At 38.4% G+C, this 144,179-nt stretch overlaps 1 protein-coding gene across 1 annotated transcript; it reads left to right on the plus strand.

Moving 5' to 3' along the window:
• The first annotated feature begins 46,743 nt into the window (after positions 1–46,743).
• Positions 46,744–100,401, plus strand: TAFA2 (TAFA chemokine like family member 2). Its single transcript, XM_050903125.1, has 5 exons — positions 46,744–46,852; positions 77,453–77,605; positions 78,555–78,679; positions 97,671–97,806; positions 100,358–100,401. Exons 1-5 carry the CDS (start codon positions 46,747–46,749, stop codon positions 100,399–100,401), a joined length of 564 nt encoding a protein of 187 aa, XP_050759082.1. The 5' UTR covers positions 46,744–46,746.
• The last annotated feature ends 43,778 nt before the right edge of the window (positions 100,402–144,179 follow it).

Here is a 144,179-nt window from a genome sequence, read left to right on the forward strand (position 1 = left end):
AATTAAAGGCCAATCCATTTTTTTTTTTTTTTTTAAGATCCTGGCAGCTCTAGGTCCTCCTTGATCCTCGCTGGTAAAGTACATGCCAACCTATGTACTTGTGGCCATGTAGCTGCACAGTCCCCTTCACTGTTTGTAGGAAATAAGTAAGACTCAGTGTGAGATCTTGTGGAAGAGGAAGGTGGGTTTATTTTAAACAACACTGTTTTAATTCACATTCATTCTGTCTCAGATTTCAGTCATTCCTACTCTCACTCCCACATACTCAACAGCACTGAGATAGGTCTGTCAAAGTGGTTTGGCCAGGATGACTTGGTGTGACACAAAGAACATGGGATGCTGGCTGCTGAATCCTCACCACAGCATTTGGGTTTTCTTGACTGGTGATGACAAACAGGGTTGTGAGCAGGCCTTTCATATCCTTCAGGATTCAGCTGTTACTATGGCATGATTCTTTTGCCTCAGAATTTTGCTTACTTCAGTCGTCATAAATTTTAAGCAAGTTTGCTGGACATGGTTTATGTTTCCTGATTTTAGGTATCACAGAGTTGTAACATCTTCCTGTTGGGCTTGGAAGAAGAGGAACAGCTCATCTGATGTGCTGTAACCTTGCTGTCCTCCTCCTTTTCTCAAAATGTAGGGTCTTGAATGTGGTCTTAACAGAGCACAGGCCCCAGTCTTGATGGAAACATCACGTCCCTGAGTGTTTCATTGCTGTTATCTGTGTCCTTGGTTGTCAGTACAGGCCATTCTTCTTTTAACCCTATTCTGCTGTTTCCTCTGGTGCTTTCTCATGTATATTTGCATTCCACTTAATATTTGCATTCAATATAATATTTCAGTTCAGGGCACATCAATGTTATTGGGCAAGAAGGCAAAATAGAGGAAAGGATAGGAAAATGCAGAGTTTTGAGAGGTCTAACTTTAAATTTTATATGTGCCTGTGATATGTAGAAAGGAATTCTTACACTATGAACAAGAATAGTAAGCTTTACTGAGTACAGGTCTGGGGCAAAAAACTCATTAGTGCTCTGCACGGAGAATTGGTTATATATTTGGGACTTGACAGATTTCCAGTGGACATCAGTGACATTTTTTCAGTAGAATGGGAACGGAATAGCAATAATGTTTCACATTACAAACCAGAAAGGAGACCTTCTCCCTAAACTTGAAAAATGCTGGATTTTTTACAGTTGTTTCTCTAGTTGATTCATTTTACCAATTAAATCGCATCTTGTAGATGCAGCTACACTATATTTACATCACCATCTCTTTTTATCGTGTAAGCTACTACATTGATGATTGGTTCTTTGAAATTAATTGTTTATTACCTCATTTGGGCATTTTTTCTTCATCTTTCTTATTTGCCAAGTCAACAAATTGCCTCATTTTTATGAAAGCCAGCTTTTAACATAGGCTGGTTTGTTGGTATCATTAAATAAAAGACATTAAATGATTACTGCAGTTGTAAGGAGTTATACAGTGTAGTTTCAACCTTTAGTGAGTAAAACTTACTACATTTGCAAAATTTTGCTACTGAAATCTGTTACTAGCTTCATCAGCTGGCACAGCAATATACTAGAAAAAAAAGAAACTAATTCTCTTGGGGTAGTGCAGTGATAAAGTACGTGGCATTGTCTTTCGGAGAAAACAAAGCTCAAAGGGAAATATGCTGTGGCTTGTGTTGCCCTTGGTTCTCTTTTCCTTTCTGGGTTCTTCCAGGTTCAGTGTTGAATGCTCAAGTGGTTGTTTATTTAAAAATGCCTTGAGGATCTTTTTGGCTGTACAGTTTGTATAGATCTAAATGGATTTTCCCCCGCAGATTTCCTCTTCCATAGGAGCTTTCCGCCTCCAACTCCCTCCCACCGAGAAACCTCTTTTTAGAGGCAATGCAGGAGGTGGCAGGGCCAAGTGGGGCGAGGGAAAATGGTTGCTGCAGCAACAAAAGAAACTCGGCCAGGCAGCTGGGGCTCCTGTAAATTGGTTTTCAGAGGCAGCTGGGTTGGGTGAGTTCCCCAGGGCACTGGTTTGCACAGGTGAGGGGCAGCTCCTTGGGCTCAGTGCTGCTGTTGCCCACGTGCAGTTGCCTCCTTATGGGGCTGTGTCCAGGCTGACGCTGCCACCCACGGTCTGGGCTGCCCTGGGACGGGCTGGGAGGGAGCAGTGGAGTAAGGGCAGGGGCAGGGCTGTGGTCCTATGGCTCGATTAAAGCAGGAGGGATCCGCTGCCTACCTGCTGCTTGCTGAGCAGACAAGCTGCTCTGTGTGCGCATGTGAAGGGTGTAATACTAGGTCTGAACCAACATGTCCCATTTCTCCATAGGGCTGGTTAAGAAGATTTGTCACTAGGAAAACTCCAACCACAGCTGGCTGGAGAGCCTGCATAGAGCATGAGCAGGGCCAGCCCTTGCCTGCTTGCAAAATAGGTGTTTCCCTTACTGAGCTTACTGAAGGCGGACTTACCTATTTTGCAGGCAGAGAAAAGACCTTAATCTCCTCCTGGAGTTGTTGTCAGAGCATTTCCTGATTACACAGAGGTACCTTAGAATAACTGTTAATCATGTTCAGCTCTCAGGACGGGCTCTGTGCTGCTCTTGTCAGATTAAGGGCTAACGAGATGATTGCTTTCTCCCTGAGCTACTCATTGGACTCTGCTTATTGAGACTGCCGTTGCCACTTCATTTGGTAGCCTTAAGCAAGCCTTTGAGTTGCTGTCTGTACCCATCTTTGGTTTGCCTGGTCCAGCAGGCACAGGGATGGCAATTGGAGCTGGTTCTGCGGGTGCTGCTGCTGCAGCAGGGCCAGTGCCAGTCTGACAGGCACAGCGGCTGCTCCTGCTGCTCTGCCCCTGCTGAAAATGAGTGATTTTGTTGGGCAGACAGGTATTGCAAGAGGTTCAGTTCCTCCTCTTGGTGGTGGTCTCAGTTATCCATTTTAGCAAGGTGTTTAGATCCATATTAATTCAATGAGGAGAAATGCCCAGTCCTGTCCCTGGGAAGGAAGCACCCCTGCAGCAGCCTAGGCTGGGGGGGACTGGCTGGGGAGCAGCTCTCCTGGGGCCCTGGTGGGCAGCTGAACATGGGGCAGCCGTGTGCCCTGGCAGCAAGGATGGCTAGCAGCCTCCTGGGCTGCACAAACATGGTCACAAGCAGTAGATTGAGGGAAGGGATCATCCTGCCTTATTCAGCACTCATTAGACCTTGTCTCACTGTGTCCAGTTTTGGGCCCCCCAAAGAAAGACACAAACCGGAGCGCATTCAGCAGAGGGCCCCCACGATGGTCAAGGCTTGAGCATATGCCCTGCAAGGAGAGCCTGAGGGACCAGGGCTTGTTCACCGCCTGGTGAAAAGGTGGCTTTGGGGGGACTTAACAACGGTGTACCGGTACCTATGTGGAGGTTAATGAGAAGATGGAGCCAGGCTCTTTGAGAGACTGAGAGATCATGGGCTTAAGCTGAAAGTACAGACTGGACATAAGGAAAACCTTTTTTTCACCGTGAGGCTGCCCAGGGCAGTTGTGCTCTCTGTCCTTGGGGGTTTTCAAGACCCGACTGGATAAAGCCCTGAGCAACCTGATCTGAGCTCAGAGGTAACCCTGCTTTGAGCAGGGGGCTGCACTGGAGACATCCTGCCTCTGAATGTCCCTTCCAGCCTTGCCTGACTAAAATAACCTTTCCTTTGCTGGTGGGAAAGGAAGTGGATGAAAGAGGATGAAGAGAGAAACTGTGCTTGTATATCCCATTTTTTTGCCTAGGCCACCAGTTACGGCTTTGACACAGTATTGCCATTGCCCGTGGCTTGTACTATTCTGCTAGTCTGCCAGACCGATGCATTCCTAAGGGATTAACCCTGTGGCTGGTTTTGTGAAAATCTATTTCTCAGAGGATTATTGACAATCCAGAGGAAACCAGGCACTAATGGACTAATATAAAACATGACATGATTTTTTTACTTGTATCCTGCATCAGTGTTGCAACCTTCAGGTCAAGCAACGTTTCCAGGAGAGGCTGGCTGTTCTCATGCCTGGGACTGACTGTCTCTGTGGCTTTGCCACAAAGAGGGTGGTGGTTTTTCCGCGCAAGAATTTGCTTCCAAGTCAGACTATGCTTTTGTTCTGTTATTTTATTACCTGACTGTGCTGTATTCTATTCATTATATGAAACATTTTTGTTCTCCAATATGTTCTTCTGCATGCCTGTGGCTCAAAAATATACCTTTTACCTGATCAAATACTTCTTAGCAGTTCCTTTAATGCTTATGGGTCATGGAACATTAGGCACCAAATAAGGCTGTCTCTAATAGTGCAGAATGAATGGTTCTCCTGCTGCAAGGCCTCACTTATCACTGTCATAAAAGAAGCAAAACAATATAGCGCGGTGGGCACTGGTTTTTGCTGCTCAAGGAAATCAGCAAGGCACTTGGAGAGATCCTTGCCAGCTGTGTCACAGGTGTTATGGACTATGTGAAGAACTGCAGCTCTTTTTGCAGGGAAATGTGAGTACAAGGCTTTGGCACCTATATCCTTGTGAAACCTCAGCTGCTATTGCTAAAGGCCAGGATGAAAAAACAAGAGGCTAGGAAAGGAGGTGGCTTTATTTTTTATTATATAAAATCTCTCTGCTCAGAAGGCTTTTGGTTTTGATAAAAGAAGAACTCATCACTTGTAGATTGCTGCCCTGAAATTCAGAAAACAAAATAATAGGTTGGATTTATTTGGGGGGCTTTTAATTTAGTAACGTTTTTCAACAATCCTAGGAAGCAGGTAATGCCATCACATGGATTTGCACTAGAGGATACAGAGTTTATTTGCTCATGTTCCAAATGTCTAGCCTGTAGATAACTTTCTCTAATTTTAACACTCTACATACAGAGCAGAAGAAAAAAACAAAATTATAATCGTAAGCTTGCATCTCAGTGTTCACTGAACCTAGTGTAGACACTGATGCAATTTTTCAGTGATCAGTTGATTAACTGATAAACAACCAGATTAACTCATAAACAACCAGCAATATCTAGCTATGAACTGTAATAGTGTTTCCTTCAGATTGCTTTCATACTGTTTTTGAAATCAACTTCATTTGAAAAAGGTTTTGTCAATGCACGTCATGTTAAATGCAAGTGGCACTGCACACTTAACATTTTTTCTTAAATTTAAATTAATTTTATTTATAGGAAAGGTTGCATAATTTTGTACATATCTATGTAGATGAATTTTTAATCTCTCCCATCAATTAAAGACAGTTATGTCTTTATATTCTGTTCCTTTATTTTGAGAAAACCTGTGAGTTATTATATAAACCAGCAATGAGATACCCTTATCTCAGCAAAAATTCTATTTTTATCAAAATTAAATTTCAGCAATAAAAGGGTTTCTTGGAGTTGCCACTTCCTTAGAAAGATTTTCTGCTGTTATTTATTGTGCTTTCATAGACACGTGTTCACACACACACACACACACACACACACTTCATATATTCTGTCCAGACTCTATTAGCAAGATTTTACAATCTAAAGAGCTGGTCCTGGATGGTGCTAACTTCCTGAATTGTCTGTATTTGGAGTTGATCCCTTTGTAGGATCTGATTTTCAGGAGAACATATGTTATAGTTCTAAGCTTTAATTTATGGCTCAATTCTCCAAAGCACTAGTGTTACCTGTTAAGCTTTCACCAAACATGGGATGTGAAGTGTAATAAAGAATGAATCTTTTACTGTTTCTCAGTATTTTGTGAAGTATAGAGCTCACTGCCTTTAGTGTTAGAGGTAAGGTTTGAAAATGTTGAAGTCTTTGAACATCGCCTTATCTTGGAGAAATTATGCAATTAGAAGCCTAATGTAAGATTCACAACGTGTTCTAATACATAGCAAGAAATACCAAGAGTTGCTTAAGTACTATACACATAAAAATAAGAATTAATTATCTGAAAGACAATGATATTGCATATGAAACTCAGTTATGACTGTACTCTGGCCTATGAATTGTGCATGTGATAAAAAAAGTATTTGCATTTTAATCAGAAAAATAAATACTTCACTTGACTTAATATAAAGTTTTTAGAACAAGCAAACTGAAAAAATCACATAAGAAGACTTACATATCAAAATATCATCAATAATGTACAAGATAGAGTAGATCAGAGTAATTTTTGATGAAACCATTTTTAGTTGGAAAACATTGATGGGACTGAACTTAACCTGCTTGTGGGAGATAGCTTTTTGATTAGTTTCCTGGTTTAAAATTGTTTTGAAAAAGTTTAAAAATTGTGGAAGCAACCCACTTTGCCATTTTCCAAATGAAGATTTTAGTCTTTCTTAATTGCAACAATTGCTTTAAAACATGTATTTGTTTTATAGCAATATCAACAATGGAATGAGAATTTTAAAAATGAAATATTTTTGAGTTGTCAAAGTATGTCTTTTGTTGACATTTTCAAGTTGCAAAAGATTTGAGATTTTGGCCTTTGTTTTCCTGTCTATGGGAAAAGAATGCTGTTGAAATCATGAATATTTTTGTGTGGTAGGAAATTAGTTTCCCACTGAGATCTGTTATAGTACATGAAAAGAGAGAGCATGCAGCTACCCTAAGGTACATAAATATGAGTGGAGCTTAAGGCCTATGTGGTCAAGAGAGGAGATGGCCTTCCCAAACTACTTGACCCTTCCCATTTTAATGTGCCTAGATATCTCTTGAGCAAACATAAGGAGAATAGGCAACTGATGATGGGAAACAACCAAGGGAAAAACAAAGGTTTTGAGGGTCAAGGGCTCCAAAATGGATTGAGGGGACTCAGGAAAAAGGCATGGAGGGAGCAGAGCATGTCTGAGAAAGCCCATCGCTTTCAGAAGGCATCTGGTGGTGATTTGCTCAGAGAGGTGAGCCGATGAAGGATCCTTGCCATTATTTTCTTCCTCCTGGTGGTGTTGATGGCCAGCATGCCAGAGCCAGGAGGAGGACAAGGTGGTGCAATGAGTTTGTGGGGCCTCAGAGAGAACACAAGTGGAAGAGGGGAGGAGACCTACGCATCCAGAGTATCAGCAAGACGATCTGGAGGAGCTTGAAAGGGAACAGGGACCTGGAGCTCTTGGAGTACATGTGTGCTGGGGTCTTCCTTTTGCCAGTGAAGGCACGTGAATCAGGGATCTATGAACCACTCCACAAACAGCATGTCTGTGCCCACTGCTTTTGGAGGATTTGCCAGATGATGTTGTGGCATGCCATGGGAAGAGGTCTGAGCAGAGGCTGGCCCTCCTCGGGAATTGCAAGTACTCTGCCAGTAGAGGGGAAAACAAAGTAGGAACTTATGATAAATTGGTGTATTTTGGGAGATAGGAAGGGACAAACAGAAATATAGAAAGTTAGGAATCTCCCAGTGGGGTAAGCTAGAGGATATGCCAGGAGACAAACATATTGCGGTATAGAGAAAGTAAAGAGCATAAAGAAGGTGGGGACACTGTAGCAGGGAAGAGAGATGAGAAATGAGAAATACAGGTATTACAGCTAGGGTAGAACTCTCTAGACCTACTCAGTTAGGTACAGAATATTAGAAAATAAGAACCAAAAGAAGTCTACTAATCCAAACCCCTGCTTCAGTGCAAGGTTACTACCTAACCATGCATACTTAAGTAATTTACGCTACTTTATTTCTGGTATGATTTCACAAGAAGCATTCAGCATCATTTCAACAAGTACTGTATTGCCTCAGGGGTCTTTCTCCTTGGAGAGGCACAGAATAACTACCTTCAAACATTTTTTTTTGCTTGTCTTGCAGCAGCCTCCAAAATTATCTCTCCAAGTGAAAGTGAGATTAAAACAAACAGGTATCTAATTCCATCACTAAAAATCTCGAGAAATAATACTTGTTCAATATAATACCTAGAGAATTTAAGCTGTGTAAGTGATCTGAGTGAATAACTGAGAGAGCAAAGAGGATTATAATACCACAACAGAAGTGTAAGCGCATAAACTGTTTAGAATGAATTCTGCTTAGGCGGAATATTACTGTTTGTTGCAAGAGAAGAACTTTTTCTTCTTTCTGCTTTTTATTTTATTTTGAGTATTTCTGCTTTTTAGATTTGATCTTCATCAAATGAATTAATATAAGCTTTATAAAGAAATAGGAAATAGTATCAAGTTGCATTGTTATATATGCCAGAAAGATGAATCAATGGTTATTACAATTTCCAGATTAATTTGCATTCTTCCGCTGACTTGGTCTTTGGAGGAGCAGCAGATTAGCCCTTGATTACTAGGGGGTGAACAATTCACAGTGAATAATTTATTTGGCAAATAACTTATGACTTAGAATAATTTATTTCCCTAAATGAATTCATTGTATGTTGTACAGGGCTTTTAGGTGAACAATTTTCATTCTATAGATTATTCATAATTGGTTATACAATTTCCATAATTACATAAATTTGTATACTGAAAGCAAGATCAAGTTCTCTCAGTCTCTTTACCCTGCTACTGGGTGCCCTGCTATGGTAGAGGTTTAGCAAAACTGGAAATCTGCAAGAATCAATAGGAATTCTGCAATTTGGGGCCAAATGACTCAATTTTCATTGACTTCTTGCTATTCCAAGTACATATTTTGCTAGCAAACATTACTTTCTACTTGTATCTGGTCATCCTGGACAAATGGTTATTGCAGCTATGGAGCTATCTGTGTGATATATTTGCTGTTTATCTGCAGGTAGCTTAAGTACAATGTTTACTACCAGTATTGAACAGCTTTTCCAGTAGTTTTGGCAGCTGCTTGTAGTGGCTGAAGCAGCAATACAGTGATGGAGAGCAAGGACAGCATGTGGAAGAGGAGCACACAGAACAACTGTATCTGAAAGGCTGTGTCTTAGATCAGTTTTATTCAAGTCAAAATACATGGCTGAAGGCAAGCATGGACTTGGTGCCATGCATGGTGGGTGACAATAATGGTGTAGATCTGGAATGATTAGCAGTGGCTTCCAAATTTGAGAATAACAAAGACGACGTCTTTGAGATTTATGGAGCTCAGCATGAAGCCATATACCACTATGAGAGCTCTTAAACTATTTAGTAGTATGTGGTAACACTGTCCAGAATTGCTACCATTTATATTACTCTGTAGGTAGCAGTTAAAGTATAGGTAGAGAGACTGTTTAAGCTCCTGCTATGGATATATATACGCTGATAGAGAACCCAGTACTCAGGCACTGGCTCAGGCATTTGTAGATTTGAGAGTGTGGGATTCCAGAATTACAGGAGCTGCTGATAAAATCCATATTTCTCTTTGCTTCTGCCCCAGACATCTGAGTTTGTTAACAGAAAGAAATAATTTTCCATTGAGCTACAAGGTCCAGCTGATCACAGTAGAAGACTGAGTGGTCTGGTATTTTTTTTTCTTCTTTTTTTTTTTTCTTCTTTTTTTTTTTTTTTTTTTTTTTTAAGGAACTCGGTTCTTTGCTTGGCAGACATTAAAGTGGTCCGATTATTGCTGCTATCCTCGGAGACTCAGTTGACCTTTCACTATCCTAACTGAGAGGCTCTCTTGTTACACAATTGGATGGAGGAAGAGAGTTGTTTGACTGTTACCTGCATCCTGAGCAACTGTGCATTTGGGAGACTGTAAGGGAAATGGTGCTATCTCTTGACAAAGATGATAGGGTTTGCTGAACAATAGTTCCTGGAGTTATGGCTGTTTGATGTGTGCTGCAAAATATCTGGCAGAGCAGAGAAAACCTTACTGCAATTTGAGAAATAATATTTGGAGACTTTCCAAGATTTACAAGTGGCCAGTGAGGTATTGATGCAAAATTACAATCTCTAGGGTTATCTCATCAGAGATATTTTGTATTCCTATTTTGAGAAAATAAGATGATTTAAAAAAATTAAGTAAAATTTCTTTCATTTATAGTTCAGATTATTGAAAATTTCAAGGATTAGTTCATCAGTGCTTCCTGGACTACATCATAAATTTGTAACACATGTACATAGATGCAGATGTCTTACATAATCACTAGATGCCATTCCTTGATGTCACCCAAATATGATTGCAATGTGCTACAGAGCTGAATCTTGGTTTTCTTTCCTTTTAATGCTCTTATTCCCAATATTAATACAGTCAAGACTAGATCATAAATAAAATGGACTCTGCAGGCTTACAACAAAATTAACAGTGAAAATCATTACTACTTTTAAAATTACATCTTGAAATCAACTGAAGAAAATATTTGATGATTTGATAGATATAAGCCTGTGTCAAGTATTTGTGTGTGTGCTTGGGGCAGAATTAACCCACTAAATTCTTAAGGAATCCTTTAAGTAAAATCTTTTTTCATAAAGGGAAATTTAAAGTGTTTCTTCCCCTACTGTTATACACAATGTGATGATTTAAAGCCCAAAGGATTTTCTTCCTAAATCATCTATTCAAATCTGTATGATGGAAATATATTTAAATATAAAATTTTAATCTTGCTTTTCATTTGAAATTTTAAACACTTTTCCAGGAAAGCAAGTGTCTCATTAGTCCCTTTAGCCATTCGACTATACTGATCTGCAAGTAAACAAGAATCCTCACGTTACCTTTCTTTTTTAAAAGGATTAATTATATCTACATAGTTTTTTAACCCAACATACATCTAGTCTGATTGAGTCTTACCAGTTTTTAAATGTTATACAATAATTCACTCCTCATCAAGTGCATTGGGATTTGTCAATGTCCATTCTGCGGCTGGACTCGATGATCTTAAAGGTCTTTTCCAACATAAATGATTCTATGTTTCTATGATTCTATGAAATTGTTCAGTTGTCACTGAAATATTTAAGTAAGAGCATGATGATAGAATGGGAAATGGCACAGCTGACAATTAATGGCTGTATTCATACTCGAATACTCAATGTATTTGAGTACCCTTTACAGGACTCGAAAAAGAGCCAAAGATGATCATGACATGTTGCACAGCTTGGGATAGGAGCTCATCTTCCCACTTAAAACTTTGTTTATTTTTAGAATGTTTTGTATAAGTCCCCTTACTTTACTCATGAATATTTCATGAAAAAAATCAAGGGAAAAAAATCATGTACCTTTAAATGATTTTTAAATGAAAATACTTTCATATGGGATTGTATTTTCCTTCTTGGGGATTTTTTTATGGCACTTTTTACAGATTTTATGGAAGTTTTATTAGATTATTATTCTTTAAAATCAAATTTAAACCAAAAGTAAAAATCAAAATACTTTTATTGCCTTAGGAACCTATGCAAATGTATGGAATTAGAATAAGAAAAAAAAAAGTGACAACAGAGCTACAACTTAAACAACAAATGTCTACTAAAGAGTTTGAAACTAGCAGTTGGACACTCAGAGACAGAATAGAACTTGCAGGGCTGAAGACTTTCAGCTCACAGCAAGGAGTTGCCGTACGCTCTGGGCTTGACTGCCCCTGGAGAAACTGAGGGTCCAAAATGCACTTAGGTTGGATGGCTGCTGATGCTGGGGAGTGTTGCTTGGAGGGGTCTGCACAGGTTAGTGATTACATTTTGGAAGGTTCCCTGCATTCAGCAGTGCAGGACCTGAAAGCAGTGCTGGCACAAAGCAGAAGACCGAACTGTAGTCATACAGTTTCCTTCAATTCACGACAACAGTTTTTGAATTTTCATCGTTGCATTACCTCCTTTTACTTCCTCGTCCCTGAGACTCTGTCCCCCCCATCCTCACCTCTCCATGCTTCGTAGTCTAGCCTTGTTTCTTTGGGAATTTGAGGAGTTCACCTCTTTTCATTCCTTTTCTGTTTTTCTCTTTCTTCTCCTAAAACTGGCCAGATACTGGGAGTTTAGGTGCCATGTCTCTGGAGTTCTGGCTTACTTCGCTGCAGTTTCTGTGGAAAGCAAGAGAAACAGAAAGGAAGCAAGTCCGCTCTCTGTTCTGTTCCATGTTACTAGAAATATTTTCCCCCTCTCATTTTTTTTTGAGTGTACACCCTTGGTTTCCACTGTCTACGCCCTTTTGAATCTTGTTCATGTGAGTTACTGCTTTTTTTTTTTTTCTGAACTAAAGTACCCTGAGGTGTATGGTTCGTTTTTATATTGAGAAAACTGAGCAGTTAAGGTCACTGGTGGTTTGAGGGGAACAGGTGAATAATTGCACTTGAACATCTTCCAGTGTTTTATATTTTGGACAATCCCTGTGGTCTGAAAGCAAAGAAGGCACCTCTCTAGGAAAGCAAAGGGAAGCTCGGACACTGATGTTGTTAACCAGAACAGTTCTTCCAGCTTCCCTTCGTAGTTGGAAAGACTACGTGTTCTGGACTGAGTGACAAGGTTAGTTTGCCCTGTAGTGATTCAAGCACTACAGAATAATTTCTATCGCTAAAAGTCCTGAATTTACTGTGAAGGAACTGTCTTGCAGCAACTGCTGAAGTTAGATATTTGCCTTGTTAGGAAGAGTGCAAGAGAGCAAGCTGACTAAGCTCAATTTGTTTATTGATTAGGACTGTAAAGGCTGTGACCAAGCAGAGACATAAAGTTGTACTACCAATTCATCTTTCCTTTGTGATGCTTCAGTGACTGAAACAGAGAAATCCCTGTATCCAGTTTTACAAATCATATTTATATGTTGTTTATAAAACGTAGCACTACGGTTTCCAGCCTTCTTCAGCTGCTTATCTGAAAAGCAAAAGCACAAAGAACTGTTACATTCACAGATCACCCATGTTTGGTATCTGTTTGGCAATCTTGAAAGGGTAGATATGAAAGCACAAGATGTACAAATCATCTGGCTAGTACAAAATGGAAAAACTAAACAAGTTTTAAAAACTCTGGAAGAATAATGGTCATAGAAAGTTCAGCTAAATCTCTTGATACAAATCCCTTAGTGTTGTGGGGTTCATGTTCATAACGTGCCAGCAGAGTCTTATAAATATTTGGATTGTACTGAATTAAAATAAGGTTAACATAAAACAGCCTGAAGGTGTAGGACTAGTGAACATTTAAGTCATAGGAGCTAACATTGACCTGTGCTCCTGATCTTTTTAGCAGATTACTAATGGTACATTTTCTTGCATTTCAGAAACAATTTATTTGTTACTAAGGTTTACTCTACCTCATTTTGAACAAGAAGAAAGAGAAAGCGTGTCACTGCTTTGAGAAACTGAAATCTTAATACAGGTAGTACACGGTCTTTTGTGTGGGTGTTGAAGAAGGAGTGATATTCTCATTATGGAGAGTTAGAGTGGAAACTGAGTAGTAGCACCTTGATAAGGCAACATTACAAGTATGTAACACAAGAAGTAGGCATGACATTGTGGGATAGGGAAGAGAGAGACCTATCAATGATATGTTTTCCAAGATTAGCAAATAGCTAAGTAACCACTGAACCAATAGTTCATGACATATTTCCTCTATAGCACGATTGCCATTTTCAGCAGATAACAGGAATGTTAGAACTTGGACAGACTACTATCTCCTAATGTAGCAGCATCCACCATGCATGAAGAGCCAGGGTTATAATGATATGAGTCCAGAGGGGAATAATTGCTGGCTGTGACTCTTTCCTTGAGCTGCTGTGCTGTATGCATATGCCATCCTTTTACATTTCCAGCATCCTCTTGGATTCTCATGTCATGAAGGTACCTTGCTTTCTTAGTGATACCTTTTGACTATTTGGATTCCTGTTGGTATTGGAATCCTTGCCATCCTCTGCTGACTTGGCATTTTCTCCAGTAAACTGTAGCTCACAGTGATATCCTGGGAGAAAAATCCCGATATGCTTCCTGTTACATAGAGGCCAGTGCCATGAGCATCGCTGTTTTTAGAATTTAGCTAAAGCTAAAGCTTGTAATCTGTTCTGCATTCTTTGGTCTTGATCTGATACTTCTAAATGTCCTGGGATTTGACCAATCCATGCCTTTGTCCTTGGTAAAGTTTAAAAAGTCTTCTCAACTATCATCTATCATCTCACTAGTAAATGACTTATAAATAATGATATTGTATGGACTGTGGTCATTTCAATATGTAGAAACTGAAAGCACTGAGAACTTGCATCCACTGCCATGTAAGCAAACCCTGTGTTTTGGTTTTTATTACCTCACTGCTTGTCCCACTTCATAAAAAGTTCATTCTTGTGAAGTACTTATATACTTAAAGTTAAGCTCCTTGCCAAATGAAGACCAGAGAGCTTTCAAAGAGGCTTCTGGAGCACTTCCAGAGCAAATACTATTATGAATATCGCTTTATCCTTGGATTCATAATGTAGCTTCTACTTTCCTTGAATATTATGAGAAAGCTTTACTTACCAAATTTTCATGAAAAAAAAAAAAAAGTGGTGTAATACTATTGAAAGGAATTGCTAGGGTACAAAAAGACCCATAAGTAATTTTCATCATATTCCACCAGCTCAGCTATTGGCCAGTGTGATTCAGCCATTTACTTCCAAGTAGTTCTGTTACTTGGCCATCATAAGAAAGAAACAGAAAATGTCTAACTGACATAAGATTTCTATCTGGGAATTGGTAGAGATTAACTGAAAATTATTATTCTTATTAGCACATAATGAAATCAGACAGGATTATTTGAACCTGTATTTTTAATTGTTTAAATGTCCTAATGCTACAATGCACAAAACTGTACCAGAACATCATTCTGGGGCAGCGAAGCAAGCAAGAAGAAAACAGAAGTGAAAATGATCATAAAAAATATTTAATCAACTTAAGTAATTTTATGGAAAATTCATTTGGTCAAAAAATCAGAAAATAAAATTCAAATTCACAAATGAATTTGCCTTCACCAAAATCACAGAAAATATTTGGAAATTATTTCTCAGTTGCATTCTGAAGAGAGGTTTCTAGAAAGATTGTTCATCAAAGCTAGTGAAATATTAAGCTGCAATGAGATAAGAGGGAAGGTCTTCTCTTAGACTAATAAATGGTTAAATGGTAGGGGAAAAAAAAAGAAATTATATTTTTTTTCAGTAGGGAAGGATCATTGGTGGAGTCCAGAAGAATCTGTGCTAAGCCTGTCTGTTCAAGATGTTCATAAATGATCTGGAAAAAGAGGTGAATAGCGAGGTGACAAAGTGTGCTGATACTAATCTATTCAGTGAAGTGAAAATAGAAATTAACTGAAGAGAGTTGCAAAAGATTTCACAATACAGAGGGACTGTGTGATAAAGTGCCAGATGAAATTAAGTGTTGATAGTGATGCACATTGGGAGAAAAAGCTAACTTTACATACCTAATGATGGGCTCTGAACGAGTTATTTCCACTTAAGAAAGAAATCTTGGAATTATAGTAGATCATTCTATGAAAAAGTCAGCTCAGTGCTTAGAAGTACCCAATGATTCAACAGTGCACAAAGGTGGCACATAAAATGAAAAAAATTGCTAGGAAAGGAACAGAGAACAAAGCAGGCAACATCATTATGGCATTGTACAAATCTCTGGTCTGTCTTCATCCTTAACAATTTGTACACTTCTAGGGTTCTAGTCCTGAAAACCATATAGAAGAATTAGAAAAGATAAAGAAGATGTGACTCATGAAAGGTGTGTTAATGACTTCTTTAAATACATGAAGAGCGACTTTCTATGCCAATGTACTTCAACCTGAAAAAGAGACATTTGACCACCCCTGTGCTGAAGTTTTCTATAGGTAGGGAGAGTTTATCACAGAATTACCATTACATACTTTATTTTATACTGTTCCTTAGGTATCATTATTCACCATTGCCAGAGACAGGATATTGAGTTATATGAATGTTTGATCTGACATATATGCCTCTTCTCCTTTTGTTATGTCTTGTTCCTATGAAGAGAAACAGGATGAAACATTTTCTTGTGATTCCGTGTTCACTTGTCAACTAAAAGTGGACCAGAATTTCTGGACTGGAAAAATGTCTTTCTGTCTGTCTGTCTGTCTATATATCTGCACAATAGTTACCTTGACCTTGACAGTATAATCTGTATAATCAGTATCATCTGTTGTATTCTTGAAAGGGAGACTTTTCTCCTCCAAGTATGACTTGATAATAGCACATACTAGGGACTGAAAGCCAATGAAGCGCATGTATAATTTTATAGTTTACTCAACCTCTGGAAGTCAGTTTGAAATGTGGTGTTCATAGTATAAACCTACACTTCCATTTTATTTGCCTACCACTTCACAATTGTATATGATTATTTGCCGTTTGACCAGTTGGCTCTTGTAATTGAGATTTGCATTTGAGATGTCCATTCAATTAGAAGATTCAACATAAATTAATATTACACAACTTGAATTAGGAAGAGGACAAAGGAGATACTCAGACAGCCTTAATTTTTTGCAAGTACACAGCAGTCTATAAAAAGCTTATTTTAGTGTCAGTAAAGTGTTTAGTTACATGAAATGAGTAACACTATGTTTAATTTGTATACATTCTTAGCGAAAAGTAAAAACAGCTGTCATTGAATATTTATGACCTAAGAAAATTAAGAATTTGGCTGATGAGAGGAATTTCTGAAAAGTTGTTTGCAGTGCAGTTTTTCTGATTAATGCCATATATATATATACACACACACTCTTTTGGAAATAAACTATTTTGTAATAAGTTCTTCTTGTTTTAGAATAAGAAGATCCTCACATGGAATTAATCTGATATAGTCAATATCTTGTAAATAAACACCTTTTCCCTCTTATCTTGAGTAATCAGCAATACAGTGATTCCCTGTGTATGTCTTCCAGGTTCAGTTCCATCAAGCCTCAACCTCAAATGGAGAAATGAAAATGGCTAGTTTTAAATGAGCATATTGGTATAAAAGGCATCTCTGAAGTAAAATGGAGAGAAAATAATCAGAGAGACATGTATTACTGGAGTAGAAAGTAAATAGAAATGACACACTAAATCATGATGTGGATGGGTGGGAGCATTAAGTCATGTAAGGTATCTTTGTTAAATCACAGATTTGCTAGAGGCTGACATGGCATGCCTAAGTAAGGAAAGGTTTATTATCCTGCATTACTGAACACCTAGTCTAAATGCTGACAGTGAATTCCATAGTCTGAAGAAATACTGGATGAAAAGGGTCCTTCCCATTGCCTGTTGTCAAGTTTCTACTTGACAATGTGACATGGATGCCTGTAGTTCTTGTACTGAAAGAGATAGTAAATGAGCATTCCCTAGATGAATAATCAGAGACTAGAGAATTTGTAAAAGCAGAAAACACAATAATGTTTAGAGATGTCAGTTGCCTCCAAATATGTGGTACAAAAAAAATCTAAAAAGTTCCACTATACCTTTTAAAATTAAGATGATAAAGTGTAAAGAAGCTAATCGAAGGGAGCAGCAACAAGGACAAAAATGCTTGCAGGTAACCTTGATACATTTAAATAAACTATAAACTTAAGTACCAATTGGAGAATACTTTCAAAATAGTGAAAACGTGTTAAATAGCAACCACAGAGAAACTGTTAACACTCACAGACACACAAGTCATGTCCAAATAAGGAAAGCGGAAATAAATGTAAACTTGGCAGTTTAAATGTAAAATTGCGATGAAACAAGCCAAAAACATTTTGAGGGACAACTTGCTAATGGAAACTACAAATAACCCCCCACCCCCATCGGAACTGGGAAGTCTGCCAGAGAATGTTGGCAATAGCTAGGTAGGTAGATAATCAAAGTTATTGAGTGTAATAAGGCCACTGTGCAGAAAATCTGAATTAATTGTATGCATTTATGTTCACTGCAGAGAAGGTCAGGAAAATACCTACTCCAGAGTCGTCGTTTATGGATGATAAATCTGAGGAACTGTCTCAAATTAAAGTGTCAATAAAAGACGTTTTGGAGCAAGTCAATAAAATGAATAGTAACAAATCACCATGATCTAATGGCTTTCATCCAAATGTTCTAAGGAACTTAAATATAAAGTTGCTGAGCTACTAATAGTAATCTGCAACCTACAATTTTGAATGAGTACAAGGTAGAAAATGTGATGCCAGTATTTAAAATGGGGTCTTAGGATGATCCTGTGAATTACATACCAAGAAATCTGACATTTGCATTAAGCAATTTGATAGACATTATTATAAAGAGTAGAATTAGTGGACACACAGATAAATATATGCAATAAGCACCAAAATGGCTTGGAAAATAGAGGGATGCCATGAGTCAAAAATCTAGAGTTCTTTGAATGTGTCAGTAAACATGAGATAAAGATGATCCAGATGATATGATGTAATTAGAACTGTGAAAGAGCTTATGGCAAATTCCTTCAACAAAGACCGATATTTCCACCTTATTAAAAGATTGCTAGTTAGGAATCAATGGTTTGTTCTTATAATGGAGTGTAGTTACAAATAAAGTCCTGCAGAAGTCTGTGCTGAGCCTGTGCTGTTCAGCATATTCATAAATTTGAATTTCACAAACTCATAAATTATCCAGAAAATGAGATGAGTATTGTAGCAACAAAGTTTGCAGACAAAACAAAATAAGGCCTAGTATTTAAAACAGTCTGTGATGAGATTCTGATGGTACAATACTGAGTTACTGGATAATAAAATGGCAAATGAAATTCAATGTCAATAAATACCAAGCGATGCATGCAGAGGAAATGGTCTTAACTACACATACAGAATAATGACCTCTAAAATTACCATTACTATTATCATTTAGCAATATTAGAATCACAGCAGATATTTCATACAGAATGTCACCTCAATACTAAACACCAAAAAGGAGTAGATGTTGAAAATTTAGAGAACAAACACCAGAACTTCGTTAAACTACTACAGTTACATGTTGCACAAGCTCGTTTGAATACTACATGCAAGATTCATTCATTCTGTCACAGAAAGGTGTAGCAGCAGAACTAGAAAGGGTACAGGGAATTTAACCAAATAAGAACCAGGTGTGCTATTAGAAAAGACAACGTAAATTAGGACTTTTTCCTTCGGAAAACAGACAGCTGTGAAGAAATGTGAAAATATGTACAAAATCTTAAACGACCGCTCTTTCTTGTTACACTACAACTAAGGAGCACCAACTTAATTTAGCAGTTTAAGACAAAGAAATGGAAGTGCTTTTTCCTACAACTGATAAGTAAATTCTAAAACTCACCACTGTAGGATATTTTGAAAAGCAAACACAGAGATGGTTTCTGAAAGTGATGAAACTGAATTATGGGAAATAGGGGATTTATAGTTATTATTTTTAATGGTCTTGGTACATCATCAGACCCAGTGAGTCCCTACACTGCTGGCTGCTGTATGAGGGAAACATTCTGTGTGAACTCTGTCCTCTGTTGGTGATTTTTCAATACAGGACAGTGGCCAGGCTGAGCAGTTCTAAAGTTGACTTGTCTCAAAGTTCACATGTGAACATGGAGGACTTCATTCTCAACAGCTTTGTGCACCCTTCCCCATGCAGTCATCAGCACTTATGCAAAGAACATCTAATATAGTGCCACTCTTCTTTGGAAGTATACTTTTTTTTGCTGGAATAGAGTTAATTTTCTTCAAAGTAGCTTGTAAGTTGCTCTGTTTTGGATTTGTGATGAAAACAGTGTTGATGATAACACAAGGATGTTTTAGTTATTGCTGAGCAGTGCTTACACAGCGTCAAGGCTTTTGGACTTCTCAGGCTGCCCTGCCAGTGAGTAGGCTGGAGGTGCACAAGAAGCTGGGAGGGGACGCAGCCGGGACAGCTGGCCCCAGCTGACCAAAGGGATATCCCATACCATACGACATTGTGCTCAGCCAAAAAAGCTGGGGGAAAGAAGGAACAAGGGGGGATGTTTGGCGTGATGGCGTTTGTCTTCCCAAGTAACCGTTACATGTGATGGAGCCCTGCTTCCCTGGAGATGGCTGAACACCTGCCTGCCGATGGGAAGTAGTGAATGAATTCCTTCTTTTGCTTTGCTTGCGCGTGTGACTTTTGCTTTACCTCTTAAACTGTCTTTATCTCAACCCATGAGTTTTCTCACTTTTACCCTTCTGATTCTCTTTCTCATCCTGCTGGGGGGGAGTGAGTAAGCAGCTGTGTGGGGCTGAGGTGCTGGCTGGGGTTAAGCCACCACAGGCAGTTTTACAGTACTGACACACATGTAATGACGTTTCCAAACAGCAGTCTTGAGTCCAGTATCTTGTTTTCTGTGATGTTTCAGGTATTTAGACATATTGTTCATTGCATAGGAATCCCTTCGATAATGAATCCTTTTAGCATTGTGCAAATTATTTTTTAATGGCTCATTGTACTGAAGAGCAAACAAATTCATTTTAACCAAAAATATCTGACAGCACAGTATAGGTTCAGATTCTGCATGCATTTTACAATTTTACTCCAGCTAACAGAGTGTATATAAGGCAATGCTTTCTCGCACATTGCAGAGATATCATGTATGTATTGTTTACTTATAGGGTAATATTAATACTTAATTGTGTGTGAAGCAGTGACAAAGCTGCATAATTATGCTGAAAGGACAATGTAATTATCCAGGCTGAGCCCTCTCCTCCCTTTGAGAAAAGGAAGGGAATAGAAAAACTGGCAAGTTTATAGTCTGACAGCTGTATTTTATCTGCAAGGAATTTCCTCTGTGCTTGGACTCTCTTTGAAGTTACCAAGGGACTTGGCCTTCAGTCTCCTTTGTGCAATGTAGAGATACTTAATCTCCTGCTAAATGAACTAACTGGAGTAACAGAAGCAGTCTGCCTGCAGTGGCATGGAGCTATATTTAGGCTGGCTGCTCCGTTACATACAATGTACAGGTCTCTCCCAAGCACTGGGATTGCTAGTTCCAGAGAGGCAAGTGAGACTATAGGCAGGGTAATTACCTTTTTTTGAGTGCTGCTTCAGCAGAGCAAGGTTTTCACTATGTTGCTTTTAAATTATAGGAATCGTCACCGAGATACGTATTTGGAAATACATAACATTTAAAAGGGAAACCTTGTAGATGTTCTAAATGTTTAGAACCAATTGTATTTAAATAAAAGTATTTCATTCTTTTATCCTTACATGTGTCCAAAGCTTTGGCATTCTGGAGCTCTCCTGGAAGGATATCTAAATTACACATTCCAAGCAAAGAAGGGATAAGAGGCTGGAAGGAGGGGAACATGCAGGAGGAATGCTTCACATCACCACCACTACGTAGGCTTTTGTCCATTAGAAGTCAAATATGCCAGCTGTATCCATGTGCAGGTAGTTAGATTAATGTGAACAGGAGTTTTATAAGGCAGATTATGCGAAAGAGATTTCCATGAATCTTATTTACAATTTGTTTTTCCTAATAATAATTTCAGAATCAAAATTTCCAATTCATACACACTGGTGAAAGAAGATGCTTAACTTCACACCTGAAACCTAAGTGAAATAAAAACTGCATCTGCATCTGCATCTGTCAGTGTCACAAATTGTGATAAAATATCTAGGAACCAGGACTGAGTTCCATGTGGGTGCTATTTTGCATTGCTTCTGTCTCTGAGTAAGAGGGAAGGTGAACTAATTGAATACTGTTCTTGAAAAAAACAGAATTGTTTATAGTAGCAAATGAACCCCTTCTAGATAATGAAACCTGCTGTATTTTTAAATCATAATATTATCTGGCCTAAAAACTGGGGAGAATATTGCAGTGCATTTTTCTTCTTGGATTAGATTCAGGTCTGTATTCCTGTAACAGTGTCTCAGTCTGTGGAACTTGCTGGCGGTGGCAACTCACTCCTTGTGGATTTTGTCAAGGTAGAATGAGTGATGTTTAATAGTTTAGTGAATAATATCAACCTTATTCTTACTGAGTAAAATACGTCTTTCTTTAGTATGCTGAATATCTTTGCAAAATAAAAAAAAAGGTCACATTTAAGAAAAACAATATATAAGTGACCGAGTCCTCTCCCTAGAAGTGTCTGGTTTGTGTCCCAAATGATATTTTCAGCTCCTGTAGACAGATCTCCTTGAGGTGTAAGCATTTGTATTGTGGTCATTATTGTGAGAAATAAAAAGAGAGCGTTACCTGCCAGACTGCCTCTATTCATAGTCATGAGAAATGGAGAAGAGTCCTGGCTGGTCTGCGTACTCTCTGTGTGTCCTTCAGAGGGCAGGAGAGGAGGCTGACTAGACCTAACTGCATTTCTGGAGAGAATGGGTTGTGTTCCCTAAGCTTTTTGGATGTAGTGTTTTTAGCCTTCCGGGAGAGAATGATCAAGACTAACTGAAATGTTCAGATTTGTTGGTCAGACATAGGACTGGTCCACACCCATTATAGCTCCATTGTAGTGTTATGGTGGTACTGAAAGAACAGTACTGAAAATGAGAATGCAGTTTGCCCTGTGAGACCAAAGTATTGTCATATGAATTCTCAAAACTCTGAACTGAGGTTTGAACTGAAATTTGATGTAACAGACTAATTTCCATGTTGTGTCACACCATGGACAGCTTTGATTTCCGTGTAACTAAAGAAGACATGAGTCTAGGCAGAAGAGATGTTTTTGTTTCCTGTTTAGGCTGCGAAGGTAAAGATTTCACATTTTGAACTGGAGATGGTGTATTTTGGCCCAGTATCAACCTGCATGCATTTCTTTGCACTTAATTATTTAGGTAGTGTCTTTGATTCTTTTTCCCTCTAATTTTAATGTTGGCATTTCACCTAGATTTCACTGAGGTTGATATTTTCCTCTTTGATACTAGTTCTTACTTTTGAATGTTTCATTCCTAAAGCAGAAACAGTGAATTCAATTATGTATTAAAATCAAGGATATTTGCTTTTTTCCTTTGACTGTCAAAATTATTTTTTTATTAAGCCTTTCATTGTTTATATTTTTTTGTAGGTTACAATTTTTTGAGCCAGCTACAAGTCCAAAGAACCATTCTAGGCACTGAGGAAAGAACCAGTACAGTCCTTTCACTGATCTGCTCTGCCTCTTTTGTAGTAATGGCCAAATTTTAGGCGTCTGCTTAACTTTGTGCCCAATGAATACCTTCAGTGAAACCGCTAGGAACTGGTTATTAAAATCCATCCCATAGGCTGGAAGTTCTGTGGCAGTTCACCTAAATGTAGAAGAAACCAACCTCTGGTATTGCTATGCCGAAAGGCTGACAGAACCGGCATGTCACAAACGCTGCCATCCTCTACTGCCCAACTGGGGCAGGTACCACTTGTGCCAAAGTTTAATAATACCGTTTAGATGACAACGGAGTTTGACTTTGTAAGTAATGAGCTTGTAGCGTTCTGTGGTTAACAGGCAGGTGAAAGCACATATCACTTCACTTGAAATCCATACCTGACAGTTTTGAAGATTGCAAGTCTTTTTCAGGCAAATTATTTTGATATCCTATTCCCTCTGGATGTTCGTATGTAAAGATGTGCTGTAGCTAAGATGGCATTGTTCTCTGGACATACAGGTTGTGGCCGTAATCTGGCATTCGTCAGATCTCCTGGCAGGCTTATGCACGGCTGTTTACATTTACAGGACCTAATGCATTCTGAACATTGAATTGGCTGTGTGGATGTTCTGTCTTTAGCATTATTTTCGTATACAGCTTTCTGTTTGACAGAATATTGCTATTGTAACTGCTAGGGAAACTAACTGGTAATAACTGATGCTATTACCAGGCAGTTAATTTGCAAAAGGCCAAGAATTAACAGTTTTGCTGTTTATGTGGCACACTAATTTTTCTGCAAAAGGAAATCCGCCTTGATGAATAATTTAAATCCCAGTCTCCCTGCAAGTCTATAATCACGTGCCCTACAGAGACTGGAGTACATTCTACTGTGAGCATTGTGCAAAAGATTAGTAGCTCCATGGTGGCAATGCTGCTATAACAGTGTGAATTGCACTTTTAATTTGTCTTCCCATCTGACAGAGCATCTCATTATACTTTACAAAATCTATTTTAAATTATACTTTTAAAATTCTCAGTTGAAGGATATTTACATCAAAAGGTGAAGATTAAATAAATTGTTTTAAGTCATATCAGCAAATCATTTTAATAAGAACGTCCTTTCTTCTTGCATTTGGAAAAGAATATGCATTTTATTCCCACCATGTTTAGTTCCAGTCAGTCAAAACCAGCAATGACTGGATACAATTTTTTTTACAATACAGTCTAGATGTGAAATGTGTGATAAGCCCTACCTTGTGTCATAAAATTACGCAGGCTCTCTAATAACTAACTTGTTAGCTATCTTGAGGCTGAAAAGCATTTTATACAAAATCTTATGTAAGATGAAAACTTGTTTTTTTCACAAGTAGCACTGAGCAGAAAACTATTACTTTTTGTTAATCAGATTAAATTGTGAAGGAGTATACACACAAGGTCCCTGGGCACACATTTTAAATAACAACATTACATTTCTTTCACTCCTTCTTTTTGCCCTATTTGCTCTTTCTTAACTACATTATTGAAATTTGGGAAGCATAATAGCTGAACTATTTAATGGCACATCATTATCTTCCCATAGCATAATGCATACTATTCATTCTCTCATATTATTCATTAATCCATTATATTTATTCTCTCTTAGTCTTTGTGTAACTATGTAAGGAATCAGACTTTCACTGTACAAATGACTAACATTTCGCAATATTCAAAGATCCCAATTAATATCAGTGACCTGTTAATTTGATGGTTCAGTTGTTGGTAGGATTTCATGTTACTTGGACACTATTTGTTATAGCTCTTGTTTATTTCTCTGGGCATCAGCTCTTAGCATTAGTACTGTGCTAAGCGCGGTGCAAAAGCCGTGGATTGACAAAATATTGCAAACTCACTGAAAATAAGAGTGATTTATTAACAACCAATGGACATTTATATAAGGCTTCTTGTGAATAGGGTTATTTTTATGTGAAACAATTGTATTTAATACTTTCTCTTATAAAATATATGGGCCAGGTCCTTCGAGGTAAGGGGAGGTTTAGGAGGCTGTTGCCAGGGCACTTTGCTTCTAGCAATTCTTTTCCAGCGGAGCGCACCTCACGGGCCATAGCTGCTGATGTAGCCTTGGCTCAGGGCTGCCCATGCCTTGGTAGGGTGGCAGGAGCTTGCTTTGCTGGGGAACAGAGCTCTGAGATCAGGTCAGGGCAGACAGGCTGCTCCAACTCGTGTCCCTAGCTGTATTCCTGTGGTGTATATGGTTTGGCAAGAGGTGGTTCTACTGCTTTTTAAATTTTTTTTTATTTGCACGCAAGTTATTCTAAAATATTACTTTACAGTTATTGATGATTGGCAAGGCACGGTGTTTGGGTTCAGATCCAGATTTGAACTTCAGAGAGTGCTAGGAGATATTTGGACCTACATTTCTGATTTATGTCACCTACTGTTCTTTTTCATAGTTCTTACTTGCCAAGCTACAAAAAATGAGTTTATGAAAGTTCTTTATTTTTTACACCGTTGTTTTAGGTCACTCTTCATTTTGTAGCACCCATAGATTTAGCTTGGCAGTTAAAGTAGAATTCATTTAAATATGAGTTTTTATTGTATACCTTTCTGACTTGTATTGCTGTAAATTACCCATGTTTAAAACTAATAAGAGAAGATATGTATAATGAAAGGGTAAATAATAAAGTCCAAAATGGACACCAGTGTTTATTAAGACCTCGTGTCTCCCAGGAACTGAAGGTATAGTCCCAGTTCCACAGATACTGGAACACGTGCTGAATTTTAGATACAAAAAGTTGTCCCAGTGCTGAGTTCTAGGCTAGAGTACTCAACACTTTGCATATTTGGACCCTAACTGTATACATGCTTATGAGCTGATCTTCTATGTGTATACTGAACAGCGATTAGACTTCATAAAGCATTTTGGAAAAGAAGTCTCACTACAGTTTTAAAAACAACTTCCACCATCTGCTTGGGAAAAACAGTGGGTCGGTTTCTTGTGAACTTGGCAATTAAATACGCTAAAATATAGTAGTAGCAGGATAAAATGTTTGCCATACCTATTAAGAACAAAAACTAAAATCCAGCTAAATAATATCAAAACCTCAGACAAAGAGCTGCCATCTGGTTGCCAGGTAAAAACAAAACTCTTGATACTCATAAAACACCGTCAGTGGAATAGATTTTTAGTGAGGAATTTTAAAGCATCAGGAGTTAAATTCTGATTAGAAAAGCAAATTCCTTATTTCAAGTCTTTAAAAAGCTGTAAAATATATAAGTCTGTATATTATGTGCTCTTTTATTTAGACTGTGTTTTTCTGGCTCTAAAGAGGACAGCAAAACCCACAGAAATTTCAGCAGTTCTCTGATCTTACACAGATTGAGATCTGCACAGAGACACAGTAGACTTAGTGCTCCAGCTCTTGGAATAATGAAATCACAGCTTTCAATGAGTGAAATGTCATTTCTGCTCCTTACAGTAATAAAGGAAAGCTAGCAAACATAGAATACCTTTTAAGGATACGTCAGGACTTCAGATACTCTGGAAAATGCTGTTGAGGAATAGACTCGCCTCTAAATCTCAGTGGGGTGTTCAATTTCCAGAGTCAGTGCCTTGGGGTATTCCATCAAGAATAATTTCAGTGGAGAACTCTGTGTATGGCAGAAGAAGAATACAGTGAACATAATGCTCTCAAACAAATACATCTCAGTAGCCGGCACAGGTGTGCAGTTCATTGCTGCTGCTCCTACCAGGAGGAGGTAGTTGTCATAACCGTGTGAAAGGAGATCGTAGTTGTTTAATATACTCTTGCTGGGTAAGTAAAGAACTCCATGAGTGGGCTTCATCTCATCTAGCCTTAGACTTCTAAAAGGCAGATCTGTCTGTCTACGCTAGTTTCTCTAACTCCTTTTATAATGAATGGAGGGAAACTTGCAATTGAAGGGATGATTCAGCACGCCTTAGATACCTGTGTTAAGCTGCTGTGAACCAGCTCCTGAATCTGTCTTTTCCCCTCCATCAACTATAACAAAAATGTAGACATTGAGATACTTAATCTTTAAAATGTTTTAGCTAGAACAGGTGAATCCCAGCTTATGTGGCTAAAACTATGTTGGCTGTCTACTAAGAGCAGACTAGGGAGTGGTTGAAGCTGCAGCTTCCTTTCCAGCACTGTGCTTGCAGACTGTTTCCAAATGCCCTTTCCAAACTTTTCTTTCCTGGATAACATTTAATTGCTATGATTAATAGAGCAAAGGTTACTTGTACATAGCTCAACTTGGTGACGTGTCCTTAAATGTTCTGAACCAGGTTGTCTGAAGGTGTTCTTGCCAATTCTAAGCTACTGATCCTTTTTGATGGTGTGACACTCACAGTCTTATGTCCCTTGGGGAAGGAGGTGGAGGAATCTGTTGTTAAACTCAGCTCTTCTTCTGGATGTTCAGCCCTTGAAATATGCTTCTACAGTCTCTGGAGTGCCAGATGTGTCCGCAGTTATAGGCCTGCCTTCCCTCTGACTTAACAAATTCTGATGCGACATTGAGATCAAATCCCTGACCTTGACTTGGCTGGGAGAGTGCCAGTCTTTGCAGTCAAAATATTGTTGCACATCATAGTCAGGTGTGTCAGCTACTGAACTGAAAAAGTCCCCTGATATCTCTTGTGTTTTAGAGATTATCTGCATTTTCTCATTGGATTCCGAAATGATTTTGTTGCCCACAATCAGCAACAGATCTCATTTCTTTACTTAGAGATGATTTCTTCAGTGTTTTTGGGATTACTCTGTGGTTAGCTCTTCAGTTTAGCAGAGCCAAATGTCTTATAAATACATCTGATTGCATATTTACAAACATGACATCAGCCTACTTTAGTGAAGACACACTGAAAATTTAGATATTTTAAAAGTGACTGCTTCCATGTTGTTTGATATACTGTGCATAGGAGATGACAGCCATGAAGCTCAACTAGATCTTTAATAATCTTTAATAAAAGAGCTGCTTTCAGGGGAATAAACTTGCAAGTAATGTCTGGGTGCTTGTTTCGAACTTTCAGTGTGTGTCTGCCATGTAGGTTCTGTGCAGCCTTCTGGACAGTAATTTTTCTCTCATTTCATGAAGTGTTGAAATTTCTGCAATTTTCATAAAAAGGTGACAGGCTTGTAGTCACTGGGTATGTTTTCAATTTACGTTAATACTACTCTGACACTCAATGGCACAATCAAAAGCAGTGATTCCATTTCCCAAACCCAAACTACTTTCCTCCAAAAGACTATCTACAAAATATCTAGATGGACTTTCAGAGAAATGGTAAACATATGCATCAACCATTATGGCACATTCAAAGATTTGTCGTAAATACCCTCTCCTTGCTCAATGGATGTACAGAACAAAATTTAAGAGTAAAATCAAGTCAAGGTCTTTGCAGAAAAACTGAAAAGTTCAGATTTATTTAAAGCATATTGACAGCGTTTATGTATTATCCTGGAGAAATAAACGATCATAGAATTGAATGTTCTCTTCTTCAAATTGTGAAAATCCAGTATTTTGTCCCAAAATTAAATTTTGCCTGCCAGATACAGGCTATGTATGCAGTTAAAACTTTAACATGACTGATACAAGAATTCTGCATGGCATGGTCATCAGAGGTTTACATTACAAGATGTCAACTGATATGAACAGAATATCTGGTTAATGAGGACTCTTTAAGTCCATGAAGAAAATTTTATTTCATGCCCTGTATACCCTGGTAGTTATTATGGTGGAAGCAGATCAATGTTCTACTCTTTCCTGGTTATGATGTTCATAAATTCTGAGCCACTCTGCATTGTACTGAAGTAGTGGGTACATATAAGAGGATACGTAGATATACATGGCTCAGTTTTCTTTTTAGTAAGTCTGAATACTTGGCTCACCTTACTTTGATCACTTCTGGAAAGCCTTTATTTAAAAAAAAAAAAAAGCATAGATCTTTCCTCTCGTGCTACTGAAAAAAATGCTAGAGGGATAAAAAATATGATTTCTCTCACTTTTTTAATATAGCGGCCATTATAAACTTAAATACTTTTTGTAATCACACTGAATATTTTTCAAGAATCAGAGTTTGAAGAGACATTGAGTAGATTTTAAATCAGCATTGCACAGCACACCAGCTACATCATAGGCTCATCAATAGAGAGATGAATTATTTCCTTGATTCTTGGATTACAATGGCATTTTGGTGTGGTGTCTTCTTTTGATGAAATGTAGCTAGGTGATTCTTTTTCTGATGAAAAAGTTGCTTTCTACTGATTCTTCTATTGATAGAAAAATAGTACTTCTGGGAATGTCAATTTGAATAGTTTCTAATAATTCTGATACTCTGATTTCTTGGCATGCATTATTGAACATGTAATTAAGGTATATTTTTCACACTATTTTTTTTTACTGTGTATCTGTAACACCTTTTCTTAGTACTTGAAGTATGCTGTGCACTGACTTTTAAATTGTATCTCCAAAATTTGCTTTAGCTGTAGCCAACTAATTCATAATTCTACAGGTACTCTAGAATTCTGCAAAAATAGGGGAAACTGCATATGGGATTTTACAGGGACTAGATTAACATATATATAGTATCGTCCACTGTTTGGGGTAGATTGGTCAAAAATTAGCAGCTGGAACTTTGTCTTTGGGTCTTGTTCTGAGAGATTGCAGTGGCTTCTTTCAGCACTATCTAGTGCTTTCATGGCATGGCTATGTCCCACCTTCTTCCTTCACACATGCTCAGATACAATGGCCATAGCTGTGGTTATCTGTAGACAGTAGACTGGTCCCCAGAAGTGCTGAGAAAAGGAAGTAGGACGGATAAAAGAAGGACAGCTAAAAAATCCTGCAAGACAGATTCATCATAAAGCTCCCTGGTTGCACCAGGAAGACTAAGACTAAGATTTTTCTCCAATTATGCAGGACCACTTTCCTCTTCTACTTGAAGGAATCTGAGTTCACTTTTGCATGATTATGTCATTATCTTAATGACTGCAGCATACAGTTTTCGCTTCTGTCTTGCACAAGGCAGAGTTGAACTGAGTCTTTTACCTGAGGTCAGTGTTGTAACCACCAGAGCAGAGGGTTTTCTGAGGTAAGTCTCCCACAGTAGGTCCTCATGGCACTAGTACACTACATATATATTAAATAGTCTTTGAGTCAGGGAATGACTTTTTAGTGTGATGGCTGCCTCACTCAGATCATTCAGCTTTCAGTGGAATACAGAGGTCTTTTCTGTCTGTTCTGATGAATATTTAATCATCTCCTCAAATTGGAACACCTTCAACCAGAGAACTTACAAAACTGCTATAATTCAAGAACAGATTGTGACGAGAAGCAGAACATGAAGTAACACCGTGTTTTATTTCTAAAACTCACCTCTTCCAATATGTAGAAACCATATTCTGCAGTATGTCAGGATATTCACATATGACTCCAAGCTAACTGAAACTAAGGCACAGCTTCTATGGCAATATTTTTTTATCACTTTGTCTGTGTAGATTTTGAATAATGTGGTTTTCATAAGTGGCCTTAAAGATTCATTTCACTTGCATTGAAAAATACTGGTTTTGGGGTTATAAGAGCTTAATGTTTTGTATTTAGATAATTTTCAGAATCAAGGATTTAGATGCAATAGGATTAAAATAAAATGTGGAAATACTGAAACAGTTTCAGGTTGTTGCCAGTCTATCTACTTGCCTCACCAGTTATATTGCCCCATTGAGACTGTTCCCTGGGCTTCCATTCTGCCCTCTGATTTGCACTTTTTCTCTCTATCTGCATTACACTGTTTCCGTGGGACTGAACAATCATTATGCCTTGTGGGAATATTCTATCTCCAGTTGCCACAGTCCAAAGGATAATGTGCTGGTGGAGGCAGTGACCACTCTGCACCCAGGGTGATGCAGATGTAGATACCATACAGGGGAAAGGGCAGAAAAGGTGAGGTTCTGTGGAAGCTCAAGATCTCAAGATATCATTTGAATTTTATCAAATTTTCAATTGATAAAACCTAAATGAAAGTGTTTTTCTGTTTTGCTGTTGCTGAAATACTTTTTTTGGGTTTTGATGCATTTTGTGTTTCCATTGAACAAAATATTTGACCAAAAGAAAACATCTTATTTCTCTTACAGACAGTATAAAATAGCAAAACAAAGGCCTAGTCTTAGTCCTCAAAAATGAGAAGAAACAGCTGCTTCTGTACAAAATTCCTTTAAGACTTAGGTCACCTGTGTTTAGATCTCTCTTTTTACCTTGAGAAATTTGATCATGCAGTGAAGGTGTGAATGGCTTGCTCCAAAGATTATCCCTTGATGCTTTTTCTGTTTTGTATCAAACATAATTATTCAGAGAAAGAGTGACTGCAGTCTGGTGGGTGGGATATTCACCTAGGAGGTGAAATATATATTTTTGATATTGCAATGAATAATAAAGTTTTCTAGGGGCAGCATTAGCTAAAGAATCTGAGAATACCATACATTACTGCATACTCATCAGGATATTTTTCTGGAAGATGAAGGTTCATATTCCTTCAGCTACCTTCAAGGACTTGAATGTGGATTTTCCATATTCTGGATGAATGACTTATGCAGTATTATTAAATTAAAAGTTCTGTTGCCCTGTCCTTCATTTTGGGTATTTAGTTTGATTTATCTTTTTCCTTCTCACAGCTGTCTATGTGACCTCGGTGCAAATTTCTGCATAATTTTTGATCAATGAAACTGTATTATCTCAGCAAGTAAGCTACAGAACTTTCCTCCTGCTATAAAGAAATAAATTCCATCCCTCTTTTAATGCATTTCACAAGCTGAAAAGAAGAGTTAGGATGTTTTTTAAGTTAGTTTGAACTAAAATTCTCTTCTGGATTTGAACTTCACTAAAGCACTGTGGTTCTCTGATCTTAAGTTTTAATGTGGGCTGATCTTTATTTTTATCCTGTACTTTTCAGATCATTAATGCATATATACCTATTGGCTTCACTCAAGCTAGAAGACAACAAGAATAAAACATAGCATTTTGATTTTTAAATAGTATTTGGCAATGATCATATTTAGAGGAACAGGCCAAAACAGAAAAAAAAAAGTTATACTGAGGCTCAGCGAAAAACTTTTTTTGGTATGGAGGCTCGTTCTCATACTGCCTGTAGATTAGTGTTTCTGAATCACAGCAATCATGAGAAATGTCCCATTTATCTTTTGCCTCACGTAAAAGATTTTCATTATAGCTGAACAAAGAATTGATATTTGATGAGCTTAATCTGGCTGACAGTACACTGCAAATATATAGTAGTTTATATTTATGGGAGCAATACATTTTGGGTGAGTTGCTTTCCCACTACATTCCATTGTTTGTTCATGTAAATGCTTTGCACGTCTTGCAGTTAATGAGACGATGAATAGTTCGAGATGACTGCTAAACTTTCAGGTCATGGCATACAACTTAGGTTCATCAGCTCTATTTTATCTTAGGTGAAGTACAATGAAAACATAGGACTGGAAAATGACACTGGTCTCATTTAGTGTGCAAAGAAGTGTCCTTTAGACACTTATTTTCTTTCAACTAGATTTTGGACCTCCTTGTTCTACTGAAGAAGCTTGGATTGCCACCGTCAAATACAATATATTAGACTGGATATACAAGAGCAACCCAGCTACCACTGAAAAAACCTAAAGATGGCTCTGCTTTTTTCCAGAAATATGTCCATGAGAATTCATCCTCATTCCTGCCATTCACAGGAGACTGAGTCTTAGCAGCATTTGGATTTGACAGTGAAAACAAAATATGCGTTGCTGTGATACCAGCAAAACAGGAAGGGGCACCTACTATTACCTATTAAAAAACAGAGGAAAACAAGAGAAGCAGTCTTATTTAATACACGTTTATTTCCATTTATCTTAGTGGCTTTTTGTTAAAGATATGTGTTTCTGTGGTAAGTAATTTTCATCATTTAGGCAGCATTTTTTAATTCACTTGTGGGCTAAGCCATCTTGACCTTGAAATTTCAATTTCATTTTTCTCTGTGAAATTTCAAGACTTACATAGGGAAATGAGGGGAAAATTCCCGTTTCCAGAATTTGTGACTTGTTTTATGCAAATACTTTATATTCCCAGTTGGGCATTTATATTAATTAGACATGAACGACAATGATGTAAGTGAATTTATCATAGTTAATGTAGCTATTCAGAATAAATTTCCATACAGCGTCTGTAGATAATTTGAAAAAAGAAGCATAAAATAAATACATAACCTCCACTGATTATTTCCAAACCAAAAACTTAGCAGTACTCACCAAATCTGATTGTCCAGAAATTTAGGTTCATCTTTCTCAAGTTCTGAAGGCTTTAATACATGAAAATGGATCCTTTTGTTTTGTTGCCTTTAGAAATCACATTTTCTCTGCAACTACAAAGGATAATTAAAATTGCAGTTCTTATCTAATTATTGGACTCTGGGAGCTTTCAGAGAAACACCAAATATCAAAGGACTCAAGAAAACACTGGGGGAGCTGTGCTTGCTTCACTGTGCAATAGGGTACTGAAATGGAGGCCCATTGTTAGCAATGACAACTGCAAATTATGCAAGGAGGAATATAAAACCAGCAAACATCCTTTCTTGCATCAGTGTTGTAAGAAGAGTTTTCACCTTTTACTGCAAGGATTATGGAAAATGCAAGGCAGATAGATAGCTGTTAAAATGAAATAGAATTAACTGATGCAGAAGGAAATACATGTTGGCTTAGACTGTGCTTTGTTTCTCTTCAAGTTATGAAAGCTACGGTGATTTTCCAAAATTAAAACAACATACAATGAACTGCTGATCTCAGTATCATACGTACAGTTTCCTGCAAGTCTGGCAAACACATAATCATTTCCTTTGATGGTGATGGCAGTGCAATATCTATAATTGTGACTGAAATGGTATGGAAATATTATTACATCAGTTTTTTCTTAGTAATGTATGTACAGTATTATACCTGTGCTCTAGTAAACTATAATGCTCCCTTATTAAAATTAAATCATGATTTGACAAAAACAACATTCTAAACCTTTCTATCTCACCATTTATCTTTAGAAGTCTGGGTAATTTTCTGCTGTCTTTAATTTATGGCTCTTCCTATGTTGTACTACCTAATTCTCATTCTTATCTAAAGACCCTTTTCAAGTCTTGCACATTTAGAGAATAATGCTCTCTTACTGTAGGAGGCACATGGAAAGCCTTTCTAAGACAACACTAAAAGAATCATAGTGGACTGTACTGCTCTTGTATGTTACCAAATTTAGATTGTTACCGACAGCAGAATAGGCATTACTTGGCTTAGTTCCTAGACAGTTCCAATTAATTATTATAAAATGAAGAACGAAAAGGAAAAAAATGCTCTCTTTAATCATAAATACTACAAACACTGGCTGTAACCCCTTCTTTTGAAACAAGATGCATGGAATCCTGAACATCCTTGTGTCTAATACTGGTGCTGTTAATGCAATTGTTATGAAAGTATAATGACATAACCCTCCTTAATAATGAAATGCAAATGAAAATAAATAATTTTTTTTTGTTCCACTGAGCATGCATAAGAATGCAAATGCAGAGTTTGTTAGAAACAGTTAATCCTGTTGTAAATATGGTAACATCTGAGGATTTTCTCAGCCAAATCTGTATTAGGGAACAAAAAACCTCTTGAGTCAGATTTAATTTACTCTAATAAACTCCTAATTTAAGGACACTTTACATTGCTAGGCTGGAATAAAAGAATTTTAATCTAATTATAAATATGACCTTTATTTTTTTGGAAAAGTCGACTGAAATGTGCTTGGGCTCGGTCCTTAACTCAAGTCCTGTCTGCCAGGGCAACACAAAGCCAGTGCCTTCCCTCTGGGCCAGGGGACATAGGGGGATGGGCAGGGCAGGTCCTTGCTGGCCGGGGCCTGTCCCACCTCCAGTCAGTAATTTCTTAGGCTTTCCCTTTTGGCCCGTTGTTTTCTGTTGTTCACCTAAAAGGGTCAATCTACGCATCCTAAAAGTATGGTTATTGGTAGCTTGGCTACCACACTCAGGGAAAAACTGTCAATAATCCAATGGTTGAGAATGGCAGGTATGGAGCCAGTAAAGTATCCAGTTTGACAGTTTTACAATGAGTTGTACCTCCCTTCGACAGTAGAATTGCGTGTAGATTAGGTAGCACTCAGCGTAAAAAGAGACAGCAAAGCGCATCTCTCTAATTTTCTGCATTGAAAGACAAGGGTTTTGCTGTTTCACAAAAAGGAACAATTAACTGAGTAATTTGAAGTAATTTATTCTGTACTCTATGCTCTAAATTAGAGGGATGTACTGCAGGTAGCTGTTCCCTGATTTTGGCACACAAGCTGTCCTTCCCTTTGCTGTGGTGTCACGGTAGGAATAATGGCCCTAAAATGCAGATCAGAACTTGTTTGAGGGCCTCATGAGTGACAGGTCCCTTTCAACATGCCGTTGAGGTTTGCTGAGGATCTGAAAATGCTTTTCAGATTAATCACAACCAAAAGGACATCTTATCCAAGTATAAAATAATGATGATAATTATCTCCTTCCTCATGAGATTATAGGGCTGCATCTACATTAGCAAATAGTTTATCCCTACAGAATTGATTTTGTAGACCCAAGTTGTTGTTGCTGAGGGCATGATGTCTACATTATATTCATTTAGTGGAGAAGGAGGTTGTTTTCAACTAACTCTTGTCCTCTGAACTGAACACCCCTGAACTGTTGCAGTGCATTAGGTGCACTCTCAGGCTCATCTTCTGCTTTATTTTCATCTAAAAGGGATTAATTTCTTGTCCTCCAGAATCATTCCATGATGTGATCCAGATCATAGTAAATGGAGACAACTCAAAAATTTATTTGAAAAGTGAAGTCCAGCTCCAAACTGAAATGCTAACATAAATGCACCTCATAAGAGTCTCTGATCCAGGGCATTAGAGGAACAGAACACTATTTATTGATTTGTTTTGTCATTCACCCTCCTGTTGTGCTCTACCTGCAAATCCCAAGCTACATATCATCCAGCAGGAAGCTGGGTATAGTCTTTTAGGAAGTGCAGGTTATGACTGGCTATTTAATGAGCTCCTGACCATATTAAAATGCCATTGCAAGGCTGGCATAGTACATGCCAAAGTGAGTGCATTGTTTCTGGAGGTACACTCACTTGGATGAAACTCAGGATTGTATGGTCAATATGGCTCTTATATAGCTGCTGATACCCTTCAAAAAAGGGTGTTTGAAAAGGGGCTGGGAAATTGATTTGATTTTTCAAGGAAGACTGGGTGCCATTTAGATACGTCAGCCATCATTAAGCCAATCCTGACCTGACTTGAATCCATTCCTAGCAAGCCATCACAGGAATACTCCGAATTTTTTTTCAATATAAGCTGGTTATTAGTAATTTCTTACTGTTTCAGAACACTGATGAGGAAATAGAGACTGAGAGGAGATTTCAAAAATGTGTGGCATATAGCATGATTCTCAAGACAGCATTAGTTATTACAGTTTATGTGACAGATTAGATAGCATGCCAGGGCCAAAAAACCACCAATATTTGATAAAACCCTGTGCATAGACAGAAAAGCCGCTGTACTTTTCTACGAGTAAGTTAAAAATTCAGATTTTCCTTGTGTGCCTACTTGGGCATACCTCTGCTGAGTACAAGGCTCTGTATCTGGATTAGCTGCTGGACGCCATGTTATACTTCCCAGCTGGTAGCTGAAGGTTGTTTGTGCAGTCTGGCTTCCTTTCTTTAGCACCTCTCAGAGTGAAAGAAGTCTTTTCCTATGCACTAGCTCAGGAATAGAGATTTACATTATGTGCCAGATCCATATTTTGGAAATGCCTGGTCTAACTTTGGTCTCACTCTTTTTTCCCCTGGAAGTGGTGCCTATGGTGGCTGTGACGAATGACCATGTGTTAGGACTTGACATTGCAAGAGTAGAGAAATGTATTCCAACTGTGTTTCAACTAGGTTTACTCCCAGTCGGCAACTCTCTTGTCTTCCTAGTGTGTTATGTCAGCTCTTAGGGCTGTTTTGGTCATTGCATAAGCAAGCTTCATATTTTTCTGTGATTTGAACAACCTGTAATCTTTTATTTACACTTGAACCCTTGCCTTCAAGGGTGGCCCAAAATGTGTAGGAGTCAGGTATAAAACATAGATTGGGCTCAGACCTACCTATTATTTGTCAGAAGTGCTACTATACCTATTGACAGATATAATTGTCATGAAAATAGCAGGGGGGACTTAGTCTGAGTCTTGCTTCCCTGTTCATCTGCAGAGGTCTGTCACAGTGTTATTTGCCAGAAGAATTCTTTGGAAAAACAAAATTTAACCTTCAGTAGGGAAGTCATGCAGTCAAATCTGAATGGTTCCTGTGAACATACTAAATTTCAGGTCTGGCAAGATCGTGTAATATAACCATAGCACTTCATCCATATTCTTATATACATGTAAGAATCCCAGAATTAGTCCTCCAGTATTGCTTGAAAGGCATTATGTTTAAGATGGTAGTCACTTTAAATGTATTTAATAATAACAGAAATTTTTAAATTCATGTATTCACACTCTTAAAATACTTCTAATGGTATTCTTTCTTCTGTTTTTATCTTAAAATGCTTAATTAATTTTTGAAAGTACATAGTTTTTGTTTTCTGCATTTGGACTTTTGCAGAAAACAAAACTCCTTCATATTTTGACAATTGTGATGCTTGCCAGTTTTATGTTTCCATGATGTCGATGTTAAAAACAGGATGACAATAGGAAGATTATCAATTTAAAGCAAGAGTGATAGAAAAGAGAGTGAGTTCTAAAAAAAGTGAGGGAGTCTTAATCAAGGAATAATCACCCATGCTCAACAATATGACTTTAATTCACTGAAGTTAGTCAACAAGCAATTTTAGTACTGAATGGGCCACCAATACAGTACTGTGACTGTTTGAGTCATCTTAAATTTTATGACACAGAGATGGCAATTATGCCTTGAAGGTGTTGAAAAATAAGGAGAAATATTCATCTTAATCAGATATTCATCAGCATGGCCAATTTTTGGATGGAACCCAGTGTGGGTTCAGGTCATTAGTGAGGAGTCTCACAGGTTTTTTCGCATAGGATATCACAGAAAGAAATGTGACTTTTGGTTTTTTGAGAAGAGTGAAATGACTTGGAAAAAACCACTACACTAATGCACTTGGAAAGAACTTGCTTATAGTTTTCTTCATGAAAAAACTAGCACTTGGCTTCATGTGCTAATGTACAAAAAAAGGAATCATGGTATTGATAATAGAGATAAGACTGGAAGAGACTTCCTGAATCACTGAGCTGAGTCTCCTGATCCTGCCTGCTGGCAAGATACCATCTAATCCATTTCTTATGGATATATTTCTTGCCCTCACTGTGTTTATTTCCTTTCCTTGATTTCTGTCTTTCCCTTCAGCCTTTGCTTTGCTCTACAAGCCAAGCTCTTTCAAACTCCTCCTGCGGTAGAGTCTTCATTCCTGTGACCACAATAGAAGACTGTCCACATATGTTTTGTGGGTTCAGTTTTTCTTTCATGAAGATGATTGGCCAGAATTGTATAGATTATTCTGAATGTTAGATTAAGAAAATTCATACTTGTCCTTCTGTGTCTTTATTAGAAATATATAATTTAGTAATTTACAGGATTTGCCTTTTTCACAGCCATCTCATGTCATGTTGATAGTGATGTGCTCTTGGTGATCAACTAAAATAAACTAAATCACACTTGTTGTTTCAAATGATGAATTCCCAACTTGTAGCAGAAATGCTATTAATCCCTGATATCCCTTTCAGTACTACTTGCTGTTATCGCACCTGGATCCACCTTTCAGTTCTTGTAGTAATCCACAGAGTCTTCGGCTTAATGTGTAAGTTCCGGAGTGACACTGTAGAAAATGCTTTATCTAAATCCAGACAAATTATATCGACTTCATTTCTTTGTCTGGAAAATCAGTTATCTTATCAAAAAAGCTGTCAAGTTAGTCTGGCACAATCTACCCTTGGTAACACTGCTACATTTTATCCTATGTTCTATTTACTCCTCTGTCTTTAATTTATCTTTTTCTTCAAAGCCTGTTCTAAGCTCTTGCAAACTGAAGAGGTCAGACTAATAGGCTTATGCTTGCCCAGATCATTTTTGTCCTTGCTTTTAATATGGGTACTTCAGTTGCCATTCTCCACTAATATTTGATGCTTTCTCTGCCTTGATAGATTTGGAGGCTTATCGCTGCCACTGCAATGGCCTTTACGAAATCACAGTACACCTAGTGATAAATGTCTCAGTGAGACATTTTGTTCAAAGCCCATTGAACTGTTATCCTTTTTTTTTCAGTTAAACTTTTGATTGGTTAGTGAGATATGAATAAAGAAAATTTAAATAACCATCTGCAAGAGGATCACATGTAAGATATAAGCAAATACTACTGCCGTGATGATTAAGTGAATAGATAGTACCCCCTACAACTTAAAGCTCCCTTAAGCACAGAAACTGGGAGAGAAAGAGTTTAAAGTGGCATAATAATATCAGAGAAAATGATGTGAATTGGAGCCTAAGTACCTTCTAATACTGAACACTTAACTGTGAGAGCTTATTTCACAAGGGTGTAGGACATCATTGGGCAGATTAAAGATATTAGAATATCTTGGATGTTTAAATATTCTGTAATGTTTTACGTTAGCACTTAAAAACACAATGAATGGCATGTGCAGGTCTAATGCTGGATTATTATTATTAGTTTTATGTTTTCATAAATGCATAAAAGTACAGAATCTAACTCCACAAAAATTCATGACATTTTCTTTCTGTGTACTTAGTAATGTGTCAGCACCAATGTTCATCAGGTGAACACTCTTTTGCTGGTCCTGATGAAATGACCAAGAAAGAAATTTAATATATACACAGTTAAATACATCTGTATTGTTTGAGTTGAAGCTGGCTAAGAGGACAGTGCATTTCTTCTTTACTCTTTCTTTCCTTTCTTTATTGCTTTCAGTTAGGTGTTGCATTTGAAAATTAATGAAGGTGAAAATTACAATCAATTGTGTCTACAAAGAACTGGTGTTAATCTGGAAGCAGGGGAGATTAACATTGATAGCAGTTTAGAGGGAAGGCCATTCATCAGTATCATCTGAGTTTTCAAGGCGATATCAGCACAACCATACATACTCTTTTGGAAGAAAAATGTTTTCCCCATAATCTCTCAGGGTTTCTAGCTGTGAGGTGGCATGCAGATATGTGGCTAAAGCATTTTATACCTCTGGCAATTTAAGCATCCATGCTTATCAGATTTTGGAAACAATAATATATATGTAAATTTCACATCCAAGTGCTATGAGATACTGTCGGCAAATGTAATTACCTGTATGTGCATCTGTCTCCAGTTTCCTGCTACTGGGAAACTAATTGGAGTATGTAAAGAAAAATGTTTTTTGGTTTATTGCATATTTTCATATATTCCATAACTTTTTATTTTTCAGATATCTGAGATACTTTCTTGTCTTGAAACTGTCTCTTCTTATAAAAGCTCACTTGCTAATTGTTTTTCAGGAACCCATGTTGTGTACATACATCTCTGTTTGGGAAAGTATGTGCTTATGTCATGGTTTAACCCCAGCCGGCAACTAAGCACCACGCAGCCGCTCGCTCACTCCCCTCACCCAGTGGGATGGGGGAGAGAATAGAAAAAAAGCCCAAACTCATGGGTTGAGATAAAGACAGTTTAATAGGACAGAAAGGAAGAAAATAATGACAATGATAATAATAATAATAAAATAACAATAATAATACTAAAAGAATTGGAATATACAAAACAAGTGATGCACAGTGCAATTGCTCACCACTTGCCAACCGATGCCCAGTTAGCTCCCGAGCAGCTATCCGCCACTCCTGGCCAGCTCCCTCCAGTTTATGTACTGGGCATGGCGTTCTATGGTATGGAATATTCCTTTGGCCAGTTCAGGTCAGCTGTCCTAGCTGTGTCCCCTCCCAGCTTCTTGTGCCCCTCCAGCCTTCTTGCTGGCTGGGCAAGAGAAGCTGAAAAATCCTTGACTTAGTATAAACACTACTTAGCAACAACTAAAAACATCAGTGTGTTATCATTATTTTCCTACTAAATCCAAAACATAACACTGGAAGCTACTAGGAAGAAAATTAACTCTATCCCAGCTGAAACCAGGACAACTTAAATTTAAGTATGTGCTTAAGTCGCACTGATTTAAATAAAAGACAAGTATGGGCATACATGTCAATCATATGCTTAAGTACTTTTGGGAAGAAGAATTCATTTGCGTCAGTGTCTTAAGTCTTAGCACAGTCGCCTTTCAAAAGCCCTCCTTATGACATTAAGCCTAAAATTCTTCAATCTGCTTCCACTGGTACACTTCAGCTGAAGGTAACAGTGACAACCTTACTGTATTGATCTGCCAACAATGCTTTAACTATTTCCGAATATTTCTCAATAGTGGGGCTAAGCTCTCTAGGGCTACTTATTCTGCTATTGAAAGATCCACATTGGTAAACAACAACTTTTTGGAAAAAAACCAACAAACCCCACCCCTTTTGCTTTGCATACAGAGATTTCCCGTGTGACTCCTACGTAAGACCTGCGTGCTTTGCTAGGCTAAATGCCTATTCTCTTTCTTTCCTTGCCCACCTAGATCAAAGAAAGTAGCTTATGAGAACAGGTCTGTGTTTTTCCCCCAGCTTCATTTCAGAATCAGAATGCACCTTGTGTCTGTTACAGGCTGTGATGTATGAAGCGGAAAGAAGATTGATTTTCACAAGCTACCTTGTACCTGAAGTAATGAGAGTGGCAAATTACTTGTTCACTGAGCAAACATGACAGGAATGTCATAGAGGGAATTTATATATATGCAAACACACGGGGGTCACATCGGTGTTACTTTTACAAAGTGACCTTATCCACAAGAGGGGCATTTTTAAATCTGCATTAGCTTACACAGGAAAGGCTAAATAAAACTGCAAATACCTGCATTGTGTGGGATGTAGAAACTAACACAACTAACAATCTAAGATTCAACACAGTATGGAACATAATTTAAATGGCTGCATCGTTTCCGTACAAGAGACTTGGGGTCAGAAGTGATTTCTACTACTCATTTCGGGTTTCTCTGACGTAGCAAATAAAATATTTGTTGTAAAAAGAAAAGTAAGAGAATGTGGGACTTATTTTCTATCAGGTTTTTCCCAAACATTTCATCAGGATTCAGTAGAGAAATAGGCTTACACTTCTCTTTATGAACAGTTGCATTCACAGGGTGTATATGTTTGCAGAAGACAAATGGATCTTACTGACACTGAAAGTTTCTACATATGTAAAGCAGGAACAAATGAATTTTTAATAGCTTCACTGAAGCTGATGTTTGTAAAGAAAAGAAAGAAAAGGAGCAACAGAGAAAAATGCTGTTACTCCTAGGGAACAGATAAGAATTTTATTTGTGTATAAGCTCTTAAGGGAAGAATGAAAGCTTTTATTTCCTTACATTTTTTTCTCCTCAACGATAAAGATTACATGAGGTTACACTTAACTTAAAATAGAAAAGCAAGGCAATTTAGCACTGGCCATACCATGTAAGGTAATTCCCATGTGATTCTCCTCTATTTCTGAACTGTTGGAAAGGTGGCTGATCTGAAGCCCAGAAGCAAAGAAGGAAGAAAGTAGAAACTTAAAAGCTTATGGATGCTACATTGCTGCAGTGAAATTGAAAACACACATCTGCGCATGACAGTTTCAGTACAGCCAAATAGTTGGGCCACATCGACTGTTGGGAGGGGGCTGACAGTGAAGTGCAGCAGTGATGAGGAGAGCCTGTGCAACCCATTAGTGTGTTCACAGTTTGCTTCTGATGAGCCACGGAGGCCAGGGAGAAGGATTTCTGCTGACACAGCAGTTTGTGAAGCTTCTCTGCAGCATCAGATGTGATTTCACCCTGAGAAAAAAACCCTGCAATTTTTAACCTATTTTTGTCACTAATCACCAAAAGAGTCTATTCTTGAGTCCATGATACCAGACTGGTGATGGTCTCATGGAGTGCGCTTCAAAGAAAAGGAATCTTATGGAGCAAAAATAACAAATCCTATGAATTTATTCATTGTATTATGGTGTTAGTAAAGAGCTGGTCACAGCAGAGTCATCTCACACTCAGCCACTGCCTGTTTGACTTATGTGGGTAACAACTTTTTGTTTTATTTTGAATGTGTCCCTGGAACCACAAAAGGAGCTATCTTTCTTTTTCCTTGCCTCTAAGTGTATTGAAAAATGAACTCAAACATGGCAGCCTTTCATGTCCTCTTTTGCATGAAAGTGCTGAGAATTCCTTGGGTTTCTTTCCAATATGTTGGGGTTAGAAACTGAAAGAAATTTTTGTTACACATAAAGTTTGTATTTTTGTGTAAAATTGATTTTCAAATGTAGGCATCTCCTATAGCATGACTATTCTCAGTTTTGAGCGCCTTTGGCTTATGTGGCATAATCGAAGGCTGTAAGGATCACAGCGAGGGAGAGGTTCTGCAGAAGATAAATGGAAGAGGAAAATGTCTCACAGAGAAAACCATTCAGGTTAATAGCTATAGTTTTTCTGTGGAGCTCTGCCTCACCTATAGTAAAAGCAGACCTCATTTCAGAGCTCATTTGTTCTATTTAACACAGCCTGTTATGTTAGTGTAATAACAGTACGGTAATGGACTGAATTTTATTTCCTGAATGCACTTACTTGACATGGATCAGGGTTGCAAGAGGCTAATAGTTGTGTTTCAGAGCTGAGGTCAAATGCTATCTAGTTCCAGCGTCTTCTCAGTGCTATATCATGGGCTGCTTTGCAAATCCACAAAAAATAACCAGTATCACAGTTTCTGAGACCACGTGATAATGCATGCACTCAGATACTGAGCATATCTCATGGCCTCTCCTTGTTACCTAGCTGTCTGCCTGCTTTGCTGATGAGATGCATCCATCCCAACCCTCTGAGTTTCTTGGACTACAAACCCATCATTTTTTATTTCTAGGGCGGTATTGCTACAGTGTGGCTTCTGTGTCCTACTACTGCTGGGAGCAGAGTGCTTCGTACCATGTTTGTGCTTATGCAGCCACTTGTCTGTCCTTGGACTGACCGTTATGAGTGGCCAACACACACAACCGCAGGTCTAGTGTTATACTGCATAATTAGTTTGAAACTTAACATCATCTTCCAACTTTTTCTATTTGAGCTGCTGTACGTTATGAATGCTTTAACTGCTGAGATAGATATTTTTTTTGTGCTGCTGCTGCTGGCCTCTGAACTATTAGTCCCAAGCTAGAACTGCTACTTGCACTGACTTTTCTGTTAATTGTGCTTATTATTGGACTGCTATAAGACAAAGTTATGATTTTTGTACTTCTAAAGGTGAAATCCACAAATAAGTAATGCAGAATAGTGTAATAGGCTTGTGGTACAGAAATGGTGTATTGTTTTTCTCATGATTGGAAAACCTGGCAATGGCATTGAGCCCAGATTTTCTACGTCAAAGCTGAAACTCTTCCTTTACTTTGCAGAACAGTCTCTTCTATATTCAGTGCTGGCTTGCTCCTCTTTGGTGTGCTGGGCTGTGGGCAGAGGTTTGTATCTTCACTCTGCCACCTACCCTGAGGGGCTGCTGTTCACAGGCAGATAGGTTGGTTTTCTCTCTTTCCCCCTGCCACTACTGTTTTTCCTTATGTATTTGCATTTTCTGCTGTGCATTTGCTGCCAGCCTCGCAGCACAGCGAGTGAATCTGGCATCAGCAGAGTACAGGAAGGCACTGTGTTAGATTCAACTTTGCTTAATGGTGCAAGTCCCACTGGGTTTTGAGCAGTGTTGGGTAGGTGAGGAAGAAAGATTCGATTTTAATGAGAGATGACTTGGCACCAGCATCACAACAGGTGCAGTATGAGAATCCAGGAGTGAAAGAGTTAATTCATATTCTGTTCACAGAGATAGCTGTGAAAGAGCATATGCTGAATGTGCATTCCAGTTTCATTTTTTTGTTCTTATTTACAGTGACAAATAATATATTTCCCTTTAGCTTTGAGTGCTTCATAAACCTGGAGCTGATGATGAATATGCAGTTTACACTCCAAAGGCACTGGAATCAGTGCAAGAAGGCAGAGCTTGGTGTGGTTCACAGCCCACTGTGACCTCCACTGTGATTATTAATCAGTCAGGCTTTCAGGGGCACATCCGCCATCCTAGATATAGCACTTGCTTGCTCCTCTCTCTTTTTCCCTGATAAATGTGATGTCTGAACCTCTGGGAAACACACTGTAGATGTGTGACTTCTGTCAAAGGAGTTCTGTTTGCTCTGAATTCAGGTCTAAAAGGGTTTGGTACACTCCTCAGTGCATTCTTAATTTGAGTCATAGTGTTTTGTTACATACAGCCTGGTGTGGAAACTTACTGGTGCTTGACAAGATCTCATCAATCTCCTGGAGAGCAAGATTGGCAGTTTTGGTGGAAGTGGTCTGGTTACAAGTCTGGAAATGATGAGTGGAGTTGTGGGGTGTGTGTGGGGTTGCCTTATGAGCATGTGGTATTCTGTGAGAAAGCAATTTGCTCAAAGGAAAGGAATTGCTTTGAAGGAATGGAGAGAGATTTGGGACTTTGAACAGGCTACTGGTTAATTCTGTATTAAAGCAGTCTGCCTTTCACAGAGTTGTGGTTGCACAAGATAGCGTTGTACATGAACAGAGCAAAAGAGATGCTCTTAAATTCCTGTGGGCTTCTCATGAACATAATAGGAGACAAATTTGCAACCATACTGAAGCAATGCAGTTTTTTCTGCTCAGAAAGGCACCCTAGATCCAGGCATTACAAAACAGCAATAATTTTGTTCAGGTGATCAAATTTGCAGCTTTTCTAGCATAAGTGATTTGAAATAGCCATCATCGTCCTATTGACCTATCAGCAGAAACATGACCATCGTGCAGAGGTGTTTCTTAGCCAGCTCCCTAGGGCTCTTCTACAGAGAATGAAAAGTGAGAGAAGGCTTCATTATTATACCTCTTGCCACTTTCTGCACAACTGTAATCCTTAAGCACTAGAGCCTACGTTCCTGAACTTGTCTTTTTGGCAGGTGGAGGGGTATTTTGTCTTTGGAGGAGGTTACTGAGAAATAAGTCATGTGTTACCTTGTGCTTGAACCACTACGATGGCTTGCTGTTACACTAAAACCATCACTGAGCAAGATGAGGGTAGCTGTGTGCAATTTCAGTTGGTGCAGTAAATCAAATCTTTTCATTATCCAAAGATAGACAGGAGAGAGACTAGTGAATCCGCCCTGCTTGAGTTCATGTTTCCAAACTGCTCACATCTTCCTAACAGGATTTCTCTATGGGAGGATTGGTACATGTGCTGGAGGTCTATTCAAATCTGTTATTGCCTTAAGACTTGTGGGCACAATCCAAAAAGAGTTGCAATCCCAAAAGCTAAAAACTCCACTGCACAGTCAGAGAGAACCACATTGACCATGACTGGCCCCAAACACACTAGTGGAACTGCTCTGTTCATCAAAACCTGCTGCATAGCTGCATGGATTCATCCTTCTTGCCAGCTTTGGAATCTGCTGTGGTTATGAACACTGCTTGTGCCTTGAGAGAAACATGATGAGTGGAGGTGTTGAATTCTTCTGGTACTGACCAGGGTGGAGGACCACTGGTGGACCATGGAGGGAGGTTATACTGATGCTCTGTATGATGTACCTCATTTAGAGCTAAGCAGAATTTAAGACTTAAGGGTTGTCAGCCAGACACTTATAAAAACTTCTTGAATTCTCCTTAAATTAAGACAAAAATTTTTTTTTAAAGAAGTCTTAAGATAAATACTTATTTTTGTGTATTTTTGTTTTCAGGATGAATAAGAGATACTTACAGAAAGCAACAAAAGGAAAACTGCTAATAATAATATTTGTTGTAACGCTGTGGGGGAAATTAGCATCTGGGGCAAATCATCATAAAGGTAAGAAATTCTGTTCTGTTGTATTATACTGTCATATCTGTTGCCTCTGTCAACAAATTCAGAAGTGTCCAGTCTATGTGACCTTTTTTCCTTATGCGTATTTGTGTCTCCTGGTATTGGTCCACTAATCAGTACCAAAGGAGGAGAGTTTTCAATGGATAGACTTTTATGAATTTCTTGAGAATTTAAGTATTTCAGTCCCATTTTCAGCATTCTCTGTTTTTAGGTCATTTTGTAATGATGATACAGTTGAAAAGATGGTAAAAAAAGATGGTAAAGTAAAAAAATCAAATAATGAATACTGCTTGTCTCATAAAAATAGATATGTCAGATAGCACATATGTGTGCCACAAATGAATTCCTGGAATGAACCTTAGAAAGAAACAATTTTTAGTAACATCTATGCTGCTAGTGTGTGCAGTTATCTGTCAAGGTTAACTTCATGGATAATGTGTGCTGAATGTGATTGTTTCATCACCAAAAAAAGACCGTTGCTTTGCAGAGTCGTCTGTCTTTTATGCTTCATTCCTAACACCACACCAGGAACTTTAGTAGCTTGTGACAATGTGAGATTTGTTTCTTCTCGGTCATTCCAGCCCTTAAAATGTATACACACCAGCAGAAGCTGTGATGGTTTATTGAAGCTTGTAAAAAGGTCTCTGTTGTGTGTGTGTGTTTCTGTAAACCCCTAATGCAAGGAACAAGCTCTCTGGATTCATGTACTAATATCTTCTTATAGGTTAATACAACTTGAAATGTGATCTGCAGTATAATATGATTTTGAATTCCACTTCTCATCTTCATATAGTGTCTGTTGGTGGTTTATCCGCTTATTCAAGATCAGAATAAACTCTAACAACTTGGGTAAAGTAAGGGTGGGACATGAACATTACCGAGAGCTAAGGAGTTAAATACTGGGGAAGGATTCCAACAACACGAGTCAGTTCATCTCTCTATGTTCATGTACATTTTATAATGTTCCCTCTGATGATAGGATTTTATGAGCAGGTATTTTATATATCTAGCTGCTAGATTTTTTTCTGCTGTATGAAGATACCTTTCTTCAAAATACCTCACTGATTAAGGACTTCAGGATGCAGAGGCACTTTCTGCAAAGTCTTTTGCGAGTTGCAAATTGGCTGCAGACAAAACAGATTCTGATGTGGTCCTGCAGGCCACCAAAGATGGGCATCATGCCAGACAGGAACTACGCTGACACTCTTTGCTCAGCCTTTGTTCCCCCTCCGAACCAGAATATGGATTTGTGCTGTGGCTTGCCAGTTTAGTCGTCTATTGGAAAAGAGCCAAGATATCCTAGCCTGGATTCAGAATTCTTTTGTCTTTGATTATCTTTCTTTAAAAATCAAAAAGCCCATCTCCGGATCATTTTGATTCCATCCACAAAAGCCGGTTAAGCTGTGTTTGCCTCAATCCAGTTCAAACTTTGCCAAAGTATGCTTGCTACTGTTTTTGAAAAAGTGATGAGTAAAACCTGTCACCAAGTATTTAATGGAAAGAAATTATAATCCTAAGGACTATTTGGGGAATTAGTGCTTCATAATTGAGAATCAAATGATCCCCCACCAATTTTAGCTTTCCAAATATATCATGCAAGGGAAACCCCAGCAGAGCTATACCATTAATTATCTGGACAGTACTTGGTGTTTGAGCCCCAGCCTTAGAGCAGAAATAACTTGAGAAATATTGAATTTGATGGTTTTAGATAAAAAAAAGTATGCACATGAGCCCCCTGCAAAATCAGGTTATTAGCTGTAGGGACTTCTTTACATTCCTGCAAGTTAACAAAAAGCTTTGGTTCTTTTTCTTTAAGTTGTAACTTTTCACCCCTTTAGCAAAATATAGGAAGTCTTGCAGGGAACAATAAGAAGAAGCAGCATGACTTGAGTGTTTAATTTAGAAAAGCAACTATTGTACATGTTCAGATTCTTTTGGAAAGAAAAAATATTCAGAAGGAGTTTGGCTTGTGGGTTTAGTAGATCTGCAAATCAGCTGCACTCACTGTATATGGGGGATTATTTTAAAAAGCACAAATCAGAGTTACCCAGCTCAGCTACCATTGATTTCCAAAGAAACTGGGAGTTTAACTTCCCATTGTGTCAAAGAAAATCTTCCCCCTACTCTAATAGCAGAAATGGAGCTAAGGTGCAGTCAAGGAAAACCTGACACTGTTCACCTTTGCATGAAGTTTCCAAATACCGAGAAATATGCGAATTTCTTCAGCGATAATTATCCCTAGCATCATTAATCTTCATTTATAGAAGTCCTTACTGACATATTGGCACAACAAACCCTAATGGCTTTGAAGGACCCCTTACAATTTCAAAGATCGATAATCTACATTTTAAAAAATCTTTATTTTCCTATTGACTTAGTCAGATTATGCATCAGTTGCACCAACTCTTAAACGCATCTCTTTTTCTGAAGGCTATTGTAAAAGAAAAGAAAAAGAAAAAACAGGAAAGATCATCAATGTGTGAAAAGTTGTTTAATGAGCATTCTGCTCTCCAGACAGACTTCAGCAGGGATATAAACAGCTGACTCTGACAGGCCGTCTCTAGGCTTGTTGCGCTTATTTCAGGGATATGGCACACATGAGAAATCCCAAGTCAGCAGCAAGAAAAACAGAGGCTGAGGCAGAGCATGGGGAACCAGGCTCTGAGGTCCAGTTGAGCAACCACCAGGGTTACAAACTGGGATTGCAGATTACAGCTTTACAGTGTCAGGTACGTGGGCGCCAAGTCCATCCTTCTTTTTCTTGATAAGGCTGGTTTGAAGACACATCTGCTCCCTTTATCTTGGCTGATTGTTAAAGTTTCATCAGTCTGGACAGAAAGTCCAAGAGCTAAAATAGATAAGCACTCACAGTGTTTAAAACAAAACACAAAACTCACTTTTTTGCCACACACAGGATTATGAGTTCTCCTGCATAGTTCCTGGGTGTGCATGTACTTACATTCCATTTATCCTGTCTTCTGAAAAGAAACAGGAACTCTGCTTTTTCTTTTTCGTTTTGCTGGGGACCCTGATACTATGGTGATGTGTGCCTTACCCAAGCACATACACATGTGAATAAACCCGCAGTACCAGATCCTTTTGTGCTGCAGTAGCTATGTATGAGAAGACCTGTAAAGAGTGGCATATCAATCTCCAAAAGGATGTTGTCAAGGTTATGAGTCTAAAAACTGATATACCTTGAGGGTGGCTGAAAGAAATCCATAAGGGTATTTTATTATGAGATTGATCCTGATCCTCCTACTCATTGCTAGCCCTTGGAAAACAAATAAACCTGTGCAAACATATAGTGTTCGCTGACAGATACGGCAGACAGGCATCAGTTCAGCATCGCTACCTGTTTGCTATTTCTGTCATAGGGAACATGAATTGGTTTGGTGACCGTTGTACCACAGTGTCGTGGTTTAATCCCAGCCAGCAACTAAGCACCACACAGCTGCTCGGTCACTCCCCCCCCGGTGGGGTGGGGGACAGAATCAGAAGGGTAAAAGTGAGAAAACTCTTGGGTTCAGGTAAAGACAGTTTAATAGGTAAAGCAAAAGCCACGCACGCAAGCGAAGCAAAACAAGGAATTCGTTCACTGCTTCCCATCAGCAGGCAGGTGTTCAGCCATCTCCAGGAAAGCGGGGCTCCATCACGTGTAATGGTTACTTGGGAAGACAAACGCCATCACTCCAAATGTCTCCCTTTTCTTTCTTCTTCCCCCAGCTTTATATGCTGAGCATGACGTCATATGGTATGGAATATCCCTTTGTTCAGTTGGGGTCAGCTATCCTGGCTGTGTCCCCTCCCAGCTTCTTGTGCACCCCCAGCCTACTCTCCGGTGGGGTGGGGTGAGAAGCAGAAAAGGCCTTGACTCTGTGTAAGCACTGCTCAGCAATAACGAAAACATCCCTGTGTTATCAACACTGTTTCCAGCACAAATCCAAAACATAGCCCCATACCAGCTACTATGAAGAAAATTAACTCTATCCCAGCCAAAACCAGCACACACAGTCCATGTTTAAGGTTTCAAGTGTTGGACTGGTCCTTTTGAGAAAGAAATATACTGATAACCCCTTACAAGCACTCCTTTGTAGACAAGAGGCTACCATGAGACACAGTTTCTACCCTAAAGCTAAAAACTCTTTCAAAATTTGGATTTCTTTGAGCTTTTGTGATTACTAAGTTTTTTTACATTGGTAACGCAATGAGGTAATCTAAATAAATTAAGGGTGCTGCTTTTGAATCTGAGCATAGTTTAATATTCCTCAAAATAAGAAACAATAAACTTTATATTAAATTTTAAATCCCTCGACAAAATAAAAAGCTACTTAAAAATATGGCTAATCATGAATGCTTGCTTGCCAGAAGTAATTTGTTATGGAGCCAGAAAACACTCTGGGTAGATAAATAAAGTAATTGAGTATTTTTGGACTTACTAGATGAAAAGGCAGGATTTATTTTCATTTAAAAAATTTCAGTCAGAAGCTGAACTTATTAATCTGATGCCTATTATATAGTTAAAGCAAACTAAACTCTTTATCGTTTGTGATGCAGAATTGCTGCTCCTACTTGTCTGTGAATTTGCACTAAAGTAGAAGTCTGAGGGAATGTCTTGCTATTCACAAGGAGAAAATGAATCTTGGTTTCTCCTTGCAGAGGAGCAGCTGTTCTGAAGCCCAGCTGAATGAAGGAGCCACTGAGCCTCTAAAGCTGCTAGTTAGATTACTCTTCCTGTATGAATCTGCCTTTCTCAGCTGCCTTGCCAGGGCAGAAACACTGTTTGCACCAGTGTTGCGATGTAGGATGCAGCCTGTGCCACACATGTGCCTGGAGTTTGGGAATGTGTATGACTATGAGAAGCAAGAAACCCAGTGGCAGCAGTGCCACGCTTTCAGGTGGTACTGATGTGTTTACGTCTGTGGCTGGACTTTTAGCGGTCATCCTCTTCCCTGTTCACCAGGTCTCTTTCCTTTTGTTTTGTGAAAAGAGTACAAATAAAATGTGCAGGACAGTCCTGGAAAGCCTAAGGACTATCTGAAGATTTTAAGTCTTTGTGGAACTGAGTTAGAAATGCAGCTTAATTGTATTCATTGTCCCTGGGTATCTTACTTTCTTTGGATAACTCATCATTTTTGTTTGCTCTGGAAGAGCTTTAAGTCTTATGTCTAGATTTGTCATGTTTTCTATCAATCAGGAAAATGAACCAAAAGGTGACAAGCCCTGAACAGGACTCCATATAGTCTAACACACCTCCCACATGTGTGTATCTTTGAGAATGTAAATTTTTTTAGGGGAAGAAATCTCATAGTAATGAACAAATTCAATCAAATGTGATACCGTAGGCCAGTATGGGCAGTAGTACGCCTGGTTCTGGAGAGTGAGTGGAGTGACTCGTAGCCCTTGCAGACAGACAAGGTGGTGCAAGTTCGTTCTTTTGACTTCTAGCATTCAGCAGGACTCTCTTAGCAAGTGCAGTAATGCTAACGCTGCACTGAATCAGTATGTGACAGGCTCCTGCTCTGCCTGACCCCTGAGCCATGGAATTGATTTGTTCTGAGGAGAGATAATATAGCACTTTGTTAAAAGCTATGGTAATGGCCTGCGTGCATTGCCTCAGTGCCCTCATGCCTGTTTCATGCACAAGGGGTGAAATTCACTGGTGAGTTAGGACAGCTGTTTAGATGGCTTAATAGGTGATTTATGTCGTATTTGTGGTTCTTTTGTGGCACTAGGGCAGTGCGAGGGACTTGAGGCATGCTGGTGAATCTTGTGTAATGCTTTCCAAACTCTTAGTGTTGTGAATTGTGCCTTAAAGATACCGTTGATCCTCTGATCCTTGAAATAGATTTCCTCCTAGCCAAACTTTCTCCTTACAGTTATCCACTGACTGATATTCATCTAGTCGCCTATGTGTAATTCTATTGCTATACATGTGACTCCATGTTCAGATGTCAGTATATAAAGTCCAGTACTGCCTTGCACTCCCTGGACTCCCAGGACAAAACTTTATTATTAGAAGTATTGTATATTGCGGACGTGGGTAAATGTACCTTGAAGTTTACTAAAGACGATGCCTAAGTGGAGATGCTTCTGAGTACTGATGATTAGTTCTGCTTATTTGTCTTCCTGATTGGCTGCTTGCTGTATGTCTAAATCTGAAGCAGCAGAGCAGAAGACATTGTTTTTCTTTTGCTGATTGCTTGCTATAGACCAAATGAAACTGTCTTGAGTGGGCTGGGAGAAAGCCTCCAGAGCATATGGGTGGTCAGGTAGAAAAGGAGAGAGACTAGCTTGCAGGAAGCCTACAGCAGCAGCAAAGACTGGGGGACAGCTGAGAAAACTGATGAAGAGACAAACAGCCAGCCTTTTGAGGTGGTGGAAAGAAGGAGACTTAAGGAGCCAGATGTGACTGTGTTGAGGGGTTCTGGTCTGAGGGCAGACTTGGAAAGAGGAATCCATCCCACCAAGGGTAGATTTGTTGATAAGCTCTTTTACTTCTGTTCAGCTTTACTCAGCACCACTGATTTTTCTCTGTTTTAAAATACGTTTGTGTCTAGTTTATAATAATGACTTTGAATTATTAGTTCTGCTGAAGTTTTAGGGTACTCTGTAAGAAAAGGCCCACCACAGACCTCTGACTGACTTCGGTCTCATTGCATTTTATATAAAAAATCATATCAAAAGTTCTTGAACGTTGTATCAGCTGGAACATTGCAGAATATACATAACTGGTTCTATGGCTGGGAATCACACTGGAGGTTACAATCATTCAGAAGGGCTAGTGAAGGATTGTATCAGTCCTTTACTCTAGTGTCTTGTTACGGCATTAAGACTGTGCAGGTTACTAACAACAATGTTCAGAAGCTTGGGTAAATACCTACAACACATTGCGCTAAATAATGCTGTCTAGTTTACTTTATTGAGGAAAATTAGAGCGTTGCCTATCATTTTGGTGTTTGAGATCTACATTCCTAGAGTTTAGAGTCTCAGTGTCTAGATAAGAATAGCCCTAACCGGTACATGTGACGCCTCTGAAGTATTCAAACCTTTGTCTTTCTGTAGAAGTGCCTTCATCATAAAGTTATAGTGTTTTAGTATGAATGTACCTTTGTCCTTTCTGTTGAGGATTTTTCACTGTGTAAAAGACAGCATTCATAATGCAGAAATAGAGGGTATTTGTATTCAATTTTAAAAGCAGTGGGTATCCTTAGTGCAGAGGACAGAAACCAGACAAAAGACATCCCTCCTTCCAGCTAAGTAACCACTAGATAGCCACATGCTCCCTCTTGTTCTCCTTCCTTCCTGAAGGAGTCCTATTGGAGGTAATGGCATTCTTTGGGGAGATAAGATATGTGGTTTGAACCTCTTCGAGCTGAAGAGGGCACTGAACGCAGATCTCCCAGTTCCATGATATGGGTTCTGCTATAAAGGGTAAGCAGCAGCAGTACAGTTTTTTCCTCAGTTTGCAGTTTTTTGAAGTGCCTGTGCCATAACATTTGGTGAGGGATCTGACCCTGTGGGTAAATTGTATGTGTTCAACATGCACCTTCTGGATGTGTGGGCCTGTTAAAGGATGTAAGAGTTGTTCTGCATATTCCCAGGTTCTTTACTGGAACTAGGTAGGAGAAAACTGTCTAATATTTAGATGAGGGAAGTTACAAGCATGCAGAGAGATGTGCGTGGATGCCTCAGGAGCTACCAGGTGAGGCTGGAAGATATCAGTGGGGTCAGTGAAAATATTAGATGGAGGCATCCACTTGCCTATTGTCGATCTGTCAGTCCTGCTTCATCAAACTCTTTTGTCATATTTGCTACATGTCTTAAATGTGGATAATCTTATCTCTTAAATGAGAATGCTTTCTGTGCAGCTTTCACTAACTTAATTCTGAGTGTAATTAATATTTAAATATAGAAACAAAGGAAGATGATAGTTATTTTAGTAGTCATGGGGAAGAAAAGTATTAGATGTTCTTATCTAGCTGGGCCATTAATTGAAAGTTTCAGTTATATCAGGATCAGAACCTGATCCCAAAATTGCCATTTGCTTGAAGATAAAATAGAACAGTCAGTCAAACACTTTCATATCAGTATCTGTCACTGCAATCTAAAATGTTAATACAATATCTGTTAGAATTCAGTAGATAACATTCCTTGGCCTTCTGCCAGGGTATAAAGGAAAATAATTTTCTCTGATTGCCAAGATGCCAATAGTTCTGATGTTTCACTGGGACATGGGTGCAGAAATCATGGCAATAGCAGAGTTATGCCTATTTCATCTCTGTGCTGCCAGCTCCATCACAGCAAATGGCTGCTTTCATTTTTGCCCCCATTCCCACCACCACCTTGGCAATGAAACTTGGCTGTCCTTGAGGCAGCCATGGAGAGAGAAGTTGGAGAGTCACAATGAGATATCATGCATTTTCCTTTATACTGATCACTTAAAAGTATTTCTGTTTATATTTGGCAAGTATTATGGTTTCTTGATGTTTTTCTAAGACAAAAGTAAAAGGGAAGTGCTTAGCAGTTCTTTATTTTGGGCCTGATCTTGTAATTCCAATGTCAAATTTTTATTAACTTTCCATGAGGGAGCACCCAGGATCTTTTTCTTAAATACATTCAGATTTTGTGTTGCGGTGGAAAGGAGATGATTACACAAAAGATTATATTCTTGTAAAAGTTATATAGTTGATTTTACAGTTAGAAATGCCAAACTTTTTAATATTTTCAGTCCTTTCATTTATTAGTAATGTTATCTTCCCTTGGATAGCTGGCCTACCAATCAGCTGGTTTTTTAGCTAATTTCTGTTTTGGAAGATTAAGCTTTCCTTTGCTTTTTTGTTAGGAAAATATTGTAAGATGTTAGGACTGGAAGAACACTGATAGTATGCTTACCCTGCTGTTACTTTTTCCTATAATGAGTAAATGTTGACATTTCCCTAATATTGGAATCAGATCTACTTTTCCAGTTTTATATTCTTTGTTTCAAATTAATCTTGTTGATTTGTTATGTATACTAAGTAATGCATCCTGCTAGATTCCTTTATCCTTATGCCTAGGAAAACAGAGTGCTTACATTTACATGCCACAGTTCTGACTAAACCCATAAAAATGAAAGAAATTGTTAGCCCCTCTAGATAGTAATCTTTATTCAATTAGTCTTGGTTTAATTTCCACTCTCTTGGATCTGTTGATCAGAATTTTCCTTGTTGTTTCATTAACTTGTTAAGTGCTCAATTAATGTAGCGTATAGTAGTATATTTTTGTTAGCATTTCCAGATTTAAAATATTATTTTCTGGGCTTACAGTTATATTCTGAATTTTTCATTTGCCTAAATGTATATCATGTCATAGATAATGTCTTAAATAAACTTTTGCTTAGAGCAGAAAAGGGGAGCGATGGATGTTAGATGCAGCTGTGATCAGGAAGAGAAGGACTGCTTAGTGACCTGGAGACTCCTATCACACCATGAAGCAGGATGCTATGCCACAGTGAGCTGATGGGGCTGCTGCAGCTGCCTGTGCCCACTCCCCAGACCCTTCTCCCTTTCTGGAAACACTTTTACTCATTGACTATCTTGGCTACACTGTCTTTAAAGAGGATCCTTCCAGTACAGACAGGTAGTATAGGAGTCGTAAATGGGAAAATGATTACAAAATTTTAATGGTAAATATCAGAGTGAGTTTACACAAATAACACCTTTTGAGGAAATGCCATTCTCTGTCTATTTATGTAAATACTTAATGCTGATAACAAGAGTCTACTGAGTTACTCCGAAAGTGTGAATCCTTATGTGCAGGAAAGCTCTGAATGTGCCTTCTGGTTGAAGTTTCCAGCCTTGGAATTTGACATGCATTGTAGGAGAGCTGTGTCTGGGTCTTCTGATGGCTTTGGAGCTCAGATGGTAGGATTATCTTGAGTTATATTGGAATGTCATGACTAGTACAAAGTTTATGTCCAAGACCCCGAAACCAGTTTTCTTTGGCGAAGAAACCAAGCAGATTTTTCTCCACTGGTATGACAACTTTGTTTTTTCCTGTCTTTTTCCTCAGAGAAACGCTCATAAAATTTTATTAATGTTTGGGACTATCAAACAAGAATATAATTGAAAAGAAAATCTGAATAGTTTACAGTTTCCCTTACATTATGTTTTCGCCAAATTCAACAAGTTAAGATCGTGTAATTTTTATAGGTCAAATATAATGGATCAATATCACATTATAATTAGAGTCTGATCCTTAATGGTATCCAGATATGTAAAATTACTGTAATGGCAGGATTAGGGCCAATTCGATCTTCAAAGTCTAGATCTGGTTTCAGGTATGGAGGCCATATATCCCAGTGATGGTCTTAGGGTTTTCTGCACTGCCTCTCAGGCTTTCCAATACACATTCCATATATCCAACATACATTCCATACATGCAGTGATAACTGCCCCATATGTATGCTGGTATCTACTGCACCCCCCCATTATCCAACTCAGGGGATTTCACATATTCCGGTTGGGAGGTTTATGCCTGGAAAATTGCATCCCATGTGGAGATTATTTCTATAGCATTCAGGGGATATGTTAATCTAACTTTCATCTGCATTAATTTTCTGCTGATGATGTCTAAAGACTATGCCCTTCTCTCTTGACACTCTTCACTGAATTTACTCTATAGCGGTGTTAAGTGATTGCTTGTACAATGTCATATTTTAGAACAGCTGTTCTTTAGTCATACAAGTGCCAAGGAAATGTTCAGAAACAGTCAGCTATTCTGGGGAATAGCAGGAGAAAAATCCTTTATGTGTTTTGTGTTGCAATTTATAAAGTTTCTTTCTGAACAAAAATTTTTAGTTCAGTTCTTTGGGGGGCTGAGGGTGATTTACAATTTTAAGGCTCACTGGGGCAGTCTTCCACTGTAGTAGAGGTTTACAGTTGTAGAATCATAGAATCATTTAGGTTGGAAAAGACCTTTAAGATCGAGTCCAACCGTAAAGGATTCAATGTAAATTTGTAAAAGGGTTTCATCTCTTCAGAAGATAAGGGAATTGATCTGAGCCCAAGCTGCACAAACCAACAGCTCTGAAGCAGCAAACCCTGTGTCAGTATGCATGCATATGTGCATGCATATGCATGCAGAGATATGAGAGACTTGGATGAAAGAGAAGAATGCAAGGTCATCACCGATGAAATAGCTTACATGGACCATTTTAGTGTTTTTAAAATGCTTATCATTTATTTATGGGAGCTTCACAAAATACTAGGTGCTTTTCAAACCTAACTGAAAACTCAGGGAATTTTCCACAACATGCAGTTTTAGGTATGTCTCTTAGGTGCTCTGAAACACCCTTCAGAGCTCATTGCTTTCACAAAGTAGGAACTCAAGCTTTCACTGTAGGTGTGAATACTTCCCTGAATTCATATACCAAAGAGTTTGCAACCTATTGGAAACCTTCTAGAAGTTTTGGAAAGTCTCTTAGCAGGAGGACTCAGTTGGGACATTGTTCTTTTATCTGCCTAATAATTCTTCTCCTGTATCAGGGTCATAATGTCCGAATAAAATTGTAAAGGTCTTATTTTATTTCTACTATTCAAATGGAGTCTCATGTTGCAGTTCAGAAGCCAGTGAAATTTGGTCTGTGACAGATTCATTTATATCTGCATATCATTCTGCAAATGTCATTCTGTTGTGTTAAAAAAGGTTTGGTTGTAAAACCTGGCTTTGGCGTTTGCTCCATTTCTCCTTGTTGAGCTAAAATACACAGAAAGTCAGGAAGAATTCTTGAAATTTGCAGAGGGATAATATGGAAATTTTGACCTTTCCATTAAAGCATGAAAGTACCATTTAACTGTGACCAAGAAAAACCCACTTCTCCACATAGATGGGAGCAAAGCCATGGCATACTTACTGGAGAATCGAGGCTGGCTTGGAGGTTTAGATGACAGAAAGCAGCAAAATCATGAAAGAGCAGTCTGCTTTGTGCAGATTTCTTTTACCAGGCTGAGCAAAAATTCTGCCTGTAGTGATGAGGAGGCTGAGGCAGGAGCTGCCAAATCTGTCTCGTTCTTTTTTTCCCCATAGATTTGTATAACTCTTGTACTCAAATTGTTCTCAAGTAAATGCAGTAGAATTCTTTTTGCAAAATACTTCTGGCTTCAATATCGAGTGTCCTTGAATGACTGAAGTATAAAGCTGAATGCGTGGGTTATTCTGGGTGAATGCAGAGCTGCAGAAAGGATATGCCCAAGAAAAGTGTTCTGTTAAGACCAACACAAATCTTGGGTGCATTGTGCCATTGTATTTTTAGGTGCAAGTTATTAGAATTGCTTCAGCTGAGTCTGTGCTCCAGGACTGTGTGTGAGAGGAGAGCTAGGGCTTGTAGGAGACTGGCTGAGTTGCTGGGAAGGTCAGAATTGTTCTGGATTCAGAATTTGCACCCAAGACTATGTATGTGTCTGATGAGAGGGGAGCAAGGATGAAGCAGTTAAGCCTGTAATTCAATCTCAGTGAAAAGAATGAACCATAGAAAGGACAGAAATCATCATTAGATTCCTTCAGTGAGCTGGAAGACTAAGGAAAACCTAAGTTAAGTTTTAAAAAGATGACAGATAGCAGAAAGTATTGTACCTAAGAACAACAAAATGAGAAGATTTTTTAAGTAAAATACTTATTTAAAACTTTGCTCAGTTTTGTTATGTTATGTAAATTTACTACCGATAGAAAAAAAAGATTACTGGTGCTAAACTTTCATCTAAAATGCATTGGTATGTGTCAGATTAACTGTGGAAATTTTGTGAAATGGAACCCAGAAGGTGTGCTAACTGCTAGACACCGCAGAGTGGAAAGTAAATATATTTCCAGTGAGTGAATATTGAGAAAATAAGCATCTGGAAGAAATGGGAATTTTGGATTCTTAATTGCATCATTCACCCCAGAACATCTGCCAGAGATATTAAGAGCAAATATAACTGTATCTGAGAGAAGAGTAAGTTTAAATAAGGAAGGAGGAAGAGTAATATTGTGCCATCTTGTTACACTGCTGCACGCTGTGCATATGAAGGCTGTGTAAATCTCTCTTCTCCTTCTAGTTTTGGTTCAAAAACACCTTAGGAGAATAAAAATACTGTTTCCATGCCCATGTTTACCTTTTCAGAACATGGGAAAATCCAGAAAATTTCATTTACGATAAGTAAATAATCCATATTTTTGCACAGTTGGTCCCTCATCATAACAGTACCTAGTATACTAGAAAGCTGGGTTGCAGAAGAGAAAGGGCATCCTGCAGAAGTTACGCCCTGGAAACATCTGAGAAAAGAATTAACCTTCCATCCTACTTATGCTGCTCCTGTTCATAGTAGAGTTTAGACAAGCACAAAGGCTTCTTTGCTCTTTGCTGTCAGACCAGCCCTGGAAACTGCTCTTTGGGAATTGCAGGAATGAAGTGCAGTCAGGCCCTCTGCCTAATGTTAGGGAGGAAGATGGGATGGGATGTAAACAGCTAAAAAGTGGGGGATTAGGAAGATCTCCATTACGCCAGTGCAAGAACAGTGCTCACCAGTTTTATCTCATGCCTTTCTTGACTTTTCAGTTTTTGCCCTGCATCATTAGATGCGTTTTCTGCAAAGTGATTTAGGGACAGTACATATTTCCCACCCTCCTTCTGTCACAACATTACTGTCATTACATTTTCCTGGGTTTACTCTGAAAAACAGCTTGTATAGAGGAAAATGACTGAAGAAAAGAGCTTAGCTACCAGAGAGGCATTAGGTATATTGTACTTCACAAATCTGAAGTAAAACTTACATGCTAGAGAAAAAGAAAGAATTTTTAAAATGGTGTCATTTTAAATTTTCTTTTAAAAGGTAAATACCAGAAAGACCACTGCATATTATTTTCTGTAAAAATGCCATATTCTAGAACAGCTGTTCTTTAGTTACAGGAGTACCCAAAAAATGTTCAAAGTCAATCAGCTATTTTTGGAAATAGCAAAACACAAAAATCTTTTAATTATTTTGGACTAAGACCTCCATTAATAGATTACCAACGTTTTATGTTCATGTTATAGGCATTTAGAACTTGAGGGTTTTTTGCTGAAAGTCAGAGCAAAACTAAATTAGTCTGAATGGCATATGGAAATCATATTATTTTTTGCAGCTCATGTGGTTTATTTCATCACAGGCGACATTTTACTCTCATTTTTTTTTTATCTTTCTGAAATAAACAATGTTAGTCTGTTGGGTACTATTAACAGTAAGTACTGAAAGTACTTTTAAAAATAATGAATTTGCTGAAGCAAATACCTTTCTCAAGTCTAGTTCTTGCTTCTATTTTCTAATATAATTTAGTCTAATGAACATTTTTTAACCTGGATATACAATAAATCCTGTGAGGGACTCCCATTTAAAACTATCACACTAAACAGTGGTGTAAGGAAAAAAAAAAAAAAAGTAAAAAGTCCCACTTATCAGATAGATCTTGGCTGCCAGAAAAGCTCTCCTAAAAATCTGTTCTACTGTCCGAATAGATCTGTAGGAGTGATTATAAACTAATTTGCTCTTCTGCTGGGTGCTAGGAATACGACAGTCTACACTTAAGCAGCATTATGACCCATACTAAAAATATGAGAAAACACCAGATTATGGCTTATCCTAATAGAGTCGTTGTAGGAGAGTAGTGTTAAACTATAAAATATCACTCCAGTTTTCATAACAATGATCACTGGGGGGTAACAATTTCAATAGTTTTTAATGAAGTTTTTATGTTTGGCATTTATTTTGTACTTTATTTATTTTATGGAAAAATCTCCTACATTCATGCATAGCAAAAATGAATAATTAAGGAGGAGATAGATGGGACACATGAGATTTCTTTCTTACAGACAACCTGGAGAAAAATGTGGAAATGTTATTTTACAGCTATAGAGTGGGATTTATAAGCTTCAGACTATTTCTGTGTCCCTTTATTAAAGTGAATTGTCTACAACGAGGAAATAAATCAGTGACATATTTTAAATCCAGGAAGTCTGTCTGAGTCCTCTAAGTTTCAATTTTTTTTTCTTTGAGGGAGAAAGTTCACTGTTTAAAGAGAGCTTTGAAAATCAGTCTAGATATGCTGCTACCATAACTAGTAACATTTTAAAAGCTGCTGAAATAATAGCTAGGGGAGTATGTTCCTCAAATGTCCTTTTGCTTCTTCCTCTGACCAGTGTTCTTCCTCTGAATAGTGTTATATTTGGACCTGAAAGTCACTCCTCTACTGAGTCCTGGCAAATGTCTGAGGTCTTAGAGGTCAACTTTACAGTGGAGGATAAATCAGTGGATATATTTTAGCTTTGTTTAGTTATACACATATATTATCAGTCCTAGAGCAGACATGGTCATAGAGCACTGACCTTCTGTTAGGCCTGTTTCAGTATTGTGGTAATGTCAGATTCTCATGAGGGCAATCTCCCAAAAGAAATGACTAACTGGGGACCGAGTCACGTCTCTGCTGATGTAACTCTTTCCCTTAGAGAGGGATCTAATCTTGCACGCTTAAAATTCAGGTATTACCTCCTGGGGGTGCTTCTTTCTCTCTCTCTGCATTGAGTATACAGGGATGTCCAGCTTAGATTAGATGCCAAAGCTGTAGACATCCAATGTATGGTGACATGTGTCTTTGCTTTTGTAGAGAACAGTGGAAACCTCACTTTCTTTATTGTTATAATAATATAATAAATGATGGTATAAAGATTCAGAAAGTGAATAAAAATGTCAAAATGCATTGCTGTGTTAAAGTTTTGGATCCTTCTACTTAGAGACACTTTCTTATATGTCCTTGACTGTATATGTATATGTGTATGTATGTATATGTATAATACTTGGAAAAAAATAAGCAGGGACAAAACTCCAGCAAGTCTCTCCAGTTTGCAGGTTCAGACACTGCTGTACATTGATTTTGGGGCTCTGAACCATGCATGCACTGCTGAAATTTGGTTTCTGTTCATTCAGCTCACAACATATTCATGTAATACATGTGTTGCTAGACTCTAGAAATGACTGTCCGGCAAAGGAAATGTGGATGAACATGCCACTCCTTTGAAGAAGTTAGACGGAGGATCAGAAATAATCAGATAGCATCTGTATGATGCAGCATATTTGTTAAAGTAAAAAGCCAAGTGAAGAGCAGTCACAAACCACAAATATCAGAGTAGTTGTGTGTGAAATAAAAGGAAATTCACAGTGTCCATGTTTACTTTTTTATTGTGGGTCTTGTTCCTTAGAAATTATAGGTGCCCAGTTGTAATATAACTCCTAGGCAATGCAGCACTTTCACGTAAAGAATTAGGTGTTAAAGCAAGGCTGTACCACTGAAGTCAGGAAAGGCTGGCTCACTCCGCTGCATCTTCAGTTTCTGATTTCCCCATCTTTTTATTTTGTTTTACAATGCTCTGCTAAGTACAGCTGCACCAGGAGGAAATGCCCTAGGATTATTCTCAAGATTTCCCTGACTTGTGAGCCCTGTGAAGATAAAATTCCCACTAGATTTGTGTATGCGATCAGACAAGGTATCTCATGAATGGCTTTTGTTAAATCCTACAGTGTATCCCCTTGCTGTTCAGCTTTTAAGGTGGCGAATCGAAGGGGAAGGCAATTCTTGTTTTGTGGCAGTCTTCCACACGCTGGAGAAGATTACGCTTGGCTCCCTTCACAACTTATCAGTGCTGCGGACCTGAACAGTTATTTAACACTCATCTATTTTTTCTAGTGTGCATTTTAGAACTAAAGCAGTAAAAATATTTGTTGTGAGTCAGTGTAGGTACTCCTAAGGAACAGTGGGCAGTTGGTTATTTCCCCATAACAATTTCATCTAACCTTGAAAAGAGGCACGGCCCTACAGATATTTGTAAATGACCACTCATCTGTTGTCATTTTTGACACATTGTTAGGCACTGGAAGACAAATACACCGCACTACTCTGTATTGTATATGGCATTCAGCTTTGCACTTGGGACTTTTGAAAGAGTATATGCAAACTAGCCCACAGATAACAACTGCTTCTCAATCTACTGATCTTTCAGTATTTAACTAAAATAGTTAAGTTGAAGTTAACTTCATATAATAGTTGAAGTTTTGAGGTTCTAATGTTGACCTCTGTGAGGAAAATCCTACGTTAAAGTAGCAAAAAGATCAAAGAATATGCAGCCATGAAAATATATACAGCTAGTATATGGTTGCTATCATTTTATGTGCAGATGGTCATTTGCCAAGGTCAAGTGCTTCCTTGCAAGTTCCTGTTAGGAAGCAGTCTCTGGCACCAACACAACTCCTTGGAGGGTGCCTCATTCCCGGCGGCTCAGGGGGCATTGCTCTGGCTCTTGTGGGGGAAGGATGGATCTGGGTGTTGGGTAACATGGCAGAGGAAGAGCTGTGGGAGCTGGACCTGGTGAGAGGTGGGAAGCTTTCCTTGAACAGCGGCCCTTTCACCACCCCATTCAGCAGCAGCAGCACAGCACTGTAGCCTTCCTTCTGCTCCATGGTAGGAGGCATGGTTGCTTGGCTGGTCTGTGAGTCTCATGTTCAATGCAGGAGGCTTGACCAGTCTGGGGTAATGTAAAATTAGTTTACTAATACTTTACTTACATCCTGCTCCAGGTGTGCTTTTTACAGTCCTGGAAAGCTCATGCCCAAGAGCTGCCCAGTGAGCTCTGCTGCACTCTACACTTGCATCTCAGCAGTGGTCTAGATATACACAGGGTGCCTGGCTTATTTCATGGATGGACAGTAAAGAAAAGGGATCATGAGCTGGCCTGGCATGGTCTTTTGCATCCCTGGATGCACTGTATGAGCTTCCGTAGACATGCAGGGTGAAATGCCAAGCATGAAGCCATGTCCTTATTCTCCAAAGAACTCCCTGAATAATTATGATTTTTTTCCCCTATATCTTGGTTTTTAATAGGTTTCTCTTGAAGGTGTGAATTACTTCAGATGCTTTCATTACCTGACAATTTTTACAAAGCAGGCTTCTGGAGTTCTGGGAACTGTGATATTTTTGCAGCTTCTGACTTTGGATAGCAATGAGAGTGGTGTATATGTTTCCTATCAACAGCTTCTATTAACCAGCGTTCCTTCAGAAACAAGTGCCAGGGAGTCTGCTAGGAGCATCTTAAAAGATACCTTTTCAGCAAGAAGAGATATCTGAAAGTATTGTCTTCTGGGAATTTTTGAGCAAAAATATTCTTCATTGCACAGCTCTGAATGGTTCTCCTGGCAGTTTCTCATCTTTTATTTTGCTTGTTGAAATGTGCTTTCTTTTCCTCTGTCTTGAAGCATAGCCAGCCTCTTCCCAGGCCATCCAGTTTCAATTCATAGACTCTGTCTAGATACTTATTGATTCATCATGCCCATGGCTTAGAGACTTGCTATTTATATGGAATCAATAATGTAGAGGGAAGGTTGTAGCAGGGGAGATCACTCTAAAAGAGGGGATTTCACAGGACTAGACATGTGCCTTGTTAGCACTTTTTTTCTAAAGGCCTGAGTTAAGTTCCTCCCCTGACTCTGCACTTCAAAGAGCTTGCCTGGGGCTCTACAGAAGCAAGCTGAAACTTAAAATTAAAAGATCTTTCTTTCAGATGGTGAACTGTGTGCTAGGACATCCTATGGAGTTTCTCTTAACACATGTGGGGGAGTCTGAAGCACTGTGGGGAAGTCCTAGAAGGCAGGGGTGGAAAAGGGAAAAGAAAAAACCAGTTACATAGTTTTCAGAAAGGTGAGTGTGCATATATGTGCCTGCAGTTTGTGGGAGGAATATGTCAAGGTATATTTGATAATTTGGTTTAATTGACAGATTAAGTAAAAATGCATTACAGAGCTGCAAAATGGAATGCGACGTATTATAAAAATACATTACAGAATTAAAGAAACTTTAAATTAGTACAGACATACCATTCTATCCAGTCATGAAAATAGATAAGGCAAAGCAAAAGAAAGGCAAAACAAACCCCAAAAGAAAAAAAATGACACACCAACTAAAACTCTATCTGTAAAAAACAACTAGCCAACCAGTCAAGCAAGCAAGCAAGCAAGCAAGCAAGCAAACAAGCAAAAATCTTGGAGAGGTTTTAAAATGTGGAATTACAGAAATTAAATGCTTTTTATAGATAAGTTATGTTAAATTTCATCACATGTGACGAATGTACACACACATGTACATACGAATGTAAAGTATTTTCAGAATCTTATGCAATATTTTTATTTAAATATTCTTTCTAGGTGAATGGGTACACAGATGTACGTAACTGCCTTTCTGTATAGAAGAGGGATATAGAGTGACTCAGTATTCTGAATATTATGTTTGGAAAATTTCTGCACAATGGGAATCTTGAAGTTGGCAGAATTTTTGGAAGTCTGCCTTGACCTCACTGAGTGGATTCTATCAGGTCATCACTAAAGCCCCAGAGTGCTTCTGTTATAGTATGTATTCTAGGTTTGATCAGCTCAATAGTTCTTCAATACAGATATTAAACAAGAGATGTTCATATTCATCCTTAGAAAAAAGTCTTTGTGCTGCTAACTTTGAAAGTCATTGCTTTCTCTTTACTCTTCTTTTTTTGGTGGAATTTATTAAAGACTTTCCAGATAAATTTGAGGGGCTGTTGCTTTTCTAACCTTGAAGAATCTTAGCATGGGGTGAATAAGGGGTGCTAAGCACAGTTTTTTAAAAAGAAAAGTGGAATAAAACATAAATACTTTGATAATGGAATTCATGGTGACATTCAGGTGCTTAAATATGAATCGACCTTCTTATTACCGAGATCTATTACCTAAATAAGTTTCTGGACCTTAATAAATAAATAAATACCTTAATTGTGGAAGCAAGATCACACATAAGCAGCTAGATGTGTGTTGAGATGGAAATAGAGCACAGGGACCCAGCTGCATCCTTCTTTGGGGAAATCATGGTTGTCCTTCCCTAGGCTTCAGCTGCTGTCTCCACAGAGGCACCTAAAGTCCACTGAGGTGCTTGAGCTATTTTCTAATAAGCAAGAGAAGCCTGAAAGCAGGCTGTTCAAAAGCACTATTGAATTTACCTCTCCACCTTGTTACACTAATCCTATTTCATACAGACTCCCATACACAGCACTTTTCTTAAGATGTTACTTCAGGTGATGGTTGTGTGCCAGAGGGTCATTCAAATACGGGGGGGTAGAAAAAACCTTTATTTTCTTTTTTTTCTGATGCGTCCCTGAGAACATGTTAATTTGTCATCTAGTACAATGTGCCCTGAGACCATTTGGGTCAGCTGGAAGGAAAAGAAAATTAATAATGAGAGTCATCTAAGGAAACAGGGGAAACGTATTCCCCATAAACTGTGTATACTACAGGCTTCTGAAGCCTTGAGACCGAGGAAAAAATGTGGAGTTTTTTGTATTCTGTCAGATGCTGAAGGCTGCTCTGAGACATGTGCTACTGCTTCTTGCTGAGTCGAGATATTTGGCAGAAGGCCCACAGAGAGAGTAGGAGAGAATAAAAAGTCTTTGTGCCAAATGTTCTTTTGAGTGCCTGAGAGCTGGATTGGTCTTTTTTCTCTGTGAAATCATATAATTAGTAATCTCAAACCTCAGCCTGTTAATTTACAAAATGTCTGCACACTTTAATATATCGTTTGCTTAACATGTTTGATAACAACCTCAGAAATACTCGGGCTTTTGACTTCTTGTAGTATTTATAAACTGCGCCTCGCCCTGGGTGTTTCTCTGCCAGCTCTACACAGGCTCATCTCGTGGATGGTGTCAGCCCGCAGCCGCTACAGAAGAAACGCGGGAAGCGTCTTGCCTGCAAAAAAGCCAAGCGGCTCCATTTCTGGCCTGTAGGGAAACACGCAGCCTTTGCTGCCGACGGCCTCCTCCCCTGTCTGCTCCGCCGCTCCGCAAACGGGCTGGCTGCAGTGCAGCGGTTCCACCCCGGCACCTGCGGTGGCAGGCAGTGAGAGACCTGGCGGGCTGGCTGCAGCCGGGGAGGTGAGCTTGTTGTGAGGACTGGGCGAACGTCCAGAAGCCTCTTCTTCTCCAGCGGGTGAACAAATAAAGAGCTGCAAGATCCCGAATGATCACCGCTTGTGATCTCGTCTCCGAACCCTCTGTGGTTTCGTGAACACAGCGATCATCTGATTTGAAAATTGAAAGCGGGACCTGGGGAGGGCAACACTCTAGGCTGAGAGGGGCTCATATGAAGAAGAGGAAATTATCCTTCAGCCTACCTGAAAATTAGTTGTGTTTTGAGTTCCTGTGTCTTTGACTAAAAGTTTGGTGTGCAGGTGTCATTTGTAGCCATTGCCATAAAAAGGCTCTGACTTTTGTGAGAGAAGAGATAAGCTTATTTGAGTAAGACTGGCTCACTCCTGCCAAAGGACTGATTGAATAAAATTAGCCTCAGTAAGGCCAGGAGGATAAAGTCAGATGGCTGTGAGCTCTCCAGGTCCAAGAGATCCTACATGAAGTGCTCCATCTGTGGTTTTATGTTTGTAAAGATTGTGTGACCAGCTGGGACCATGCCAGCTTGCTGTGTTATTCCAGTAAGTCTTTTTCTCTTAGTGGAGATAACTCAATCCTTCAGTCCATTTCAGTGCATAGATTTTGCTATGGGAATATCTGAGGCTTGATCTCACAGGGTTATTAGTGAGCTCTTCTCAGGGGGAATGCTTACATTGTAGTTTTCCTTGTTTTTTTTCCAAAAGGGAAAAAGTCTTCCCACAGAGATGGCTATAACTGATGGCTGGCAGACAAGCTGATGGATAAGATTTTTCTTTGGCACTGTGCAGAAAAGTATGCTTGGCAATGTGACTGTGGCAAACCATTCATTAGCTGGGTTTTTAAAGGCTGCCAGAGATGCTGTCTGCATAGTGTTATATGAACTCTGCTTACCATCCTTCACCCAAGTGGACTAACCGGGTTAATTGCATGGTAGAGGCAGCCCGAAGAGAGGTGCTGGGCTAACATCTGCAGAATAAACACTTATCAAGAATTACTCTTGTTATTTTAAAATGCTTCTCTCAGGAGAGAAAACACCATATTGAATCAAAGAAGCCTGGGAGGGGCTGCAGTTAGCAGGATCTTTTGTGTTTGTGTTGCCTACAGGTGGCACTGCAAAAATAATCCGTCCAAGCAATCAGCTCTGTTTTTTAACAATTCACCCGAGAACCTGTCCCAGGATGCAAGAGACATCAGAGGAAAAGAGAAATGAAAAGCAATGCTGTACTTTTAACCTAAACTGATTCTCCACTGGTGTAAGTAGAGCGTAGTGTGTGCTCTGTCCCTCTGGACTTTTTCAGTGCCCAAGGTGACCAAGTGACTTTTAATAGCCATAGCTGAGGTGCAAGGCATGGGAATGTGAATGCAGTAAGTAAGACAGACCTCAAAGCCCTGTCAATAAGGTGTGTTTGTAGGTGTTTAGGAGATATTTGCATGGGAAGAAGTTGCCCACATCACAGCATTACCCAAATCAAGCAAAAAAGAGGTCTGCATGGCCTTTGGCATGGGGTGGAACTGTTCTGATTGAACAGGGCAACTCTTCTGCTTGACTCACTGCAGTGTTTTGGCATGTGCCTCTCGACAGCTATTGATCTGCTGATCTAGCAGGTAACCTGCCTAATATGAGAGAATTATCTTGACAGTCTGTGTACATTTCTTAGAAGCAAAGGTTGAGGGTTAAATGTGATTTTGCCAAATGCTGCCTCTGTCTTCCTTGCTTATTTTTTCTTTCTGAAAGGTTTCTAATGCTCACATCTGTTAGAGGTTGCTGAATACAGTAGCCGAGTGGATGTGAAGCTACGGCTCCTTATCCCCAGGTTCTGCCAATGGTGAGGCTGAGCATTTGTGCTCCTTAGACACATATAGGTGAACGTATAGACACGCAGACTCACACATGCACAGTAGACACAGAGCCACCCACACAGATCAATGCAGACAGAACAAAACGCTTTTCCTGACACCCACGTTAATGCACACGGCAATCACACAACGGACGTCCCAATCCTCTTCCTCTTCCCTGGCTGATCAGGATTGAAGTCTGCTAGTGGAAGGAGATATATATACACACAAACACACAAAATGGATTACTCTGGTAGCCGGTCTTAGACACTCAGCCTGACTGGTACCTGGTCCGAGGTGCCCCCATATTGCCAGTTGCTTTCATTTGGATTCACGAGCCCATGAGGTTTGTGATCCCATGCCAGTTGCAGGTAATCAGATCTCTTAATCTATCACCAACTAGTCTGGCTTAAATTTCCCTAGCATTTACACATACCCACTCACAGAAGAGAGTTCACCCCCCCAAAAATAGAGATGGGATTTAATGAGAATGTAGGATAGCTTGCAATGTTTGAACACAAGGCTCAGCCAGGCAAGTGTACTGATCAGTTGCTGTTTATACTTCACTGGCACCTCTTAGCCTGTCCCCTTTGTTCACTCATGCTTGTTCCTCCCCAGTCCACCCTGAACCCCTCCCATTCCCGGCCCCTGGTCCTTCCACTAAGCATCCCATGATGAGTCTCACATGTTTCCACAAAATGTCTGATGGCAAATTTTACACAATATCTCAAAATTCTGTTCCCCCTTCATCTGATAAGAGGTCCTAGACCCTTGTATGCAATAACTCCCTTTAGTTTGCAAGGCTTTCTGGCGAGGCAGTTTCTTGTGTTGGCTCATCTCAGTGCGTTTCCTACAAGGCCCAGGGGCTGATGGTGCCCCATGGATGGTGCTGGGAGCACCAGGTCTGAGTGCTCCATTGGTGCTCATTAGCATCCTGGGGCTCCTCTGGGCCCCCAGGGTCTTCATGTTTAGCCAGGGGCCGTGCCAAGGTGAGGGTTATTTGGCACATCCTCACTTCTAGGTATTTGGAAAAGGGATCATCAAGAGACCTAGAGAGCAGCTTCTCGCTACAGAAAATTCTCTCTTTACAAGTAAAATTTGTTATTTTTTTTTAGTTGTATACTACTTTTGAACTACATGAATGTTATAAATGTGCGTGGCATCAATGGAATACATAGCTAAATAAGTTTTTAAGTAGCCCTGTGAAATGTAATGATAGCGTAGAATAAGACAGCACAAAATTATCATTTTTTCCTGCTGATTCTATAGCGCAACGCCATGTGTCATCTGGAAAATAAAGCAGCATGAGCGCCTTTCCTGAGATGCACCATAACTGTGGCGTGCCTCATTGTCACCACTGAGGACACAGGAATTACTGCTGTGTCTGTAATTGATATTTCAGTTCACTGGCCAAACGGGGGGGAAAAAATACCAAGTGGGGGTTTTTTCCACATAAAATATTTTGCTTTGTTTTCAGAATTTTTACAATTTTAAAAATCCCTTAAGTTTGTCATAGCACTAAAAAAATCTTGTAAAAAAATAAAATTAAAACCCCATGTGGAAACAATTTTTTTTTGCCCCCCTCTGAGGATGCCTACTTTTAGGTTCAGTGTGTAACCAAATTTGACTAGATTTCAAAAATAGTTACATTGCTTGGATACTGTACTTTTAGTAAATGAACTGTTCAGTGAAAAACACGACAGCTCTAATGATGGTTTAAAACATGATTTAATAATCTTAATTCATCTTACTTTTCAGTCACATATCTAGACTATATGTCATCATTTGCTCAAACACTGTAATAGGTGCTACATATGCAATCATGAGAATAAATATCTCAGCTGCAAATTGAGATGTCACCTTTATTGAAAAAAAATTAACTCTATCATTGAAATTCTGATCCAAAACCACTGATCAAACCAAACCCATTGATTTCAAAGGATTTTGAATCCGATCTTTAAAGGTCATGTTCAGTAAGGTTCCTGTTAATGTGCATCTACCAGTACTTCTCTGGGAGTCAGTGGCTTGCTGCATGCCAGAGATAACGAGATTATGACTGGTAAGGGAGATGCCTCTGCTTTTCCTGATGTCTGTGCTGCCAGTTCTCCTTCTGGCCCATGGAGCTGAAATGAAGGTGTGCTTTGTTTTGTGTTCACACAAGCAAACTGAAGCTTGTGTTCGCAAAATCTTGTCTGCTTTTTTCCCAATTATACTAATGACTGGTCAAATAAAAGATTTTATCTTTAACAAAAAGCTTCACATCATTGCTTATGTTCTTAGATCACACAACTGCAGCAGTATCACCACCATTGCTAACAGAGTATGAATAAACTAAATTCAAGTTTTTCCCTACCAGCTGTTAGGTGGATATAACAGAAAATATTGAAAAATATTGAAATTAATTGAATGAAGGAACTGGACAGTGTATTTCTTTTCATATATCTGTCTGACATTTAAACAGAGAAAGCTTAGATGGAAGTCCTGGCTTAGCCATGGTTGCATAAGATTTTGATTGCTTAGATGTGGCAGCTACTAACGCTTATTAAACAATTGAAAAAATGCAACAATACTGTGTGTGAGTGTGTGTTTTTGTGTGTGAGAGATTTTGCAAGTTTATTTGTATCCTTCCTATCTACAGTGACACACTGAGACTGATATGACATATTGAAATTGCTGAAGTGTAGCAGAAAGATAACCTACATTTGTTTTCTCTGTCAATCAGTATGAACAAAGCAAGTAGACTATGTGAACAAGAAAACCCACTTTTTTCCTGGTCGCTTAAGAGTAGGACAGTGATTTAGAGCCCAATCTGGAAAATGGTAAATTATAACCACTAATTTTATTTATTTTTCTGATATCAATAACCCCCCCTCACACACTTGTTTGAATATTGTGGTATAGAGTAGTGACTAATCACTCAGGGAAACGGATGAAGCAGGTGAATAATCTGCTGAAATATTGTTTGTTTTTCCTTGCAGATGGTTATTAAAAAAAGTAGTTCCGTTACAGTCCTTAATGCAATTACTTATGTGGATGTGGCTTACAAGAATAAAGACTACTTATGTGCCTACTTTGAAAGACTGGGTCACTATACAATTTCCTATAGGACATCTTCCTGATTATACCCAAGTTGACAAAAAGGCCAAAGTTTGTATAACATTGGATGTAATATGGATTGAAACTCATGGCTAAGAGTAATTTCCTTTCCTCTCCTTATTGCTGATCTGTTGCTTCTTGTTTCAACTAAAGCTTTGTTTTTGTGAAAAGCTTTAAAAACCACACAGACACAAGGAAACAAAGCTTTGCACACTTTACATAGTCTCTCTGACCTCAGAGGTATTGCCTGAAATGGAATAAAATAAGATACATTTATTTCATGCAAGAGTGTAGAGCTGCAGTGCTTGTAAGCCGATATAGGAACTGGTTTCCGCAGAAGGAGGTAATCATGTGTCTGTGGCTGCCTGCTCCTGCTGCTTCCCTATGGCTGAAACTGCTTCTCACTAGTCTCTGCACCCAGTTGTAAGAGCTAAACCGGTAGAGAACTAACCCTATAAAAAAAGAGGATATTTTTCTGCCAGTCTAAATCCCTGGCTTACCGTCGTCACCATCAAATGACAGTGTTCATGCAAGCAAGGGATGAAAGAGTGCGGGAAAAGGGACAAGGGATCTTCTTTTTCTTCCAGTAGCTGTTAGTCACTACATGGGTTTAGCTGTATCACCTGGTAGTGCCAGTGACTTTGCAGAGAGCGTATAATAGAGCCTTTTTGATGGTTTTTTTCACTGTTTGTACATGGCTACTGCGATGATGGGGAACCTGAGGACAGAAACAGCCTGTGATTTTATTTCATCTAGCTCATGGCAACATGATTTCTTCTTCTTTGTTAATGGCTAGTGTATGTGTTAATGCATGACCTGTGCAACTTTCGGGAAAGAAAAGATTCAAATGGCTGAGCAGATGGGTGTCAGAATTGAACATGAATGTTTAAGTGGTGAGGCTAGGAAATGGCGATCATAACGAACAATGGAATTCAGAAGACTTTCCTTGATTTAATGCTAGGTTTGTGTATAACACCGCATCTACGCTAAATACCTTATATTCATATTTGTGAGTTGCAAAATAATAATCTTGAACAGTAACTTGCCTTCTTGCCTGGAACAAACTTCCCACAGAAGTAAAGGTTACTCCTAAGGCCCTAACTTAGTGCCAGATGCACTGTGCAAATATGACTGAAATTTCATTCACCTGAAGGAAAGAAATTTAAAGTTGCCATGAAGGAACAAGAACAGGTAGAATTTATATATGTTTAAAGGTCTTTGCTGTGTATGTTTAAACATACTGTTTAAGTGCATTCAATTTTACATAAAATGAGGAATAATAATTACTTAGCTTTATTTTTACCAGGAGCATGATTATGAACACTGAAGGTTTTGGTGTACCAATATGATACTGATTTATGAGATAGCTATTGATGATTTCACTACATGAAATATGCTATAAAAGTGGCAGGTTAATTACAGGATATACCGTTAATGGGTGAGATATGGTTATGTCTGTTTTCCAAGTTACACTCTCATAATACAGCGTTACATCTTCTGGAACATAATATATACATATATTATGTTATGCGTAATCATCAGGAAAACTTCACAGTCTGTACACATAGATATCTCTGAGTCTCTTTCTTCAGTCCTTCACATTGATTTCAGGAAGGATTACTTGCATTAGCAGAGAATGCAGGACTGAGTGTTTGCATTGGTTTTGAATAATGGATTTCTGTAGGATTCCAGAAATGACATTCAGTTCCTCAAACATTTTCTGCAAAGCAAGCAGCATACTTTGAAGTCTGTGTTAGGAGAAAAACAAAACCAAAATGTGAATCTCCTAAAGTACTATCCTCCTTTCGTGGAATGGTTCAGTGGCTTAATGAGGTTAATTTGTATTAGGTTGTGGGAAATCCTTTATCTACTGTATAGAGGCTTTCATTTCACATGAATGTGACAGATACTGTACTTACTGCACTGGAACTTAATTATTTGATAGCATAAGGAGCTGAAATCCCTACATTTCCTCTCAAGGAATATTCATTGCATACTCTAGATGGTAAATAGAAACTGGAGAATGGTTGGCCTAGATTTTCAATGTTTGAAGTATCTTTGTGTACTTTTCTAGGTTGTTTTGGTTTTATACCTAGAAAATTTCAAAGCAGTTTTATTAAAGATTCCCCAAATGCTATCAATAGTATGTGATTATTTTTTGTTCTTTCCCATTTTTCACATATCTTTTCACCCTTTGAAATGCTTTTCTGTATTGTACATGAATGTGAGTGACTGTTTCATTTAATTACACTCTTTTTCAATGAAAGTCTTGAAATGCCTGATTTTCTCTCCCTAATTACTACAGAACAAGTCTTTCAAAAGTTTTGTTTCGTTATGAACATTTCCCTCACAGAATTTTACAACAGTTCTTTTAACTGGCTTCCATTCCAGATGGCTATTGGTGCACATTGTACTTTATTTTCTCGTAGCGGGTATTTTATGGCATTTCTGTAGACCTGGTAGAGCAGTGTAAAGCTATTTAATAAGAGAGCGAGGAGACAAAATTTCAGGATCAGTGATACACATCAGAATACAAATAAGGACTGAAAACTAATATAGTGAAAAATTAAGTGGGACGAAGTTCACATCCTACCACTAAATTGACTTTCTTTTGTAGATTCAGTGTCTGGGTTTTTTAAGTACCTTTCATGAAATACAAATCAGTGAATTTGTGTTAGCATATGTTGGTATAAGATGTGTGATTGCCTATCAAAATAAAAATTAATGTGAACTTACAAAGCAGCATGTGTTTGTTCTACTATGTATTATACATTTGAAATATATCCTAGAATAATTTTTGTACTGTATTCACAAATAAAAAAAACTTATAACCGTTTTATTGAGAAAAATGAATGTATTTATTTAAATTGTTTTATTGGCATATATACCAGTGAAATTGTTTGGAAAATAATTAAAAGTAATTTTTACAACAGACTGTACTAGTAGCTGTAAAAATATTTGCTCATCATAAAAGGTATGAAAATATCAGAGATTGCAGAGTTCAGGCAGGTAGTATGAATTGCTTCCCTCATCCTCTATTGAATTAAAAACGATAAATAGTTAAAAAACAAAGAAAAGCATTTTTATGCAAAAAAAGATTTTTTTTCTCCTAGATTTCTGATTTATATGTAACATTTCAGCGTATCACAATATGATGGATCAGGGGTTAATTGTTCACATTGTGTTACATCATTTCAGCTGTAGTACAGCATGATGTGGTGCAGTATAATCTAACCTAACATAGAACGATGCAGTGAGTGACAACAAAGATCACAGACTGTTCAGTGGACTTTGTTCTACTGAAAAATGCATAATCGCCTGAATGAAATGTTTAGTAATTTATGTTTTGTTGATGAGTCTAATTGCTGCCTGTGGCTTTTGCCTCTAGGCACATTCTTGGGGTCCATAGCCTACATCAAGTTTGTTTTCCTTCCTCAGACTTTTTGGGAGCAGATACTGTGCAATAACAACTGAGTGGATCCAGAGATCAATGTTGGACTCCTGAAAGCCTGTTAGTAGGGCCTTCTCCTCATGGAACCTCTCATTTATTGTTTGCCATTAGGGATATAAAAGGTAGCTGAAGCGTTCAGTACATAGGCTTTGCATAAAGCATACAAAAAGTTAAACAGCAGCAGAAATAGAGGACTTACTTAGGGATACTGTTAAAACACATATTGCTTTGCATAATTAATATTCCTCCCTCTACAAGGTTGTAGGTCAATACCAGCTAAAAGTTCAGATTTCTTTCTCTCTTCCTTCTGATGGAAATGAACTATCCCCAGAAATATCTGGTCTTGTATCACTAACCACTGAAATTTCAGTTAAAATTACTTTTTCTGAACTCCAGATCCTTTGGTAACTGGCTGCTGAACCAGAAAGCGTAGTTTGGTAGCTCCCCTCTTACCAAATTGGTCCTGTCATAGGACTCCAGTAGCATGATTCTGGTGATCAGTTAGAGCAGCATGGGTGGGGGTGTTGGGTACTGCATATGGGATAATGAAGATTGTCCTCTTGCCTCCCATGTTTGAAAAATTTGGTTCCCCATGTTCCCAGACTTACTTTGCAGTGCCAGGCAGAAAGATTTAAAATTGATTCCTTAGTAGATTTTATTTCTGGGTCTTGTTTGAGGGCTGTCCTTGTATCCTGCCAGTTCTTCTCTGTCCATCTGTAGGAAGGTTTTGGGATATCATATCAAAAACTGCATCTGCCCTGGACATAAAGTCTGGAGACATAGATTCTGAAAACATATGCATGTATGGGTATTTTAACATTGATACACTTCCATTTCAAAGTTTCTCCCTTACGGAAAAGAAAAAAAAAATCTTGGTAGAGATACATAGCTGTTTATGGGAGTCCAAAAATTAATATAGTTTCTAGGTTAGTTTTATAAGTTTCTGCTTCCTGCTTCACTGGAACCGTCCCATATGCAGCCTTCTCTTCTTTAGCTGGTGTTTTCTGCCCGAGATAGTTATACTACCTTTGGAAAAGAAATCAACTTTACATTCTAGTGTTAGTACCATTGTAATTCTAGTTTCATGCATGGGAGATTGCCTTACAGAGCCAAGTTTAATGCATTTCTAATTAAAAAAACCCCAAACAGTATGATGCTACCTCACAATGTCATCAAATTGCTCATCTTCTTATTTTCACAGCTCACCATGTTAAAACTGGGACCTGCGAAGTGGTGGCACTCCACAGATGTTGCAATAAGAACAAGATAGAAGAAAGATCACAGACGGTGAAGTGCTCCTGCTTCCCTGGGCAGGTAGCAGGTACCACCCGGGCAGCTCCTTCTTGTGTTGATGGTGCGACTACTTCTATTGCTTCCTTTCGTTGCGTGTTCCTAGGGGAATTTGCTGGCTTAATGTCATCAATGAGAACCACTCCATTACAGTTAACTGTTTAAAATAAGAGTAGGAAAGCTTCTGCATTTTGAAGGGCATGCCCAAGGTGAATGGGAGGAAGATGGGAAAAATGAATTATTTGCTATTACTCCGTGGAAATGCTAAGCAAAATTATTAGATGCCAGTGAAAGAGACCTCTTGAGAAGCTAAATTTGACCTAACTGTGATTTTTATCATACAGGAACAAACAAGCAAACAAACAGAACACAGTTCTAGCTGGTTTTTAGTCTTTTTAGACCAACACTATTTTCCTATTCACAGTGCACTATTAATGTTTTACTTAACAAATCTGGCATAAGCTCATATGTTTTATTTGGGAAAATACTAGCTGATTTTTCACATCTCTTTCTCCGAAAGATGTGAGATGTGAGGAGCAGGATGGATTCACCCTTTACATGATCTCTTTACTGTTGATATGTTGTTGGCTGTCAGAGAAGCTGTAAATATGTCATCATTGGGGAATAAATTTAATCAGGCTATGCTAGACTATATAGTAGATCAGGCAAAATATACTAGCTCAAAAGAGGAGATTCTACTTGAAACTTTGAAACCTGGCTGAGCAAGAAAAAATGAGATTTGGAAAGAAATGCTGTGAAATTAGTTCGTGAACTGCAGTAAATTAGGAAAAAAAACCACGGTAAAGAGATGGACTTTAAAGCACACAGCACTGTGCAAATTGAGACCTAATTTCTTATGAAGGTTCTGAGCTGGCTGAAAATCACAGACTAGCTGTCAGTCAATGTATTTCTAACATTTTCCTGGAAAATAAAAGAATGTTGCAACATAATGACATATTATTAAAGTGTCCATTTCAACAACATGCAAGTGTGTTTGTTTTCCTCTCTTGTAGCTTCAATAGTGGAGCAGAAATGGTGGTGCCACATGCAACCATGTCTTGAAGGGGAGGAATGTAAAGTTCTTCCAGATCGTAAGGGATGGAGCTGTTCCTCTGGGAATAAAGTGAAAACAACTAGGGTAGGTATGATACCAACCTGACATGTTACCAACAAGGTAAAAAAAAAAAAGTGCACAGTAAATTGGGTGCACATAGAAGACGTGAACTGAGAAGACTAAAGAAGAGTGGGAAGAGAGTCATACTGGGATTGGACTTCCTGGTCCTGCACACTCTTCTTAGCATACATTGCAATTGCTTGAACATGGTAAGCAGTGTGCCAGACCTTCTCAGGTAAGCAGTGGAGACAGTAGAGTTGATCCCTTTTTCAACTACCAGTAATGATCAAATGTATTATAATCTGATATGTATTTCTGAAACCAGCTGCACAAAGTCTATACACCTGGCTAAGCTCTTCATTCACAGGATAGCAAACAAGTGCATTTTTATCAATAACATGGAATTACCATGTTTCTACATAGAAACTGCTAGGTATGGTAAGCATTTGATGTGTCATTACAGCATGATCTGGTTCTTTCCATGTTGTATGACAGGGATATACTAAAAAAATTTGACAGAGTTTCAGTGAATTCCTTTTCTCCATTGGGCACTTTTTATATTATTGGTTCAAAATTACATTAACAGAAATACACCTAACATTCATCATATACAATGCCTGAAAACAAAGTAAACATGCTGTCATCTCTGCTTTTTAGTGTCTAAGAGAAACAGAAGAATAACAAATTCTTCAGATAAGCATTAAGCACTCACTTCCTAGAACTACAGCGTTGTATCTCTATAGGGTCAACACAGTTCTTCATCAATATAAAACAGATTAAAATGCACTCTGAAGACACACATGCATTTGTGTAAGCATAAACACCTTCACTCCTACAGCCCACCACACATACTGATGACTGGTTTTGCTTGTAAGTATTTAATAATTGTTTGTAGTTCTGGGCCATAATTTGCTAGTGTGGTGTTTACTCTATGCAGGTGTTTAAGTGTCCATGTCATTTGATTGAAATCTTCCTTGCATAGGCACTAAATTTCTGGTACACCTTGGTTGTAGTGAAATGTAGTGTGCACTGACTGAATTATATTCCTTCTGTTCCACAGAGAGCTCTACATGTCTCAGTTTCTGTATGTATAGGTCTTTAAAACATTTTGGCATTCTTTGAAGGAAGGATACTTCCTAAATGTTTGATATACAGTTCCACTCCTGAATCCTCTTTCAAATGTGTTTCTTCTGAAGCTAACCTTACTTGAATGCTGCCCACACTTAACTTTGTACATGCAAATGCAAATCTGATGATATGCATGTAAAATGTGTGTGCATCTGTAATATAACCAAAAGGAGCTAGACGGAATTTAATAATAGTAATAGAAACAGAAAAACAATTATGTGTGTGTGTGTTTTGAAATTTGTCCTGGCTACTACTACATGGCACTATTAGTGTTAAAGAATGTATGCCATTTTATATTTATTGTGAGGGTTTAACAAGCAGTAAGTAAAAATGTGGGTCTGGATTACATTTCTGTAGGAAAAAAGAGGTCACAAAAGGGGGATGTATCAATTAGAATCGCCTTGAGATTTCTTCCTAACATTTTGTCAGAAGATAGGTTTTTCTGCATTGGTCAAGGTTATGAAGTTCTGTCCACTGTTAGGAATCTACAGAAGCCCAAGGCTCTTGTCCTCAAGGGCTTATGCCTCTGTTGCAAACTTGTAGGTCTGGCTTTTTGTAGGAGTTGGACTTTTCTTGTTCTCCATGGATGGTGGCAATCCTCAGGACTCATTTCATACCTCTTCAGAAGTGACGCTATGAAAAAGCCAGTCCTTTTCTCTATTTGCCATTATACACACTGATTCAGTACAATGGCTGCCATGACCTGCTTGCAGACCTACTACCACTAAAAGGAAAATCCCCCACTATTTGTTCTGCCTTCTGGTTTGTCCAGATACTGTATGTTGCCCCCTTCTTCCTTCATTTCCTACACAGCTGCAAAGCTGTTTTGAGACAATAGCAAACTTGAATTCAAATTTCTGACTGAAAGTTGATCTAAGTCATTGAAACCAGGTGGCAGGCAAATGAAGGTCTCTGTCTTACCAGATGCAGGGGGCCGAGATTTTAACAGACGTCATTCTGATGCCCAGAAAAATATACATTGCTATTGGAAATGTGAGTGATTCTTTGTGTTAAGAGAGTTGCTTATTATCAAAAAGCAAGTACTTTTCCCTAATATGTAGTGACTACAATATTTTTGTAGCTCCTCTTTCTGCTCCCCAAAGTCTATATAAATAAAAGCAAAAATTCTGAAGTGCTCTGTGGTTCCAAAACCCCTTTTTTTCAGAAAAAGAGAAAGAACTGTACAGAGAGTCAGTATTAAGAAGTCATGAATAATGTTTCTGATTGTCACATGAAATAACCCATATGTGATTATCATGTATAAAGTAAAAGCATAAAGAAACAAAGGGAAATGAACAGCTTGGGTGATTTAAGCGTACTGCAGAAAAGCTTTCCTGAAAGGCCTAAGAAAGTCTACATTTACCTCCAAACATTTTCTGTAAGTTTGCCTCCTTCATGTGCAGAAAAAGTAACCCAATTAACCGCAGAAGTACAATCTTCTCTTGTACAGGATATCAAGTTCAAAAGCAGCACCTACATTTCCACATCTTGAGCTGTTAATAGTTAAGCATTATGTTAGAGATAAAACCAGTGGAGGAAGGAGGTATTTCACTTGTTCACCTCTGTTAGCATCTTTAATCACACTATTGTAAAAAATGATGATACGAACTTCTTAATACTTATGGCATCAGTCACTAAGCAAAAAGGCCAAGTGAATAATGGGAGAAAATGAATTGATTTTTAAAAATGTGGTCTACTTGAGGTTTTGCATTTTGTTCAGATATGGGGATCTAATAAGGTAATACATGAATAATGAATTAGAAATAGCATGAATGTTATGGTACTCAGAATTCAAATGTTAAGAAAAGTCAGGTGGAAATTATTTACCTTCAGAATGCAAAATCAGGTATTATGGAAAGATTAAACTGTTTTTCCTAATTTGTCTGTGTATTAGTGGGAGAGGGCTGACATTAGGAGTTAACCATGGAAAAGGAATGAATATGGGAGGGAAAGTGTGTATGAATAAGCTGAGTACTGAGTTAACTTGTGCTGGTTTAGAATTGACTATTTTGGGCCTATGTAGCCTGCAGGAGGGGAAGGGGAGAAAAGACAATGACAACTTAGCTAAAACAGTGATTTTTTTTTACTTCATATAAAGAAATGCGTGGTTGTGTTCCTGAGCATTATACCACAACAAACGAGGATGTTCAGGAACACATTAGGAGAGTTATGAAATGCTTATGTGCATAACTGAGATTTACCAGGCACATTGTGGCCTTCTCCTCCAGACTGAGAAACTGTTATGAGAGGAAGCAATTGAATTTTTTTCTATATGGCTAGCCTCAATGTTTTGATAAATAAACACAAAAATTTTGTCATGTTGCCCTCTTTAAATGGTGACAAAAGTGTTAAAAAGAGGGGAAAATCCAAAGAATTTTTCTTTTACCTTTGAAATATTTTTTCTTCTTACAGCCTTTTTCTAATATAATTATTTTCATTCAAAAAGCTCTCTTCGTTGTATTTCCTTTCCTTTTTGCAAAATAAGGAAAATGTCTGTTTAAAACAGGGGAATTTTCCCATCATTTGAAAACTACAAAATATAACAGTATTATGTATAAAATTGACAATGACATTAAAAAAAATGCTGTGAGTTTGTATTAAACAAAGGAGCCCTTTACAAAGACTGGAAAACAACATTTTGCAGTCAGATAAGAGCTGAGGAGAAAGAATTTCATATTTCTCTCAGTTATGGGGTGTATGCCACACCAGAAGTCTCTGGATAGGAGTTTTTCAAGGGCAGATCCAGATGCCAGGCTTCATTTGTATTTTTAAGAACAGTATATTGCCCGTTATCTTCATAATAGAGGCTGACTTTAAATAAGAGCACCAGAAGCTGCATGTAACCTGTATGAAAGTGCATGCTGCAATGCCTCCTGGGGTCCTGATTCCCCAGGCATTCATCCTGGGACTAGCTTGGAGCATGTCATGGCTCCTGGGCAGCCCATAAACCCATGTGTCTTTCCTGCAGAAACTAAAGCACAGGAACAGAGGTAAAGTGGTGCATCCTGGGTCTCATCTTGAGATCCTGGAGCTGTGACATGACTGAAGAGGTATGCACTTGCGCCCGGGAGTGGGGAATTGTCCCTGGGCTGATGTTTTATGAAGATGTCGAGAAATATGTATTGATATTTTTCATGTGAAATAGGATAGAATAGACTATATTTGAATTGGAAGGGACTTACAACGATCATCTAGTCCGACTGCCTGACCAATTCAGAGCTGATCAAGTTGAAGTATATTAATAAGGGCATTGTCCAAATGCCTCTTAAACACTGACAGGCTTGGGGCATCGGCCACCTCTCTAGGAAGCCTGTTCCAGTGTTCGACCATGCTGTCAGTAAAGAAATGTTTCCTAATGTCCAGTCTAAACCTCCCCTGGCACAGCTTTGAACCATTGCGCAGTAATGAAATAGTACCTTGTCCTTAAGCTCTTAGTTTGATTTGGTAGAACTGCTTATGGAATGAAGCATACTTTAACGCTAAGTACTAAGTTCTGGTTAAAATAAGTGGAGTGGAATTTAGTGGGCTTTGCTTGGGTTAGGACTCTCTAGAGTGAGATGACTAGCCTAAGCTCTAGGCTGTCTTTTTAGTTTTGGAGAGAATTGTTCAATTCCAGAGGACAATTCATTTTGTCCTAAGATAAGTCAGATGAATTATCTTCTGGAAGTGCTTATGTCTCCCTAATAACTCTCAAGGAAAGCTATGATGACTAGCTTAGCGCCTAACATTTAGATACTTAATGTTGAATATGGAGATGCTGGCTCAGAGACTTTACTCTCTTTGATGTAGTCTTCAGTAGGAAGATAATCAAAAAAGCCCATTCATTCTTTGTCAGTTTGGGAAGCTTTGGACTTTGACCACTATCAAATGCAATATAATATAAGAGAAGTTTCAAAAATGTTCTTGTTCTGAAGATACACAGCTATGAGCTAAATTGGTGAATCATACTATGATGAGCAACATGTCCAGTATCTATTATTCAGCAAAAATTGGCAACCAGTGCATGTCCTTTTAGAATTGACTTGTTGGTATAATACTAATACTAATAATATAAATTAACCAAAAAGATCAGATGTAATGCATAGCAGGTATTGATTATCAACCTCTGAAAATCTCTAGAAGGTGGAAGTGAACAATGTTTTCCTACAAACAAGTGAAAGTAGTATTTTCAGACAGGTCATAAAGGGCCATCTTTTGGAAATGAGCATCCAACTTCTGGAATAGCTGAGCACCCACACTTTTATGAGGGGCAGAAGGAACTGCAATTGTCACTCTGAAAACGGGCTATTATTTTTAATATGTGGGGAAAAGTGCACTGCAGAACAGAAAGAAATCAATATCTAATATATTACTATGTAACTATATGCCAAACCAATATTAGAAATAGAGTACTGCAAAAAAATAAAATAAATATTACAAGGACAGAGAGAAATAAAAGAGAAATATTACAGGGCCAAAAATAAATCCATATTGAGTATATTTATCTACATTCCAAATCCAAATCTGCTTTCCAAATCAATACCAGAGATGATAGACGACTAGTGTGAAAGGAACAGAAATACTGCCAGTATGGAGAGAAATCCATACTGAGATTGTTTATCTACATTCCAAAACAATATTGGAGAGAGCCTGAAGTCTGATATTTGTAATATTCCATTTAATCTAATTTTACATTATGGCATCCAGAGTTTAAAAGAAACTAAAAATTGAATAACATTCTTGGAAGAGGAGAAAGTGTACCATCCAAACACACCAACTGGCTGCACATGAAGCCAAATGGTGTTCAGTATATGCATTCCACTACTCTGAATCAATGCAGGTCTGTTGCTATCTATAAATACTGCTTACATTTTTACCCTGTCTCCTCTTTCTCACTTGCAGATGCTGGATTGTTTCTAAATTAATTACAGCTGCTGAAAGGAGAGGCAGTAATTTTATTTATGTTTCAATTTATAAAATATGCTGTTCATAACCCTTTCAGCACAAGGAATGAGAAGACCTCTGTTAGGTACCTTTACATAGTGATGCTTTGCAGTGGGCTACTGAGATTCCCAGCATCAGGAGGCAGCATTAGTGGTGACTCAGCTACTACCAGTGCTGTCATAACCACTGCTTGAGTAAGACAACATAATAGAAGAGAGCTAAAATGTGTCCCTGGATATCAGAAGAAAATGGCATTTTTCTTGTAACTGAGCCTGACATCAGTGTTAGCAATGCAGCTACATTAGTTGTTGATCTGCGCTTCTCCGCATGAGCAACAGATGCATAGGCTCTTTAGGCAGCAGCAGAGGGGAAAAAAATGGAACAAGTATTACTGTTTTTTCTGCCAAAGTTGAAAAGAAGTATTGCCATTGTAGTAGCCTCTTCTCTCATGGAGCCCTTTATTCCTCTTCCTCCTCCAAGCTTTTAAAAAACAGCAGTAGTAATGACACATAATTAGAAAAAGCAGAAATTCATCATATAAATATTGTGTATAGGTTATTCTAGGATGTTTCCGATAGGCCGGACGTATGGTAGTTGTGGTCAGTCAGTGCTAATAAGGCAATGCATTTCTCACATGAAATTTTTTCAGTGTAAAACTGCTACTAACTTCCATCACATGAAACAATTTGCCTTTTGCTTTGACCACTGTGAAACATGAAATACTTACAGGATAAATCAATGATCTGCCATGTGTCAGTAGTAAATAATGACAGGAAGTGCTTTTCCTAATATTATTTAAGGGGCTGGATGAATAAATTAAGAAACAACCTCACTGTAAAAGTGCTCTATTCCCCTGCCTCACTTCAGAGCCTCTGTCTATAGACTCCTCAACTTCTACCTTAGTTTCAGATGAAGACTTATGGGAATTATACACATATATACAGCGACTAGCAATACCTTGTGGTTCATGAAAAGAAAGTGATTACAATATAAGTAAGCGCACAGACTGTAGCAAAATATTACCCATGGAAAAGAGTGATTGCACTTGTGACAGCCTCTTTGTTGCTATGGTATCTCTTTCCATGCCTTTGGCTAATCTGTCACTGGGAGAAATTTGCAGCTGTCTCAGCATGTTTCTCATTGCTAACTCAGAGACCCACTGTCTCTAATCTGTCATTAAAATAGCAATAAGTGGTATGTGCACATTTTCCTAAAAATACATACAAGTTTAAGGGGGCAAATGAGCTGGTAATGGAAATAGGATGACATTTTCTGGGGTCAAGCTAGCTTTTTTGTATTAGTCAGTAATTATTGTTTTGATCTAACATCACAATTCTTACATATTGAAGCTCTGTATTTTTTGTAGGGCACCTAAACACTAATCTTTTGGGACACTTGGACATTTTGATGAAAATAGTTAGCATTCCAGCCAACACATGTTACAAGGAATCATTGGTGTTCAGGGCTATGCAATTCACCAATTTTCTTAAAACTAGCTGCTATATACCAAATTTACTTTAATGTGAAGTTGGCATGCCTAGTTCTGCCCTATGAAAAGGTTCCTGTTGCAAGTCTACATTTGACATGAGTTTAGGTCTACAACTTGATGATGTTTGTTTGTAGGTCACAGAAATCTAGACAAGTCATAGTCCTTTCCCCAAAGGCAAATGTACTTAAAAATACCCACAAAACACAAGTTATGGTGGAAAGGATTAAAGGAGGAAGTGTTGTGGTGAGAAATGTTATAAGCAAAGTCATAGACTGAAAGGTCAGTAAAACTTGTTGGGCAGGTGAAGATAATCCAAACATTCAACTCCCAAGACATTTTCAGTCTCAAATTTTGTTTAGTTCTGTTCTGACTTTGACTCCTATGGATACTGATATTAAGAACTGAAAATGAGGAACATCGAAAGAGAGAATGGGTTAAAGGCGATATTCATAGGCACAGCTCTTTTGGAAAGAGGGAGCCTGTTAATGCATTACTTGAAAGAAAATAATTTCTAAAAACAGAATAGTATTTTTATTTTTCTATTAGCAGCTTTTGCCTGGAAGGTTTGCAATTTTTCCTTATTTTTTTTAATCCCTTGCTGCATGTTCTTGTGAATACACTGAGTCTTGTCTCTAGCTATTCAGAAGGGTTAATCTAATTTTTTTGTGAGTAGACACACTGTACAAATCACGAGAAATGAAATCTTTTGCAATCCCTTCATCACACTCGCAGAGTGTTAGTAATATATGCTGTGATTTATACATTTTTATGAGGGAACAGTTTTTCCTAAGGTAAGACTGTAGCTAGCATCCAATGTAAAGCATCATTTTAGCTTCTGCAGAACCCGAAAATTGACTGAATTACTCTGAAATCAAAGGAAAATATTTCTGCAATATTTAAAGAAAAATGCAAATGGATTTCAGTTGCATGTCATTAATTAACTAATCAGTGATTTTTGCAAGTATTACTTTCTTCCACGTGGGAATCCTCCACTCCATCAGTCCAGCCAAGAGGTTTTCTGCCTTTGTCCCAAAAGATTCAACTTGTGATTTATTTTTCTTTCTTTTCTTTTTTCCCCCAATTTATCCTTTGCTGGCATGTTTGAGATATTGACCTCATGTCTGAAGAATAATTTTCTGCCTCTGTGATGGAAAATAAGAATGAGTTCTGAAGGCTGTATGTAAATTACTGGTTTTCTCCTCTTCTCCACAAAGTGGAAAAGTCCTGACACTGAAATCAAAGACAGTTCCACTCTCATTTGCAGCTCCATCCTGCCAGTCTCTTTGCCCTTTCACAGTTGTGCAAGAAGAGCTCTTTGAATATCTAGCAGTCCTTTTTAGTTTTCCTGGAAAATCTTTGTCAGCTTCTACTACCTCACAAGTTACCATATAGGAAGATGATATTCAAATGCCAATATCATGTGAGTCATGCTGGCATGCTCTAAAACTCATGCTTCTTCCTTGTCTCACCCTCCTTTGCAGCCTGTAAGGGCTTCTTTGGATCATTTCTGCAAGTCAGAAATGATACATTTCAGCTCAGAGAGACTGGAGTGTTCTGAAACCTCACATTACCTACTACCTAAATAGCAGCAGGCAGAACTCCTGCCTCTTTCCATGGGTATTTGGCACAGGCTTCACAAACTGTGAATCACTGCCTAGTTGCAGAACAGAAGTGAGGGAGTGGAAAAGTGGCCCCCAACTGTCCAAAAGGTATTACTTTCAATTCTGCAAAATCCCACAGTTTTCTTGAGGTATTTCCTTACTCATTAGGACTGTTTATAGAAAACCTCAGAAGCACTGCCCTGTCACAGCTCTGCTTTTCTGCCTTCTAATAGAGAAGGAAGGAAATGGATAATAATCAATACCAAGCGGGGAAAGTCAGTCATACAGAGCATTGTGCACAGTCACCGCTGGAGGAGTGAACAACTCTCAAACCAGTTGAAATCAGATTACTCAGATATTATTCCCTTGCGGAGCAAAGTAAGCATGGTTGTAAATCTTACTTATTTCTCCATAAGAATAATGAAGATAGTCCTGTCCTATCTGAGAACTGTTCAAAATGAAGAAAAAATGTATTTCAGGCAAGAATAAGTGGAAGACTGATGTCTAGGACTAAATTAAAAAAGAAGAGGACCAACATAAAATTAATTTCTGTAAGAATTTCAAAATTGTTCATTTTTTTTTCATAGCTTGTAGTTTAGTCCTTCTTCCACCTTGGTGAACACTACATTCATCTTAGGAAAGACACTGCTGCTGTATATGCAGAAAAGACTCCAAAGGACTTTGTGTTCTAGAAAATGGACTTTGAGCTTTCTTCTACTGCATTATTAGCATACACAGATGATTTTTTCTCAGATCTTACAGTCCTGACTATCATTCATCCTCTTCCATATCTGCAGCGAGAAATGTCAGAGAGCTCTGAAGTGGAGATTCTGGGTGAAGCTACAAAATATCGAGTTCACCATGACTTATATGTATGATGTGACCTGTAGCATTGTATTGACAAGACCTCTAAACCCAGAAGTGAACAGAAGTGTGTCTCCAGTTTATGAAGATGGATATGATCTCAAGGAAAGAATGGATTGTGTTTAACCAACATGTATCTACAAACTCAGTAGTAATAGAAGATTTGAGAATTTTAATGGAGCTGCGTATTTTAAGAGGTCCAAAATAGCTTTGCCTTTTCAGGTTCAAGAATGCCAGAAAATATCTTACTGATGCCAGCCAGAAGAAGAACAGCTTGTTCCTTCATCCTGAATTTAAGATTTGTGGCTCAGGAACATATCCCTGCCAAAAGAAGACCAAAGGACTTTACCTCTGCTTGTGCTGTTACCAATTCAGGCAAATGCATTGAAAAATCAGACTAGTTGTTCTTTTAGAATTCTGAGATCCATCTGTCCTGCCTCCTTGTCATCTTTTCAGAGTGAGAGAATAGCAAATTTATCATCTTCAAGGCACCATTCTAATTCCAGTTGTTATTAATTATTGTTCAACATTTTCAAAGTATGAAAAAGGAACAGGAGATTTTCTCCTAGAACGCAACTTGGCAAAATTGAAGCTGATTACTTGCAAAGCCAATTTGGTTTTGGAGGGTCATTCAAGAAATTACCAGAGTCCTTTTTCTCTCTCTCGACCTTAAAGCACGTCATTGGTACAGACATTCTTGAAATTTGAAGCCAATAACCTCTTCAGAGCCTTTTGGTCTTTCCTTCATTACTTGAGATTTTAGAATACCAGTGTCTAATTGTGATTAGCTACTCCAATTCATTCATACTTACCTTGTCTTGGGTCACATACTGGTCAGAAGATAATGAGAATATGCAGGTATGAAGACAACTGGCCAGGTTCTTTAAGAAAGACAAATTAAATTGAAAACCAAAGCAGGTTCTTAGTTAAATTTCTAGAGTTCATTTTTTCCTTTGACAAGATACAACTTTTCTGTGTACTGTGAAGTTCAAAAACAGTATCAAGATGATCCCCAGTACAGAAGAGTTATAGGAAGTTCTAACTTTCACCTGGAAATCTCCGTAATACTCAAGCAAGAAGACATTTCTAATCAGTTCAGGAATGATGCTAGTAATGTGCATCAGTTTATCGTGAGTTCAGGGCAAATGCCAAGGAAAAGCATCAAAGCCATCATTTTCTGGAATGAATACCAGTGTGTTAAGCTATCTTCTTCCAAGAATGCCACAGGAACTTGTGACCATTGCATGTAAAAAATGCAAGACAATGACAGTGAAATTTTGTCGTCTAGACGCAACTTCAAGCATGGATGGTGGATATGCTATCTGTTTTGTGTTTAATTTATTTACTTATTAAATTGACAGTGCTAGTTGCTCTTTCCCCTTCTCTTTCTCTGATGACCAACATGACTACAACTATTAGTTGGGAATCAGCAACCATAATCTTGACTACTTCTTAGTGAACCAGACTTTATGTATTTTTTCCTGAGCAATGAGAAATCCTCCTAATTGTTCATCTATGACAACTTTTAGGTGGAAAGCCCTTGATTCTTTCTTTTCCCTGGTTCTATTAAGACTTGAGACAGGGTGACAGGGATTTTTCTGAAATCCTCCAAATCTGCCACCTTTCTTCTGTTCCTTATCTGTATTAGAGTGATGGCGTGATGGGTACTCATACTGGAGAAAGTTAAAATTAGATTCCCTTAAAATAATTTTATATTCTCTGAATGGGTACCCATTACTCTGTCAGCACCCACTACTTTGGCTAAAATTTCTCCAAGCATGGGAAAGTCTTTTCTTCATGTGGAGATTCTAAATGGATGGAAAAAGAGAGGAAAATGATCGAAGGGTTTCAAGTTGATGACTGATTCATTGCTTTTAAACATTTTTTTTTCCTGCCTGGATATTGCTCTGCTGTTTTCTAACTTGTTTTTTAGTTGTCTTATATTCCCTCAGCTGTGGCAGTATTCCTGGAGCCAAATGTGAGTGCACTACCTCAAAAAGCTAGCAGTGGAAGCTGGTAAGCAAGTGGGGAAAAATCACCAGAGGAATCTCTGAAGCTTGGGACAAAGGCAGAAAACACATCAGTACTGCACTAACAGAGCAGCAGGTACCCTCATAGAGAAGATAAAATTACAGGTAAGGAAATAATTTACGTTTCTATTTTGATCGCATCCAAATAGCTTGTTATTATCCATTCAAAATCCCAGGAAAAATAACACACCATAAACATCTGAAGAAGAAAAAGATATCAAATGTGATGAATTTAGACTACCTGATTTTTTAGTGGGGATAATTTGAAGTTCAATCTTACACAATTTCTGGAAAAATATATTAAAATATGAAAATCCATTATACCTATTAGGCAACTTAAAACCTCAACCTAGTTTTAAAGCAAGGCTGGTTTTTTTTTGTTTTGTTTTGTTTTTCATTTTTAGAATATTAAACACAGGAAACTGCTTGTTACAGGTTTTCCTTTCCAATCAAGAACAACAGTAGGCTTTTCATTAGGTAAGTGAGATCAGATAAAGCCAAAGACAGAAGGACTCTGTTCCCATCTCTCCTTCTCCATTTACTCTCTCACAGTTGGAAGGGTAGCATGACTCTTTATTATGCTTCAGTTTCCTCATCTGTAAAAAGGAAGGAGGTTGTTTTTATCTCCCACTTAAGATGACTAGATGGAATAAGTGGTGTAAAAGAGAAGAAAGTTACATTTATTTAATTAATTGTCTTGCAGTCTTTTATGCCGCCATGCTGCAGTCCCACTATGGAGTTGTGATCACCACAAAAACCTCAAGAAGATATATCCTTGTCTGAATTGCTACAGTTATTATCTGTTACAGAAAGTAAAATAAGGTTTATGTTTAAGTCTTCTTTTACTATAAAACTGTTGTCTGTAAATGAAAAATTTTGCGAAGTTAAAACAATTCTACCATAAATTTAATTTCTCTGCTGAGTTACAGAAACATTGAGAAAGTTTAGGTATGTGCATTGTAGTGGCATTACCTTTTGGAAGACAATAATAATGAAGTACATTTGAAAGACTAATGAATTAGATTTAGCCTTGACATAACTCACATGTCTTCATCAGATATACACTATGATAATTGTCCCAGTGAGTTGTATCAATTGTTTATTTTGTAAACTATCAAGTTGAAGGAAATATGAATACAGAACCATGTTCATTTGTTTCATAGTATTTAAATGTGTAGAGATTTTATTAAAGCAAGAGGTTATCAAAGTTATGAGTTTAATCTGGTAATGTATGTTTCTAATGATCTGCATCATGATATTTAAGTTAAAAAGCCTAAAGAAAAAAAAAAAGAAAAAAAAGAATCTTTTTGTAAGCATTATTTAAAGAAATTTAGGTGATCTTTTGAGGTGCTATGCAATCCTTTTTGGAAGCAATCATTATCAGCAGGTCCAAAAACTACCTCAAATATCTAGATAAGGAACTAGCTATCTGAATTGAATATTGTGTTTTGAAATGTGTCATCTGTTATTTTATGGTGTTTCCTGTAACCTACTAACCATAGAAATGACTGTAAGTGGAGTTCTACTCAGAATGCTCACAGTTTTCAAACTTTAAACTTTTTTTTTTTTTTAATACTGTAAACATATATGGGAAGAACACACTCAAATCTTTCATTTAGAAAGAATTGTATTCTGACTTCATGGCTCTTTTCCGTACCACAGGTTTATCCATGGACTTATTTTCAAAGAACTTTTCAATTACTGTGTTATCATAGTTAAAGATTGCTGATATACTTGCAAAAATGAGTGTTATCTATCAGTTTCTATTGCTTTTTGGTGACAAATCAATGAGTTTGAATTTGAGTATGTTTAAACCTTTTCCTTTGGGGTTACTGTTATTGCTTGGAGGTATTTTTGAGACCATGCTCTTTTGCTAAGAGAAGTTGCTCTGATTCTGAAATATGTTTTTTCCTGTCATTTTGTACTTTTCCTTGTAAGTTAAAGAAAATTTCATCTATCCCAGTTTTGTTTTCTGTAACTAATTCCATAACAGTGTAGTACTTGACATGTGTTTGTTTCTTAGGCAAACGTGTAAAACTCCTCAAGTCCGAATGGAGAAGTAGAGAAAGGAGGTTTCTGCTGTGCCTGATGACAATTTTTGATTTTTCCACACACACAAAATATTCTGGCTCCACGTTGGAGCACTAGTTGTGATGAATCCTAGTCTTGGTCGGATTCTAAGGAAGGGCCAGAACGTTCGTTGAGGAATAAAGAGTCAAACCACTCCAGAAAATGTGTTCCAGCCCTGGTTTATTACTCACAGAGCAGCAGGTGTGTACAAATACAGGTTTACACAGTATTAACAGGAATTGTTGTACCTTACTCCTCATTGTAGTTGCTTAGTTTGCTGCAGATGCCCAGGAATCGTGGCTTATTTGGGCAGAGCTTCAGGAGGGTGGTTGGAGAGACTCTGCATTGTGCTCCTAAGCAGCCTCAGTGTGTCAGTCAGATGCTTCTGGGAGCCTTAAAATGTCTTTCTTCACTCACTCTCCTTTCAAAGGTAGACCCAGTTGATCAACTTAAGTTACTCACTATCATGGGAAAGCAACAGATGTTCTGGAGAAGAGAACAGCACTTAGAAAGGAAATACGTCTTGATACATTCAGTTAGGTGTTACTTTGTAGTTGAAAGCTCAGCATCCCATGCTGGATTACTTAAAATTCAGAAAAAGTTGGGAAAGGGGTATTTCTACTATATTCCTAAAATATGCTAGATGTTGTCTGTTTAATCTTGAAACCATTTTTAAGATTAAGAACTCTGCCATTTTCAGGAACATATGCCATACTTTAAGGTATTTTTCCTTTACCTATTTTTCTAGTCCTAACTTCAAGATTATTTGGAGCAAGTGGAAAGCTTAATTTACATGTGAAAGGTTTCCAAAACCTTTTAGTTTTAATTACAATTTTTAACACTGATTGTCTAGGTCTTCACTTTAACACCAAAAATCTCCTGCTGAAATCATTAAGAACAGTGGGAAAACAAGAAATACAGAATTATACTTCAAATGGCATTCTGTGAAATGAGTTTTCAACATGTTTGTTTCTTTCTTTCTAATGGAAGGTCCTAAGCACAAGAATTATCACAAATGCAATTCTGATTAGTCACAGTGCAATAAAAGTATGAAAGAATTAAAAGCTTTAGAGTTTGGTGGTTATCAAAGACATGGGAAACTTTTGAGCCATTTAAGTGTACTGGGAAATGTTCTGTTTAATTAATAAAATGAGAAAGAGATGTTTGCCGAAGGACAGACCTGAGGCTCTAGAATTCAAAATTGCTCCATTACAGGCTTAGGAACATGTTTAGACTAACACTTTTCATACTACAGTGCCTAAAATAAAGTTAAGGGAAAAATTTACAGCTCTTGAGTCTGATATCAAAAGTTAGGTAGGGCCAAAGTTTTATGAGCAGGAATGAAATATTTGAAGACTTGAAAAAATGTCTATCAATATGTAACCTTCTCTGAAGGTAAATGATTCCATACGGTTATCATTAAATATCCGTTTTCCAAACTATTCACAAATCACTCAAATTTTGCCTTTTGTCATTAGCCCAAGTCAAATAGCAGTCTGTGATACTGAAACAAGGGCCTGTTTCCTAACTCACAGTTCTCTGCTGCAGTTACTTTATCAAGCATACCCTTGAAATATGGTTGAATCACCTTAACATTTCTCAATGGTTTCTCAATTTTGAAATGGTTCCTTATGCTCCCAGAAACTTAGTTATCTAGCATAAACACCCAAATCCACACCTATCTACTGTTAAGTGCATATGCATATAGGAGCCCTATTGCAAAAAAGTCCTTAACAGCTCTTTTTGTCCAGCTTCCCCACTTCTTTAGAAAATAAATTACGGGATTCTCAAGCTGTCAGGAAATTGTGAGCCTGTCCTTTGTTAATGTTTGCAAAGTACTTTTGAGTATCACTGGTACAAGGTATTAGATCAGAAGCACTTTCCAAGCTTACAGGTTGAACTGTTTCAGTGAATAAACATGCACAAGTGGCAATGCAAACCGTCATTTGCTTTCGTAAGCCACATATGAATGATAGTGCATGGCAAACACACTGTATGGATTTTGAAGTTCCAGGAAATAGTGCGCTTCCATCTGTTCAAAAAATTCATTTCCAACCTCGACCTCATTCGCAGAGGGCGTAAGTGGAAAAAATGCATTGGCAGATGTTTGTTTCTGGTTCTATGGGCCCTTCTGTTTCTGCATTGTAATATTTGTATTAGGTTTTCACTACCAAAACAAAGTTATTTATGTCATGGAAAAATATGACTGATATAGCCCTCTTCAAGTCCATTCCTTATTAGGAAAGGTTTGCTAAAGAATCACTTTGTCGACCATGTTTTATTAATTTTTTTTGTGGTCTATTTATGTACAGCATAAGAAAGAATATAAAAATAAGGACACATAATGGATGGAAATGTACTGCATAAAAATAAAGGCTGTCTTGGTATGAGATCTCTGTCTTATCTCCATGTCTTGGAGGACAATGCATAGCTAGGCATTTCTTCAAGCCATTTCTTAGGCCTCTTTATTCAAGCATTTATTTAAGGGATCCTTGTGGCATTCCCTGTATTTAGCTTATCTCATGTTGGTCATTAAATACATTTGTAAGACCCTTTTTATTTTTGCTAGAAATCCCCACACCATTTTTGTTTCCCACAGACCTTTAATATTTTACAGAATATTGGCTAGGGGTGCCAAGATGGCTTTTATTTGTCTCATGAAATTCCATTTAGCTCAGAGTGAGCTATTAATTGCTTTTAACAAAAATAATTTCCTTTCTCTGTCTTACTTATCTCAGGAAAAAAAAAAAGAGAAAAAAGATAGCTTGATGATTCTTGAGTATGCTCAGTTAGGGTATGACCACACACAAAATCCTGTACAGTTGATGGCACAGTTCTAATTAAAAAGAAAAACCCCAGTGTTAAGTTCTTTCTGTTTCTTGTGTTTATTTATATTCTTTGGTGAAAACCTGGAACAGAGACTCCATCATACTGCTGAATCATCTGTGGAGGGAAGAAACACTGGCTTAAAAAATTGCCCCTTTCTGCACTTGCATTGATACATAGTCCTGATGACATTATAACAGGCTTCCCTCCAACACTCTTCCCCCACTAAATTCTGTTGTTTACTGTGCACGATGGGAAAGAGATAGAATTGGAGTTGCAACGGCACCCGTAAAAAGGGAAGTTGCTAACTTTCAAGTGTTTGACTTTGCAGACTCGAGAGTCTGTTTTTAATACAGATTTTGTGTATGGTTTGCGATAAACATAGAAAAAAATTGAAAGAGCTGCCAGTCAAAAAAATAGTGATGTACAAAGTTGTGTTATGAAATGTTCCAGCACACACTTATTTCAATATACCGTATATTGTTATCTATTTTCTTCTAACATTATTAAATAATAATTAATTATGTGCCTCATTTGCATGTAGAAACTATTCTGTAGTTAGCAAATAATTAGTGATACATTTGTTTCTCTGAAGAAATAGAAGATTTGTACTATACCTAATTGTGATCCTGTAACTTTGATGCTTAGGTGCATGAAAGTAAGAAGTGCTTTATTATTCAGGGAATATTCACTCAGCCATTCTTTACATCCTATAACCTTGATTTTCCTCCCTTCCTCTTCTAAGGCAGAAGGAAGTCTTGAGTAAAAGTATCAGGCTGGATTTTTATTGGGAATCTATTCTTATGGAATAGATGGTATTATCTGCTGTATTCATCAGCTGTGGGGATTTCACAAGCGAGGACATTTTTCACCCATTGTCAGCAGCACTGGAATGGAGGCTGTTCAGAAAATCTCTTGAGCTGGTAGCTTTTCTAATGTGCTGCCTTTGAGGTCTTTTCATCTCTGGTCCATTCTGGGTTACCCTGGCAAAAATGTTCTACCCAAAGACTGAATCTGTTTTGAACTTTTAGTGAACAGAAGAAATGTGGAAAACTTCAGTTGCATTTAATTATATATTGTTGTTTTAAAATAAAACAAGTGAGTTCACATACAGTTACAGCCAATTTACAGCAGCCATTCACTAATTTAAATTAAAAAGTCTGCAACTGCACAGTAATTATACTTTAATTGCACATTTAGTACAAGAAAGTGAAGAGAGTCTAATGCATTGTATTTATGATATAACAAGCATGTGAAAAAATATATTACCATAAAGGGAGTAATTATGTTCCAAGAATGAACAAATTAATTCAAATCAACACCTAGGATGCTAAAGGTTTTATGTCCTTTTTTTCATTTGTATTGTTAAACAGCAGCAAAGTTAATTTTCCATACATATTAATTATTAACTGAAAAATTGATTAGACTTGATTTGCACCCATTCAGTGTGTTACTGTTCTCTTAGGATTTTAAAGATCAGACACATAAAGCTATCAGTCCCCCTTTTCCTATAAAGACCTTTGGCACAGTACCTTGCTTCCCAGCCACTCAAACCAAATAGCTTTTACTATATCCAAAATTAAGCATTTCTGGGAATACTATCACTAGATATTAGCTAGAATTTCAATGCTTCTTTATGAAACTGCCTTTAGCATCTGAGAGGTCTATTCTCTCCCTAATGTGTATGGATATATAACTTCCATTAATGTTAATGTCTGGTCTGTGCTTGCACATAACAAGTATTACCTTGTTACATAGAGGCAAAAGTGGACCACTGTGTGTGTTGCTCAGAGTAGCATTGTGTGACCTTGAAGTTAACAGAAAAAAATAAATGGGGGAAAAAAAAAAAGAGGGCAGGTGGAATAATAAAAATTCTGGCAAGGGAAAGCAGTTAAAAACTCCAATCATGTAATCGTAGAAACTAGGAATATGCAGCTTGACTTCCTGTGCAGTCTGTATGAACAAAATGACCGTTGTATATGATTAGCCACCTGTTATAGAGCAGAGATTTGAATGGCTATCTGATTTTTTTCTTCTTTATATCACCTATTTATTCTATGTAACAGTGTACGTTGCTTTTATAGGGATATTTTCACCACAGAGTTGTAGAGCTTGATGGGGAGGAGCAGATAGGCCTAAAGATTATGATTTTACTGAGTTTCTTTGTGACTGAAGAGAACACATTTACACTTCCAAACAGCCATGTAACTGGGCAGTCATGTATGTGCGAAAATACTCTTTTTGCTAGCTGCAGTTTATCACCTTACACCATGCATTGGCAAAGCTGGATGTGATAAAAATAATAAAGCACAGAATGGTTGAGGTTGGAAGGGACCTCTGGAAGTCCAACCCCCTGCTCAAGCAGAGCAACCTAAAGCCAGTTGCCCAGGACCAGATGGCTTTTGAAAATCTTCAAGGATGGGGTCTCCACAACCTCCCTGGACAACCTGTGCCAGTGCTCCATCACCCTCACAGTAAAAAAGTGTTTCCTGAGAGGGAACCTCCTGTGTTTCAGTTTGTGCTCATTGCCTCTTGTCCTGTCCCTGGGCACCACTTGAAAAGAGCCTGGCTCCATCTTCTTTGCACCCTCCCTTCAGGTATTTGTACACATTGATGAGATCCCCCCTGAGCCTCCTCTTCTGCAGGCTGAAGAGTCCCAGCTCTCTCAGCCTTTCCTCATATGAAGATACTGCAGTCCCTTATTTGCCTTAGTGGCACTTTACTGGACTCTCTCCAGTAGCTCTATGTCTGTCTTGTACTGGGGAGCCCAAAACTGGACACACTACTGCAGGTGTGGCCTCACCAGTACTGAGCAGAGGTGAAGGATCACCTCCCTTAACCTGCTGACAATACTTTGTCTAACGCAGCCCAGGGTACCATTAACCTTCTTTGCGGCAAGGGCACATTGCTCGGTCATGGTCAACTTGGTCTCTCAAAAGTCAGCTGGCACCCTCTCTTTTAATAGCAAAAGTCTACTCTGTGGATATATAGGCAGAATAGAGAATTCAGATGAGTTCCCGTGACTGTGCCTGTCCAGTTGTGCCTCTGAGGAAACCATCCTCTGGTTCTGCTTCGGTTTTGGTCTACTCTGTTGTTTGGAAAAGTAAGAAGCTTTGACCCTGCATCTACATGGCCTCTTTGGGAGTCTCACATCCTTTGATTTGTCTTCAGTGTGCTTTGCATCTGTTGATTTACCGCAGGTTTTTATATATATCTCTCTCTGTCTCAAGTGAAGCTAATAAAACTGCACCTGCGGATAGGATCAGAAGACGTGTATTTTACATTATGTAGCTCAGTGGCACCTGGGCCCATGAGTAGAATTCCAGTTTGTAGCAATAAAGCAAAAAATAAATAACAATAAGATGCTGTGTCAGCCTTTTGAGCTTTGGTGCAGGGCATAGAAATATATCTTGCCTGACTTTTAAATTTAATTTTATTATTTAATTAAATTAAATTTAATTAATTTTTCATTATTTTTTCAGGGAATCTTCCACTATAGAAGTGGCCACATGAGGCTGTTTCCAACAGCAAGAACAAAACAAAATAAGAGCAATGTAATAAATAAACCCATGTATCATAAAAATCACAAAGCACAATTTTATTATTGCCTTCTTAAGTGCAGTTCCTAGAAACAACTTGGTGGAGAAGGCAAACCGAAGTAATGAACTCCTTGAACAGTCCTTTTAATATTCTGCTCTACGTTCATGCTCTGCAGAGCCGACGAGAGCTGTATGCAAACAGTTTTGCTGAGGGCAAAAGAATGTTTCATCATTAAGGAGCATGACCCTTCTCTCTGTGATCAAAATGAAAAGCATATGCCCCTTGATGTCATAAAGTGTTATTGTGACCGTTCCAATGGGTTGTTCCTCAAGAGTTGGGATGTTGTCCCCTGACACAATTTGATATTAAAATGTTACATGATCATTAATTGTATCCACTGACACAGCAGAAATATTCCTCAAAGTTATGTTTCTTTGATATGATACTTCTTTTTTTTTTCTTTTAATGTTTAAAATCCAAATCAGACACAGGAAAGTCCAATTACCGTGAAATGCTTTGTCTCCCACTCTTTCTCTGTGGTCCTTCTGTTCCACTCTTGTTTCATGTTAGGCTGGGTGAAACCACTCTAAGTGAACTCCTTGGTAGTTATTTTATACCTTGTGAATAACAGGATATATCTCTCTCTTGTTTATGTATGCATGATTTTTGTCCTGTTTCTCCACTAAGTGATTATTGCTTGCTAAGATGCATTTAGCCCTTAACAGGACGTTGCCTTTTCCAGCCTAAACAATTCTATGTTTCTATGATTCTATGATTCTGTTTTAAAGTAGCATGCAAAGAACGGAAGAATACATCTCCAGTATCAGTCACTGTTATACTCAATGGCTAACTTTTTAAAAGCGTAGTTGTTACCATACAGAAGTTCTAACATTGAAAAGGATGAACAGAATACAGAAATTTTCCTTGAAACCAATGCTTTTGACATTTGTGGGTTGGTAATTTGTGACCTTCAGATTTTTTAATTATATTTTTAAGCATGGTCACATTTCAATTTCTCCTTGTCAAGTCCGGTTCCAACAAAGCACTTAAATTGTGTAAGTTGGGGAGCAATCCCATCTAATACCATTGGGAATTATTCACTTACTTACTTAAAAACAATTGAAAGAGCTTTGCTGGACAGAGATCTTATGTTTCAGTCTCAGTTTCCAGTACTTCAGAAGTAGATTCTCTATGTACAGTTTTGATTTTCTGATTTTCTTTTTCTTTACAGGTAACCCGATAGCTAAAGACAAATCAAGTCGGTCTCTAGGCTGATAACATTAAATACAACATATAGGAATTTCATTCCTCCAGGCAATCCTTGAAGTGAAATTTTATACTACTGGGGTGTATCCTTCAGAATCAATTGTTTCAATGAGAACCTGGCTTGTAATCAGCAACAGCCTTGAGATCAAAACTACCGGAAAGTTATTTTGAACTTCTGTGTCACAAAGATTTCAACTGATTGAACTGTGTACACTTGTAAAATTACACTTGGTGAGGAATTTGCAGCTGTAATCACAAGAGTTGATATTCAAAAGGTGCAGAAAAGCAGCAATCTTTCGGATTCTCCATTCCAGACCGGTGGCTTTTCATCTTGATGAAGTTAACCTCCAAAATGTATTGGTTCCTTCTCTCTAAAATTATCCCTGGTCCACCATTCAGATTGCTGGTGGGACTGCACACTGCTTTAATTAAATTTCTGTTGCAGAAATTGTCCTCTGGCATGGCGCAGTTTTAGACATTTTTATTTGTATTCTAATCTTGGAGCTCTCAAAGGTACATATTTCAACATCTTGAAGTTGCTTTTGTTATAGGAATGGAAGTATATATCCATTGTTAATAATTATTGTTGACAAGTAATAGTTATCTGAATACATCAGTCATATTAAAATGTATAGTCAGGTTTACATGTTTCCCTAAGGCTAACCAACTACTGCAGCTCTTTGGCAGTTAAAAAAGTAGTGGTCAAAATTCAATTACCACTTCCATTATAAGGCATTTTATACCTTTAAGATATACATTTCCATTTAGTTTGAAGGAGAGGGGTGTTCCTGATACGTACTTTACTTTCCCAACCTTTAATTCATTGAAATTCATGGTAAGCCGTCAATAACAGTATTTCATCCCTTTTTATAAAGGTAGGCAGGGATGTAAATGAGTTTTGCAATTATAAAATTGGATGGTAATCACTCAGAATTTTTGTCTTTTTATTAAAAAATAAAATCTCTTGCTTGAACCTAAGTACTGTTGGATGCTTGTGTAGATGTCTGCTCAGTCTGTTTGCTATAAAGGAAAAAAGTCCTAGTGCCCTCCCAGATTTACAGTTCGTGGGTATTTTGCTTGCTTACAGTCATCCAGTTCAGATCTGATTCTTGCCAAAATCACATTTACTTTTTTATTTTTTGTTTCACTAGAAATTTTTGAACTTTGTGATGTGCTGTTACATGAAAAAAAATCCTCAATATTTAAAGGCCTTAAGCATCTATGAGCTTTTTTCTAAGTTATTACAGAATGTATAATTTTATACTCCATTTAATGTATATTGTACCATCTGTAATATTGATACAACAGAAATTTGGCAATTCCTTTTAGTGACACTGCATAAGCATGCTGACTGGAGAGGGTGAGGGAGTTCTGACTGTATGCTTTGGTGCATTGAAATGAAAGCCACACACACTTAATGGTAGTCAAAAATATATAGGGGCAAGCTTATTTAAAAGTCCTGTGTGGTTACCAGACTCCCAGAAAAAGAGGGAAATGATTTTATCATTACAAGCCATTGACATGGCTAGGTAGTTATATATTAAGTTCCATGATGGATGAACACCCTGGAGTGCTCTGCCTGTCACAGTAGCCCCTGCTGTTCCAAAACCATTTCATTACCTCTGCTGTATTATTGCACAGGAGAGCTTAAATAAAATAAATGACTGTTGGGAATAAAATTGAGAAGTATATTCTATCATTCTGCTGAGAAATAATAAAAAATGTTGGCAGGGAAAGATATTATTTTCTGATTAAAATTTAATTAGGATAAACTGTTTGTAGCAGCAACTAGGTATCTCAGTATTTTAGGATGGATTAATATTGTATGGATTTGTGCTAACAGGTGCAGGACAGAAGGTAACATCTTAAAGAGATTGTCTGGGACAGTGCAAAGTGTAAATGTGCAGTTTTGTAAAATCTGAATATGGCCTATCTTTGGTCAAAAATCTACATCATGCTTCTCAATATTTGTTTTCTTTGTTTCTTTGTTCTTAAACCAACACTGAAAATACTGTATTATATACAAGTGTAACACATGCGTATCAATAAGTGAAAATAAATGGATTTTCAAATATACTGAATAGATTATCTGCAGTAGATTAATGTTGTGAATATTCATAGCAAGTGAATAAAATTGTAATATAAAATAGAGTTCCCTGTATGGATGTGCGCTTTGGAGATCTATTCTGTTTACCCATGGAACAAAATAATTTTTTTCAGTGAATAAGACTCTCAAGGGTTATATTAATTTTGTATTTCCTCAGTAGAGCTGGGCATATCTCCTACCACTTTGAAAGGTCCTTTTCCAAAGGAAACTGATATCTAGCACAACTGTTCTAGCATTGTCATGGGAAATTCTGGTGGGCGTACTGTTGTTTTGAGGCTAGGCTGAATAAAAATGATTTTTTTCTTCACAAAATGGGAATCCTGAAAAATTCTCATTTAGATGTTTTCAGTAGCAACAGAACAATGGTAGACATTCCTGAAAGGGTAATGTTTCAGGTTAATTTGTTGAGCTGTTTAAAAGAAAAGAAAAAAGCCGGTTCAACAGTGAACTTTGCTTGTGCATCTCAAAACAAGCTGGGAACCATAGTTCAGCTGCCCATAGTGCCTGTTTTAGCGCTGCCTTTGAAAATGGAGTACAGGTGACTAGATCAGCTACGGGCATTCATGTTGTAGGCACATGAAGATGAATGCTGCTTCAATTACTCCTTTATTCCTTATATACTTCCCAGATTATTTGATATACCCAGCTTCATCTGATTACAAAGATGATCAGGCATTATGATCAGAGGGAAATCCATGTTACCCTTTGAATTCAGTAATCATCAAGAACTCTGAACTGCAGGAGAATATGGGTTCCTATTCTGCAGTTCCATGTGGCAGTGCATCGACAGGGAAAGAAAACTCACTGCTTTGTTCAAACCTTTCAAAATGAAATCTATTGGATCAGTTCAACAAAACATAAAGGAAATCCTGAGATGAGTCTTAATGAAAAAATTTCCGAATCAGATACAATAAATCTAAAATAGAGCTTAAAAAACATTCAAGACTATATCTTGGTTGTATCCGGCTTATTGGTCATAAGTAAGTGCCAACCTTTGAAAGAGCACAGCTGCAGACACCACTGTTACTACCTTTAGATCCACCTATTACCCTATATCCTTTAAATCTTCCTATTTATGCTGTATCTTTTAAGTCTTGGCTCCTCCAGCTCTGCTCAAGAACGTTACTGGTGTAGCATTTCAGTACTTCACCAAGCCAATGCAGCTCTGTTTTGTGTAGAATCTATATGCTTTAAAACTGGAGACAGAGTGCATCAGATATAGATGTGTTTTGAAACTAAAAATCTGCTATAAAGCATATTATTTTGTTAGGTTTCCTAAAAATATATGCAGGGTTTTTTGCTCAGTATAATTGTACAGCTGGCTTTTATAGTTTCCAGGTAATGCATGGATGTCTATAACAACAAAACAGAAAGATGTGATTGGCATCCTTTTCTGTTGATTTACTGCCTCCTCCTTCATGCCTTGAATTTCACACATCTGTCGTTAACCAAGATATTGGCAAGAAAAAGGAGCACAGCTTTGGTTTGTAAGAGGAGTGTTGCCTTAATCTCTAGTTTCTTTTTGCCAATAGTTAGATAGCTGTGTATCAAACATGTCACACCTGAACACTCTGATGGCATTAAATGATTTCTCATGGTTTCAGTGGTATTAAATTGAATAATAAGAATTACCTAATCACTTTGTTAGCCTTTACAATGCAGTTTGTACCCTGCACAAGATCTTTGATCTTGTTTCTATGAGAGGTTATGTAACTTTCTGATACCGCTTTACAGTCAGTCATTACAAATATTTTAGCAAAAATGTCTTCCATGGCTGTTGTTTTGCATCTTCTGTATTCATCTGCACTGCTTATGTGGTGATTACAAGAGGTAGTACATGAAAAGGCTGAATTTCCCACAACTTTGTTTTGACAGGGGATGACAAGTGTTGCCAACATCTCTTAATCCAAAACTAACTTAAGACCATCTGGCAGGAGGACCAGTAATGGTGACAGCTGGAAACTATTGTTTAAGGGAATGACTGTTCTTCTTTCTCAGACTGCTGTTAATGGGATGCCAGGCTAGGCAAAACCATTGTAGTATGGTTTCATCACCAGAGATGTAGGTTCTGGGGATGTGGATCCTGCATGGGAGCACTGGGGTACAGTCGGCATCCTGAAGCTGGGGCTGTGGTGGTGACAGCAGGTCCTCGAACCTGTCCTCTAGAGTGGTGGAAAGGTCTGTCTCATGTGTCTCTGGGATTTGCTCCAAAGCCAGACCGCAGAAATGGCGAGGTGCCTTGGTGATTTCAGTGGGGTTTGGATAAGGCCTTCAGGTGCTGTTGAGAGTGTTCAGCATTTTGCTCAGAAAATTCTAAATGAGCAAGGTCATTAAAGTTCACATGCCTGTCCCTATTCAGGTCAATGGTTAAAGAACCTTCCCTCTATTTTCAATCCCTCCTTGCTACTACACAGGCAATTCTGTGTGGCAATGGGACATGAAATCCAGTTATTCCTTGATAATAGATTTTCTTGATTAAATATCACTAATCACATCAATATTAGCCATGACTGACAGATGTAAAATATATCTGCTTTTCAGTTCTGAAAACCAGTTTATTGGCCGACTAAGTTCAATAAATAGTTTGTGTAATAGAAATATTATTGCCCATATGTAACCCTAACTGTAAAAGTTCATTATTGCCCATATGTAGACCTAACTGTAAAAGTTCTATATTAGCGCTTTAAATTATGTTTATATTCGTAACTGTAAAATTCTGTTGAGATCCTCTATAACAGCAGGACCATTCTTTTTTTCCTTATAATACTGAGGTAGCATAAAGACCCTGTAGTTTGGGATTTATGGCTTTGCTTTCACAACTTCAACTGCACAGCTGGGAAAACAACATGTAAAAATACTTGTTACTCGCATTGCTGTGACATTTTTCTTGAATATGATGAATAGGTGGAGTTGCAAGTTTACCCCATATTAGCATATTGGTTGAATCTCTTGATCTCTTTTCTCCTTACTGTCATAACAAACATGACAAAACCTGAACTTTAATTCTCCAGCCTTATGTCTTAGTATTTAGATCTGATATGCAGAACTTGCAAAATGTACGCTAGTTGTTTTCGTTGCTATGTCTCCATATAAAGGAGGTTTTTTGTCTGTTTCTCTCTTTATGATCAATTCTGGATGCCCTGCCAATATTTGAGTGTAGATAATACAATCCTTCCTATTACTGATTTAGAGTTTGGGTCTCGTTGTTGTTGTTCTTTTTACTTTTCTTTGGTCATTTTCTCTTTTCCTGGGATCCAGTCAGTTCTTACAAAACTTCAGTAGTGATGAGAAAAGTTTTTTAATAAATAGTGGCCTGGAACTGAACACAAGCTCTTTGTCGTTCTTGTAGAGAAAAGAAAGAGAGAGATGATGTGTCTCTCATTTTCTCTTAAAATGGTTTCCAGCTTAAACTATTCTGTCTGAATAGAAGCATTTTTTCCTAACTATAAATGGTCTGTGTTTCAATATGCTCTCTGATCATAAAGCTGATGAAATGGTCCTCTCTGTATGGCAGATTACCTCAGCAGAATTTACAAATAGAAGATGATGATTTGCTAATGTCCATGGGCAGGTAGACAGAATTTGGTCCCAGATGCTCTGCCTAATGTTCATGGCAAAAGCGACTCAAAAACAATGCCTCCATATGCCGTAATTGCTGGAATTATTTCTCAGGCATATTCCCTTGTCATCCCTCATATGTAGAACTCATTAGATTCCTAGTGGGAGAACATATGGAGAGGAGAGATGATGGAAAACATTGTAAAACAGATTGTGTATTTAAATTTATATTATAAAGGACCTCTGTGCACAGGCAAACTTAGTGGAGAAAGTTCAAACTCTTTCTTCCCACTTCATAAGGAAATGGACATTTATGGAGTTGTTATCTCAGTGCATTCAAAGACACTTATAGATGATGGGTTAAAGTCTGGCTTTAGGGATACTAGTAGGAAGTTTGCTGCTAATTTGAGGTCAACTCTGTATTTCCTACATTATTTTTCCAAATATTTAGTTAAACTATAGCTGTGTAAGATCTTTTTGCTAATAGGAATGACCAGAAGTCAAAGTTCCACCCATGCAAATCTGTTGGCAGGATCAGGCCTTTGGCTGTGGGTTTGTGATTTCAGTGTCAACATAATTACTTTTATGAATACCTTGTTTGTGTTTCACAAAAAAATGTGTTAAAGTTTCTTTCATCCAGCTTAGCTGACTGATGGATGGGGATCATATCCAGTGCAGAGCTCTTTTAATGACTACTGAATATTAATAATAGATTCTTTATCCTTTCTTATAGTTAAATAAAGCAAAAATAAGCTAATCATACATGAATTCAAAATATATGCTGACGTTTGTGATGCTTTTTTAATTACACTTATGACTCTTTCCTCTTTTAGGGTAAATTTTTTCTCTTCTTATTTTTTTACTCAATACTGACCATGAAGCTAGTTTCAACAAGGAGCATTTGGGGTACTATAAAGAGTCCCAGTGGTGGAGGTGGGCACTAGCAGAAGTTACCCAGTGGACAGGTGGGAGGTGGATAGACTGATGTCTGGGAACACCATGGCTTTACTGCAGTGGCTGGTGAAATATGGCCTATCACCTAGAGAAACACTTCTGCAGACATCATTGTTGCCCAGCTCCTAAAGAAATATTTCTGACAGGGTATCCCTTATTGCATGCAGCTGAATCAAATTTCATACCTAAACGAATATTGGAAGGACATGGAGAAACAGTGTGGACATCTCTTACAGTGTGGCTCTACAGGCCTTAAAAATGTCAGATATGTCCACAGGATGTTTCCATCTAAGTCACTGCCTTTCTAAAAGGAGACACAAAATGGCTGTTTAGGTAGCATTTGCGGTAGAGCTGTGTGTGTATTTGCTGGCAAATATCCCTGTCTAAAGCCAAGATTTGGTGTCATGTCTTGAGAGAGGGCCTCCAGAAATTCAGATCCCACCCTCCTCCATTACTACTGAAATTGGACTGTGTTACTATACTGTTCTTCTAAGTCAGAGTTGCACAATATGCTGCTGGCAAGCTGCACCACTTGCCCTGCACCTTTCAGAACGGAATAGTTGCTCTGACAAGCCTCAGCAGGAAGCAAAACATGCATTACCATACATGCTTTTGTCTTATACTGACAACCCTGATTGTTCTGTATGTTTTTTCTGACAGCTACAGGATACATGTTTATTATTAGGTGAAAGTTTAAAATTTATTATTTTGCACCAGTCTGAACAATGCACTTAAAAGATGTATTTTGCAGCTTCTTATTTGTTCATCCTATTACAATTTATTCATCTGTGCTATATATGTATTAGCCTCTCTGTCAGCTACTGGTGGCACCTTTTAAAATAGTGTCATCAGTTAGTGACTTTTTAGTCACTGCAGGAAAATGCTCTTTGGGTTGTAAGTCTTTCATGAGCATGTTGTGATTTTTCCATTCTGTCAGTACCAGCATTAGAAACTAGATGACGAAGTGGTAAAAGAGCCTTGAAGATGTACTGATTTAATTACTCTCAGGCAAACAGCTAGACTTCGCTCAGTGAAGGAAGTTATAGCTCCTATGTGTAAGATTGTGTTCTGTCATTCAGAATATCCAGCCCTCTACTTTGATTCAAATTTGATTATACAGAGATTTGTGCAGTAGTAATATTAATATAAAAGATTAATAGCTACTTGAAAGGTGAATCCTTAAGTATTGATGTATGCAAAGAAGTATCCAGGACATCTCACATTCAAGGCTTTACCTAGTGTTCCTAATGGATAAGGAAAATAGCAAGTATTTTCCCCATTTTTATGTCTTTGGAAGGAAATATACCAGAAGACTGGGAGCTAAAGTGCTGAGTGGACTTCAGTTAATGATGTGTTTATTGCTCAAGTCCATATAGCTTGGATCTTACCTCACATTTTGTTAAAGCATGTAACATAAGGACCTTAAACTAATCAATTTCTGCAATTATCAGTTCTGAAAGGAAACACAAAAGGAAGTACAAGGCAATCTGTGCCTTGATTAGCTCCACTGTCTTTAATGAATTTATTCTCTGTGTAAACTTGGTCTTAAGCATTCTAGCTAAATAATATAGAAATTTAAGCTGCAGTTAATTTGAACATCTAGATGAAAGGGCATATGAAACATCAAGGGCTTGGGTAAGAACAAAATGCAGGTGACAAAAAATTTGGATCTCCTTTACAGTTTCACCAGATATCATATTGCTGTATAATTGTGGGAATTATATGGTCCTGGTCCCACCTCCAACAGAGAAATATGTGAAATTCAGTCCTGCTCTTAGTCCTGCCATAAAACGCATGCCAAAGGCAATTTATGAAATGCATTTGGCATAAAACTTTTCCTCTTAAAGCCTCGGTTCAAGGTCTCTACTGCATGCCTGTGCCCCTTAAATCCTGAAAACAGAGCTTTCTGAGAACCTTGCTGGTGACTTAAGCTTCTTATGGACTTCTGCTCAGGTTTAAATTTCATACTGACTACCTGTGCCAGCTGTTCCAAAAACTTTATCATTGGTTCAAACTCCTGCCTGTCCCCACTTTGTTGTTGGTCAATATAGTCAAAAACATGCTTTGTAAATATTGTCTTTACATTTGACATATTTCATCATCTGCAGCGATTCCAAAATGGCATTCCTTACTTTGTGTCAAACCTGGAAATTATTAAAATATCCTGAATAGTCATAAACTCAGTCAACTCATTCACAATAAAGAACTGTGATGCCTTAAGCTACTTTTTGCCAGTCAGAGTATTGTCAAGGTGACCTTTCATGCTGTTTCAATTGCATAGCCTTGCCATTATTTAACTATTAGAATGATGGAAAGCTTGCACTTTGCTATCTGAGTGGCAACATTTCTAGACACGGGGACCTGAAAGAATGGAACATATGAGGGGCTATAATTAATGTGCCACATTAAGGAGTTAAGGATAAGCGGCCAAAGAAAGACTAAACCTGGTGGAGCAAAGCAGCTACAGTCTAGTCTTGAAAACTAAAAATCCATTTGCAATGCTTTCTAGAATCCTAATATCACCTGCTGGTGACAAGTCGTTAACGGCAGCTCATTTTTCCTGCACTGTGTCTTGACCATCCATCATCATTGAAATGTACAGGAAAATGCAGCCTCTGGAATGCTATTAAAATTCCTCTCAAATTTAAATATTAGTGAGGTTAATGCCATATTATATTTTTCCCTTCTAGTTAAAAAAGAGAGAATTAATTTCTATTTGTTTTAAAATTTTTATATATGTATTTATACAAATAGAAAGAGTTAGAAAATACTGAACATCTGAAAGCTCTTTTTTTTGTGTAGAAATAATAAGTGTTAGAAAAATTTTAAACTATATAAAAGCCTACTAGGGACTAATATACTAGACCAGAATTAGTGATACACCACGTGGTTTAATATTATCTTGCCTACCCAGGACATACCCACTGTGTAAAGAGGAAAGGTAAGCTAAAGCAAATGGGACGTGTTGTACACCACTCTATAATTCTGCATATGTATGTCTGTGTATGTCTTCATTGTAGGGCAAGGGATTTTGTATTATGTAAAGGCAACATGAAGCAATAATAGAAGGAAGTGAAAAACCCATCTTTTGGGGGGCAGAGGGGTAAAAAAAGGGAAATAGTTACCTTTGTTAGTTAAAATGCAAATTTAGGAAAACAATTTTTCTTTTTTTTTAAGTGAATTGAAAAGAAAACCAAGAGTTCTTACTGTACTTTCTCAACAATTATTGAGAAATAATAATCATTTGCCTTCTAGGAAATAATTTTGCTGTAATTTTAAGTCTGTTCATTACCATGTTAAAACGTAACTGTTTCATGACTGTATGATTAAATGTCTTCTGTCTACATGAAGCTTGACTCGTGTTGACAGAAAGCAAAATCATTAGAAAGACGTGGCTGTTGAAAAACCTTTTGTCTTCACAATGCTATTGGAGGAGGATGAACATCACAGACTGTGGAAGCTGTGTGAAAAGCAGAACAGAAAAAGGTTTCTTTTTCCATCAGCGGTTAGGTGATTTATATACATGACTCTCATTAACATTAATGGGAGTTATCTGCCTCATTTTTTATGAGCCTGATGTGAAGTTAATGGCAGTCTTCCCATTGTCTCTAGTGGGCTGTGGATCAACCACTAAGTGCACAAATGAGTTTGGTTGAAATATTGGTGCTTGTAGGCTTAGAATTTCAACATGCTTCATTCACAGTTACAAGAAATGCTGTGTGAATGCCTAAGAGTGTGAGCTGAGGAGTTTAATATTGCAGAGTCCGCTGATCTGTGTGCACTTTGGGGCATCCACACAGCAGACTGCAGAGGTGCCTGAGCCAGCTTGCAATGAGCTAGTGTGAGCAGGAGCAGTAATCTGCCCAGCAGCATGAGCTGATTTACTTTTCAGAGATCTGAGCGGGAGTAGGTGCAACGGGGTCTGTGGTCCGGACCACGTGACAGGGGAGTTGCAGTGCCATGCGATGCTGTACTCCCATCAATAATATGGTAATATGCAACCCTGCTTTTCTGAAATCTACCCTGGGGTCTGCCTCTGTGCTGTGCTCTCCTCTGTTTTTGTTTTGTTTTGTTTTGCTTTGTTTTTTAATAGAGGAATTGTATTTTCTTTGCAATAAACCTTTCATTGACTACGTATGCTTTGCAGTGGTAACAAAACTAGACTGTACTGCTTTTTCTTCCGTGAGGAAGGGAAGGAGTCCTCATATTACCAGCAGAACTGGAAGGACTTCCAGTCACATCCATGTTCCTTACCATGAGCCAACCACTACAGGGACAGATGACCACCTTCGCCATCAGTGAAGAACATTTCTGGCCACACACAGACTAGCTGGTACAAGATAGCTTGCCTGCGGATTGGGAACTCCTCTTATGGTGACTCACGTTCATGCTAAAGTATTCCCAATAGTGCCAGGTTTCTCCTTATCGCAATGTCCCATTAGTATATCGTGAAAAACTGGCCTCCAGAAGAACTTGTATTTTGAAGCTGAGCTTCTAGTAATATTAGGGGAAGCTAGATCCTGAGAACTTTAAGACACAGAGGGTTTCTCCTCCCAGTCTGCCAGACATGGCCACTGCTGGTCCCGATTCCAGGCCCAGGCTGTAGCAAGGCTAGGCATGTACTTTGAAGATACAAATATGCACACAATACAACACAGATCAACACAGGCAAGAGACTGGTGCCTTTATCAGCACCTACTTAAACACACACAAATCATGCACATGGCCACATGCAACACAGACTGCCCAATCCCTTCCTCCTCTCTGGCTGATCAGGATTTAAATATGGTAGTGGGGCTTATGCAAATCCCCAGTCTCCCAGTTCCCAGGCCCTCCCACATCTGCAGGTCCATTGAGTCTTCGCAAGCTATCGACCAGGCATGCGGCTGTCCCATCTGACTTTGCAGTGGAGTGGCAGTCCTTCACCATGACAGTGCAAAATCAGGCCTCTCAGCTTAATGCATCTGGCCCAAAAAAATGGCCTAATCCAAATGGCCCAAATGCACCTAAATAGCTTGCTGCAGCTGAAAGGTGCAACAGAACGCAGTTAATTTCCACCTCAGGCTGAGATTTTGCTATGGTCTTTCTAGCTGTACAACACCATGAAATGTCAGCTATTGCAGATGGGCTGGATTTTCCCCAGCTCTGGGTTCCTCACAAAGTTTCAAAATATGAGCAGAGAGAATCAGGGAAGGTGCCGTATGATATTGGTAATCCATCAGGTAGGGAACAAGCAAGTACCCAAACGTCGTATTTGCTAGCTACATTCACATATTTTAGGGCATGCACAGCTTGAGTAACTGTAGGAGGAACAGGGCAAATACTTCCCACTTGTTCAGCTCTCATACGGCTCCACACCGTGAGTAAGAGAAAAGGTAGGTGTAGGGAAGAAAAAAGAGATTACTGCCATTCAGTTTGCCTGTAGGAAGTTTTAAAATGTTATTTACAAGCTGTGCTTTAGTTTTAATTAACTTTTTTTTCCCCTTTTTTTTTCTTTTTAAATTAAGCATTGTTTGAGAATTTAAAAAAGCACTTTTATACCTTGTTAGCAACCAGCAGGTTGAACTGCACTGCTCTGGAATTTTTTTATTGCATATATTTGTAAGTTTAATAAAGTTCTGCATTTGTATTAAGGACTTGTTTTCTGCTTAATTGTAAGGAAATGGGAAACCACAGAAATGCCAAAGGGTTTTATTAAAGTATCAAAAATCAGCAAGCAATCTAGACAAGCCAATTAAATAGCACTCTGTGTCCCTGAAGTAGAAAGCGTAGAGGCTTGCACTTAAATTGATACTTACTTTGACAAAGAAATCAACCCTTTTACAGTCAAAGCCATAAAATTTTTCAGATGCAATATACTAAGTGCAGATTAGCAATCCCCTCACCATAGAAATGAAAATAAATTAAAACACACAGTCCTTTAAAAACCTTATAACATATCAATACAGCAGGTTTTAAGGTATTTCCGTTAAAATGTATGCATTTGCAATCAATGACTGATCTAAATGACCATGTGCACCATAGATGTAAGCATTCAGAGGGATGCCAGAGTTTTCTTGCCTGCATTCTCCCTGGGACTGTACTGCCTCTAGGGTGCTTTCTAGGTGCTGTGATAGTGCCGTGGAGTACGCTGTAGTACGTGAAGCCCACTCCACAAGAAAAATTGTTATCCTTGGTGATGCAGATGCTTCTTTGGTGCCTGAGAGCTGGTGCAGCCCCTCTGAAAGGTGGTTCTAGATGGTTAACGTTGGAGTGTACTTAAAGAAAGCTCTTCCAATGGATCCTGCTTTTGACTTCACACCAGAGACACAGAACTGATGAGTATGCTTAGCCAACAAAAAGCCCTATCACACTAAGACGAGTCCTTCCCCACTGTGCATCATGGAGCTATTTTTTGTACAGTTCCTTACACTACTAGTAAACCTGGTATGGCCCTCAAAGCATTCTTGTGCAAGAGGTGAGAATCAGTAGGGATATTTGAATGTGGGTACTTAGTGCTATGTGCTTTTTAGACAAATCTATGAGGATGGGCTAGAATTATTTTGCTCACAGTCTGTGTGCTGGATGTAGTTCCAGTAAGTCTTTCCTGGGCCAGAGAAAAGCCTCCTGTAGAGCTAGTAACCATTACAAATTAGACTAATTCCTTGCAGTCTGGCTCTGAAGCAATAAGTGGTTTCCATTTCATGGGGATTTTTTCTTCCCCAGTGGATCTTGCAAATCTATTCCCTCTTTCACTCATTTCTATTGGATAAGTGTTTGTATTTCAAAGTCATCATCATTAACATCTTTTGCTGGCAGCTTTATCACAAAGGGGAAGGGTAGAATGTTCATGAAGTCGTCAGTCTTCACTTTCAAGATGACCCTTTATCGTAGGACAGAAGCATACAGTGTGATCTGTGGACACCATTTTTCTAGCACTAAATGTCACTTAGCTCTTTAGTGGATTGGCAGAGCTTTTTAGATTCCAGGACCATTAATAATCAGCTGTATAACCAAAAGCGTTAAGGCAGATTTTGCTTAAAATGCTCAGCAAACAAATGGGGATTTTTTTATGGTGACATCACCACTACAATTTACCCTTCATGAAAGCATAAGAAATGAGGCTCAAAGAGGGTTCACTTGCCCCCGTAATGTTTAATCTCCTCAGTCCACAAGATGAAGTGAACTGATGTTGTCTAATATATGTTAATGGAAAATACTAGCTAAAGATACTAACAATTATCACATCTGAGCAACAAACAAAATATGTGCCATTAGTTGATCCACTTGTATTAAATATAAATTTTAGATTAGCTAAAGATTAGCCTCCAGAAAGGGGTGAAATTATTTAATTTGACAGGATTTGAAACACATACAGCAAATTCTGATTGGAAGTTAATACACAAAGTCCAGAAACGAGTGCAGAAAATAGACTCATGATCAACATCCAGCTGTATTTAGTGTTCTGTATGTGCATCTTCTAATATTTTTAACTCCCTATTCTGTATTTGTCTTTGCAAAACAAATTGTAGTAATGTATAATATGTGGTAATATATAATATACTTTCTTGGAAGAAGGGAAATAAGAATCACTCATTGACAGACAAACATAAAGAGTGTCCATACCATTGTAAAAAAGTTCTGTACCATTACAACCATCTTACTGAGATGGCAACTAATAAGACAAGAAAGGGTCTATACGCAACTTGTATGTGATTTTCCAAGTAAGGTAGTATATTTATCCTTTCTTGGTTCATGTATGTCCACCAGTAACAAATGCTTTGTCAACTGCTTCGTAGCTCTTAGTTGCCGTGGACATAATTTAAATGGAAAGCACAACCTGGTTCTCAGGACAACTTTAGGAAGTGTAAATCTCCCACACCACAAAACCCTCCTTAACTCTATTTTACTTTTAACATATTTACTCTTCAATAGTTTCATGTCCTCACAGAGAAAGCATGACATTTGAGCATCCCATCAGCTGCTGCATGTTCAGCATAGTGAGAATTTTCCCCAGTGTTATGAATAACTGCTTTTAAAGGACATCAATTTCTCACCTGAATGGAAATCAGAATCTTGTACACAGTAAGTTTTCTCATTCTTGTCAATACTCATAATGCTATATTTATGGAAGGGACATCGTTTTGTGAGTAATTGTTCCGATTGCTCCCAATTCTTGCATTATTGTGTGTCTTTTACATTCTCTTCCACACTTACAGAAAATTTTAAGGTAGAGGTGAAGGAACTTGGAATAAAAATATGAACCATTCACAAGCAGTGTGGTATGAGCTAACCAAATTAAACAGGGACAGCAGGAGCAGAGTTTTAGCTACATCTGAGCTTTACTCAGGTGCAGTGAGATGTTTACAGCTTTTCATTTTTGCTTCCTATTGCTGGTTAAACAGTTCCCAAGCAGCATCTCCAGTTTATATTTATCAGCTGACTTTATGCACTGTTTCAGCACCATTACTGTGAACTTTCCTTCCTATCCGTTACACTAAATAGGATGCCATGGGAGGTGGCAATTCTGCCTTCACCATCTTTCTGCCAATGGAAAGCTCCTTGGCATAGGCATAATTCTCGCCAGTTATCAGTGATACCCTTTGTGCTGCTTGAACAGTGGAAAGTACATTTAGCTGACAGAAAAGTCCATCCCAGAAGGTCACAATGAATTCAAAAAAATAATGCAGACGTGAACTTTGCCGCAACACTGTTAGAGCAACCTAGAAAAGCAAGTACTTTAAGAGCCTGCTCATAGACAATTGTCAAGAGAGGAGCTATTGGTACAGGTCCAAGATCTGTTGCCTCATCCCTGCAGGCTAAAGAGGCTAACAACTCCTCTGAGTGGATGGCTCCTCCCTGAAACTCACCCTCTTCTTGTGTCATAGTTTGATGACATTTATATTGACAGATGTCAAAAAATGACATTCTAAGATAATTTGGGTTCAGGCTCAATGGAGTCTTTGGTTTGAACACAAAAGTTCTTGAGGTAAAAACACCCCAAACTTCTATGCCATGCATCTATCCACAGTTGTAACTGATAGCCTGCGGAAAGAGACATCCGTAGATATGACATGTTTACAAACTTTTCAGAACCTGCCAGCCACCTTGGCTGCTTTCAGATATGCAAATGAACTCTCTGATGTACGAAGTTTTTTAGGATCACAGAATCACAGGACAGTTCAGGCTGGGAGAAACCTCAGGAGGTCTCTAGCATAACCTCCGACACAAAGCAGGGTCAATCTCTGAGATCAGACCAGGTTACTCAGGGCTTCATCCAGACTAGTCTTAAAAATCTCCAAGGATGGAGACTGCACAACTTTTTAAATAAACCTTTCACTGGTATTTTCATAAGAAGTCTAATTAGAAAAAAGAGTTGTTATTGTATCTTTATGCAGGGAAGATTAGTATAGAGAAAGTTTCTGACAAAATGGACTTGACATCTTTTCCCTATTCTATTGCTCAAAATGTCCATTTCTATTACTCTTTCCTTTTGTTTGCCTTCCTTTTGTGCGGGTTTCTCTTCCATTACATACAAAATGCTGTGAAGGGCCATGGCATGAGGCATGCATAAATTGGCAAACATCTGGCAGGCTTTCTTTGTTGTGAACTGTAGGGCACCTCCTGTGTTGTATAAATATCACAGTCCCACAGTTTCTTTTCAAGTCGTGGTTGAGAATTTTATTTTCCTTATGTTGTTTTGCCAATCCCAATCAAATATTTGGGTAAGTAACTGGGATGAGTAAGTAATGTTCCCAAACACTAGTTTGAGCTTCTGCCCACTGTGTGTTTTGGCAACATTTTATTAAAAAAAAATAACATGTCCATGGTATTGCACATTGTTGCATTTGCAGTTTTAACAACTTTGTGATACAGCAGTAGTGAACAAGCATGTACACAATCCATAACTGTTCTCAGTGGGATACATGTTTTCACTTTTTTCAAAACCAAACCAAGTCCATAACTCCTCATCTGTTTTCTTCTGCTTTTATTGAAGAATCCTCTCCCATCAGTTCAGAATTTGCCTCAGTTTTCTGCAGATTTCCCTTCCTTCTTTTATAATTCTGAACAGGCTTCTCTCTTGCCTAATTGACTATCTCCTTCCCATCTCTGAATGTGATTCTGGGTCACTGACTGCCTTCTCCTTGTGAGGTTATGTGGTAAAAGCTGGTCGCCACACACACGTATACATATAGAGAGAGAGAGATATACATTCTCACTAGTGGTCTCCCATTCTGCTCAGCCAGAGAGGGGAGCAGGATGAGGCCGCTGGTGCTGCCTGTTTTTGTGTGAGCACTGTGCATGTTATCTGCGTGGCCAGCTGCATATATTTGTATGTACGCGATGCATACAAGTGCTCTGTGTGTGCCTACTGGGAGTCCATGCTCAACCTCACTACTGGCTGGACCCAGGCTGTGGAGCTGCAGTAGCCTCACCTTCCTCGGGCTACCAGATCTGGCCTGATTTCTCCTAACATTCTCCCTTTTACTCTGGGCTTTAAGCTTGGGAGCTGATAACACTGCATTATTTCAAGAGCTTTCTCTCTCCTTCATTGTGATGATATGTTGAAAATTCTCATAAAACGTGGAGCTTGCTGCATTGACAACTATGAATAAGAGAATCTCCGATATAAGAAAAGAAATGGTCTGATTTAGGAGCATTTATAATCTCTACCTTCTTTACCACCACTCCCGCCCCCCCATTTGAAGCAATTACCTTACTGCTTTTCTCCTTCTATTTATCTATCCATCTATCTGTGATTCCTTAGCAAATAATTAAGACCTTGTGCTGTCATGTCAGATTGCAGCCCGAAGAGGAATGAAAAAATACTAGAAAACCAAAATTCGCTGTTAAAACTCCTAACTTTCTAGTTCTTATTAATGTGTTTTAGTGGGTCATCACTCTGTCCTAGTCAGATGACAGGAAGGTAGAAAGAAGACTTGTCCGCAAGGGAAATATGCTGTGAAATCTGGAGATGCACTCTCCAGGAATGGAAAACCAAAACTGAAGATGAAATACAAGCTTACCCTAAAGTCTCTGAAGAGAAACACCATTATCTGGCCGAACAGTCAGTTTTGTAGGTTGTCCATATCTAATGGGGTTTGGTCTGCAAATTTTCCAACATTTATCTGATTCTTACCTGAACAAGAAAGTGAAGGTTCCTTTTGACAGTCTCCTGTCCTGGTTTTGGCAGGAAACATCTCCCTGCTCAAATAAAGGTTCAATGCTACATCTAGGTCATAGCATACAGGATGATGTAATGTGGCACCATTTCTCCAGCTTCATCTTCCAATGTAAACAAGGGAGTATGATTTTCTGGCTGAAATTCTTTACTTACTAAGCCAGTTGATAAGACATAAGGGTTATTACCATGTACCTCAAGTCTTGTAAGGAACTTTACTGTGCTCAAGTGCCACAAATGAGCTAAGTTTCTTCTAAGAAAATGCATGATTTGTTTATGGTACTATGGGACCAAGGTAGCATCAAAGAAGCAGAAATCAGCTGAGAAGTGTCATTTCAATTGATACGATTTTGGAGTCAATTTAGAATAGCTTCCTGACAACAGACTGTATTTTTATCTTTATCTTGCATATTTTAAGGATTATGCATATTATCAAGTATCTGGTCCTAAAAATGACAGATCAATTTATGCTCATAATTGTCCCAATTAATAAATCACACACTGAACTAAATCTAGTTGCTAATGTCTAGTTGTGCTTTTTCAAAGGCAGATTAATTTACATACTACAGGCACAAGATTATTAAGAAAAGCTGAAAGGAATCAGGATTTAGGTGGGGAAGTCTAAAGATAGGACAATTGGCTTGTCAAAGTAAATAGGCTGTTTCAGTTTTAATTCACCCAGCTATTGGTTTGCTGGTAATATGGAAGAATTTAGTCTAGATTCTTTTTTATTTTTTTTTTTCTCCCAACTGACAAGGAAAAAGGACATACTCAGGAGGAGTCAGCTGAGCCATATAGATTGTGACAGACCATGGAGTGGCAATGATGGATTGGATCTTGCCTTCCCCTTTGACTTTTCCAGCCTAAAAATACTCTGTTCTTTCAACCTCTTTTTCTAAACCATTTCATTGTTATTGCTGTCTTCTGCATTTTCTTTGGCTTATTCGCATCTTTTTGAAAGTGTGCTGCTGAAAACTGGACTCCAGTGGATGCCACTCCAGTGTCTTGTACAGCAGGATGGTTGCCTTCTGTTTCTTATATGCCATACTCCTACTAATACATCCCTTCTTTGCAACAGCAGCACACTGTTGACTTGTATCCAGTTTTCAGTCCTTATATATCCCAGGTCCTTTTTTGCAGTGTAGCTACCTAGTCACTTGTTTCCATTGTTATACGTGTGCACTTGAGATTCCTGTAGTACTTCATAGGTGTTGTTATTGAATTTTGCCATATTGATCTCAGCCCATTTCACCAATTTATCAAGATTATTTTGAATTCTAAACCTACTCTCCAAAGTGCTTCCAGCCCCTTCCAGCTCAATTATCCGCAGATGTTAGAAGGAGCTTTTCCACTATTCATACTGTTCATGAAAACACTGACTAGAATTACATGTAGTGCAGCCTTACTTTGTCCCCACCTAATACGATCTTCCAGTGTGATGCAACCTAGTGATAATTGCCTTAAAAATGGCTCTTTTACCTGCTATGCATCTGTGTTCAGGGAGAACCAAAATGACAGACACTGATCATTCTCATTAACTCTTTCAGTGGCTGGGGTAATGTCATGGCAGACCATTTCCTCCTGCTTTTTCTCCCGAGAGTGACTGTGCCAAAACCATTCCCCAATTCCATACACAGCTCGGCTTGTGCTTCTTCTCTGTTTACTGAGGGAGAGACAGCCAGAAAAGGCAAACAGGTTAGTCATTGAAAAGGTTTCGTCTCAAGAAATGGATAGTGGATGCTTAATGTTACTTCATTGTTTTTAGGAGCTTATAAATTGATTATTTAATCATTTGCTTCAGTATCATTCTGCATAACAAAGTTATGTTTACTGATCTTTAATTCCCCAGGTGTTTATTTTTCTTTTTCTTAAAGGCAAGATCAATAACGATCCTTCTCCATCCCTTTCAGATTTCATCTATTCTCCATGAAGTCTAGAAGACAATCACTAACAATTCAAAGATTACTTTGCTCTACGATAAATTTTCTTAAGCCTTGTGACTTGAATATATATAACTTTCCCGAATACCTAAATATTCTCTGATGTATTCTTATTCTAGTCTGGCCTATGTTCACATCCCTTTGTTGTTAACAGGAATCTTGTGAAGCATCTAATCACTATTAACCTTTTTGTGAAAAAGGAAGTCAAAAACCCTGGGACATTTCTACCTTTACTACGTCATCTGTTAATAGCTCACCTTCTCCATAAAGCTCAAGACATTTTACTTTGCTTTGCCATGCCCTCTAAAGTTTTTATATAGTCTTTTTTTTTTTTAAACTATCCTTTGCTAGCTTATTATCCATTGGTAGATTTTACACGTTTACACTTATCCACTCCTGGTTTTGTCTGTTTGTGCTTCTGTACTACTTTCTTAATCACCCTAAGCAATTTTTCCCTGTTTATACTTTTTGGACAATCCTTTTTTGATTCCAAAATACTCAGAGAGCTCCCTGTAAGCCCAAATTAGCCTTACCGCACTTCCTTTTTGGAATTGTTTAACTTCAATATTGTTTCGTTTTGCACTGGTTGCAGTCCCAAAAATAATTTTCCCCATCATTCCCTTGCCCAGGAGTTTATTTACCAAATACTGAGTTTATTTAAGTCTGCTTTTGTTTTAGGCTCATTGTCAATAATTTCCTACTCTTGCTTACTGAGAAATCATGAATTCTAAAGAAAGGAAAGCTACTGTTGCAGAAACCATGGTTTTGAAAAAGCTGGACTATTTTTTTTTAAAGTGTTCCTGCTGGAGCATCATGCTACTGAACAGGATTAATCTGCCATGGTATTTTGTGATACCAAACATAACAGAGAAAGAGGATATTCTACGATGTGATAGTCAGCTGAAAAGTGCTAACTCTGCATTATGAAGAATGGTCTGGAAAGGGACTAATAATAAAAATGACATTCTATTTACATGGTAGGTTTTTTGGCATATGTATTAGGAAGAATGTTATTTCACCTCTTATTGAAATGCAACCATTCCAGAGTGGGCAGAATGCAAAAATACCATATATTTTAAGACTGAAAGCAGTAGAGCCATTATCAGGAAGGATGAAATCCCTTTTGTGGAAAAGTGTTATTTGCAATTCACAGATTATTATCTTTGAAACTGACCAGGAGTTCAGCTCCTCCTTCTGAAAATGGATATTATTTATTGATAATTCATATTAGAAAATGAGTTTTGCATTCAAATGTACCATAATTATTCTATGTTGAAAGCAGTGTAATTTCCTCTAAATATAGAGTAAGAATTCAGAACTGAGTCTGTAAATAGGGCAGGGAATGTGTGAGCTCCTGGAGAACTCTGGGAATGGAATTGAAGGGTTAAGAGAAGACCATGTAGCTTATGGCAGTCCACTTACCTTAGGATCTGAACAGGCTCTCTGTCTCACTATGCTCAAAATTCAGTTATGAGCAAAAAGCATTAACATCATATATAGAGAGAGCTAGGAATTTTTTTGCTAGCCCAGTTAATGTTTTCACAGTCTAATAGTCCAAAGTAACACAGAATCTTCGTCAATAGTATTCTTAACATTTTTATACTAAGCCTTCCTAGTATCTCCCCCTTGTTTGTTGGTGTGCTCACCCTTTCAATGTCCCTCTAGGTCCAAGGTTGACCCTTCAGTACTTCTGAAGAATGGAGAAGGGAGATCTATAACAAGTCATCAGACTCCTGAGGTCTTTGTCAGATGGAGTGTGATGTTCATGATATGGGTCTCTTCCTCAGTCTTGCATCTGGTTGGATTTATTTTTATATGTTTTCTTCACACAGACTTCTTATATGTTGCTTATTTTAATTGTTTCCAGATTATTCAGTTTTTCTTTCTGCTTTTTTCTTTACAACTGGTGTCACATTACTCATGAGGCTGCACTCGTATAGTGACTGCTTGTTGACCATTGTCATTGGTATTTACAGTCTGGGACCTCAGATCATCCTTCCTTTGCTCTAAAGTCCTAGATTGTTCAATCCACATAGAATAACTGCTTGTTATTATGAACTAAAACTAAGCTAAAGCAAATTCTGACAATAGTTACCTCACTCCTAGGCAATTGATATCATGGTTAAGCCATGCTACGACAAGCCCTGGCAAGTCCTCAGACCCAGCACTGTAAGGACAATACAAAGCCTGTGGCCTTTTGTCAATAATGGCAAAATTGTATTTACTGGGCTACTCTCTGTCTCAACGAAGGGAATGTGGTGTGACTATACTCCTAGCTTGACCCAGTTAAGTGCTGTTAAATGAATCTGTGTCACCATTTCTGTTCTTTTATGTCTTATATGTGATTCATCATTTATGTTTTGTCTAATAGCATTTCTATTCCTCAACTTCCTTAGTTTAAAATGCAAATAATGCTATTTCCTGGACTGTCATTTGTAAAGTAATTTAATAGCCCTTGAGGATGTGTGTCTTATTAACTACTAATATTACCAAATTGCTAGTATAGGGAAAGTCCTAAAATAAGTTTATTACCTCTGTTTTAGACAACTTAATTATTTGGTACGATATTTAGAGGCATTAATATAACCTTTCCCTTTCCAGCAGTTATTCGTGTTTAAGGTACCAAGAGAACTAATGGAGCTCTGGGAGACACAGCATACATTGCAGCTGACTGATTTTATTTGGGATTCTGAAACAGGTAATAATAACAGAGCAAGTCTGTTGAATCACTTTGTCATACTGTATTAATTTATCTTGGGTAATGGAACTGCAAATTGTGGTATGTGCTATAATTTTTTTTGGCAGCTATAAAATGCATTTTATCTAAATATTCAGCAAAGAAAAGATGAGAAACCTTAAATCCTCATCTACTGTAGAATTAGTTATTACTTCTCATCTTGCCTTTGGCCATGAAAATCAGCCAAGAGTCAGATGGGCACTATTATATTGCTACGGCATATATTTCTGCTGAAATGTTTCTTATACCTTTCAATGGTGCCATGTGAACAGTTATGCAGACATGCTACTGGTAAACACAGGGTTAATGAGCTGCGGTGAGATCAAGCAGTGCTACCCCAACATACCAGTAAGAAAATCAGATTTAAGGGAAGGAAAAGGAAAAGAGAAACCATGACCAAGTGGAACAGGGGAGCACAGAGGCTCATGGAGAGTCCTCTGTGCCTAGGGAGGACTGCGTACAACAACTGCCTCTGAAGTGACTATTTTCTTGTGTGCTTTTGCAGAGAGAGGAGGGACCCTGTGACCTGATCCGTGTTTTGGCTGGAGAGTTCCACCAGGGACTATCTAAGGGACAAGTGTTTCACTTCATGATTAGTTCTGCATCTGTTTTTCCTTCTGATCACTGATAAACCCAGAAAAGAAGGACTTCCATGTCAATAGCTGGAGGGCTAAGTTTCCTACGGTAAGTGTAGAGGACCTTCCAGATGCTGCAGGCTCAATTCTGGGTGAAGATAAAGCCTTTTTATCCCTTTAAAGCTTCAGGAGAGGAAATCCATCAGAGCTGTGAAACAATTTACAGTTAGTATGCAATTGGACTGGGAGCAAAAATGACTGATTTTATTCATTAAGGCAACCACAAGAAATGCTGTCATACTCTCTGTAGAAACAAATGTCTCCCTGACCTCTAATGGTTCCAAATTAGAGTCTGACTTATAAGACATATTGTTGTACATACTTGTATTATTTAGTATATGCATACTTACCAGTTATGCTAGTTTGCCATTATATCTGTAGTATTATACAGTTTCTAAATGATTGTATGGAGTCATTCTGTTCAATGTGGCACATACACAAGTACAGCAAACTTTCTGATAATGAACATCAATATTTTTAATAAAAGAAGCAACCAGAAAAGGGCATAAGAGGACATTTAAAAAAACAGTTGAAATCAGACATGAAAAAACACCACCTCTGTAGCTATAAATGCTGGCTGAAACACTGTGTGTTCTCCTTCCATCTCTTCCCAGCCTCCCTTGGTTATGAATGCAGTACTACCGATTCATTAAAAGAGAAGGGCTTAGCCTCTAATTTCACACTGGTAGTTTGTTAAAAGGAAGGGCTCAGCTAGTGTTCTTACACCAGTGTTTAATGAGCTGATATGTCTATAATCAGCGGAGAGACAGGTACCAAATGTACCTGTAACGTTACATGAGTGAGTTATTAGCCATTTTTAACTACTGCGTTCAGTACATTGGAGTAGAATCAATGAGATGACATACACTTAGCAATAGGGCATTTATATGAAAAGCAATCCTGACATATAATTGGTAATAAAAGATCTATTAATGTCTTATAATATGTTAACAGGGTCTTAACACTGAGTTGGTGAATGATGTAAGTAGAAGGTAATAATTAAGAAGTCAGAGGTTGGAATGTTATTAGCAGCCATATGCGTGGATATGGAAACCCCTCCAAAAGTCTGACTGCTTGCAGCTGACCTACACATGCTGACTCTGGGTGAGATGGAAATACCGTGTCATGTCATGGGCAATTTTTAAGGATATTTTCTATTTTATTCTCTACTTTCTGCAGCAATAGAGCTGGAAATTTTAGCACATGCGGCAGTTTTTGGCAGCAACAAATTGCATTTCTAAAATATTCACTAAAAAGAGGATGAGAAACCCTGAAACCTCAGGTAGTGAGGAGTTTGTTATCACTTCTTGTCTTGCCTTTGGCCATGAAAATCATCTAAGAATAAGATGACTGCTCTTCTGTTTACTATTTGATATATTTCTACCGTAATTCTCATACAAATAAGTAGTATCCTGTGATGGGTTATACAAAGCTCATACCAATCAACACAGAGTTAATAAGAAGCACTAACTCACTGTAACAGTGAGTGGCATCAAACTGACAGGGAAATTCTAAGCCAGGAAAACATCACACAGCTGGAAAGAGACTAGACTACAGTCCCTAAATCTTGGGAAGGGCATCTGGCTAACAAGTCTCTCTTGGAGACTGGTTTCTGGTGTTTCTTCACTGTCTGGGTGATGGATTAATTCTTTGGGATATTAGTCCAACTGGAGCCTGTGCCAGTTTTGCTTTCAGTTCTAACAATTTATTGTGTGATTTCAAAATTTCTGCTACCAGCTTTCCAAGGAAGGTGATAGAAACAGGGAAGTTGTTATGGGAGAAGCTAAACTGATGTAACTCTTGTAGATCAACCCGCACATGGAGCTGTGATATCTTAGCAAGCTCCATGGTATCTGTATGTGCAAGGGTGATTAAAAAGCATCTAGCAAACCTCAGTGTTACCACCATCTTCATCCATAGTGCCCTGAAGCCTAAAGCAGAGGGCCACAGGTGGTACATTCACTCCTCAAAAGCAACGAGGTACACCCCAGGCTACCTCTGAAACTAGGATCCCTGACAACCCTTGACTAAAACCAGAGTACAGAGGAAGGTTTACTGCTGCCTGTTGAGCTCACCATACAGATTTTGACTGAGGAAAGAATACACTTCTCTGGTTTCTGGATTTCTCTTGACCTTCCTAACTTCTATCTGGACGACATTTAGGACAGAACTAAATGAAGCTTCATAGATGTCAGGTTGGATTTCCTGTTTTGCCACCAGGGGAATCCCTCTGGTTTAACAGGTCAAAAATTAATGCCCTAGATTGGAAACACTTGTCACAGAATTGCAGCCAAGAACAAAAACCAAGTTCCTTGCCAACGTTGTTAGCTAGTGAAGATGGCTAATAAAAGCAAGCACAGCAGCATTAGTGGCTTCCCCAAACTACAGTTTAGAGTGCACTCTTCTGGGACACTCTTGGTTCTCGTCAGGCTGGGACAGAAGGCTTAATGGGGGGAACATATTGCAAAAATAATCCACTTGACTTTCACTAAGCCACTAAAGCAGTCAGCCATAAATGAATGTTTTTTTGAAATGCTGTCATATTTATAGTACCACACCATACATTTAAGTAGCAGAGGAGTCATAAAGCAAGCTCAGACAGAAGAGTTTAGAAGCAGAAACTAAATTAGGCTTAACTAAATTATTTCCTCCTATGATTTTTACATGACTCCCCATGACTGCTTCTTTTGTTCAAGGAATTTATCTCAATCTCAGGATTGTATGAACTCACCTACCTAAACAAAACCTTCCAAAGACAATTCACATCACCTCACAAACAATTATGTTGAATGTATTTCCTAGTCCTGTGAATACAGAAAAATTCTGAATATGTAAGACCTAAAAGCCCTTCATCCACATAATCCAGTTGGTGAAGTTTTGCAGGTTTAGGAGTTCCTTTTGAGTCCCAGGTGGATATCACCTTTAGGAAAAATAAGAAGAGGAATTGTCTCTGGATGCAAGCAAATTAATTCAGAAGTTCCTGCTATTGCAGTCTACTGTGTGATAGATTTAATTAACTCTATAGTTTTCTGCTATAGCACTCTACTTTGTGATAGACTTTTTTTTTTTCTTTCCACCCTAAATTTAGTCACGGTCACTTTATACTCATTTGTTACCCCTGTGTTCTACTAATGCATATCATTATAGCCTCAGTTAGGCTAGGCTAAACAAATCTCCTTTTCCCTCGTCATCCTGGTGACCATGCTCTGCAACAGTTCTAGTCTGAATGTATCTTTCTTAAGCACGGCTGATTACAATTACACTGAGAATCCAGATTTCTCATTTTAATTTAGTTTCCCTAATTAAAATATAACTGGCTCACTAGATCTAATCTTCTACACGGTAATAATTTGGAGTCCTCCAAAATTTAGATAACCCAACCTGAGAAACAGATCTTGAAGATCTTGTCTTCAGAAAGCTCCAGGAATTTGCTCCCTGATCTCTCTAAATAGTGTCAGTTTGAGTACTCAAGGTCCTCAGTTCCTGATACTCTAAATTGCTGTATCTGTTTAAATATTTATGTAATTGATACATGACTACCTTATTAATAAAGTGTTTATTTTTTACGTATTGTCTTCTGGATAAATAATGGAATTCTTAGTTTGTTAATAACACCGTATATCTTGGATCTTGGAAATGGCAAATGAAAAAAAAAATAGAGGAACCCCATGTTTTGGAATGGTGTTAACTAGTTGATTTACTGGCTTAAAATCAAAACAGTGCATTCTAACACAACACACTGACACCGTGAAATAAAAGCATTTGACTTTTTCTGACCTGAAACGGGATGGTGTCTCTTGGTCAATTTGGTTTTAATTTTGTTGCACCATGAGGAGATAGCTGAGTGGTAAGCTGAAGATTTAACTCTTGTTCTGCAGAGATTGATATATTTAAAACCTTGGCTGGGATGGACAAAAACTGTGTGAAAATGGGGAAAAAGGGAGCTGGACCAGTGTGTTATAGAGAAGATAGGGTTTTGGCCCAGGAAGGTGCTTGCTCTATGACGATTGATCCAGTACTTGCGAGCATTTAACAGTGGTGGCAGATGTTGCTGAGTGCCACTCCTGCTCACTTAGTCCTGTTCCTTTGCATGTCTGGGTGTGATACCTCTTTTCTGAGTGTGTGCATCCCCCCGATGGTGCTTGGATCCTGTTCTTAAAGGGTAAGACAAGGAATGACTGTGCTTGCACTGGGACAGTCAGCTGCGCATGGTCCTCGCTGGACAAGGGTGAGAGAAGGTGCAGGCTCATGTTGTGCTGGCCAGGGGACACAAGAATTAGTTGTGTGCAAGGAGTGGATTTTGGAGTCTCAAGTCTGAATTAAGGAAAGTAAAGAGGCATTTCCCAGGGGCAGGGTGGTGTTGTGTCCGATTTCTAGACATAGGTGTAGTCCTGAGCTGTCCCAGTTTCATCAGTAGAAGTTAGAGTTATGATCTGTCTTTCTTTGTATATATGTATGGTAAAACAAACAGATAATATGTTATTATTTAATTGTTATTTATTAATAATTCAGTTTTCTGTGTTTCCTCCCTTGGGATTGGTACTCCCAGCTATTAGACCACATGTTAGATTACAGCATGAAATTCATCCTTATGTCCTACACTTCATACTCTTTCATCATGTCCTCTGTGAATTCTACCTTAGTATCTAGAGTAGAATAGAGTAGAGGAGATTCTCTCTTAGTATCCACATCCAGATTAAATGGGAGAAAGTTACGACAAAATCTAGATGTGGACTTTTTAGTGAAATGAGCCCCACAGAATAAGAAGCAAACCCAGACTGCTTTATTTGTGGGGGGAAAAAAGGTAAATAGGGGAGAAAAATATTACCTCTTCTTCACATGCAATTAGTCTAACACTATCTCCCTTCTGAGCAGATGAAATCCCAGAACATACAACTGTGATAGTAATGACCACTCGGAGCCATCCAAACCAAGTAAATCACGTGCTGTCCTCCATTATTTCAAACTAAATATCTCTAGAGAAGGTGCTTCTGACAAGTGGGTGCAAAAAATCAATTGACAAATTCTTGGAAGAGAGATATGTTGTACACTGGCAAACATGCTGACTATTACACCATCTCCAGAAGCAAGGAAACCATCCCAGGAGATATTTTTCTTTGTAATGAACTGTAAAAATGCTGGATTTAAAGATTTTTGGTGCAACAGAGTTTTATTTATCCTTTTAAAACAATTTTCCTTGAAAGTTGCCTCCTCAGACATAGAAGGAGCACCATACATTCTTTGAAGAACTGACAAACCAATAAAACAAAGAAAAGCAGGTACCTTTGCTACATGATTTCAAAATCATCAAAAATGATATTGTAGGAAAGAATGAGACACAGCAGTAGGAAGTGTTTTGAAATAGCAAGAAGTTCCCCACAGAAAGGGGATTAGCAAAATTTGTTATTAATGGTGAGACAATGAAGAGTAATCTGCATTGTTTCAGTCAAATTGACTGGATTAAATAGAGTTGAGGAAGGCATGTTGCTTCACTGAACTCTCCTCTTTCACACCTACGGAGGCATATTTTACAAAAAAGGAAAAGAAAAGGGGAAAAAAAAAGTCTTTTCTTTCCTTCTTTTACATGGCCTCAGAATTTTCAGACTGGGAGCCGATGACGTTCCCCTTTGTGCTCAGGTTGGGTTTTGCTGGAATATTATTAATTCATGAAACTGAAATTCATTGGATGTTTTCCACTGAGATGTGTCTGTTGCAGTCTGTGGTCTGTGTTGAATTAAGTTGTGTGCTTAGTAAATGCCTGATGGTGAGCAAAGCTGGTGGGAGATGATAAACGCAGCACTTGAGCTGATATTGACAAAGTCAATCTGAGTCAGTCACTGTCAGTGTCTTTTCTGAAAAATACACCTCCACCGGCCTCGGCACAGTAGTACCAGTGCCTATGCCTTTGGAAGGGAACATGAATCAGTCTGTTGTCTTCCTCCCTGTGCTAAATGACTGAGTACTTTGTGTTTCATCATTCAGCAACACTCATGTCTTGTCACTTCCCAGTGCAGAGGCTTGATTTCAGTGACAGGGTAGGAAGGAAGCTTTCTTCCTACTTCAGAGCTCTGAGAAAGAGCCTTGTCCCTTGCAGAATTGAGACTCATGTTTTTGAAAACTGATAATCGCTGGATAACAGCTGGGGAAAGAAGCCACCTTATTATGTTGCTTGATAAACTGTGCATGTATTAACTGCTTTCTTTCATGTTTCATTAATGTCACCAGCTTTTGTACCCAAATGGATAAGTCTTTTTCACCACAGTTCAGGTAAAGTAATTTCTGCTGGTTTCTTCTCTGGGATTCATTTTGCAGAAATAGTCCTTTTTCCTAGGGAAATTTTATTTCTTTTTCCTGCTTTTAGAAGACTAGTTTAGGAGGAGCCTTACTCTGTGGGTCTTCAGATTGGTTGTAGGAACAACAAGGCAAAACTGCCCAAATAGACTGGATGGCCCGTATTCCTTCTTTTGAGTTTGAAAGAAATTCTGTTTCACTCCCCTCATTTTGTAAAACTGAAGAAGAAAAATGGATAAGGGAAATTGCAGGTGTCAGGTAAAAGTCATATACTGCCACTTCCTACAAAAGGATGGCATAACAACTCGTGTGGGTATGGAGGCTTAAAGGAAACCTTGCACTGTTCTGAAATGCTGGAGGAATTATGCCTATAACTTGGTCTCCCTTTTTCTTTCACTGAAGGTGTAACCATAATGATACAGAGATAAGGACCAACTTAGCTTCAGAGAAATTTAAACAGCCTATTTGAAGTGTGACTTGGAGTGGAACTTGAAGTGCCTACCCCGAGCTGGTCAAAACTGAAAGCAGGCTTACCCAAGGAGATAATGAATGGGGTGATGTGGAAGTGAAAAGAACTTTTCTATCCTCTGGTGGAAGCAAAGCCACACAGCTAGTCAAAAAGCTAAAATGGTGTCAAATCAACAGAGGGCTTTCCAAGTTGCCACACAACAGTCTTGCCAGAAAAGTCATCAAACTCAAAATAGATGGGGGAAAGCCTTTATGTTCAATGGATCCACATTTGGTGAAAAAGGGCGTGTTTAACATGGTGGAGGCTAACTTGCTCTGACCTTACTATTTGTACTATTTATATTTGGAACCTCTTTTTCCAAAGTGGTGCTCTGAAAGATGTGACCTTTTATCAAGAGTTGGGGTCCAACCTGGAAGACCTTGAGCTGGGGCAGTGGAACAGTCACCACCTTGGGAAGGGGGCTTATGCAGGGAAGGTGGGGTGGGCCAGGGCAGGATGATTTCTGCTATGGCAACTTCTTAGCCACCTCTCTACCGCATGCTCTCTGTGAGGAGTAGCATATGCGGCATTACAGCTTCAGCATTACAGCCATGTAGGAGATCTTTCTGCACAGGGACTAAGATTCTGCAAGATTTTAAGTATATATCCTTAAAGTCTGTTTGCTGTAACACTTTTAAAAAACAGAACTGGCTTAGAAACTGCCTTTTCGTGCTCCCCCTCCCTTGTGAAACTCCAATTACTGCATCTCCTTCAAGAAGTAGCAGTAAACCTGAACTCCCTCTGCTGCCTGTATATAGCAGTCTGTTGGTTTCCGATGACTGACATATTAATAAACTATTAAAGCAGTTCTCCAAAGGACAGTAATGGAATGATTGTTTGGTATATGCCTATCCTTTGTTTGAGTATATTCCTCTGTGCATGTCAACATTTTATTTTATCACTTAATTACAAAATCAAGTAGTAGGTTTTTGCTACTTTAATCCACATCAGACACATTTATGTTTTTTGCTGCATTTACGTGCAAAAGAATATTCTTGTTTGAATGAAGCTTAAGCTTTGTCAGTCTGTGTAAGTGAACAGTCCATATTACACATTGCTATCTTCAAAAATGTAATGGAAAGATATCATGCTGTCACTCTCCTGTACCATTCCAGTAGTACAAATAGAGTAACTTGATTAAATTGCAAGAAAGAATAAAATTCTGTAACTATTAATGCTAACAGAGTAGAGATAAACTACAGTTCTATTTGAAATGGAAAACACTAATTATTAACGGTAAGCAATTTTCTCTTATGATACGTTACTAGACAGTTTTTTTCATTCTTGTTCTTTTCTTTGAGTTTACTAAAAAGGAAACAAATATTACGACTTTATAGGTATGCACCTGTGTAAGTATTGATATCAGGGAAGCGGACTACAAATAAGACACTCTTCTAGAAGGAAACAAAACTTAATGTTTAAAGTTAATCTTAATACCATTTTTTCCAGATTGCTGATTTTTCAGTTACATTCATAATGGCCTGGTACTTATATGTTACCTAACACTGAATTATGTTAAATTATGGAACGAATCCTCCTGGGGGCTGTCACAAGTCAAATGAAGCACGTGATTGGGAAAAGCCAGCACGGATTCACCAAGGGCAAATTGTGCTTGACAAACCTGATTGCCTTCTACGACAAAGCAACCTGCCCAGTTGATGTGGGGCTAGTGGTGGACATTGTCTACCTAGATTTCTCCAAGGCTTTCGATACGATTTCCCACAGCCCCCTCCTAGAGAAACTGATGCGTTACGGTCTAGACAAGTGGTCTGTGCAGTGCGTGGGGAACTGGCTGAGGGGCTGCATCCAGAGGGTGGTGGTAAACAGCTCCTTTTCAAACTGGCCACCTGTCACAAGTGGGGTACCCCAGGGATCAATATTGGGCCCAACACTATTTAATATCTTCATAAGTGATCTGGATGATGGGATCAAGTGTACCCTGATGAAGTTTGCTGATGATATCAAACTGAGTGGGGAAGTAGACACTTCGGAAGGGAGAGCTACCCTGCAGGAAGACCTGGATAGGCTAGAAAACTGGGCTAACAAGAACCTTATGAAGTTCAACAAGGACAAGTGTAAGGTCTTGCACCTGGGAAAACATAATCCAGCAGTACAGCACAGGCTGGGATCTACCTAGCTGGGGAGCAGCTTTGTGGAAAGGGACCTGGGGGTCCTGGTGGACAACAAGCTCAATATGAGTGAACAGGGTACTGCTGCGGCAAAGAAAGCCAACAAGATGCTGGGTTGCATCAGCAGGGCCATCACCAGCAGAGACAAAGAAGTCATTATCCCACCCTACTCAGCGCTTGTCAGGCTACACTTGGAATACTGTGCTCAGTTTTGGTCCCTGCTATGCAAAAAAGATGTGGACAGGCTGGAGAAGGTCCAGAGAAGGGCCACAAAGATGATCAAAGGACTGGGAAGCCTGCCATATGAGGAAAGGCTGAGAGAACTGGGTTTGTTCAGCCTTGAGAAAAGAAGGCTTAGGGAGACCTTATCACCATGTTCCAGTATTTAAAGGGTGGCTACAAAGAAGATGGAAACTCCCTTTTTACAAGGAGTCACATGAGAAAGACAAGGGGTAATGGGTACAAGTTACTTCTGGGAAGATTCTGACTGGACACAAGAGGAAAATTTTTCACAATGAGACAATCATCAGCCATTGGAATAATCTCCCCAGGGAAGTAGTGGATTCGCTAACGCTGGACACTTTTAAGATTCAGTTGGACAGGGTGCTGGGCCATCTTGTCTAGACCGTGCTTTTGCCAAGAGAGGTTGGACCAGATGATCCTTGAGGTCTCTTCCAACCTGGTATTCTATGATTCTATAATTCTATGAATTATAATCTTCACGTAAAGTTTAATGAAACTATGATAACTTTAATTAGAAAGTACTTTGTTATTATGCATGTAAGTTTGTTATGCCTTCTAGTCATTTTGCCTTTAGAATAATTTACCATTTTCACTATACTTTTTATGTTAAAGCAGCACTATAAAAAAATATTCTGTGCAAACTGGCCAAATAATTTATGCTTGCAAATCTTGCTTTTTAAAAATAGCTAGTATTTTATACTGCTTCCAGAAAAATGTGACTATGTTTACACTGATGGCAGATGATGAGACCGGTGAAATGCTACCCTTTGCTTTCCAGATTGCATTAAGCTAGAATTGCCTTGGACAGCCTTCTCTGCTGGTCTTTGTTTTCTCCTGTTTCTGCTTAAGAAAGAGCAGGGATATTTCCCTCTCTTCACTGCACCGCGCCACCCCCCCACCCCCCCCACCCCCGGATGTTTCCTTCTCCCTTTCTCTGTTTTTTTGGTCATCTAGATCTCTGAACTCCATTGTGGGAAATCCTGCTTGTCAGACTGCACAGGCACCAGCCTATGCTGGTCATTTCTCAGGCAAAAAAAGCTGCTGATGAGTAATGTGTCTTTTAGCAGGTCTTTTCTTGGATTGGTAGCCCTGTTAGGAAAGGTTTCCTAAATGCAGCACAGCACCACAGCTTCTCTACTGCTCTACAAGATTGTCCTGGTTTCAGCTAGGACAGAGTTAATTTTCTTCCTAGTAGCTGGTATAGTGCTGTGTTTTGGATTTAGTAGGAAAATAATGTTGATAACACACTGATGGTTTTAGTTGTTGCTACGTAGTGCTTATACTAAGTCAAGGATTTTTCAGCTTCTCATGCCCAGCCAGCAAGAAGGCTGGAGGGGGCACAAGAAGCTGGGAGGGGACACAGCCAGGACAGCTGACCCAAACTGGCCAAAGGAATATTCCATACCATATGACATCATGCCCAGTATATAAACTGGGGGAGCTGGCTGGGAGGGGCGGATCGCGGCTCAGGAAGTAACTGGGCATCGGTCAATGAGTGGTGAGCAATTGCATTGTGCACCGCTTGCTTTGTATAGTTTAATTCTTTTAGTATTACTATTGTCATATTATTATTATGATTATCATTGTTTTTCATTCCTTTCTGTCCTATTAAACTGTCTTTTTATCTCAACTCATGAGGTTTTTTTCCTGATTCTCTCCCCCATCCCAGGGGTGGGGGGGCAGTGAGGGAGCAGCTGCGTGGTGCTTAGCTGCCGGCTGGCGTTAAACCACGACAAAGATACAGATGCTGAGTAAAACGTTGTCATGCCTTGCTACCAAATGTGGAATATCAGTGTGTGGTAGTAGAACATAAGTGGGAAGAACTGCATTCATCACAGACAGTGTGAGACTTGATACACCCCTAACACACTCAAGAAACCAATGCAGGAAACATTTGTGATGTTTGCAAATCAACACACTGGCCCCCTTGCTTATACTATTTCCCACACCTTCCACTCTCTGAACCATTGTGTTTTGCACGAACTAGAAGATCTTTTAGGGAGGACCTCTCTTGAACTTTGTTTGTCAAATCCTTGACCTAGTATCATCCTTCTCAATAATAATTGATAGCATTGATAATTTTGAAATAAGCACATGAACGTAAGGTTCTGACTGCCCTGAATTTATCTCATAATGCCTTTGTTTCCTAATTCTCTCATGTGTGAGCAAAACCACCATTAGTTATTGATCTTTTTCTTAGTCTAGTTGCTTGCCAGCGTGCTGTTTAAATAGTTATCTCAGCATTCTACCATTGAAAATGTGGAAAAGTAACTAAATCTTAGTACTGCAGCACAGTCTCTGCTCTGCCAGTCTCCTGAAATTTTAGATATGTTAAAAGCCCATGTGACTGAAATTCCTCAGTATCTCATTCATCAATGACAGATGGCTGTTCTCAAGTCACAAAAATGTTAGCCAAGACCTCTACCCACAAGTAGTCAAATTAGAACATACAATGATTGATAGAAATAGTGTCACTAGAAAAGTAATTATGTTGCCCAATTTAGGCAGTCAGATATGGATCCCCAAAATAATGCCATTTAAAATGCAAAAATAATACATAAATGGTTTAATTTTCCTTTTTTATGACCTGGGTCACATAATAAATAGTTTCTATGAAAATGTTACAAAAAAATCTTCATTTCTGTAAAGCAAACTTATTTAAAATTACTCTTTGGACCCAACTTTTAGGTATTATATAAAAATATAGTTATTATTTCTATATTTTGCAATTATAATTGAAAAAAAGCAAAATACTGTATAATACATAAAATAACATTTTATACAATAATGGTGTAACATTATGATACACAACCATATAAAATGTCATAGTCATAAATGTAAATATCTGAGACTTGAGGCATAAAGTTCTCCAAAGACATAAGGAAGGAGCTTCACGACAATTAAAAATCAATTGGAGTTTCAGGAATTCTAGAGTAAGAATCAAGTAGAAAACACTTTCATGCCAGTATTTTATAACAATTTATGGGCAGCTGAAACTTGGCATACTAACCCTAGAAGAAAAGCAAATTTGGGGAAGAATAGGCTAAGAAATGTAAGGATATGTGGAAGGAGAGAGTATCGACTCCCTTGAGGATATCTGGTCAAGGACCTTTTCAATACAAAAGGGGATAATAAGAAAAGCAGGAAGCCATAAAAAGAATATACAGAGACACAAACTTGACAGATGAAAATAAGGGAGACAAAGAGAAGAACAAACCTCCTCAGACACACTAATTGATGGGCTATGCAGAATCTGCAGGCAAACTGGCACTTTGCATCCCATAAGGATACAAACCTAGAGTGTCCAGGGTATTGGTGGGACTGTACAGACCGATGGGGGAACGAGCAGGGGAAGGGGATCGCGGAAGAACAAAGGAGGAATAGACAGAAAGGGATGTGAAAGGGCTGGTTGCCTGTAAAACAGGGCTAGTCAGTACATTTGACTAAGTCTGCAGATCACCATAGTCTGTCCTGTCTTCTTATTAAATCCTTTCTTAACTATCTCTCTGTGTAATCTCACTCGCTATCCCATGCGTCCTGCAAGGAGTAGGTGGCAGTTACTGGGGGGATTGGTGTGAGCAGATTTGGTGCCAGCAGCTGGAGTCAGACTTGAGGTGCAAGTGCCCCGCAGTCTGTGGTGTCAGCTACTGGAGTGAGTGGGGTCTCAGCATCAGCTGCTGCAGTGGGTGGGAGGTCTCTGCCTCTTGCAACTGGGGTGGGAAGGGTGTGTGTTCCAAAAAAACCAGCTACTGGGAGTGATCAGTGTGAGTGAGGTGAGTGAGGGGCTCAGTGCTGGCAGCTGGAGTGGGACCGTGGTCACAGCCCGTGTGCCTGGTGCCAGCTGCTGGGGGAACCAGTGTCTGCATCTTCCCCAAACCATGTGTGTGTGTCATGTGCGTGTCATTTGCTAGCAAACCTCAGGCTGGAGCAGCCAGCAAGCGTGGGGGCCTGGGTCTAGGCAAGGGGATCGGGCAGGTGGGGGGTCTGTGCTGGTATTCAGGGGACCTGCAAATCTGTGTGCGTGTGTGTGACTCCAGAGAGTGCCATGTGTGTGCCTTCACTAGTGTGTTGGTGGGGTGTGAGAGTGTGTGTGTGAGTGTGTGTGTGTGTCTGGGGTATGTGCTCACCTTCACTACTGGTTGAACCTGCAAACCCAGCAGAAACCCTGGGTCCTCGGGTGTACTGGGCTGGGATGCAGTGGTCAGGCAGGAGGAGTCTCGGACTGGAGCTGCTGGAGATAGCGTCTGCTCCTAACATCCCTTAATAAGAACCACAAAAAAGCGTCTAAATAAGGAGAAAATATAGGACAACTCCAGCTTGGAAAAGGTATGTTGTGGAGGATTATAAAATCATGAATGGTTTGGAGAAGGTGAATAGGGGCTGATAACTTCATCATAAAAGAAGCAAGGAGCAAACAGTTGGGCCTGATGAAGATAGACTCTTCTTTCACATAATTCGTACTAAAATTATTGCATTTGTTGTCACAAGAAGCTATGGAGGCCAGGAGTGAAAATGGATTCAAAGACAGATTAGACAAGCTCATGGAAGGCAGTTCCTTTGGTAGGTATTAAATGTGATGACGAGATGCAATGTCCAGCTCATGAAATCCCTAAGCACTCATTGCTGGAAGCTGCGATGCTATGCTTGGATCACACTATTCCTACTCTTCCTATTACAATCTTTCCCAAAGCATCTACTAGCAGACTACTATTGGAAGCAGGACTGACCTAGTTTGGCAATTTTTATGCCTTTATGTTAGAATCATAAAATAGTTTGGGTTGGAAGGGACCTTCAAAGGTCATCTAGTCCAAGTCCCCTGCAATGAGCAGGGCCATCTTCAAATAGATCAGGTTGTTCAGAGCCCCGTCCAACCTGACCTTGAACATTTCCAGGGATGGGGCAATGTATAGTAGAATGAGGAATGTATCGTAGAATGTAGAATGTAGAATTGGGGAATGTATTGTAGAAAGCCTTTGCAAGTTTCTGGGCTGAGAACAAAGCTGATCTATGAAGAACACAGGACTATGGGGATTTAGTTACTTTTTCTCACTTAGCAGATCAGAGTTTTTCTATTTAAAATGTTAAATTTTTTTAACTTAAGCTCAAGTAAAATGCACCTTTTGAGATTCAGATTTGGTGGGGGACCTAGGTGTGCTTACTTCAGGAATAACACGTAGGAAACTCATCTCAAAGCTTTGGCTCTACTGGAGTCCTGTCACATGGTCCAATGTAATTTGGATACGATAGAAAAAGATTTGCTGAAAGAAGCGAACCTAGACCATAGAGAATATGGCATTTATTAAATCTGCCGTTGTCTGAGCTAATTTTCCTTTCCGCTGGCTTGAGCTTCATCCATAGCACTATCCTTTTATGGTAACTGACTGTTCAAACTGCATTACAGTTAAACTATGAATGACAGGCTTTTGCTGTTGGCATAATATTTAGTTCAGCTTTGTAGGTAAATTCCAACATAACATGACTATTTAGAATCAAATTGTTTTCCTCTTTGTGGTCTTAATTTGTGGCAAGGATGGAACTAGAAATATATCTCTTTTGTACTTAGCAGCAACTTAAAGTAGGACAAATATCTCTAGAAAGTTGATTTTCGAAAAGGAAGAGAAAACTGATATGTTTGTGCATGGGTTGAAAGCTGCCTGCAATTGCAGCAAATCATTCTCATACTAGGGAGTCAGTTTAGTTTAGGAGACCTTTTCTTTGATTAGTCTGCATGTATATGAAATGTAGTGACAGTCAGTCAAGTGAGACTCACAGCAGGGAGGAGAGAGGTATGAGAGAGAACAGCAACTACAAACAGAACAAGCCAGCATCATTGGAGGATCCTTAGGAAAAGAATGATTTCTGGACAGAAAGTCACACATAAGATTTTAAAACAATGGAAGCAAAAACTGCATCAGTTTGCAGAACTGACCATTGAAAATAAAGATGGAAAAAACCCAGCAAGTTATTGTTGCCAGGGATAATGCTGCTGTTGTGGGAAAGGCTGATAACAGTATGTGTGTATTGGAATGAGACTGTAGAGAGAGAGGTTGCTCTGATTTTCATTTATTTTGATCTGAAACCAGGAAGTAGAATAATGAATTAATGCATTAGAGAACTAAGCATTCTGGCATATCTAACTGCTGCTCCGAAACCTCCTACTCTGTAATTCCCTAATTAGAAATAGGCTTGATTGTGGAAACTTGATTCCAGGGTATGCAAGAAACTATTTAGAGGACAAGAGCTGAACCTGGGGAAGTGACCACAAATAGCAAGGTTTTTGAACTGCTCAAGGAAAGGATTAGGACAATGATAGCCAGGAGTGGAGACCCCCGGGTCTGTTGAAAGAAACCTTGGATTTGGAGCAGGGACAGACTGTGATGATGTTCTTACTGCAGCTTTTCATGAAAGGAACAAAGAGGAATGCTGAGATTATAACAATATTGCCAGGATTACAGGATACAAGCCCTCTTTTTTTTTAATCTCCCAGTATTGCAGCAACTTCATGAAGAATAGAGGAAATTGATGCAATAACTGAGAGAAATGGCTTTTTTCACTGGAAGTCTGTAGTTGCAGGGTGACTTGACAGATCCAAAGGCTCTTGAAATACACGTAAGGCAGGAGAATGTCTCTGGCCTTTATGCTGTGTTCACATGGCTCTAGATCTGAATTTTATAAACCCTACAGAGAAGCTGAACTATGTAGGTTTGCTGAATGTCTGTTAACTTTGGAATATTTGCACTGAGCTCTGCTACATGGCACAAACACATACAGTAGCTTTCTGGGTGGTGAAAAAGTCCTTATAGATGAAGTAATTTAAATCTTGCAGAAAACAAGCTTCCAATTAGAAGATAAACGCAGGCAAATTAATAGAAACACAAGTGGGCTTATTTTAATTAACAGCAAGAATATCTTATTCTGGAATATGATGGCTTGTTCATAATGCAAAATTTTGAGATCAAGATTCAACACCTTTCTAAAGGTACAGATGCTAGCTTGCCTGGGGTTATTGATTTGATGCAGGAAAGGGTGGGTGGAATTCAGTGACATATATTATGCAGGTCAGATTATATTAGCCCATTAATGCCTGTTGGCTTTAATATCCTTGAATCTATAGAACTTTGTGCAGTAGAGTAGCTAACAATGCTGAAATTTTAAATTGTCATCTTCAGATTTCAGAGTTGGAAAAATCGGGGCAGTTCATCCGTGTGTTTACTGTTTTCTTAGCAAGCATGAAGGTCAGAAACTTTTCTTCTCAAATATAAAATCTTTGATTATATAGCAAGAGGTCCTTGTTCTAGAGAGGAGGAGGAATTCTTACCCTGGTATTGGTAAGTCCTGATATCATGTAAAAATCCATCCTATTTTTTGGGGGGAAGACTTTTATAAGACTATCATGGCTTGTCAGCTGTACAAAAGTCATTATATGTTAAGTCAATAAACCCTGTTGTGCCTCAGGTTTATTAGGGTTTTGTAACAATCTAACTCCACCTTGGAATGGTATACGCCATTGAATGCAGCCCTGAATTGGTAGAGGACCTGTGTAAATATGGGGCTCCTACCCAAAATGCATGTGACCCTGGGTAGCGGTAACTCCCTGACCTTTGATGAATCACGGGAAGGACATGGAGACATGAATTGGAGATAAAATCATTCCAGTCAATCTAGTTGTGAATGTATGTTACAAGGGTTTGGTAGTTAAAAGCAGACAGGAGCAGTCTAACTTATCAGTCTGTAGTGTATTGATGGCAACAGAAGACAGTGTGCCTTAATCAGGCTAGCAGGGTGGGCTGTGCAGGGCTGTGCTTCTCAAATATGGCAATTAAGCAATACAAAGCAGTACAGGCATCCACTGCTGTTTGGCACAGCTATGGTGTGGCATACCATTATTCCCTACAGCAAATGAGGAGCAGAGCAGTTCTCCTGGGTCCTCCAACTTCATTTGCTCTTGAATGAAGGGAATTCATCCACCAAACTTATCTATCTTTTGACAAGAAACAAAATCTGTGCTCCTTGTTTCTTCATCATATTAACAATTATTAATTCAAGTGTAATTTAATCCTTTAAGTCATGGTGTAAGTTGTTAGTGCCAGAAATAGACATACTTATTTTACTTGATTTTCAGCACAGTTGAGTCAGTTGTAAAGCTATTTTGATAACAAATTGGTGATGTTGCTATACCTAGTAGATATCGGTGGCAGGTGGATACCAGAACATTGTGTCTATGTATGTCTGTAGATATGTACATCTAATGGATCATTATTTTTGTAGAGGTAAACTGTTCAATGCCCCTAGAACATAGATGTATGTGTGACTAAGTTATGCTAATAAAACTTTAAGGTGTGTTATCAGGAAGCCACAGCCTGAAGACCATTGAAGAGAAATGGGATTGTAACATAGGTCTACAGAAGTACAAGAGCAGGAGGATAGCAAGAGCTTTAGAAGTGCAAGCATAGACAGATAACAGAGGTCCCCGAGCTATAAACACAAATCACAGTCAATTACGGGTCACTAAAGGAAAGTAACCTTGGGAGCTGGGTAAAACTAGTTCTAAGGATAAAAAAGAGAGCACAGAAGTCTCTACAGGCCATACAAAATGAAACTCAGATATAACATGGAATTAGAGCAAATGGTCTGTGTTAGCAAATGTAAAAATAACCCCAAGCAAATCCAAGAATGACAAAGAACAACATCTCCCCGCCTTCCCCCCTCCCAATTCTCCCATCACACTCCTGGTGAAGAACTTGGGGTGCTGACAGCTCACTGGAAACCCTTTCACCTTCTTGAGGCAGACTAGTACTATCATTCCTAACATCGTAAGGGACTTAGGAAAGGTTGAGCATAACACCAGAAGAAGGGGGAGATATCAGAAAATTTTCTTACATCATTTCAACTGTATCATTACTAGGAATGAGCCGTAAAAAGTTGAGCTGTGTTAGTATTATTGTAAGAGGACAGATCTTTGATTAGATTACCAATATTTTAATTAGACCAACTAACAATAAAATCGTGGTTCTGCATATAAGGTATGTTTCCTTAGCTTACTGAATTCCATGGGGTGCTTAGTGTTGTACTCACCCATTTATATGCAGTAAATATCATGGGGTGTTAAACTTTGACACTGACATCTTCAAGTTTTCATTCTGAATGAGAAAGACTTCTAAATAGGGGGAAGGAAGAAAATAAATGCAGGTAAAGCGTAGAATGGAAAAAAAAATGGAACACAAACTTCAGTTGATTCTCCTTTGGAAAACCCCCTCACATGCTTTGGCTTAAATCAAGGAACTAAAAGACTTTTCAAACTTATGGAGTGTTTATATTACCCTAAGAGTGCTATACGATATACTTTCTCAAAATGTGCTCTCTTGTGCCTCTTGATACAGATATGAAAAATGTTGTGCTTACTTTAGAGCCCTTGTCTACATTTGAACGTAGTTAACTATGATTGAAAGTGATTGAATTAGCATGGCTTAATGAGTCAGCTGAGCCTCGGCCGCTGATGGTGAGCCTGTTGTTACAGGCACCTGCTGTGCCTGTAAAATAAAACCTGCTAAGTTTAGCTATCTTTTTGGTGGACATAATTAGGAGTAGAGGAGAAAGGAAAGATGGAAATGTGTTTAACTTTTCAAAAAATATTTCCACTTTGGTGTTTCCATGCATTTATTTTCTTTGAATATTTATTTCACTTAGAGTATGAATGTTTGATTGTTATAGTAGTATAATGAACTCCTACTAACTTTGCATCTTAAACTGCAATGAAAAATCTAAGGGACTCAACCATGCGATGTATTTGGTATCAACATCTCAACTTTATCTTGAAGGTTTTCAGCAGAATGTGATGTTGCCGATTTCTAAACAGGAAACATTTTAATTTACCTTGAAATATCTGTGCAATGATTGCACAATATTAATAATTCTCTGGGAACTCATAATAAAATGCATATTTTATAGTTTTAGTGTACCTAAGCAGTATCTTTTTACCAGAAATTCTTGCTTATTACAGTAGACAATGTACCATTTCTGAGATAGCATGAGAATTGGAAACGATGTAACAAAAGCATGTTCCATAATTTTTAAACTTGCAAGATTTTATGGAAAATGGAAAGAAAAGGAAATTTCTAGAATTGTGTCCCTACTAGCTTATGGATAATTTGGGAAAAAAAAAAAAAAGTATTTTTCTGCTGACAGACCAATCTTGGATCAGCATGATGAGTTTGTGACCTTTTTGGTAAGGCAGTCTGTAGCATGGGTCTAAGTGCAGGGTCTCTGCACTTAGATGTGAAGTAGTGGTGGGAAAAAGTGACAGAGGAGGTGGTAGTTGCATGTTTAGGGAAGACCAATGCAGCTTTTTAGGGTAATAATTTCCGAGATATATATAAGGGGCTAAAGGGGCAGATGAGCTACTTAAATGATTTTTTTAGAGCACATAAGATGAAGTCCACTGAGCTCAATGGGAATTACTACAGATTTGCAAATCTAGTGTCTTTGCTAGACATTCAGTTTCTTCCACTTCTTTCCCTGAGGGTTTTCTGCCTGGCTGCCTTTCCTTGGTTTGTCATTGAAGGATATGGGGAAATTGCTCGGTGTGGATGGATTTAGATATGAAGTAACAAGCAATCAACATCTTTTTCTTGGCAAAGGTAAGATGGTCTCCAATGATTTGTTTTCTAAACTTCAAAAGGGGTTTCCAACAAAATACAACCTGAAAGATCTCATTTCTTTTAAAAACTTACAACCCAACCTCCTATTCTGCCTAATTTGACCTTAATACCATTTCTCTACCCATTTAACTTACTTTAGGCATTTTCTCTTAATCAATCTATGGATATTTCATGCTCTAAGTCTTTCCTGTTAAATTATTCTCTCCACACTCTCACATTACTTTCATGCTTTTGGTCCCCTCAGTTTTCCGATGTCTATTGGACTATGCTTCTTAGAATTGAATACATTAGTCTAAATTCTACTAGCTTTGTAGAAACAAATTATTTTTTCTTTGCTGTAAGTCAAGATACTTCTGTACGTGCTGCTCAAAGTCATATTGTCCTTTCTGTGCAACATGCTATCGTGTAATTCACTGTTTACTATCCTGAAATAATATTGGTGTTTTAGTTTCTTTTGTCGTGTTTTAAAAAACAACTTAATCTTGTTTCTTCATCTTCTACCTATTCAGCTGAACCTAAGGAAATTCTATATAGTATTTCTTTGCCTTTGCTGTAGAAAGGTCATTTACTACACTTCCCAATTTATTATCATCTGCTAATTTAATTATTGTGCTGCTTAACCTCTTCCTGAGTGTTAATGAAGATGAATCTCTTACATTGTTTCCATCTTTAATGCTGATGATCAATTGTATGTTAAAAGAGTACAAATCCAACACTTACAGACCTTGCAAAACACCCTCAAGCTCATTCCATCGATATTTATTATTATATTATTATTCTTCTGGTTATGTTTTCTTCATTTGGTTTTCTGATGATGACCTCTTTATTTCCAGGCCAGACTGATAGAAAATCAACAGATAGCCCAA

Source organism: Gymnogyps californianus, chromosome 1 (assembly GCF_018139145.2).
Source record: "Gymnogyps californianus isolate 813 chromosome 1, ASM1813914v2, whole genome shotgun sequence".
NCBI classification, from domain to species: domain Eukaryota; kingdom Metazoa; phylum Chordata; class Aves; order Accipitriformes; family Cathartidae; genus Gymnogyps; species Gymnogyps californianus.

Bases quoted from the DNA above. Each gene is read 5' to 3' on its own strand.
- TAFA2 (XM_050903125.1), top strand. From the start codon at position 46,747: ATGAATAAGAGATACTTACAGAAAGCAACAAAAGGAAAACTGCTAATA. The intron at 46,853-77,452 runs GTAAGAAATTCT...TTATTTTCACAG, and splicing joins TGGGGCAAATCATCATAAAG to CTCACCATGTTAAAACTGGG. The intron at 78,680-97,670 runs GTAGGTATGATA...TTGCTTTTATAG, and splicing joins ATAAAGTGAAAACAACTAGG to GGATATTTTCACCACAGAGT.